A 144,179-nucleotide genomic window follows, 5' to 3' on the forward strand; every position below is an offset into this window, starting at 1 on the left:
CCCCACATGAGGCTCTGTGCTGTCAGCGGGGAGCCTGCTGCTTAGGATCCTCTGTCTTCCTCTCTTTCTGCCCCTCCCCCACTCATGTTTTCTCTCTCTTTCTCTCTCTCTCTCTCAAAAATAACCAGATGTTGTTAAAAAAAGTTTCTAAAAATATATAAAAGCTGAAAGGAACAAAGAACACCTTTGAAAAGGTATCACTGGAGACAGATATTGCATCTAAAGAGAAAATAAAACTCTTAGAAGAAAATATGCATCTAAATCTTTGTTACCTTAGGATTAGGTATGTTTTTCTCAGACATGACATGAAACACAAGCAAGTGAAGAAAATATAGGTAAGTTGGACTTCATTAAATTTTAAATTTTTTATATATCAAAGGACACTATTAAGAAAGTGAAAAGATAACCCACAGAATTGGTGGAAATATTTTCAAATGATAAATCTGTTAAGGAGCTAGTATCCAAATATATAAAGAGCTCTTTCAACTAGAAACCTAAATAATCCAATTAAAAAATGGAAAAATGATTTGAATCAACATTTCTCCAATAGTGATATAAAAATGGACAACAAACACATGAAAAGAACCACATCATTAGTGATGTGCAAATCAAGACCACAATAAAATATCATGTCACATTCACTGAGATGTCTATGATCAAAAAATTGGAGCATAACAAGTGTGGAGAGATTGTGGAGAAATTTGAACTCCTGAACATTGATTTGGGGAGGGTAAAATGTATACTTCCTGTGAAAAACGTTTTGACAGTTCCTCAAAAAGTTAAGCATAGAGTTACCTTATGATCCAGCAATTCCATCCTAGGTATATATACAGTAGAGTTAAAAATATATTGTCAGACAAAAACTTACACATGAATCTTCATAGCAGCATTATTCATAATAGACAAAATGTAGAAAAAAATGTTCATCAACTGATGAATTCATAAGAAGTGGTAGGTCCATTCAATGGAATATTATTTATCCATAAAAAGGAATGGACTATTGGTACATATGACAACATAATAAACATTACAGTAGTCCCTCCCCCTTATCTACAGTTTTGTTTTCCTTGGTTTCAGTTACCTGTGGTCAACAGGGGCCTGGAAGCATATGATTTTCCTTCTAAAGGTCAGTAGTAGCCTAACACTATGTCACAATGCCTATGTCATTCACCTCATTTCATCTTATCGCAGAGGCATTTCATCACATCACATCATCAAAAGTAGGCTGAGTATAGTACAATAAGATATTTTGAGAGAAGCCACTTTCATTTAACCTTTATTACAGTATATTGTTATAATTATTCTATTTTGTTAAGAATAGGCAGAATACGTAAATAGGTGCCAGAATAGGGAAACCCATAGGGACAGAAAGTAGATTGGTGGCTTCCAGAGCTAGAGAAGGAAATAGTAGAGAGTGACTGCTAATGAATATAAGGCTTTGATTTGGTGTAATGGAAATATTCTGAAATTAGACAGTGGTGATAGTTGCACAAATTTATGAATATACTGGAAACTCCTGAGTTTCATACTTTTAAGTAGTAAATTTTATGCTATGTCAGATGCATTGCAAAAAAAAAAAAAATCTAGGTGTCTTAAGAGCAAGGCAATTTTTATTTTGCTAAAATAATCTTTTTTTAATGAAAATGAACCAAATCTAATTCTCTACATGCTTCTTTAATGAGTTTCTTCCCCTTCTCTGACAGAAAGAAGTTAAGTATTTCAAATTTTTCAGTTCCCAGAATCAATATCTTGGAATACGTGAGTTCTCAAAAAAATTTCAGAGGTAGGATGAGAAAGGAAGGAAACTACTATACGTGGAATGAATACATGTTTTCATATGCATCACAGTGTTAGTGCATTTACATAGATGTTTTCTTAATCCTCACAACAGCATGATATATTGTTTTATTACTTATATTTATTTATGTATTATATTATTATAATTATATATTATAATTATTTATATATATACCTATTCATTACATTTTACTAGAATTACAGAAAATGCAAGAAAGGCTACATACTAAGATGTGAGCAGGAAAGAAGTGATCCAAGAAATCCCAATTGGATAAGTGTCCATTTTAATTTGAAGATCAAACAATCGTGTATAAAACATAAGGGGAAAATACTTCAGAAAAATCTTGAATAGAATTAAAAAATATAATTGAAATTTCTAAAAGATAAAAAACAACAATAATAACACACACACACACACACACACAACACATCTAGAAAAATGTTCAGGGCATAAAACTCAATATCCCATAAATCAGCTTCTGACTAAAATCATTAAATACTTTCAGAAAAGATGTTGGGTGATTTAAGGCCTTTTTCTCCTTTCAATTTATGGTCAGTTCTATCATGGCTTATTCCTGATTCCTATTCACTACCATCTGTAGCATATCCCCCCTCCTCTGATTCCAAAACAGCTGATTTCTCAGTAGTGTTTTGTTTTTTTCAACTTGTCCATTTTACTTGAATTTTTTTCTCCCTTTCCGACACTAATACAGACTGTAAGCCCCCAGAGTGAACATTTATTCTGTGTTGCATGCCCAGTGTATTAGCCACTATAGGTATTTAATAATACATAATAAATTAATGAGTATATATAAAAGACAACTGCACAGTTTTGGTAGAGGGATAAAAATTCCAAGATGGAGTACAATTGTAATTTAAATATACTTGCATTCTAATGCCAAATATAAATGGCTTTATCCATTTGCTATCTGTACCATTGTATTTTTTCCAGACGTAAGACAATGTAGATTTATATCATGAGACAAGTAATACTTCAATTTTAGTGAGCAAAATAAGAATAATTACTTTCCTTTTAGGTCTTGAGTTTTATACTCTCAATGATCTGTAAAAGTAAGGTAATCACCAGATAAATAAACCAAAACAGCTATTGGAGATAAAAATTGGCTTGGATTATTCCAACTTAAATTAGCCACTTACTAAATTCCTTTATTTTTACTATGAAGTCCAATTCTCTTTTCTTTCTACCAAAAGAAAGTTTGTAGTATGCCTCTTTTATTTTCATTTAATTATGTGTCTAGTTTTTTAAATTTGTTTTAGAAATCATGTTCTTAGAAAAACTTAGTTCTACTTGTGTAGGCATTTAAATTAAACCTACACAGTAAGGTACACATTTCTGTAACAGCAAAATATAAATAAATGTAATATTTGCAGAAGGAGGTTAGAACCAGTGACTCAATCCTTCAACCAGATTTCCAACCAACACAGTAAAATATAGACTATGGTTAGAATAATGTTATTAATTTTTAATAAAGTAATAAGGTATTCTTTACATTTCTGAATTTTAGGTTTAAAGTTTCAACGACCACAATCTCATTGAATCTTTATACCCTTACCTTGTCCTATAAATAAGAAAGGTGAGATTCAGAAAGATTAGGACTTACCTGAACCAATTCAGCTCCTGGGAGCTGGCAAGATAAAACATAAATGTAATTCATACAATATTGAGCATGAAATAATTAAATATGAATTTAAGTAAATGGTATGACCATCTAACCTTACATTACATGGGAACCTGAGATCTCTCCCTCTACCCACTCCCCAAAGCCCATGCACTAGCAATCCTGTCTATTTCACCTATGAAGTATCTCTTCAATCTCTTTAATTCTTCCCATCCTGATTTTGATGTGTGTCTCTTAATAATATCCAGCTTTCCCAGTAGATATCATTACCCTCCACTGGTCAGAAACCATATCTCATTTAGCTTACCACTTTATTCTCAGAATCTAACAAAATTTCTGATACAGAAATGATACAGAATATGTCTCAATAAATGTGTCGAATAAATGAATGAATAAACAGAGAAAATATCAGGGTATTAGCAAATCAGGATGCATTTTCATTTTGAACTCCAAGCAGTGAGTAACATATTCATTCAGTTGTTTTTGAACACTTATGTCCGCACAAAAACCTGCACACAGATGTTTAAAGAGGCTTTATTCATTCAATGCCTTATATCTTTTCAGATATAAGAAGATATAAGAAATTCCAAGAGGCTTCATCAAAATTGAATTTATGAACACAAATTTCAGCATCCCAGGAGCTGATTTCCCTTAGTGAAGCTTGATCCAAGGCCTGGTTTCTACTTTCCATTTTGTGCCTCACCTCTTCAGTGGAAGCCTTGTTATTAAGTCACTATTTGGCATTATTCAAAAGATGAGTGCAGCAGCACTTGTCTTGAATCCAACAAGAAAGTAAAAGTGTTTCTATTTCAAAATTGGCAAAAATGTCTTAGGCCTGATTCTTGTTGACTAAAATTGGGCCATGTGCTCATCCTTAAACCAATCACCGTGGCCTATACTAATCATGGAATATTCTGGAGTTGCAAGTAGAGATAATTCCAGTCCAACACTGTAGTCCAATATGACAAAGGGGTGATTCCCCAAAGGAATTTTTTACCATAAAAAGGATGAATATTTTCAGTCCAGCAAAAACAACAAACCAACAGATTCCCACTACAAGGCCTTTATACTTTTTGATTATTGTTGCTACCAGGGCAAAAAAATACTGGTATCTACAGAAAGCTTGTAGAGCGAGAGAGAAAGAACTATAGCATACACCACATTTTTTCAATGGTGAAGGTGGCAGGTTTATTAAAATACAGAACTCTATATTTAGAACAAGTAAGATAAAACAAAGCCTCAAACCTATAAGTTTGGGCCCCCAACAAGATGAGGAAGCCTCAGTGGATGAGACTAGGAGGCCAGAGCAACATAGTACAACACAGAATGTGTTTCTTTATCCACCCTGGACAGAGTTACTGTTGTCTTACTGAAAATTTGATGATTTGCTGAAAAATACTGCCAACATATATTCAGATTCTGGTCCCCAGAATGGGCAAAAACAGTGAACAGTTCACTCATCCCTCACTTTTATAGAAATCTGTCTGTATATATTTGTGTTACATGAGGACCCCAAAACAAGATCAAAACAAGATCTAAGACAACAAAAGGCAGTACAGGACTGACTGTCAGAGACATGTGTCACAGGCAAGAAGTGCCTTAAGAGTTGGGAAACAAATTGATTAGGCCAAACTCTTCAGGGAGACCTGCAGAAAAAAACATTTTGTCCTCCCCATAGGAAGATGACACAGGAAACAAAAATATGTGCTTTTAGTTGCTTCTCTCCCCCCAGTAGGTAGTAACTTCTTGGATGTATTTTAACTATATGTTTTTATCTTATCCGTCTTATGACATAGGCATGTTTTAATGAAAGCCCAGCTAAGGATAAGGATGTCATCTAAAACCACGGAAACACAAAGCTTCAATCAGTTCTTGGGCAATATTAAGAGCTTCCATTTCTCCTACAGAATGTTGAAAGCCTCAGTGAGATTCCATTCTCAGAGGACCTTATTACTAGCGAGGTCAGAGCCTCAAAAGAGAAAAACACCTTCCTCTTTTCCCACCCGGGGAGGTGATGAGGGAGAGGTGGTGTACAGATGTTCACTCACATCAAATTTTCAATTTTTTTTAAAACTTTTTTATTTATTTTTGAGACAGAGAGAGACAGAGCATGAACGGGGGAGGGGCAGAGAGAGAGGGAGACACAGAATCGGAAGCAGGCTCCAGGCTCTGAGCCATCAGCCCAGAGCCCGACACAGGGCTCGAACTCATGGACCGTGAGATCGTGACCTGAGCTGAAGTCGGATGCCTAACTGACTGAGCCACCCAGGTGCCCCTCACATCAAATTTTCAACCAGAGTGATGATATCAGACAGTCTGAAATCTCATCTACTCACAGAAGTCCACCTACCAATGTTTTCTGTGCCACACTGCACATTTCCCACCTTCCTTTGGTATCTACTCCTATTATCTGTGTCTGATGACAGAGAGAAGACTTTTCATATCTACTCATTCCTGTCAAAATCAGTTCTCTTCCTCCTTACTGTTTTCTTTTGCTTTCTTAATCATTTTTTTTCTGTTATTAAAAATAGAACAGCTGTTATATTTTCAAGAAAATACCCTTTATTTTAGTGTTCTTTTTGTGATCACCGTATTTGCTGATCTGAATTTCCCAGACAACCCCATTTACTCTTTGGCATTATTAGAAAATTTTATAAGACCATGCTGCTTTGATTGACCAATAACTTGTGAAACCTAACTTTTATCTGGCCCACCTGCTAACTCAGAAACCCTTTCAATCATCCCTTACTGACGCATTTCCCATAGTTGACTATTTTGGACCATTTCCATACAATCTAACACTCCAACCACTATTCCCTACTCATAGGAGATGTCTTTGCTTTAAAACAAATCTTATTACATTTTCAACAGAATTCTCCCTCAGCACCTCTATGAATCTTTATTTGCGCTACTTCTCTTATCTAGAACATCCTTTCTTCCCCAGACTATTTTAACCTCACAACTTGTCCAAACACTTCAAATTGCAGCTATTGCTGCCTCACTGTCTCCTTGACTATTCCAGAACCTTCTCTAAATTTCCACAGTAATATTTGAATCCCATTTGACACAGTTTTGCTGTCTACTGCTGTCTATTCATATGCATATTCTGCCTTCTTGAGTAACGATAAACATCGACACAAATCATAAGATAACCCCTATTATAGTGTCTCAGAATTTGCACTTTAATAAGGCTGCATTTGAAAGTATAAATAATTCTTTTACAGGTATAAATATTTTAGTTGTTGCACATTAAAAAAAATTTTGCTTTACCACATACTTAAAGGTTTGGAAAATGGTTATTAGTAAAGTTATATGTATATACCTGTTTTCAAGGTGATCAGTTAGTTTTCTTCAAAGATACAGCCTATTCAATGGACTAATAACTAATAACTAGAGCTAACTATCTTGCAAATGCAAGGTTGGCATATAGAAGTCACTCAACAAATATATATCAGATGGATAGATAAATGGCTAGAATAAAAATGTGATGACTTCATCTTCATTGGAAAAAGGAATTCAGTTGACATCATAATAAAACAACCAGGATTACCTGAGGGAGATAGGAGTAAACAATGATAGTAGTCTAAATTGGGGTGCTGGCAACTCTGCATCCTGAGGGACATCCTCTCTTTCTGTAAACTCACTAAAAAGGCAGCATCTGGATGTAGCCTCTCTTTCTTTAAGTCCCCTTTATATAGTAAGCCAAGATTCTATTTTTTAAGAGAAATATGAACTCACAAAGTAAATTAAGGAGACATCTGAAAAGCATAACTGATATTAAAGGACAGTGATAGAATAAATAATCTATGTAGCCATGCAAAATAAGTGGAATGAGGAGATCAAGAACTTAAAATAAGCACAATAAATATCTTTCAAGAAATGTTAAGAGGTGTCTGGGTGGTTCAGTCAGTTAAGCATCCAACTCCTGATTTTGAGTCAGGTCATGATCTCACAATTTGTGAGACTGAGCTCATGTGAGGCTCTGTGCTAACAGCAGAAAGCCTGCTTGGGATTCTCTCTCTCCCTCTCTCTCTGACTCTTCCCTGATTGCATTCCCTCTCCTTAAATAAATAAACAAACTTAAAAAGATAGAAATGTTAAGGAGCTCAACTATACTTCAATTAATTTTTTAAATGTTATTTATTTATTTGGGAGGGGAGGATAAGTAGGGAGGCAGAGAGGGAGAGAGAGAGAGAGAGAGAGAGAGAGAGAGAGAGAGAGAATCCCAAGCAGGCTTTATGCTCAGTGGGGAGCTCAATGTGGAGTTCAGTCTTACAACCATGAGATCATGAACTGAGCTAAGACCAAGAGTCAGCTGCTTAACTGACTGAGCCACCCAGGCACACTCAATTTTTTTTTTTTTAATATTAAGGAGGATTCCAGTGATATGAGGAAAAAACTAACAGTTACAATGAAAAATCAAATGGATATATTCAGTATGAAAATATAAAATTTGAAATAAAAATATTGTAAGTCAGGATCAAAAGGCAGAGTAGAGAAAACAAATTGTTGAGCAAGAATATCAAATTAAGAAACTCTCCCAGAAGACATCAAGGAAGTTTAAAGGGATAAAAAAAATCATTAATGAAAAATTGAGTGAAATGGGGAGTGGATGTAGATATATAAAATCTACAGAAAAGAAATTCCAGAAGAAAAAATAAAGAGAGGGAAGGAAATATTTGAAGAAATAATAACCAGAGATTTTCAAAAATAAAGATTAGAAACCTCAGACTAAAAGGACTCAAAGAGTATCAAAGAAAAAAAAATACACATCTAAACACAAGGTGGTAAAATCTTACAGGCTCTAATTCAAAGAACAAGTTTTAAAAGGTATCAAAGAGAAAGAGGATATCTCAGACTGACATCAGAATTCTAAAGAGCTATGTTGAGCACTAGGTGTTGTATGGAAACCAATTTGTCAATAAATTATATTAAAAACAAACAGACAAAAAAGAGCCACATTGATATCAAACAAAACTTCACAGATTTAGATGTAATGAATGAAATGAATTTAGAACTTAGACTTTAATATCTAGCTAATCCATCATTAAGTATGAATGCAGCACTAAAGGTGTTCACGCATACATGTACTGGATATTTTCTGTTTGTCCACCCAGAACCATGCACCCTGCATCACTGTGCTCTGTGCCTGGATCAAAGGGCTCCCTTGCTGCTAGGCTGTGTCTGGGGAATGGAGACCATTTGCAGATTAGAGGGAGCTAGGAGTCAGGTCAGTGCATTAGTGCCCATGGCACCCACCACGAGGAGTAGCATGGGCTGGCTCATCATGCCTCCATCCACAGTCACAGCTCCAATAGGCAGCCCCTTACACACAGATCTTTCACTGTCTCTCTCCCTCAGTTTCTTCCTTTTCTCCTCCTGCTCTTCTTCGTCTTCCTCCTGTTCATCTTCCTCCATCTTCTTGGCTCCCCTTCAGGCCTAGGGATGGGAACTGTGCCTTGCTATAATGAACAGCTGATACTGCACTAACCCTTCTGCTTTTCTGTACCCTGCTCACTCCTTTGTAAATCGTCCCTTTATTAATTACACCTCAAATTACTCCGTTTGAATGTGCCATCTGTCTCCAGACAACACTCCAGATAATAAACATAGCCTCAAGAGGTTTGCTATACAAACATACTTTGGGAAATGCTTTTGAAGGAAAATGTTGGGGCTTTTCTAAATATATGGGGGATAAAGATGAGTACATAGTCTATTTTTAATTTCAGCAACGTATTTTTAATTTCTCAGAGTTTCATTAACCCGTTTTTCCCCATTTTGTAGCATGCTTTATTTATGTTTTTATAAAAACAGTTTTCTTAAATCTCCTTGAGAATAGTACTAATTATATTTATTTCTAAGCCTTCTTTTATTATCTTGAATTATTTCATTATTCTAGATTCAGTTTTCTGTCTCTATCATAGTCTTATTCCTTCATTTTGTAGGATGTTCTAAAATGTCTAACAATTCTTTAAGAAGGCAGAAATGATTGTTTCCTTTTCTGTGCAGAAGCTTTTTATCTTAATGAGATCCCAATAGTTCATTTTTGCTTTTATTTCCCTTGCTACCGGAGACGTGTCAGGTAAGAAGTTGCTGCAGCCAAGGTCAAAGAGGTTGCTGCCTATTTTATCCTCTAGGATCTTTATCCTCTTTTCCTGTCTCACATTTAGGTATTTAGGTCTTTCATCCATTTTCAATTTGTTTTTGTCTATGGTGTAGGAATGTTCCAGTTTCATTCTTCTATATGTCGCTCCAGTTTTCCCAGCACCATTTTCTGAAAAGATTCTTTTTTCCATTGGATACTCTTTCCTGCTTTGTTGAAGATGAATTGGCCATACAGCTGTGGGTCCATTTCTGGGATTTCTATTCTATTCCATTGATCTATGTGTCTGTTTTTGTGCCAATACCATACTATCTTGATGATTACAGCTTTGTAATCCAGCTTAAAGTCTGGAATTGTGATGCCTCCGGTTTTGTTTTTCTTTTGTAACCTCTGTCTCCCTCTCTCTCTGCACCTCCCCTACTCAGACAAACACACTCTCTCTCTCTCTCAAAAATAAATAAACATTAAAAAAAAAAAGAAACCTGTGGAGTTGGACCTATATTTCATTTACTCCTGTCTTCTCAGGATTCTAAAGATATAAATTGGAGCATTTTTATGTCATTTTATCTCATTTTTTTCTGATTTCTTATTTCATAGATGGATCATAATCTCAGTTCTAGAAAACAAAACTTTGAGTGAACAAGAAAACATAGGGCCTGAGATATAAGCCAGTAAATTTATGTATGGTTTTAAAATATACAGATTCACCTGATTTTATGACTTTCCCCTATTCTCTCATTTGCCAACCAACCCTCTTTAGCCTTATCTGGTTCAGAGTAAAAAGGATTTTTCTCCTTCTTCTTCTCCTTCTTCTTTCTTTTTTCTTTTTTCTTTTCTTTTTTTTTTTTTTTTTTTTTTTTTAGGATTTTCTTGATCCTGAAATGAAAACAGGGTGTCTAGGTTTTACACATAGTAGGAACTCCAAAAATATTGTTGAATATTGTTGAATAAGAACAACATCTAAAAAGTGCAGCCAATCTACACTTTTTCATATGTTGGGTCTGGTTTTGTTTCAACATTTCAAGAGCTCCTGCATGACCCATAAAACCTACAGCTACTCCATTTGAAATGTAGTTGAACTGCTTTTTGACTCTCTGCTCATAGCAATAACTTCTCAAGATTGTATTTAAGAGCCTGCTAGTCTGACAGATAATGGAATTAAATGGCTCCAGGTTGATTTGGTAGCTATAAAGCAGAAAATCATGTTAAGGCTACTTTGATGAACTGAGAATGTAAAAACAACTCTTTATGGAGTGATAAAGAAAGGAATTGTATTTTTACAGACCATATGTGGAATGGAGACAGTCAGGTTGAGTATTAGAAGAAAATTCTTGAATGTGTGATTTTCACATTTTATTACCATAACTTCACCTGACACACATGGCAATAAACATGGCAATAAATAAAATATACGTATGTAGAAAGTCACGTAACCATGACCAGAATCAAGATATAGAACATTTCTATCATCCAAAGATGTCTCTCATGCCCTCTACATTCAGTTGCCTAAATTTAGCTAGCCTCTAGTACCACTTGCCTGTTTGCTATTCCTAGAGTTTTGTCTTTTCAATAATTCAGGTAAATTAAGTCATAGAGTATATAGTCTTTTCTGTTTTGCTTCTCTTACTTAGCATAATACTTTTGAAATGGATCCTTGTTGCATGTATCAGTAGTTGATTCCTTTTATTGCAGAGTCATATTCAATCAGATAGCCTCAACACAATTTGCTTATTTATTCATTGCTAAATGAATAGGTTGCTAAATGTTTGGGTTATTTGCAATTTTTGGTTATTTTGAATTAAGCTGCTATGAACATTCATGTATAGGTCTTTTCTTTTTTCTTTTCTTTTCTTTTCTTTCTTTCTTCTTCTTCTTCTTTTTTTTTTTTTTTTTTTTTTTTTTTTGGTTGAAGTTTATTTTATCAATTCTTTCTTTTAGGCTTCCTGCTTTGCTTTCAGTGCCCTGTCCACAAAATCTTTGCCTTGCCTAATCCAGGCTACAAAGATTTTATTCTGAGTTTTATTCTAGAAGTTTTATAGAATATTCTTATTCTTATTCTTATATTTAAGAATATGATGCATTTTAAGTTAATTTTTGTATGTAGTATAAGGCCTAAGTTCCCATTTTCGGTATATGGGCATCCAATTGTTTCAGAACCATTTGTTTGAAAGATTTTCCTGTACCCATTGAATTATGTTACCACTTTTGTCAAAATAAGTTGACCATATACTTGTGCATCTACTTCGGGTAACTATTCTTTTGCAGTGCCAGTGCCACACTCTTTTGATTATTATAATTTTGATTTTTGTAATTTTTGATTATTGCAATTTATAATAGGTCTGCAGATAAGGTAGTATAAGCCCTGCAACTTGGTTCTTCTTTTTGAAACGTTTTTGGACTTGGGGCATGTGGGTGGCTCAGTCAGTTGAGCTCCTGACTTTGGCTCAGGTCATGACCTTACAGTCTGTGAGTTCGAGCCCTGCATTGGGCTCTGTGCTGACAGCTCAGAGCCTGGAGCCTGCTTCAGATTCTGTGTCTCCCCCCCCCTCTCTCTCTGCCCCTCTCCCACTAGCTCTGTCTCTCTCTCAAAAATAAATAAAAACATTAAATTTTTTTAAAACATTTTCAGGCTTAGAAATTAGTCAAACGAGTATGCAAAATGCTGATGTCCTGATCCATAAGAAACTAAGAAAAGAGAGATATGTATTTTTTGTTTTGTTTTGGTTTTAGTTTTTCTTGTTGTGTTTTGTTTGTAGAGTAGAAGAAAAGACACAGCTCTTTTTGGCATAATGATCCATAATGAAATAAAAGGCTTAGAGGTCTAAGCAGTGATGCATATCTTTTCACTGATTTCATAGACATTTTACCCAAATGCTAATGAATGGTTTTAATGACTAGCCTTCTGTACCCCTCCACAACCCTCCCTTCTGGATCCAAAGAGACTTTTTCAATTCTCACTGTAAGCACAAATTCAGGGGAAATCAGATGGAATAAAATGAGTGACAGCCTAGGGCAAAGAAAAAAAAAGGGGAGAAAGCAGATGCCTGGGTGGAGGACAAAAGGCCTAAGAGACTCAGGGGGCAGGGAAGTCAGAGGAAACCAGAAGAAAGCTCAGAACCAGGGCTCCTTTTGCAAAGCCAAGGTGAACTCTGTATGGGCTCATAAGCTGTGTTACACTATCATCAGTGCTCAGTGTCCAGACTGGAGCTTCTTTGACTAATTATAATAGTTTCCCAATAATGGATTGAACCAGTTTTCTCTTCCAAACTCTTATAACAGAATAAAAAGATTACATGTTTAAAGGACCAAAAACAAAACTGCTCTATTTTTATTTCTGAAATGGCATGAATGCAATGTGAGGGGTAAAAAATCTTTCACAGGTGTCTGGACATTTTACAGTAATTATTTAAATTGTTTAATATCTATATGTTTTTATTTTTTATTTTTTTAAGGTTTACTTATTTATTTGGAGAGACAGAGAGAGCAGTGGAGGGGCAGAGAGAGACAGAGGGAGAGAGAGAATCCTAAGCAGTCTCCAGGGCAAAGCCTGACCCAGAGCTAGAACTCACAAGCTGCGATATCATGACCTGAGCCGAAACCAGGAGTTGGATGCTTAACAGATTGAGCCACCCAGGTGCAGCCAGATGTTTTTTGATCAATCTCTGCAATGTTTAGGAATTTTAAAAATCTCCAACCTTAATAATTAAATGGTCAGTAATAGTGTTGATTGATCCCATCTTCAGTAAGTTATATTTGGAACATATGTACATCAAATTTAGGAGAGTTATATGGATATCTGCTGATTAAATAAGGATAACCAAAATCAGTGAATATGATTCATTTTTAATGGTTTAATGATTTAATGATAATTACTGTTTTGCTACAAGATAGCTAGTCATAACAGGAGAATGGCACACACACATAATCCATAGTAAGTCCATTTCAACACAAACCAAATCATCAGTTGTCTTCTCTTGACTTTGTTAATTTTCTGTGTCATATTGCCATTTTTTCTTAATACCACACACTGTTTCAGTTGTGTTGCTGTATCCATTTTATCCTGACATACCTAAAAAGTCAAATGTCTACGTTTTGAAAGATCCGAATAGCCTGAGTTTTCTGGTTCCCAAACCTTAAAGCTTTACAAGTGAAATAATACTCTGATAATTCTTGAGCTTCTCTTCCTTTCTCTATTTCCTGGTAGAAAGAATAAGTGCTGCAAAACTGGAGGCAAAAGAAACACTTTAGCCAAGAGGCTGTGAATGGACTTTGGGAATCACAGTTGTTAAAGGGGAAGTGACAGGGCACTGGGATATGGTCACTGGTTCCATGATATTTGAGGGTAAGAGGAGAAGACTGGAAAGAAGGGAGGTTATGATTAAGGGAGATTGAAGTAAGGTAAGGAATATGAGTGGGGAACTCCATTCTTCCTAGCCTTGCTCTCTCGGGGGTCAGTCTTGGGCACAGTAAAATCATGGGCTTGGAGTTAATGCTCTCATCTGCTAACTACATCTAAAAGTCCTTTTATATAAGAACGAGTCATTCATCCCACTACTAAAGTAAGGGATTTAAAAATATAAATATTTGAGATAGACTGGCTTACATATATTACAGCCAGCCTATAAATGAGGATCCCAGAAACATCCTTCTTTTGATTAGAGAAACCAGCTACAAAACAGGCATGGGTGGAAAGCTGGCAGGGTTGAGGGCAACTCTCAGGAAGCAAAAGGGAGCAGAAAGGTGAGGCCTGGAACATGGGGGCTGCGATGATGCTTCAGAACCTGAAGGTGCTGTACAGTACAAAGGGCTTTCCTGCTCACATCTCGTTTTCTTCTGGCAGTGACCCTGTGAAGCAGAAGAGGTACCTCACCAGTATACACAGGAAGAAACAGAGGCTTAAAGAGGTTCAGTGGCTTGCCAGTCATCACAGCAGTGGTAGCTGGTAGGGCTAGAAGAAGCTCACACCCGGGCATCTGCCTCTGAATCACATTCATTGGTCATTTTGCGGCTTTGCCATCTTCTTTGACTTGATGATTATTGGACAGACTTCATTTGTAAGAGACTGTATTACCAAGCTTCAACAGCACTGAAAATTACATTACTGTGTTCAACCATTAACTTACTCAAAAAAGAAGGCATAATTTTTAAGTTATTTCCTCAGCTCATTTAGCAATACATAGAAAGTCACATTACATTGACTGCATTAGGGGAAAAATTACCAGGCAAAAACATTTATTTCTATACAAGTTTTTTTTTTTAATAATCTACAAGGATAGTTTACTAATTTTTCAAAATTGCCTTTTCATGTATAATGTTATATTTTTATGAAGAAAATGATTTGTTTCCTTCTTTTCCTCATTCTGAGAATAAAAAAAAATGTCTTCCACCTTTGCTCAAAATAATTTTCTCTTCCAATTAAGCTACAAACAGTCCTAATTATGCAGACATTGTTATAATTAGCGGCCACCACCTAAAGCAGAATTTTCAGAAAGTTCAGAATTGAACAGGGCAAGATGTCATTTGATGTATTTTTTCTCCTCTGATTGTTCACACAATTTGACTTCAATGTTGCCATCACTGAATGCTTCTCCTTTTGTCTCCTCCACTGGGTTCTCTCTCTGGGAAAACACTGCTTTCTTCTGCATCATTGTAATTCCTGAATTTCCATGCCTTCGTGCTGGAGATAAGGTTTCTTTTACTATGCAATAACAAACTGCAGACAAAAAATTTTTTTTGAAGTTTTCGTTCATAAATGCATAAACAATGGGATTACAGATGGAATTGGAAAATCCAATTATTTGCACGATAGCAAAAATCATCTTGATTGTGACATCATCATATTCCTTTTCAAAATTGCCTGAAATAAAAAGTAATAGTCTACAATGTATTATGTTTTCACGAGCATAAAATAAAATTTCTGTTTATCATATATCTTTACCAAACACTTACACTTGTACAAGTGGTTAAAGGTGTGAAAAATACTCAAGGCAATTTTGGGAAGAGCCAAATTTGTCTGAAGAAAATGTCTTCAGATGTCTGAAGAAAAATGAGCTCTGTGATGAGTTCCCATTCTTAGAGAATCTTGGCTTACAAGCTTAGCCTGGTGCCCAGCTCATATTAAGGAACTTACCGCATTTCGACTTAATTCCAAATGTCATGTAAACTGGGAAGCAGCAGTTACCATTCAAACGTTCACTTGTGTTATAGAAATACAATCTGTATCTGTGAATCATGTTAAGTCTCAGATTATCACAGGTAATACACCGGGGGTCTGGCTGAAATCCTAGGTGTTATCAAATTCATGTGGTTCAAGTCAGGATTCTAGATCTAAACAGACAATGCTCATAGGCCGTCACACCTCCTCCATGTTTGAATGGTTTAGGGAGAACAGGGGACAGAGCATGAAAAAAGACTCTCAAAAATGTTTCTGTCCCTTCTGCGATTATTAAAGTTTTGTTCAAAATTGTACATAATTAACCTACCATGTAATGATCTGGTAATCTTGAAAATACGAGAGAAATCCATTAAATGTTTGATATTTGATTACCCAAGGGAATAGCAACAAATTTTTCAACGATTCATGGTCTAGTCTAGCAAGATATGAACTAGAACTTCTAACAAATGAGAATGAAAAGCACTCACTGTATTCAGTCATCATGTGCACGATGTGGAAAGGTGCCCAGCATAGAGCAAAGAGAGCCACCACTGTCACCATCATAATGACAGCTCGCTTCTTCTTCCTGGACCCACAAGGACACATCGCATCAGTTAACTTCTCCTTGGCAAATTTGTCAAATTGATATCAAAGCTATTAAATAAAGTTTGAGCCTAAATCTCTCAACCATAACTTTTCAAATATTAATAAAGTTCATGATAGGTTAATTGTGGGCTGTTTATCATCTCTTCCCATTGCTATTGCCCTCATTCCCAAATCTCTCATCTTATAAACATCATTATGAAGGATGCTCATTATAGATCTAACACTCTGCTAGATGCTTGGCATGGGTTATGTCATTAATCTTCTCAGTAAGCCATTTGACAGATGCAGAAACTGAGGCACGGAGAAGGTTGAGTAACTTGCAAAGTCAGATGACTAATAAGGGATTTAAACTGTAAGGGCTAGTTTGGACTTAAAGTTAGGCAGCTAAAGTCAAGTGTTTAAGCTCTTATTCATTTTTATGTTGAAGAACACTCTTCTGAGGAAGTGAAGTGGAGAGTGAAATCAGCAATAAGTCCCAAAGAGCTGAAGATCCAGCCCTGGACACTGACAGGGAGGATTTCTTCATACAAACTGGACGCTAGAGGTCGCTGCACACTTGAAGAAATGATAGAATTTCATCTAACCATTAAACTTCTAAGATTTTTGTTTTTGTTTTTAATAGCTGTTCCATGTAGATTATAAAATAAATGATATGGAATACAAGTACTATATCACTAAATTGTGTTTTAAAATTTTTATTAATGAATATAATCAGAAAAGAAAGCCCTTATTATGATAGTATAGACAATAATTATAAGGTAAATAGCATACTCTGGTCACAAAAGAATTTTCATACAGATTTCATGTATTTCAGCATCATCTGAGGATGGATATTTATTATTCTCCCTGTCACACGTGAGGAAAGCGGAAGCCTTAGGTGTAAGGATACTTATCTGCACCACGTAACTGCCGTGTGGTAGAGAGGAGAACACCACAGCTCTTCCTAGCATGTCATCTTGACATATAGATGAAAATTCAACAGTTTTCCAAATTGTCTAAATACCTGCTATTCCTAAAATCTCCAAAGTTGAACGTCAGCCCATTCTCTGAACATGAATTACAAATGGCACTTGGGCTAAAGTTCCCAAGAATTGGGAGAGCTCTAGCAACTTCCCCCTCAAGCACAACTAATTAAAAGTATTTTAAACGGAGGCGACTGCTTCATTAAACAGACCTGGCTATTTTTGACATTTCTTTTCCGTGAATAGTTCGAAACACTGAGCAGTCCCCCACTCTTTTCTTTATCCAAAGTTCATAACCAATTTTAGTGTACAGGATAAGCATCAGCATAAGAGGCAGGAGGAACAGGATGACAAGGATGAACGTCGTATAGATTTTCTGGTGCGCAGGGCTGGCCCACTCTTCCAGACAGCAGACATGCTCCTTTTCATACAAGAAGTCATACTTAATCTTTAACATAAAAGCAAATCAGTTAGAGGAGGCAGAGTCAGCATCAACAGAACAGAAAACAGCCACGTACTGCTATAATGCTGCAGTTTTCAAACCCTCCTGTATTTACTGTGGATCCATATTGCAAATTAGATACGATTTTGATTGTTCATTTGTTGTAAGGTGTCATTTTCTCCACATCATTTCTTACATTCTTAACAGTTCTATACTTCCTTTCTATTTTAAATGGAATTGAGGTCAATAGGCTATTTTTTTAATGTTTCTCAACTTTTTTTTACACTGTAGTCAGAATTTTTTCAATTCGATGAAAGAGCTATACTCTTTGACCAAAGTATGTATGCATACTGTCCAGATGAGGATTATTACTTTTCAGAGGAAGAATACACTACATCAATCAAGGTACATATGAAAAAAAGAAAACATCTTGTAATTGCACACCAGCTAGTTTAATGTTCCATTATTTTGCTTCCTCAATTGTTGAAGAGACAGATTTTGGCAAAGTATCAGCTATCTTTCAGTTCACAGTACTGAAAGATTGCATTTTGTTACTGCTATTTCAGATTGCAATGATCAGGTTGCTTGCAAAGATTTTAGAAAGACAGCTGATAGCTTTAAGATTTGAGATGAATAAGAAATTGGGATTCAAACTATTGTCTATCTACAAATATTCAGACTCAGCTATCAGCCTTTGAGGTAGATATTTTACAGAAATGCAATGTCTCTTTGTTAATACTATTTCTGACAGATGGTTGGGTTCAGAATATTATTAAAAACAATATTAATAACAGTAGCAAATGCTAAGAAGGGACAAACTAAGCAAAGTCATTTATCTGGATAATAAGAATAAAAGTTAGAAAATTTATCAAAACTATTGCCATTTTAGTCACTTCAGAGATTTCCAGATGAAGAATCCCTAGGTCCTAGACATATTTCTGCCTCCATTCCTGCAAATTTTATTGCCAATCTTTAGTCAATTGAATGGGGGAAAAAGCTTTCTGGTATACTTATCAAAGGCAAGAAAATTCAAGTTCTGATCTAGGTGTTATTTACAAATGCAACAAGGGATGAAAACACTTACTGAATAATAATTTCAAGATCCAAACTCCCTGGGAACGGGATATTAAGGTGAAATTCATGCTGACCCCATGTAGGCAGAGCCCACAAATGCCGACGACCATGGGGGCAACATATTGGCACATCTTAAAACACAAAGCTAGACTGATAGTCTCCAAGGGGGTGCATGTTGCCTTGGGAACAAGCAAAGACTTTCTGAGTGCACAGGCACATGGTTTTATGGGAATCAATTTCCGATTGTCTCTTTGCAACCACACAGTTCTCTAAAATTCCACTGCCTAGGGGAAGCCTGAGATTGAGTGTTGTGCTGGCCCTGCACTCCCAGCTCACTTCTATCTCTCTTCTCCCCATCTACATAAGTCAGATGTCTCACTCAGTCCTACTCTTACTATGAGGCACTAAAAAAGGAGGTGGTTTGAACTACTGATGTCAGTGAAGCCACCGTAATCAAGACACCATAAATCCATGATAGGGTTTTGTGTTTTCCCTATATCAAACATATTTTTATTCTGGCATTAGAAGAAAGGTATTTTGACAGGTGTTGGGATGTTGTGGATTTACATTTTTCATACAGTGAAGAGGCAGAAGTGATGATGACAATTTTAATTTAGGCACCTCTTTGCTTCCATCCCATGAAAATTGTCAAATACATCACTCCTGAGAGAGAGCCCATTGACAGCAAAGCAAAGAGAACCTCAGTGGGTCGAAATGGTAAATTTGGTGGTGTTTTATTTCATCCAGGTGAGAAATTCAGGCTTTATGCATGTTCACACACTCTCTCTAATAGAATTTAGAAGTGAGAAGGTGGCCATGGGATGCATATTAATAGATTTATTTGATAGGAAAAATGAAATCACACTTTTTCCTGACAGAAAGCAAATCTGATTTAGCTGATTTGTCTGATAATGAGGACCGACTCTGCCAATTACATATGCATTTCCTAAAAACTAAATGAGTTACATATTCAAAACATATTTAGAGCATATGATAAAATAATTTTATTTTAAAAAATAGACAAAACTCTTTGTGTTCTGTGGGCCAGAAATGGGCCCCACAAATGACTACTGGGTTGGGTCACTTGTGAAGCCTCCATCAGTATGGGATACCTGCCGGAATAAGGACAGCCTTAGAGAAAAGACCCAGCCACTTACAGTTGTGTGTGGAAGATACATGAGCAGCCTGCTGGAGCAGCAGTCAGAAGCCTCAGTGGTGTTATCTTTGAAAACCCCATGAATAAGGAATCAATCATGGGCAGCAAAGTCACACACATGTGGGCGATGATACCAGTACACCTGTCCCTTCCTCTCTCCATCCTTAACACCAGCTCCCAAGTTGCCAAGGGCAGCCATTTTCTTGGATGGGAAGAGAGAAAGAGAAACACCCAGTAAGGAAGCAGAGAAGAAGGGAATCACCTCCCCTTTGCATATTGTAGGATTCTAGACCTAAAAACAGTTCAAGCTGAGCTGGGAGACATTTTGTGTTGATTGAGAAAATGGATTTATGTGATTGTGACACCGGGCTGGAATTTTAATGACAGAATTAACAATTTGCTGTGAGTGAAAGTGACCATAGGAATGTTGCTATCTGAATGGCTGAAAGAATTACAGGGCCTGCTCAGAGCTTCATCCACAACATTTTGTCAAAGTATTGGAAAGTTCTCAGGTCACGTTTTTATAGGTAGTAAGGGATAGAATAAAATTACTTCCAGCTCTCACCTGTGGAGTCCAGCTTATTCAATATACCAATTACATAAAAAAAAAAGAAGAAGAAAGAAAGAAAGAAAGAAAGAAAGAAAGAAAGAAAGAAAGAAAAAAAAAATCAAGTCACGTTTTAAATGTACCCTTTCCTGAGGGCTCATTTGCTATCCTTGCCAATCGACATTTACCATCTAGTAAAGTTTCACTTTTGTCTATATCAATTTAAAAAGGTATAAAAGGATACAGTTAAAAAAAATTATCTAGTGATCAACCCACTACTGCCTTTGAAGACTACTGTCTGGGCTAGATCACCGATGCAGGATGTGTATGTATGCCCAATGGGATAGGCTGGGTCATCAAAAACAGCACAGTGTCCCCTTGCTGTGAATAGCCAGACAATGCTAGACCATCAGTTTAAGGTGTGGGGGAAGGGGAGAGATCAGATAAGATGATCCTGTCACACATTCCAATTCAAATTTCAATTTGTCAATGTATGGGAGGCAGAGAAGAAAGGACTTATGAGGGAGAATCAACAAATAAGCAGATGATTGATTACAATTTTTTGATGTGTTTTAAAAATAAAATAAAAATCTAAAGCAACCGTTGAACTCTTAAAATGTAATGAGACACGGGAGGCCACTAGGAAAATATGTTCGGCTGACAGGAAAATGTAGAAAATGACTCTGATAAGTTTTCTTTTAAGCATTAAAGTCTTAACCAAGGAAGAACTAGATAAAACAGAGGGAAAAATCTTAAAACAAATTATTTTATGTCATTTGAAAAATTTTCAGTGAAATAATTGGGGTCACCAGAATTTGCTATAAAGCTCTTGCAGGAAGAAAAATGATTGTAATTGAGAAGGCTGGGGAACATTCAATAATATGATGATCAAGCCAGCCCCGAACCTACCTCAAGGCGTTGTACATGCCACATGGGTGATCCTACGATGACTGCCAGCAGCCAGACCACACCTGCTAAGACATTAAAATCATCAGAATCTGATTCAGTGAGTGAAGCAGAACACATGCATACTTAAGCATAAAGCATATGCTGTAAGCATGAAGACTCCTTATGTGCAATCATCTCTGCCCTAGAGCAGTGCAGTGGGCTACATGTTCCCACTGCTGCTATTTCTCTGTCCTCAAAACTGTTGCTGGAATAGTCTTCCTGAAACATTTTTAAGTGTTTAATCAAAATCTTTAATAGTGTTGTACTACCTAAAAGATAAAACTTAAACCCTTAACATGATCACTGAGGTTCTCTCACTTGCCTCTCTCCCCTGTTATATTTCTGTCCACGTTCTTCATTTCCCAGGACTTAACTCAAAAGTCACTGTCTCTAGGAAATCTTTGAAGGCCACCATCATTTCCTGATAGAACTAATTCCCTGTTGGTTCCATTTGCCTTCTAGAGTGGCACCTTTGTTGCCCTTAGTTGTTTCTTTTCAACTTCTTCTAAGCTCATTAAGGGCAAACACAATGCAATTTATTTTTGTACTTGTTTGTTTCCCTAAACAAGGGAAGTTTTCCCAAAAGAAAATTCCTGGCCCTCAGAAGCACCTGCTGTTTGGTTGTCAAAAGGATGAATAACTTAAACATGATATTGATCACTCTCTACAATTTCTTCTTAAAATTGAGTACATTTATCTTATGCATCATAATATGAGTATTATTTTCTTATTTATAAAGCAAACATTTGATAAGAAACCAGAATGCTTTTTCCAAATTTCCTGCATTCATGATTTTGTTGACAGAATTGCTTTAATGATGTGTCTTTAGCAAGGAACAAAAGAGAATCAGAACAGACTAGGATGAGGCCATAACCAAGAGACCCACCATCAATTCTGAGAGAAATATCCCAGCTCAAATTCTTCTTATTCTATCTGTATTAGGTACTATTAAGAAAACAGTATATTGCCTTGGATTTCAAGGAACTGGGACTCACTTAAGCCATAACTGGGGTTTATTATAAAGAAATACATGAACTGGCACTGCCTATAGATAGTCATTATTATTCGATGATTCAAGACAGTTCTCAGACTCACAAATCAATCTCTCTCTATCCATATCATAAACATCTGCTCTAATCTAGTCCAATCATTATCTCACTATGTAATCTTATGTCCAATCACTTTTCCAATTTTAGTAGAAATTCTGGATTCTAACTGAGTCTAATTGACTTAGCTCCTTGCCAATCCTTCTGGGTCTACTGCCTGTTCAGGGATAGAAAGGCTGGGATTAGATGAATATTACTGGTGTAAATGAACATTTGTGGGCAAATAAGTCTAGCAGATCTCTGATAGTGGGGGCCTGGAGGCAAAGCAGTCTCAGCTAAGAGGTACTTGACCAGAGAGAGACATCAGGCAACACTGTGAAAGCCCCATGGGATGCTGAGCCTTCTTGATTTAAAATCCTTTCTGTCTCCCATGAATTTTTTGAGTAGAAACTGCCTTGACTGCCTGTTACCGACTTTGCCCTCAGATGCTGAGACTCTCTACTTCTCTTTCCTTTTTTAATGACTTCCCTCCTCCATGTATTCCTTTCCTCATCCTCTTTCTACACCCACACAGGCTTTTCAGATGTTTTGAAGGTGGGAAGATGTCAATTATTAAAAGCCAAGAGGTCTTTGAATTCTTTGTAGGGAGGATGTGACATAAATTTGAAAATAACTAACTAAAACTAACGAATATTTTCCCCGTTGGTTTATCTATTTATTTCATACTATGTAAAATGAGTTTGGCATGGCAAAGCCCTTAGGAGTTCTTTCTGTAATTCTATTCTCCCATGCTGGCTAAACTCCTAAAGCAGAAATAAATGTTTACCTATTCCTCTCAAGTGAGATACTAGTAAAAATTGCTCTTTTTGGTTATTGCATTAGTTTTTTCCTCAAGCTTTCATTATTTAGCTGTAATACATATGCTACGGCTCTACTTTAAATGGCTCGATTGTAATTATCGAATAGAGAAATGCTTCCATCTTACTGTGGTAGGCTTTAGGACACCACTTACAGTTTGCCACTTTATCAAGAGGTACATGCTCCTCATGTCTTGCTGACTCAGAAATGGTTACATCAAGCTGAGGATGCAGGAATGTCTGAAGCAAAATTATGAAGTGGATGGAATCTGTCTTCATCAGGCGCCTCCAGCACTCAGCAAGCACCTAGCGTCCCCATGAGCCTCGCGGCTATTGTGTCCTCAGCACTGGGGCCTCCTCTGAGCAGCACCCTCTTCTCTACCCATCTAAAAACACCTTTCCTTCCCCCTGTCAAAATCTACTGGCCCTAAGAAGGGCATTTTAGGTTACACGCCTCTTACCTCAGGATGACAGTTTACTAATCTAATAAATGTTAATGTGGTAATGCCATTGAAGGTTATCTTAAATCAACTAAAAGTAGTGCTTAAAAGTTTAAGACTTAAACTGAAGAAGTAAATCTGAGATAAGGAGATTTGAAGTGTGAAGTTAGGACTGAAAGGAGAAAAGGAGTGGAGGTCAAGGTAAAATGGGGAGAGGACTAAAACCCCAAAATTACACCTTGATGCCTACAAGGCTAGACAAGAAGCTACTCGTCCGCTTCATCAATATAGTTCACATTGAAGAAATTATTTTGTTCTGTACTGAAGAAGAGCATGAGTACTGCCACTGGCACACTCTCACCTAGCATGGTGAAAGCCCTTCTGTTGGTGTATTGCCACTTCATTTTAAAAGGATGCACAAGTCCCTGGTGCCTTTCCACAGCAATGCAGGTCATAGTAAGAATTTCTGTCACAATAGCAGTTGACTGGACAAATGGCAGCATCTTGCAAATGAAGGCACCTGCAGCAAGGAAACAGGACCAGTTAAACATCAAGATAAAAGTTTTATCTGTGTTTTTGTAATTGTTACAGTTGATTAATTCTGAGCGTCTGTTCAAAAGTTTTATGATTATAGTGACATTATAGACTCGAAATAATTGAAAAAGATTGAACTGGCTGATATTATCTTTAGGTTCCTTAATTATAGGTAATTATATATAAGAGGACAATGAGAGGACCAGTTAGTATCTGGTTATTGATAACAGGCAGAAAAAAAAAAATCAATGTGAGCTTTGCTTGAGAAACAACAAAGTCAGTGTGAAGTGGTCTCCTGGTGTCTCAACTACAGGTAGTCATCTTTATGTCTTTCTTTTTGGTTCTTTGTCAAATCACAGAAAAGGAAGAATTCTCACCAAAGACTCAGATTTCTTCTTTTATTTTTTATTCTCCTTTGCCTTTCTGTCCAAGACCTTATGTGTGGATTACATCATTACACTCATAACTGATTTCACTTTCTCTAGTGCAAAGATCTCAAATTGGTGGCCCCTGGGCAAGATTTGGTGTGCAAATAGACTTTGCATGATTTACATAATATTTTTTACAATACTTGAATGCATTGCCAGTATTTTGAAATGTTTACACTATCTGCCTTGCCCCTTCACCATTCATTTGTAACCCTGGTCTAACATTTCTGCTCTTGACTCCATCTTGCTCATTGCTACCAAATTAGTTACTCTGAATTATCAGAGAATCAGAAACTCAGGGAATATGAAGAGTTGGAAGAGACCTCAGAAGTCATGGAGTCCAAGCTCTCACCAAAAACAAAAATCATCTTTTCAGCTTCTCTCATAGATTCTCTGCCAAGCTCTGCTTAAATATGTGCAGAAGAGGCTTCCTTCCGGCATACTCCCATCTCAGGCTGATGTGTGGCTTTCCTTTTCTGCTTGGAATGCTTTTCCCCCAGAGAACTCCTCCTCTCTCTTACTCTACCTTTTTTTCCTTAACTTTTTCACCTTCCTAAAGACTACATAATTTACTGATTGGTTTCATTTTCATTAAAAGTTTCCCTATGTCTACCAGAATGTAAACAATCCAAGAGCAAGAATTATCTGTTTTCTTCCCTGATATATTTCAAGCATTTAGAATGGCACAAGGAGGCTCTCAACCAGAATTCACTGAATTGAAGATAATGAGTAACCAGAGGGCTTTTAACCTCTCAAAATGCCTCCATTCAGCTTGGGAGAAAGGCTCTCACTGGAGAAAGTGCTTTTCAGTAGTTCCACCCACTTCTTCCAGTTTCACTTTCTGCTTTCTGAGAGTTTCAGAACTAACCAACTATCTTTTCCAAACATCAGCTCTTCGTATCTTTGAAAGAGCCGTGCCACTCCTAAGTCTTTTCTTTTATAGTTTTTCTAGTTGTTCTTCATTTGACATGTTTTCAAACCTTTCAATTCCTTGGATGCCTTCCATGGACTTTCTTTGGTTTAGTAACTACATGGTCCTGAAGGAAACCCACCATCCCAAGATATGGTCTAGCTAAAGCAGAAACTGAAGGATTATATTGCTTCCTTTACAATACCTCTCACATTGTTCTGTGACTGTGACTAGAATTTACAACAACTTTCAGTGCTAGGATTTTCAAATAGTTGGCTTCTGTTGCACTTGAAATCAACTTGAAACCAACTGGGTCCATTTAACAGAAAATTATTTTTAATAGAATATTTTTGTCCATCCAATATTGCTGTAACTAAGGCAAAAGACGTATTTAGATATCACTCTAGATACTTCCTTTCCAATCCTTTTGGGAAGCTCCAAATTTCAATCCAAGAGCCAATCACACTCATTTATCCTCTGTTCCAGTTTCCCAAATCCAAACCCTGTTCAAAGTTAAGGCCTTTCCTTGTCTATTAGAGTTGTTTAAATGCTAAGTGCACAAATTTGCTTTCCATACTATTTCACTGTTTGAATACTGATCATACTATGAATGAATTAAATTACCTTTAATCCTATCTTGGATGTGATACTTGAATAAAGGTAAATGTAAATAAATTATTCATCTGAATATGTCTCCTTTTTTGTTTTTTAAAAAATCTGATAAGAATTTCTTCTACTCTTTCAACCAAGTTGTTTATTAAAAAATAGTTGGATAGGCTGAGGTTAAGAAACACCAGAAGAAACTTTCCATGAGATAAACATAGATTCATTATCAACACAGTTTATGTGTAACTATTCAAAAGTAAGAATTATTATGGTAATGTTTACTGTAGTCTTATCTCATGGTAGTATTATCCATCCTAAATATATTCATTGTGTCTATAATAATAGCATGGGATATTTGTCAACTGATTCCCTGTTTTTAGGATACGCTCTGATCCTGATTCTTCTGATCTTTTACTTAGCCACTCTGAGTCTCAATTTCATCATTTGTAAAAAGGGATTAATAACACCCATCTGTCACAGGACTTGTGGGTGTACTGATGTGATTATAAAATCATATAAATGCCCATCACAGGATGTGTTCTTTAATAAATGGAAGCCGTTTTATCATCAAAAAGAATTGAGGTAATTTGGTACATTTAGAGCTAATAGATTCTTTGTGGATACATTCTAAACTACCATCAAAGGGCATCTAGTTTTATAACATTTCCCAAATCAAGATATGCAGCTCAAAACACTCAAATGATTTGCTCATGTCTAAACAGCTGTCTGTTGACAGATGAGGGCCTGTGCTCAGGTCGACTGACTCCAATTCTTTCTACTATGTCATCCTCACTTAACACATCCATGTTATGTGGCAGTTTTCTTGTCTCATAAATCATCTGTTTAATAATCCACTTGAGAATCTCGCACCGGGTTGTCGTAGTTCTATAATCTGTCATCTTACCCTTTTAATGCATCCAGACAGCATTTGCCCAACTCATTGCTTCTGACATTTCTTCAAACAATGTTTTAAGAAATTACTGGCTGTGTGTTCTTGATCACATTGCCAAGTTTCTTCAGTGTTATGGTATGGTATTTATCCAGGCTGAAGATTTGAGTTCTTTTAAAAATAGGTAGATGTTCAGGTGTCCTGTGTGGCTCAGTCAGCTGAGCATCTCACTTGGGCACAGGTCATGATCTCACGGTCTGTGAATTCGAGCCCCGTGTCAGGCTGTGTGCTGACAGCTCAGAGCCTGGATCCTGCTTAAGATTCTGTCTCTCTCTCTCTCTCTCTCTCTGCCCCTCTCCCACTCATGCTCTGTCTCTGTCTCTTTCAAAAATAAACATTAAAAAAATTTTTTTTAAATAGATAGATGCTCTTTTGCTATCCATTCACTTATCTTGGACCTTTATTTTTCATTCTAAACATCGTTGGTATGCTCTTTTTAAATTTGGAGATCATTTTTCAAGGTCTAGAAGACTAGAGCAAAAAAGGCACTGAAGATTTTTTTTTTTTTTTCTGTCGTCCATTAAATTTCCTACCCTTGTTCTGGTACTCTCTCTGATGACTCTTCAGTCAGCTTGTTCTACACTTTAGATTTCCTAGTGTAAAATTTATAGGTCTGAGCTACTTTGGAAGAATGTGTCCTTTGCAACATGTCTTCCTAACAGTGGCAATTTGAAACTGAAATAATCCTAGAATTCCCTATATAGGGCACTGCTTTCTTGGAATGTCCTTCCTTTTTTCTTTATGGGATTACCTGATTTTAATATCAGATTGTGTTTGTTTAAGCCTGCCTGGAATTCCTATTTCTCATATTTTTTTATCCACCATCCGCCTGCATTTCCTAACAGCAACACAATATCCTCTAGTGTATAAACTCTACCGTATGTGGGCAGGTGAGGTAAGAAGTCCTGCTATAGAAGACAAAGAATTCTCACAATCTATCAGCTTCCAGTGTTCCAAATTTACTTCAATTCTTTTAATATGTTGAAAGAACACATTGAAGGTGGAAGGGGGGTCGAGGTGGTGCAATCCTGTGCTCACCAGATCTTGAGTGTTAACAGACCACAGCTTAGTTACCGCTTTTGACCTCTGAGTACCCTCAGTTCCTCTGTTACAGACCCATTCCTCAAGCTTCACACTGATCCTTGAGCCTCCCACATCCTTCCAGTACCTTCCCTTCTCTTAAGCCACTTAGCTATCAACAGTTGCTTGTAACTGAGTAAACTTATTTGATATACTCCATTTTTATTATCATTTCTTTAGAAGATGGATTTCCCAAAATGTAGACTACTCTGATCAATGTTCTTTCTGTGTGTATTGCTAACTCTAAAATAACACAGTCGGATCCTACTATTACGGTTTTTCCATTGCTGCTTCTATTTCTACTAGTGTGACTCCTGCATAAGAAACTACAAGTCTCCTTTGACTACTAGATTAAGAAGAAATGTTTTTGTTTACTATTTATTGCCTTCTATTTCCAACCTTGACTTATTTATACAACTTTATTTTCCAGAACAAGAACTCTTGTGTTCTGACAGAATGGTACCCACTCTATCTATTCAATCCTGCCCTCACTTCCCACCATGCATAATATTGGTCTTAGTGGTTCAAATGGAAACAAGACCTCATTATTTCTCAAACTGGTGCTTGGAAATTGAAAACATTTGGCCAGTATTTATTTTCATCCTAGTGTAATGGTGAGTTTAACAATGACCAAAGTGGAAAGGCAGAGTAAAAAGAACAGGGTATTTATATGTAGAAAAGATTAAAACATTCTTTTATTAGTTTAGAAACTGGTACAATGAAGTATAATTGCATGAAAGTATCTAATGATAGCCATTCTCTGAAGAATCTGTTCCAAGGTTAGTAAAACAAAAGCAAAACAAAACAAATAAAAAATGTGAATAGACATATACAGATTATATTACAAAAAAAAAAAAAAGGCTACTTTATATAACCACTATTTGAAACAATGGTTTAACGCATTATAAAACAATCTGGAAAAATCTGGCATTATAATTACCTTAATTTTCTGTACCAAAACAAGCCATATTGAAACAATTGATACATTCTGCCCCAATATAGCTTGTGAGTTTCTGGCTTTGTCCAATATGTTTCTTAAGCAACTGTTAATGAGCAAATTTACCAAATCCTGAAACATATCAGATAGTAGGAAAGTGAGGAACAAATGAAATATAGTCAAAATCAGAATTGTTATGCAAGCTGTGGCTGATAACCACAAAAGACTAGAACCATGGAAGGTCCTCCCAGAGATGAGCCAGGCTCATTCAGTATCCCACAGAGCTCTGTATTTCTGCAGGGGTTCTCAAGCAGCTGCCAATAAGGAAGAGAGGCAGGTCCAAAGCAGGAAGGGAGAAGAGGTTCTAAGCTCTGACCCTACCTTATCTGGAGCAGCTCCAACTGCATCTAGTTTAATTTGATGAGGTTCCAGCACACAAGTCATCTGCAATTTTAAAGAAGTTATAAAACCCTTAAGTGGCCTTATACAGTACCCTAGAATATTCTGCCTACTTAAAGCATACAAACTGAAGAGGAGAATAGTTGCTAAATATCTGAAAAGAGATGTGTTGAGTATCCCTCCTAGGATCTTGGCCCTTCTGATATTTATTCCTATTTAGCATGAGACTATGACAAAGCACTCTAGTTATTATTTTAAGACCTATGAAGTGTCCACTAACACTGCGTTTGTGTAGCAGGATAGAACTTAGCCCAAGAGAAAGAAAGCTTGGTTTGGGGCAAAGGAGAAACCTAGGAGGAAGCAGAAGGAGCCTTAGCTCTTGCAGAGTGGAGGGAAAGACAGAAGAGCCCTACAGCTACTGGGTGCCAAGAGAAAAATTGGTAGAGAGGTTGCCATAGGAAACAGATAGAAGTTGAGCCATTTTTCTCCAGAATTGTTGCTCGACTTAGGGAAGGAGACAGAAACTGCCCAGCTGGCTCTGAGAGGAGGCACGTTTCAGTCCACTTGAGCTGCTATGACAACATACCACAGACTAGTTGGCTTATAAACAAGAGAAATTTATTTCTCACAGTCTGGAGGCTGGAGATATGAGATTAGGGTGCCAGTATGGGTGGGTGAGGACCTCTTCCAGGTCATAGACTTCTTGTATCCTTACTTGGTGAAATGGGTTAGGGAGCTCTGTGGGAGCTCTTTCATAAGAACACCAATTGCATTCATGAGGGCTCTACCCTCTCCACCAAAGCACCTCTCAAAGGCTCCACATTTTTTTTTATTTTTATTTTTTTTTAATTTTTTTTAACGTTTATTTATTTTTGAGACAGAGAGAGACAGAGCATGAATGGGGGAGGGTCAGAGAAAGGGAGACAGAATCCGAAACAGGCTCCAGGCTCTGAGCTGTCAGCACAGAGCCCAACGTGGGGCTCAAACTCACGGACTGCAAGATCATGACCTGAGCCGAAGTCGGCCGCCCAACCAACTGAGTCACCCAGGCGCCCCTCAAAGGCTCCACATTTTAAAACCATCACAATGGACAATAGGATTTCAACATATAAACTTGGGGTGGGCACAAACACACAGACCATAGCAAGGCACTTCCCCTAAGTGGAACTGAAGAGAAACCAGATGAAATGAAACACTGCTGGACCCTGTCTAGATTACAAGAGAGTGAGAGTTGTATCCAGCAAGGAGAGGTGTTGTGATGATTACATTTATGTCAACTTATATATACTGATTCATAAGTTTTGGCCAATTGTTCCAACTGTTGGAATTCATCAATAGTTTATTCCTTTGTATTGCTTAGCAATATTCCCCAGTTTGTTTCATCATTCATCCATTGAAAAATATCTGGGTTATTTCAGTTTTTTACTACTACAAATACAGCAGTTATGAATATTTGTGTACAGGCTTTGGTGTGAACATAAGTCTTCATTTTTCTGGGATAAATGCCCAAGAATGTCATTACCTGGTTGTGTGGTAATTGCATGTTTATATTTATAAGAAACTGTCAAACTATTTTCCAGAGTGGCTGTATAATTTTACATTTCTGTTGGCAATGTATGAATGACTCAGTTTCTTCATATTCTTGTTAATATTTAGTGTCATTTCTCTAAATTTTAATCATTCTGATAGCTGTAGAGTGTTATCTTGTGGGGTTTTTTTTTTATTTCTCCAATTTCTAATAATGCCGAACATCTTCTCATATGTTTCTTTGCCATCTGTATATTCCCTGAGATAAAATGTCTCCTCATATCTTTTACTATCCATTTTCTATTAGAATTATCTTTTTATTGCTGAGTTTTAAGAGTGTTTATATGATCTAGATGCTAGTCCTTTGTCAGACGTATGATACATGCTTTATAAGAATTTTCTCCCAGTCTGTAACTTATCTCCTCATCTCTTCACATAGGCTTTCACAGAGTAAGCGTTTAATTTTGATGAGGCGAGTTTCCCAAATTTTCCTATTATGCATTGTGCTTTTGGTGTCTGTTAAGAAGTCCTGGAGATTTTCTCATGAGTTTTTTTCTATAAGTTTTAAAGGTTTGCATTTACCTTTAAATCTGTGATCCATTTTGAGTACATTTTTGTATAAAGTGGGGTTTTTAAGCTAAGGAGTTTTTGTTTGCTTTATTTCTTTTGGACTATGAAAATCAATTGCCCCAGCAATAATCGTTGAACAGGCAGTTCTTCCTCCTTTGAAATGTACCTTTGTCAAAAACAGTTGAGATATTTGTGTACATATATTTTTGAATTCTCTGTTCTATTCTATTCATCTAGATCTATCTCTCTGCCAATACTGTGTCTTGATTACTTCACCTACATAGGAAGCTTTAATATTCTGTAAAGGGAATCCTCCCACTGCATTCTTTTTTTTTTTTTTTTTTTTTTTTTTTGTCAAGATTACCTTAGCTCTTCTAGGTCCTGTGTCTATTGATATATATTTTAGAATAAGTTTTCCAAAGCATATTGTTTTCAAAACTCCTTGAAGGGATTTTGATAGAAATTACATTAGACCTATTGATCAATTTGGGGAGAATTGGCATCTTTGATATGTTAAAGTTTTCCAATCCATGAACACAGTATATCTCTCCATATACTTACGTATTCTCTGACTTCATCAGCATTTTGTAATTTTCAGCACATAGGACCTGTATGTTTTTGGCTCACAGCATATCTAAGTACGTATTTCATTTTCTTTAGAGTAATTATAAAGAGCATGATATTTTTCATTTCAGCTTCTGAATGTTACTTGTTAATATGTAGAAATACTGTTGTATTTTGTGCAGTGATCTGGTATACTGTGACCTTGCTGAACTCAATTATAGGAGATTTTTGTAGATTCCTAGAGATTTTCTATGTAGAAAATAATGTCATTTGCAGATAAAGGTAGTATTATTTCTTCCTTTCCAAACTGCATGTCTTTTATTTTCTTTCTTTGTCTCCCTGCAGTGGCTGGAATTTTGAGTGCTATGTTACATAAGAATGATGAGAGCAAACATCCTTGCCCTGTTCCTGATTTTAGAACAAAAGTATTCCGTCTTTTACCATTAAGTATGTTATTAGCTGTAGGCTTTTTACATTGTCTTTATTAAGTTGAGGAAGTTTATTACTAACTTGCTGAGAATTTTATCATGAATAGTGCTAGATTTTGTCAAATTTTTTTTTTCTGTGCCAATTGCTATGATTATGTGGTTTTTCTTCTTTAGCTAATTATATTGATTAGCTATGGTGGATTACATGGATTACTTTAATCAACTTTAATATTGAGTCAGTCTTACATACCTAGATAAATTGCACTTGATCATTCTTTTTATATGTTGTTGGATTCTGTCTGTAATGTATTAAGGATTTTTGTATCTAAATTTCTAAAAGATAGTAGACTGCAGTTTTCTTTTTATTGTACTGTCTTTGTTTGGTTTATTAGAGTAATAAGGACCTCATGAAATAAATTAGTAATTTTTCCTTCTGTTTAAATTTTCTGGAAGAATTTGTGTAAAATTAGTGTTAATTTAAATGTTTCATAGAATTCTCCAGTGTAAATATCTGGGCCTGGATATTTCTTTTGGAGAGATTTTTCAGTTGCAAAGTAAATTTCTTCTTCTCTTTCTTTTAAAAAATGTCTTTTAAATCACAGAATTATGAGCAAATTGTTTAAAGTCAGAAGGGCTATAATGAAAACGAATAGGTCTCTGCCCACCCTTGCTCATCTGCTGTTCTAGTTCCCAACACCTACTTGTTTTTAATTCTTCTACCAAGTACCTTTACATCTCTAAACTAATTGCTTTATATAGCCTTTTCTTCATTTACTGATTTTACTGATATCTATTGACTTTCTTCGAGGATAGATGGGCTTTTGGTTCATTTTTACCACCTCTCACTCCTGCTTCTCTCCACAGCTTTTAATTTTCTTAGAATTATAACACTCTCTTCAATAACTTCTTTGGAAAGGTTTTGGGAGATTATTTCCTAAATTCTTGAGTGGAGTCTTCTCTATCTTAGGCCCATAAAGTAATATACTTAAACCCCTATTCATTGGCCTATCAACTTCCAACAGCTTATCTTGTCCCCCACTTTGTAAGATAATGATACCCCACCTCCTTCCTCCTTTGCTTCCTTTCTTCTTCCTTCAAACTTCTATCAGCTCACGTTTGCATTTACTTTATCAACACGGATAGCTTTCCATTCTGTTTCATAGCCATATTAAATCTTCTTCACTTGACCTATATTATAATTATAAAAGATTAAAACTATAAATAGCATTTTCATTATTTTATAATGGCAAAGCCAACATGTATGTTCTAAATACATTTCTCTTCCTCTGATTTTATAATCATGATCCTTGTTAACTTATTTAATGCTCTAAAGTATGCCATATTTAAAATTTTTTTTTCAATGTTTTTTATTTATTTTTGGGACAGAGAGAGACAGAGCAAGAACGGGGGAGGGGCAGAGAGAGAGGGAGACACAGAATCAGAAACAGGCTCCAGGCTCCGAGCCGTCAGCCCAGAGCCCGACGCGGGGCTCGAACTCACGGACCGCGAGATCGTGACCTGGCTGAAGTCGGACGCTTAACCGACTGCGCCACCCAGGCGCCCCTAAAGTATGCCATATTTTAATGTGCTTCATATTTGGGCCATAATTTTCTTCTAGAGTATTTTTGCTTATTATTTTTTCCAGGTATTTTTTTATTGTATTTTTTCTAGTTGGAAGAAGAAACACGTACCTTCTTCAACATAGTCTAGTGGTTTAGAGTATGAGGTCTGGAATTACTGCCTGGATTTGGATCCTGGATCTACTACTACTTAACTGTGTGACCTAAAGCAAATTATCTTACTTCTCTGTGTCTTGGGTTTTCTTATTTTTAAATGTAGATGATGATAATAGTACTTGTCTCACATAGCTATAAGAGGATTCAGTGAATGGGATGTCTGGGTGGCTCAGTCGGTTAAGCGTCTGACTTCAGCTCAGGTTATAATCTCACACTCCATGAGTTCGAGCCCGGGTCATAATCTCACCCTAGTGAGTTCGAGCCCCCCGTAGGGCTGTGTGCTGTCAGGTCAGAGCCGGGAGGTTGCTTTGGATTCTGTGTCTCCTTCTCTCTGCCCCTCCCCCACCCATGCTCTGTCTCTATCAAAAAATGAATAAATGTTAAAAAAATTTAAAAAAAAGAAGAGGATTCAATGAAATAATAATAATAATAATAATAATAATGTGTTTAGGACATGCCTGGCACTGTGTGAAAGTGCATTCATAAATGTTAGCTATATTTTTGCTGTCATCATCACCATTATCACCATTCTTACCACTTTTATACTGTATCTCAACTTTTCACATAACATTTGCTGCTTAGAATAAATTACACACATGTTGAGAAAACTAGACAGCAATATGTAAAAGAATGAAACTGAACCACTTTCTTAAACCATACACAAAAAATAAATTCAAAATGGATGAAAGACCTAAATATGAGACAGGAAATCATCAAAATCCTAGAGGAGAACACAGGCAGTAGACAGAGGCCATAGCAAATTTTTACTAGATATGTCTCCTGATGCAAGGGAAGCAAAAGCAAAAATAAACTATTGGGACTTCATCAATATTTGTTATTTTAAGATTCTTCTAGAAGACTACTGACTTCTAATTTTGATGGCTGCAGTTTTTATTTGTTTTTTTTTTAATATACTGCTGTATAACTGTTATCATAATATTCATTTTCAATGGATTCCTTCCCCACTTTTTCTTTAATTTCACAACTTCTTGGTTCTTGTGTTTCATGTGAATATTTTATAAGTAATTTCTCCAAAAATAATGATTTTAAAGTAAGCTCTTTAAGTTCTTGTGTATCTGAAAATGGCTATAATTTGACTTTAAATTCAGTATCATCTTTCTTTGGAATATTGAAGACCTTTCTTTATTGATTTTTAGCATCTTTATTGTCCATGTGATTTTTCCTCACTTACAAGTATCCTGGTTTACTATTTGGAAGATTTTATTGATCTCTTGGCAATTGAAATTCTGAAATATTGCAGGGATATGTTGGAGCATGTACCATTTTTTACTCTTTTTCTTTGGCCTTGTATGCACCTTTTGAAATTAGAGATTTCTAACTCATTTATCTCTGTGCTTTTCTTTGTGCATTTTTTTTTTTTTTTTTTTTGTGGAACTCCTATTAATCAGGTGTTGGAATTCCTGGATTGATCTTACTATGTTTACCACTTTTGTTTATATATATATATATATATATATATATATATACACACACATATATATATGTATGTATATACATATATGTATGTATATATATATACATATGTATATATTTGCTTTATAGATTCTCTTTGTCTTTTGCTCCACATTATGGAGATTTTCTTGTCTTTGTCTTCCATTTCTTATAATATTTATATAAATTCATCAATCACATTTTCACTTTTTTTTTTAATTTTTTTTTTAACGTTTATTTATTTTTGAGACAGAGACAGAGCATGAACAGGGGAGGGGCAGAGAGAGAGGGAGACACAGAATCTGAAACAGGCTCCAGGCTCTGAGCTGTCAGCACAGAGCCTGACGCGGGGCTCGAACTCACGGACCGTGAGATCATGACCTGAGCCGAAGTCGGACGCTCAACCGACGAAGCCACCCAGGCGCCCCCTTTTTTTTTTTTTTTTTTTTTTAATTTTTTTACATTTTCACTTTTAAGAGCTTTTTCTTATTCTTGATTTTTTTTTTTTCAGAGAAGCTTACTCATGATTTATGAAGTCAGTGTCTCCTTAAATCCAGAGGTCTCTCACTCAACATCAGTAAGTCATTCATGAAAATGAGACATTGTGTGAAATATGGACTGGTAGTCCATTTTCCATTTTTTAAAAAGCCCAATTAAACTCCCAACAGATTTCCTTAAGTGTAACTTGTAACCAAAACACAGTAAAACCATCATGTACTATATAAGATGTCTAAAATAATGCTCTTGGTTGAAAAACAGAGTGGTTGTTATCAAATGGTTTGTACCTATGCTGCTCTGCATGCAGCATTTTCATGCGCATCATTAATATCTCTTTTCAAACAAGGCATAGCAAATAGCACACATAAATTAAAAAATATATTAGAAAAATGAAGGTAAAATTTGCAACAAAACAGGGCAAATACCTGGGGTGTCCTGTTACTTATGAAGAAGGGAACAGATTGGAAATTTGAAAGAGGAGGAGGGTTGAAGTATAATCACTGTCACTGGTTGTGGTAAGTAAAGTCATGGGTAAGCTGGGTTGCAAAGGTGCAATTTCAGGCAAACTATCAAACTCAGAAGCTGACAGATTCTTTATCCTTCTTGTGTTGGTAGGGGCTACTAAATGGATCTTCAGGGTGGCAGATGACACTTCAGGATGAAAAACGACAGAACGGTGCTTTATTTACTCTCTTCTAGCTCACGTTTATAGAATTCTTTGCATGGCACTATAAGAAATATTAAGCAATAATATCTCCACCAACTTCAAGGGTAATGATTAGCGTTGTATCTGTATAGCCCACAAGTTATTTTCAGCAAGCAATGTCTAGTGGTTAAATTGAATGTTTTCGAGCTTATCACTGTGATTAATTTTTCCAACAGATATTCCAAACAAGTTCAGTACTTGTTAATTTATCAGCATGACATTTAAAAAATTCTTCAGCATCTTCCTCATTGATCTCTTCTCAAAGCCAGTCTTCTTTGCAAGTGTTAACAAAGAGCTGCAAAAAATGGCTCAATTGCAAAGAATGAATAAAATGACATGATGTTTCTCTTGGTGTCAGCAACATTTGGCACACGCATCTCTTTGTGGACACTCGGCATGCTTTTCAAAACATCTATTTGTAATGTTGTTCTACCAACTATATTTGGAACATAGCTAAAGAATGTTTCTATGTATCGTTTTGCTTAAAATGTTTTATTAATTTGAGGGACATAAATTTTTTCTTATGAAAACATCAGCTTGCAAATTGTGGTGCCGAATGATACATTTACTGTAGAAGTTTGAGACTTAAAAACAAATAGTAATTCCACTTGGAAAATATCAGGTGAGAAGACATTTTTCAGGGTTATGTCTGTAAATATAAAAATACTACTTAGAGTTTATTTCTAAATTCATCTATAAATAATCCATTCCTTCCAGTTTCATTTATCTGTCTTGTTCCCTTTTATTTTGCACATCTTCTTCAAACTGTCTGACAATCCTTAGTTGCCTTTACATATTTAAGAATGTGGCAGTGTACAGACAACTGGTGTTCTGTGCATTCATGGGTTGGAGTGGCTCCAAGAAAGACTCTGATTTAGGATGAGTAGGCCTACACCAGGGGCCTCATGGATTATAAGACCTTAAGGTTTTTCTTGTGGAGCCAAAGCTCATACTAATATTGTAATTCTGCTCAGAGCACTTCCTTCAATTACCTTATAAGAAGAATCTTCTGGGTGTATATTTGTGCCAGAAAACAAGTCCACTACAGTAAAATTATGCATGTTCTGGTATTTTTCTTCTAATTTTTGTTATTCTAATAGCTATAAATACCATTTTAGCAAAATAACTGAATTGGCTTTTTCCTCTCCACTAATGGCAATAATTAAACTTTCAAATAATAGAATTAAATGAGCCCAGGTTAAACATTAGGGAAATAAAGCAAAAAGAATTAATGTGATTTCTTTATGCTAAAATGTTAAAATAACTCACTGTCAAGTAATAAAGGAGGATTTTTTTTGTGTTCATAAATGATAAAAGATATGGAGAAGGTCAGGTTAGGCATCAGAAAAGAATTCTTGAAAATGAAGGTTATCAGCCAACAAAACACATTATGAAGTGTCCTTCCCAAGAATTGCTAAATGAAATTTTCAAAATATTCATGTAACTCATGTACTCGTTTTCTCACCAAACATACAATAACCTCAAATTAGTATAAACTAATGTCAAAACAGGGAAATTGAGAAATAAATTATATGTTAATATGTTGTAAATTACTAAATTATTAAATCATTTTTTCAAAGCATATTTTAAAATGAAACAGAAAACTGAAACAAGCAGTAAACAAACAATATACACATATGCACACACATATACCCAAACACTAAAATGTTTCTATTTTTCTAAAAATATACATAGGAAATAACTAAAATGTAACACACTAAAATGATCACTGTAATCATTTCTGGATGTTGGAATAAATAATTTTTATTTCTACTTATTTGTTTTACATATTGATTAATTAGGATATTTCAGACTGCAAATAAAAGAAAATTCTTCTGTGTCTTCCTCTCTCTTCCCCTTCCCTGCTCACACACTCTCTCTCTCTCTCTCAAAAATAAATAAACATTTTTTAAAAAGAAAATTCAATTCAACTGAACGAAAACATAAGGAAAATGTATCATTTCATATAAAAGGCATTCCATAGGTAGGGAAATAACTGTGGTAAATTCCACAGCTGAATGATTTCACCACAGATTGGGTTTTCTTCATTGGGTTACTTTGTCTTCCTCAGCATATTTTTGCTTTTGTTCTTAGGATTGTCCCTTTGTCCAAATAAATGACTGCAGTATCTCAGACCATTTCAAAAAGCAAAAGGGTAAAGAAAAGTATATATATTTTTATAAGCCCTTTATAAAAATGAGGAAAACCTCAGACCCCATGGCCAAAATGGGCCACATGCCCATTTTTAAACTCATTATTGACAAGGAGAATGAAATTTAAAATATTGGTCTAAATTAATCAAATGCAACTCCTAGAGCTGGGAAGGGGTCCTAACCTTCTCTTAAAGAACATGCCCACCACCACCACCCCCCCCAAAAAAAGAAAGGAAATGCCCACCCAATACCTGAATATATCAAGTTTTGGTTACCAAGGAATAACATCAAACAAGACCCAACAAATGGAGAGTTATTATATATGCCTAGGGTGGTTGTGTTATTTTCCTATTGCTGCTATAATAAATAACCACAATCTCAGTGTCTTAAAGGAACACAAATATATATCTTACAATTCTGTAAGTCAGATATTTAAAATGGGTCTTTAGGGCTACATTCCTTCTGAAGGCTTTAGAAGGGAATCTGTTTCTTTGCCCTTTCCAATGTCTAGAGACTGCCCACATTCCCTGACCCATGGCCCTGCATCAGTCTGATCCCTGACACTTGTCACATTTCTTCTCTACCTTTGACACTCCTGACTTCCTTTTATAAGTACCCTGTGATTAATTGGGCCCACCCAGATAACCCAGGATAACTTCCCCATCTCCAGATCCTTTCCCATGTAAAAGCCCTCTTGTCATACAAGGTAATATAGAAGTAGAAGATTGTGGAGATTATAATATGGAAATCTTTGAGGGACTAATGTTCTGTTTTACCACATAAAATTAATATAACAATATCATACAGTGACTTAACATGGCAAAGATGTCAATTATCTCCAAAATAATATGCAAATTGAATGCAATACCTATCAAAATTCCAGGGGGAGTTTTTAGGAAATTGACAAACTTATTTTTAAATGTGTATGGAATAATAAAAGTCCATACATAGCTACATCAACTCTGAAAAAGGAGGTGAGGGGCATCTGGGTGGCTCAGTCCGTTGAGCGTCTGACTTCAGCTCCTGTCATGGTCTTGCAATTCGTGGGTTCCAGCCCCACACTGGGCTCACTGCTGTCAGCCTGTCAGCACAGACCCTGCTTCAGATCCTCTGTCCCCCTCTCTGTGCCTGTCCCCTGCTTGAGCTCTCCCAAAAGTAAATATTTAAAAAAGAAAGAAAAAGGAGGTTAAAGGAGTAGGAGACTTTCCTTATGCAATATGTAGATATGTTAATAACCTTTGCAACAAACACTATAGCACTGGTGTGGGCATAGGCAACTAGACATTTCAAAATAGAAATTTAAGAAGAAGATAGGAAATTGATTTATAATTAAAAGGCCACCACAGATCGGTGGGTAATTATAAAACTGTTTGTTTATAGGTGGTGTAAAGAAGACTAGCTCTACATGGAGAAAAATAAACCAAGTTGCCTATCCTACATCATATACAAAAGTGAACTCTAAACAGATAAATTATCTGCTGTAAATAAAAGTATTAGATAAATATATGAACACAGACTGCAAATGAGTGCATATCTGAAGACAGAAACAGTACCACCAGTTGGTTACACTGTCAGCAGGCACTTCTAGATAGATATTCAGACTCCCTTCCCCAAAACAGGGAATATGTGTGTGCTTGGAATTCTAAGATGTAGCCCCAGATTTCAGGCCCTAGGAAGCACTGGTTCTGAAACTTGGCTACATGTTGGGATTACCTGGAAATCTTTAAAAGAAATCAATGACTAAATCTCATACTGAGGGAATCTAATTTATGGGATATGAGTGAGGCCTTAGGGTTTTAAAAAGCTCCCAGGTGGTTTTAATATGTAGTGAAATTTGAGAACCACTGAGGTAGAAATGTATTTGAGAATGAGCCTTCACTTCAAGGTCTACGTTTCCAACATAGCTTCTAACTGTGGGGCGTGGGGGTGGGGTGGGAAGGGCTTGGAGGGATATTCTCAATCTATCACACTGATTTTACATTCTATATTCTATCTTCTCACTCATTTACACATTTGTTCATTCATTCACCTATGGGTCATATACTGTTTAAGGCTTTTTTTTAAGTCTTTTTTTGAAGCTTATTTATTTATTTTGAGAGAGAGAGAGAGAGAGAAAGAGAGAACTCATGCACATGAATGGGGAGAGGCAGAGAGAGAGAGGGAGAGAGAGAATACTAAGTAGGCCCCATGCTGTTAGCACAGAGCTGGATGCAGATGCAGGGCTCGAATTCATTAACCCTGAGATCATGACCTGAACCAAAACTAAGAGACGCTTAACCGACTGAGCCACCCAGGTGCCCCAAGGCTTTTTGGATTCAGACTAAAACAAAACATAAACACTCTTAGCTGTTCTTCATGGAAAGAGAACAGACATTAAACAATATCCCACAAATAAACATTTAATTACAAAGTAGTATTCCAAATAATTTTGCTTGGATACAGATAAGGATAAAGGAATCAAAATATTTAAAAACCAAAAACAAAATGTTGGGGTGCCTGAGTGGCTAAGCCAGTTAAGCATCTGACTCTTGATTTGGGCTCAGGTCATGATTTTGCAGTTGGTGGATGGAGCCCTGCATGGGGCTCTATGCTGACGGCTTGGAGCCTGCTTGGGATTCTCTCTCTTCCTCTCTTTCTGTTCCTTTCCCGTTAATGCTCTTTCTCTCTCTCAAAATAAATAAGCATTTTAAAAAAAGCATTTAAAAATGAACTAAATCTAATTGAGAAATGACAAAAGAAAAATATACATTACACCAATAGTGGCAAGTAATACCTAGAATGCTGTCTATTGTTTATCATCTACATTACAAGGGATACAAGTGAAGATATGCTGGTAATTATTAAAAACCAGCTTTCCAAGTTAAAAAGAAAAAAGATTATGATTTGTAGTGTTTGTGAATATCTCTCCTGTAAATACTCTCACCGTGGCCAATTCCAAACTACCAACATGGTATTAGTGGATGTGGAGTTGGAAAGAAATGCACACAGGTGGTTCTCATGAGCTGGTGCAAGCTAGCTCTAGCATACCATCAGATACATAATCATATTCAAATAAATTATAACTAAAAATAATGCCAATGAATATGTTTAGTGACTTATGGTTTTGTTTTCTTCTTTTCTATTCTTTCTCTGTTTTATCTGAATCACTATTCTTGAAAGGACTAGTTGTAAAAGGAGGTTTATGTTTTATAGATGAATTCTTGTTAATTTGATGTCAATTTGACTGGATCATAGGATGCCCACATATCTGGCTAAGCAGTATATCTAGGTGTGTCTGTGAGGTTGTTTCCAAAAGAGATCAGCATTTGAACTGGTGAACTGAGTAAAGCAGATGGCCCTTCCCAACAGGAGTGGACATCATTTAATCTGTTGAGAGCCTAAATAGAACAAAAAGGCAGAGGAAGGTTGAGTTTGCTCTCTGCCTGCCTGCTTGAGCTGAGAAACCAATTTTCTTCTTCTTCCCTGGACATCTCTGGTTCTCAGGCCTTCAGACATGGACTGGAATCTACACATTGATTCTCTGTCTCTCAGGCCTTTGAACTGCCACCAGCAGTGGGTTTCCTGTGTCTCCAGCTTGCAAACAACATGTTGTGGGACTCTTCAACATCCATAACTATGTGAGCCAATCATTATAATAAATTATAATAGTGTATATATATATATATATATAGCATATATTATATATGTACATATATAGTATATACTATATAATATTATATAGTATATACTATATATATTATATACTATATACATATATATAGTATATACTATACTATATACTATATGCTAAATATATATACTATATATTATATATTATATACTATATATATACTATATACTAGTATATACTATATGCTATATACTGTATACTATATACTATATATATTATATACTATTATATATTATATACTATATTATATATATACTATATACTTTATATATACTATATACTATACTATATACTATAGTATATATACTATACTATATACTATATACTATATACTATAGTATATATACTATATATTATACATTATATATTATATATTATATACTATATTACATACTATATACTATATTATATACTATATATTATATACTGTATATATACACATATATATGTATATGTATGTGTATATATATATATGTATATGTATGTGTATATATATATACACACACATATATATATGTGTATATATATACAGTATATAATATATATGTGTATATATGCAATATATACATATTCAGTTTCCCTGGAGAGCCCTGACTAATATGTTACCTTTCATCTCTTTCTCTGCACTGCTCTCATTAACTTCTAGAGTTTTGCAACAGCATGAAATTCCACCTCTGATCTCCCCTGCTCTCTCTTCTTATGTCACTGTTTAGTGTCCTATATCTTCCAGCAATGTCTTTGGCTGAGAAACTAGTGATGATGTTCAAAGTTAAAACACTAACTTCCATTCCAGTAATATTTACTGAGCATTTGCCATATGCCAGGTATTGTTCTAGCAAGCATTAACTCAAGCCATAAACTCCATAAAATCCTCATAGCAACACTATAAGGTAGGAATTGCTAACATCTCCAGCTGTAGAAAGAAATGAGGACTAAACCAAATTCCCTAAGGTCATTCCTATATTCCACATGATGGAGCAAGCAGTCTGGCTCCAGAGTCTATGCTCTTAGCCACCATGAAAAATAGCCCCTAGATAACAGATTTTAAGTAATTAGTGAAGGCTTTACAAAAGAAGTGTGTATTCAGTGTGCCACACTGGTTTAGAAGCAGCAATGTTATTTCTTTTAAATTCCTTTAAATTATTTCACTACTTGCCCAATTAATACAACTCTATTAGCTACCCGTGTGTGTATTTAGACTCGGAAGATGTTGATTATCTCCATTCCTTCTTTTCCACATCTCATCTCTACACCTTTCACATTTCTTATTGCTTTCCCACCCTGTTTTTCTAAACACTAGTTTTTTGAATCTTATTGGGGTAATATTTTCCTAAATTTTATTTGAGTGATGGGTCTCCTATGCTATAATTTACTAATATCTAACTTAACACAGTCCGAAAATTAAAATACATTATCCACAGAGAGTACACCATACTTTTTTTTCAATAAAAGCTGCTTTTATTAATAATAGTAATGAAATTACTAATAAATAGTAATAAGTAACAGTAATACAAACAGAGAGCTAGGAGGCCCTAGGCAAAAATCATATGTAAAACAGCCATTCTTCTACTCAGCCAGTGCTTACATCTTTTGGCATAATCTAAACAATTTGCCTTTGTCAGTCTCATTTACACCCACACATTCCAAAATGGATACAAAAGACTTACTACTTTATTAACAACCATAGGTAAATCGATTTTTTGATTATCTGTGTTCCTTATAAATTGCATCATCAATTCCTCCACACTTGATCTCAGCCAAAAGGCCGAGAAGCGGTAATTCCTCCAGTTTAGTAACCCAATCCTGACAGTTGGCCAAAACAAAGTATAGCCACTGTGTAGCCACACACCCAAATCAAAGCGCTGCTGAGTTCTGCTGGTCTAACCTGTTTATGGTCAACTGGACTTGCTCTAGCCCGACTCCCTTTCCAGCAGTGGTTCTCACCTCAATAAGAAATACCTTTATATTACACACACACACACACACACATAAATAAAAGTATTTCTTACTGTGTGTATGTGTGTGTATATATGTGTGTGTGTGTGTGTGTGTGTGTGTGTGTACACATGTAACCAAAAGTTTTATTATGTAAATGATCTTTGATATTCTCTATTCTAATATATTTAATATATTTGTATTTTTCTTCAGTTGCTAATCCTGACTCACCAAATGACTTCATGACTCATTAATAAGTTACAACTCATACTCTGAAATTCACTGCCTTAGAGCAGTGATGCCTCTGCTCCAAAATGAAGTTCAAACTCCTTAACATAGCAGTAGAAGGCTCTTCATGATCTGTCTTCCTTTTCTCTCTAGCTTTATCTCTCACCACTTCCCCTTTGAATGCTAAACTCCAGGGCTATGGAGCTACTTGTATTTTCCAGGAAGCCTGATGTCTCTCAAAATCTTTACACAGTCTACACGGCATACTGTTCACCCTTGTATCTCAAGTTTGACATTGTGGCTGGCATCTACTAGGCAGTCAATAAACACTAGTTGGATGAGTAAATGAATAAATGAATAAATGGTAAAAATTCTATAAAAATCTATTTAAATAATATCTTTTGACAACAAAATCCCATCGATTTCACTCTGAAAATCCACACCTAGGCTACAGAAAGCAGAAAAAGCACTCAATATCCTAGAAGTTTATTAAGGAAAAATGTAATTTCTGAAAAATCACAGCAAACAGTTTCGTAAAAGCTTACTTACTCAGGAAATTTTCACCCATTAAATTTGGATCAGCTTGGTTTTTGTCACAACAAATCAAGCAGATAAATAAAGTTGATTGTATATAAAATTCTGTACCCTTCTGGGTATAATGATGACTTGGAAGAAAATAATGGCATAAGTCCTGGTTACTGTAGTAACTGCCTCTATGGTACAATAGGTAATCAAAGAGGTATATTTAGCCATTCTATTTGCTAATGAAAAGTGCTCAATGGTCTTTCACCTTTGGTCAAAAGAATCTATCCCATGTTCATCAGAAGCAAAAGTGTAACACAGCAATGGTATATTATAAACAAGCCTCAAACTCCCTTGTGCATATGGACCACATAGGTCGTAAGCCCAGGATGGGGTCTGAAACAGTTTCTAACAAGGTTCCAGGTGCTGCTGCTGCTGGTGGTCCATGGAGCAGATTCTAAACAGCAAGGAAAGTACACAGTATATTGAAGACTTTCTATTTTGCTGTTAGGGAATGCTCTTTCCTGGCCCATTTTTGTTACCAAGGTAACTGGGCCACGAGAGGTGGGTCCTACCACCTCTTGACCTAATGACCTCTTACGCCTGGCAGAAGAACTGTTTTAGCAAAAGGGCAGCGTCTCCTTTCCTTAGGCTCTTTCCAGACACTTAGCTCCTTTTCCCTTTTCAAATTAAAGGAATCAGTACAGTTCACCCCCAGGTAAAGTTCCTTCTAGTTACCAGTGAAGCAGCCACTTTTTATTTACCCCTTTATTTCAGGAACTTAAAAAAAAAACAAGCAAACAAACAAAAAACCCTTCGATTGTCTGTAATACTCCACCATTGCTACTACCTAGAGCTGAAAACATGTTGAAAAGATGTATGAAAACCATGCAGTACCCAAATAGCTCAGTATACAATTTTGACTTGTATGCTTCTCTCTGAATAATTTTTTTTCTGTTAGAGATTTCCTTAAAGTTTTTAATGGAAGATAATAAAATTCCATTCTCATATAGTCAGTTTCCCATCTGTCAGTAACATCTGTAAGTCAAGATTTTCTGACAATATTAGAAAAATGTGGATGTTTTTCCCCAGTTCTCTTCCTTTTTAAAAGTTTTTTTTTTCCTTTTTGCTATATACCTTTCTCCAGGAAGAGAGAAAATGGGTGTAAGTGTACAGAGTTGCTTTAAAAAAACAGAAAAAGTCTTTCTTTGACATATTTACTACAAGAAAGGCCTTTAAAAATGAAGTCTGAAAAGGATAAAAAGCAAAGGCAATTGAAATAACTAACCAAGATTCATGCTTAGCTGACTTGAAATGTTCATCATTGTTATTGAAATAACTTCACAAATATATTACAGAGAACTGTTCTTCCAAAAATTTGAGAATTTCACAGATAGTTTAAGAGACATAAATTAGTCAGTTAACCTCTCTGGATTCCATGCAAACCTAGTGCATTTTGCGGCCTCTAGGAATTTCCTAAAGAAGGAGCCAAAACTATATTTTATCTCAGGCCAATCCTGCCAGGCAAATGCACTGCCTTTTCTCTCCAACCCTGTCGAAGGAGTGGCCCCATATGAACCCATGGGTCACATGAACCCACCTATTCCTCCTAGCCTTTTGCTGACATTTGGGCCCAAAGTCTAAGCCAGTCAAATTCCTTCTCTTTGGATTAAGACATAGGAAACAGAATAAGGACTGTGAGATGAAGCCGATAGATATATAGAAAAGTCATGAGTAAGAGTGGGAGCCACAAGGGTTATGAGAAAGTAGAAAATCTAAAGACAAACAAATACGACAGGGATAAAATGAGCATAAGAGTTCTCCTGGCTTCTTTCTCTCCTCTACCCTTTTCTCTTTAACTCAAAGACATGCCTGCTGGATGGTTCTCTCTATGGGCTGTTTCATTAACCAGATTGTATGTAATAATTGGGGTCACATATCAGGATGGGATATTTGCATAAATAAGACTGAGATTTAAAGACAGAGAGGGAGAGGGTAGGAGACGGAGGGAGATGGGTAGAGAAGGAATAGAAATAGGGAGACCTGAGAAAAGACTGATGAGGATGAATAGAAAGAAGTAGGTAGTAAGAATGCCCACAGGTAACTGAAGCATATGTTCTTAACCAAGGGAGGCTTCCTTGGGATGGGATAGGGAAGTTGAGAGACCTTGACATCCTGCATTACAAGATGAGGGCACAAGTCAGTGATAGCTTTTGAATTAATATCACTGAGGCAGCAGTACAGTCTGGGGTGTTCTGAAAAGACACATGATCTTTGCATGGTGAAAAAAGTTTTGTGGGGCACTACTACATGTAATATTAAAGACCTGAATGAAATGGAAGAGAGGGATTTCAAGAAATAATTTTGTGAGTAATGAACTAAAATTTTGAAAATTTCTTTGATCAAAATTATTTTACATTAGTGTTGGTCACTGGACTAAGTCTCTTTGAATGTGACACTGTACCAAGCCTGAGCCACCTGGAACCCTAGGATTTATTCAGCTTTCCAAGAATAGAAAGCAGAAAGGGAAAGCTATGTAATGGTAAAAAGATCGACCAAACCAAATGATTGTACACCATGGTAGTACAAAGCAATCAGACTTAATAAGCAAGTTTTTGTCCACTGGTGGACTGGAGCAAAGTCACATTCATGGCTGAGCCCTGGAGATTCATGAATTCTTCATGCTGAACTCCACATAGCTGCTGCTTTGGATCCCACTTCAGTTTTCATGAGACCTACCTGCTACTGTCCCTAAATTCAAAGGAGATCCCTCTATTCTTTACTACAAAATAGGCTTGCCATACTCCAATTATTTGAGGTAAATTGAATCTTCATTCCTTGCAACCAAAAAAAAGCAAAAATATATACAAAAGATAAATATAATCTCATTCTTCTGCATGTTGCGAAAATAAATACAACTGATTCCTTAAAAGTCTCAAATATTAGTACAATGACGAATAAGGTGATATACTTTAATGCATCCAAAAATATTTATTGAGAAGCTACTAGGTGATACTGAGAACTATTACCGTGCAATTAACTAAATGATGGATAAACAAGAGAGATGAAGTCTTTGACTTTATGGAGCTTACCTTCTAATGCAGAAGACCAAAAACAGGCAAATAGATTGTGTCTTCAAAGTCATAAAATTCACATGTATTATTTCCTCAACACTGAAAATCTAATTTGAATAATGTGTTTATTGAATAGACCAGCTATTTTTGCATCTTGCAAACACAGTGTGAAGATCTATATTTTACACCTAATGATTCTATTTATAGGTAATACAAAATTTTAACCGGATCTTGCCCAGAGTGATGTTTTATGTCATTAAGTCTTCATTTAATTCATTTTAAGCAATAGACCAGTGCTAATTTTCAAAGCTCCATCACTCTGATTTTTTTTTTTAAAGTAAAACTGTTCTTCCTCAGAATCCACTGAAGAAATCACTGCTTGGATTAGGTCTATATTGATACTTGGATTCAATTTTGACTCAATAAAATTCCTCCTTATAAAAAATAAATCCCTTATTGTTTGTAGATATTGCAGTAGAGGAAAAGTTTTAAAAAGCCACACATGTTGCCCTATCTGTAGAATAACCTGACAGTACTTCTAAAGCTGAGTCAATATGGACTTCTGGGAATATGTGTTGTGTGTTAGGGCTCCAAACTTTAGTACACAGGTGGGCAGAACCACTGAGAGTAAATATGCAGGAGTCTGTTCTCGTGAAAGTTTCTGAGGAAAAGACCAGGACAACTTTTTATTTCAGAAATTTGTCCTCCAGATCCCAGAAACTAGCATATGAGGTCTAACTATGTAGGCAAAACTGTGCACAAATGGGGCAGAAACAGGTGATGAAACGCAACCCGTTGCAGAAAGAGAAACCGTGCCCTGTGCCAGCATAGCAGGACGTGTCTGTATTAATACTAGCGTGGCAACACGGTGCCTATGGTCTGCAGTGTCCTGGAAAGACACATGGGCCTTGCAAGGAACTACAAAATCTATATCGGCCCCAACAAGTCTTTTACCACTTAAGCCTCTTTTCAGGATATGTTATTGCTTCCGAAATGAACAAAAGTAAGTACTCTTTTCTGTGTTTAGACTACAAATGATTAGTTTGACTTTTCATTGAATATAGAAGTAAATATTTTCATGGTAATTATTCAAGGCTTTGTTAACAAAACTAAGTTATATGTGGATGGGACTATTTATAGTTGTTTTATATAAGTGCATATCATATGTCATTGAGAAATTAATTCTGTAATTACAGTTTTTTTTAAACTCTATCATCCTTATTGTCTATAAACCAAATTAAAATAAAATTTACATTTTATTTTATTTTATTTTATTTTATTTATTTTATTTTATCTTAATGTTTATTTATTTTTTTGAGAGTGAGAGAGAACACAAGCAGGGGGTAGGCAGAGAGAGAGGAAGAGAGAAATCCCAAGCGGGCTCCGCACCATCGGCACAAAGCCCGATGCAGGGCTCCACCTCAACAACTATGAGATCACGACCTGAGCCGAAATCAAGGGTCAGATGCTTACCCAATTGAGTCACCCAGGTGCCACCCTAACATTTAAATAGTAATAATTTGCAGCCGTAAGTCACAATTAGCTTCCTTTCTTTGGGTGCCCACTAAGTGCTGGGTCCTTCACATACAGGGTCATTCACTCTCACAGCAGCCCTATAAAGTATGCATACGTTTCCCAAATTTACAGATGAAGAAGCTACAGCAAGGAGAAATAAAATAATTGTCCCAGTATGAAACACTGTGTTTGTCAACCTGCAAATAACACTGCAGATATTAAATGCATCTCAATTCTACAAAGAAGAGATTTTTTTAAATATTTTTTTTTACATGTATTGAAAGAGACTTTCAACCTCGTTTCAAGTTTTATAGGTGAAAAGTTTTATAGGTGGAAATGTGTAAATATTGTATACTTCATACTGAAATACAATGGGAAATCATAAGAACTGAATATGCATTAATATTTTTGATAAAATGTAGTATGATGTAAATCTTGCATTTTGATGTAATGTATGCTGCTACATTGTCCACTGGGGGGCAACATCAGACATTATTTTATAACTTCTCAGCTTATAACATCGTATAACATCTCCTAATAGGAGCAGATGGAATGCAAGGAAATGTAGTTAATAGTACAGTAACTTGTGAGTCATAAATGGTGCGACAGGATTAAAACCCAGTACTGTCCACACTAAGGACCTACTCATTTTGATTTATATTAATTTTTTTTATAATTTTTTAATGTTTATTTATTTTGACACACAGAGAGAGGCAGCATGAGCAGGGCAGGGGCAGAGAGAGAGGGAGACACAGGATCCGAAGCAGGCTCCAGGCTCTGAGCTGTCAGCACAGAGTGGGACACGGGGCTCGAACATATGAACCGCAAGATCGTGACCTGAGCCTAAGTCGGTCACCTGAGCGACCTAGGCGCCCCTGAACCAAACTGTCTTTTTACCTCTTTTATTTCTCCTGTGTTATAAGAACACATTACATTTTAAGGAGAATTCCACTAGTCCTTAATAATCTACAATCTTTCTGGTACTATACGCGATGTATTTCTCAGAAACAGCCACAAGAAGAACAAATTTTGTCTTGCCTAGATAGATAAGAACAATAAACACTTGAGTACTTAAAAATTAATAATTAGAAATCAATCTTCAGGGGCGCCTAGGCGGCTCAGTTGGTTAAGCGTCTAAGTTTCCGACTCCTGATTTCAGCTCAGGTCATGATCTCACCTTTCAGGAGACCGACCCCTCTGGCTCCTTGTTAACAGCTCACAGAGCCTGTTTCAGATTCTCTGTCTCCCTTACTCTCTGCCCCTCCCTCGCTCACACTTTCTCAAAATAAATAAACTTTAAAAAAATGAAATCAATACTTAATTTTAAAGCAGGAATCAAGACAACAAAATTATCTGTGGATACACATTTGAGTTGAGATAGGGAGTTTTAAAGAAAATGTGACCCTATAGCTCCAGGACCATCTTTCATACTACCTGAAAAAGATATTCCAAGAATGAAGCTGCAAAACAGAAGGAAGTGAGGCTGGGCACAGAGAGGAAGGATGGTGGGCCTCCGGAGTCACTGTCAGAGGACCTAGATCCAGCTGTGCCAGAAGCTAACCCTAATCCTGAGTTTTTCAGTTCCATGAGTCAGAATACCTCCCCCCCGCCCGCCCCCCCGCCGCCCGCTCCTTTTCTTAAGTTAGTTTAAAATGGGCTTCTCTAGTTGCAAACAAGAATTATAATAAACCAACCACTGGCCAAAGAACATGCTAAGCTCTATTTTAGAAAAGCAAATGAAAAAGAGATTTTTTTTATGCCTCTTAAGTGCCCAATGAATTTTTCCAAGTTTTGTCATTGCCAAATCCTTTTGTGTCCCTTTTTAAAAAAAGTTTATTTGGGGTGCCTGGGTGGCTCAGTCGGTTAAGCGGCCGACTTCGGCTCAGGTCATGATCTCGCGGTCCGTGAGTTCGAGCCCCGCGTCGGGCTCTGTGCTGACCGCTCAGAGCCTGGAGCCTGTTTCAGATTCTGTGTCTCCCTCTCTCTGACCCTCCCCCGTTCATGCTCTGTCTCTCTCTGTCTCAAAAATAAATAAACGTTAAAAAAAATTAAAAAAAAAAAGTTTATTTATTGATTTTGAGCACGTGTATGGGGGGAGGGGCAGAGAGAGAGGGAGAAAGAGAATCCCAAGCAGGATCTGCATTGTCAGCGCAGAGCCCCACGACAGGGCTCAATTTCACAAATTGCAAGATCATGACCTGAGCTGAAGTCAAGAGTCAGATGATTAACCGACTGAGCCACCCAGGCATCCCTTCTGTGTCCTTATTTTAACCATGAAATGCTGTTGTCTCTACGTAGAGACGCATACAAATCCCACTGCTTTTACTACCATCCTGCAGCCTTCCAAGAAAACTTAGTGAATTTCTTGACCATGGTATCTTTTCTTCTTAAAGTGTGCCCATAATTGATTTTAGAGAAGATCACCCAGAGGTTAGCCTTGGCACATTTTTTCATTTGAGTTCCAAACTACCATTGGGTCTCTCTTTGATTTCTTTCTTTTATTTTTTTTAGTGAGTCTACTCTTTGTCAAGAGCTTTCATCATTCCCATTAAAAGGTTTTTAAAAAGCCCCATAATACTGTTGATTTTACATCAGTTTCACCATATTTAAATTTCCCCCAGAAACTCTGAAGTTTCTGAAATGCTATAGGAAAAGAGAAAATTATTATAACATGTGTAAGTGATGTTTTCTAATCACCAATCAAATAATGAAATAGTTCCAGTCTAATCCCTCTGCTCTGAGCTGGCCCCCCTAATTAAGATCTTTTCACCACATAATGTTCAACAATTTCCTTTAATAACCTATTTCACAATTTATCAAGCTGAAATCTCTAAAAACTCACCTGAATTTCTGTGTTGTGTACAGTGAGTGTTCGTTTTTTTCTCACCCTCCCTCCTTCCAGTTCTTTCTTCCAGTAAAATCCTTTTTCACAAATATGAAATGTTATGCAAAACCCCATTTATTAACAAGGGAGAAGGGGGCTATTTTGATAAAGCCGGGGAACCCACCTGTTCCATACACACTGACACCAGCCACCATGGCTCTGGGTAACATGCACTGAAAACCTTGCTGTGGGGTGTGCTAAGTTTCAGGGGCACCCCGGGGCTCAGTCAGTTAAGCGTCCGAGTTTTGCCCCCATCATGATCTCATAGTTTGTGAGTTCAAGCCCTGCCTTGGGCTCTGTGCTGACAGCGCGGAGCCAGGAGCCTACTTCAGATTCCATGTCTCTCTCTCTCTCTCTTTCTCTCTCTCTCTCCCTCTCTCTCTCTGCCCCTCCCCTGCTCACAGTTGGCCAGTCTCTCTAAAATAAATAGACATTGAAAAAAAATTTTTTTTATTTAAAAATGTTAAATTAGAGTTTCATTCTCCAAGTGAGAGAATAATTCTTTTTGTCTTTCATCTTACATCAGCCCAACATTTTAATCATTTTTGACTTCTTTCTAAATCCACCATGAAAGACTCCAAAAAAGTGTATGGCTTTAGTAAAGACGTGGCTGGGTACAATGGGAGAACTGTCTCAGAGTTCCATGTTGGATTCCATTTTATGCAGCTTACTTTTGCATTTTCCAAGCATTCTAATTCCGATTGCTTTTTTTTATACAACACATAGCAAATGTGTGCTGGCATAGGTAGCAGGCACTGTGCTATTTAAGCACTTTACATCCATTATTTCTTTTCACCTTCACAATAGCCCAAGCCTTGGTGCTGTCAACATTTACCCTACATCAGTGGTTCTCAACCTTGGCTACAAATTATACAATTCAGGAACTTCTGAAAATCCAGTACCTAGGTATCACATTCAGCCCAATTAAATCAGAATCTCTAAGGGGTAGGAACAGTCATCATTTTTTTTTAAATTTTTTTTAACGTTTATTTATTTTTGAGACAGAGAGAGACAGAGCATGAACGGGGGAGGGTCAGAGAGAGAAGGAGACACAGAATCTGAAACAGGCTCCAGGCTCTGAGCTGTCAGCACAGAGTCCGACACGGGGCTCGAACTCACGGACCGCGAGATCATGACCTGAGCAGAAGTCGGACGCTTAACCGAATGAGCCACCCAGGGGCCCCAGAACAGTCATCATTTTAAGAATTCCCCCAAGTGATTCCATCTGTTGGCAAGATTGAGAATCACTGCTCTAATAGGAATTTTCCTATCAGCTACTGAAAAAATTAATTTTCACATTTTTTTTTTTTTTTTTACCTAAGCAAGTAGTCTTCAAATGTAGTAAGTGTATGTGAAAGTACACTTCTCCCAGTGAGGCTGCCATTACTTAGGGTATTTTTGGAACTCCTTTTTTGTAATTGTTTTTAGTCAATTTGCCAGTCATCATTAGAAAATTCTTTTCAGTGCCCACAACAGGATTGCAGAGAGATGCATAGAGCTCTGGGTGCACACTTCCCCTGGCTGTGACTACACCCCCAGCAGGATGAAAGCCAGCAGAGAGACCTGTGGGCTCCTGGCAAGGCCATCAAGGCCTCCGCATCTCAATTTATTAATGCTGAGAACCGTAAAGGAGGGTAAGATTAGAACTGATTTCCCAACTCCTTCTGGAAAGACTTTAGAATTAATCCCTTCATGTTTTAAGTTCACTTTTATCTCAGTCACCATGAGTCCTATTCTCCTAGACCATCCCTTGCCCCTGGACCCAATCTAGGCTCTTGATATCCCCACTATGACCCAAGGTCCCATTCCCTAACACGCCCCCCCCCCCCTTGCTTTCTCCATAGTGCACTCTGGATCTCTGACATCAACGAAACCCCCTGCCTCACCCATGTTTTCTTTGAATGGCACCTCCCCCTTCTTGCTCTAACTGAAACCTGGCAGTTCCACAAGGACACAGCTTTCTCTACACTTACAATATTCCAGTGCACACAGCAGATATTCAGAGGATGCTGAATACAAGAATGACTCATAGTACTATTAATAATAATTTCGACCCTGGGCAGAGAGACAAAGTAAGGTGAGAGAATGGTGGATGCTAATTAGATATCCATGTGTAAATGCCTACTTTACAGATAAGAGAGATTATGGCTTACAATAATTAGATAATTAGATACTGGTTTCAGAATTATCACCAACAAAAGGAGAGTCCTGATTGTAGCCTCTATGCAGAAATGAACAATGGAAGAAAAGAGATTGAGTACCAGGCTTCAGGTGACACACACTCAAAAATGAGAGAAAGTATGAGAATCACTGAAGGAAAGAATATAGAGAAAAAGACTGATATATAGAAAGCAAAGTAAGAAGGAAAAAGAGAAGCTTATGGACACCTAGAGAAGAGAGAAAAGTGTTCTGGAGCATTGTTCAGAAGCAAAATCTATTGTACTGAATTTAGTTGAAAAAAATTTCACCATACTGTCAGTAAATTTGGAGGAACATTTAGATATTTCGAAGAAATATATTAAAGAACGAAAAAAAGAGACAAAATTAGGAAGAACAGCCAGCAGATAAGGATAGGTAAATTCTGTGGTGCCAAGAACACAAAGGGCAAGTTCACTGCTGAAGTTGAACCAAACAGATTGGTGACTAGAATGCACACAGAACTTCCAAGGCCTGACTCCTAATTGCTAAGACAATAAAACCCCATCCTCACATTAGTGATTAAAAAAAATCATAAGCAAATGTTATTTACTATTCTTGGGGGCAGTGAATCTCTACTCCTACCAGCTCCATGTCGGAAGTTCTGGGGAGTAGTGTGGGAGCAAATCAACTGTTGATCACAGAAAGTTGGCATTAGGATGGTAATGCCAGATATACAGAAGGATTGAACATACACTTTCCTCAATGCTGAGCAAACTCAGATGCTGAATTAAGATCTTCTAAATTGAGTGTAACTCATATAAATAAACCAAATATTTATGGATATAATTTGTTGCACCTGTCATTTATGGTGTCACCACTGTACAAATGGAAACTCAAAGTTTTGCTCAGTGGTATGCTGGAAGACAACTGTATGGTTTTGAGTTTTGGGGTTTTTTCTTTAAAAAAGAAACTGATCTGCAGCTGCTGATGTCCACAGTGTAAATACTCCTACCATGACTGACTTCTTTTTTTTTTTTTTAATGTTTATTTATTTTTGAGAGAGAGAGACAGAGCGTGAACAGGGGAGGGGCAGAGAGAAAGACACAGAATCTGAAGCAGGCTCCAGGCTCTGTGCTGTCAGAACAGAGCCCGACATGGGGCTCAAACCCATGAACTGTGGTGAGATCATGACCTGAGCTGAAGTTGGATGCTTAACCGACTGAGCCATCCATGAGCTCCACCATGGCTGATTTCAAGCCAACAATATGATGTCCCTGAATGGGGAACTGAGTAAAGATGAACACAATGGTCTCTGTAAGTCAGTGCAAGCTGGCTCCAGAGAGTCAGATGTAATTAATTTGGACTGGGGCCTGCACAGATCATTTTCAAAGTCTCTCAAGAGGTTCTCTAGGCAGCCAAGTCTGAAAATCATTACTTATAGTGGTGCTTCTCATATTTTCATGTGCTTATGAATCACCTGGAGATCTTGTCCAAATGCAGGCTTTGACTCAGTAGGTAACATTGGTCCCTAGCAAGGGAGATAAGTGGACTAAAGAAGAAAACAACAGTCATTTATAGCTCTACCTTTGTCAGAAATGTTTGAGAGGGAGGCTTTGAGAAGTCACAAACTGGAGGTTCATGAATTATTCGTGGCCAAACCCACAGAGAGGTTCTTTTACACAATTCTACTTTTAAATTTGAATTACATGCCAAGATCATAACATTCCATATTCCCAGCTTCTCTGAAAAAAAAAAAAAAAAAAGGCAGTAACTACAACAACAACCAAAGAAGATCTGACACCCCTGCCTGCAGGGATCCTGCCTGCTTTAGGGGAGGTAGCAGACTTCCTTCTCCACTGTTTCCTCCTAGTGGTCTCTGCTGTTCCATTTATGTTTCCTATTTCACTTCTGAAGGAATTTGAGGGGTATTCATATTTTAGGTGTAGTATAACTGATAATATACTTTTTCTTCCCCATTTGCACTAGCCTACTCTTCTGTCTCATTTCCCACCATTGCTCACATATAAACTATATTCTTGAAATGGCTTACACAGCATTCCCGGAATTCATCACCTTTTCCTTTCCTCCAAACTTTGGATTGACCCCTGTTCCTAGAACACACTCCAACCTTCTTCCTTTGCTAGGAACAATCTGAATCATTCCTCAATATCTAGCTCGAAAGTCCTTGGTAAAGCCTTCCTGACTTCTGTGCTCTTGCAGCAGAATGGATCCTCTTCTATTAAATCCTAGATTTGCTTATTCTGGGATATTTCATATTCTCTGAGGCCCCAAAAGTCATTAGATAAGCTTTGTTCATTTTTTTGTATTACCAAGGTAAAATGCTTTGCCATAAAGAAGATCCTCAATAGCTTTATGGACTAATAGACTGTGAATTAACTTTGAACTATTAGATTACATTCCCTTGAAAGCTCTTTTGTTAATTTATCAAAGGAGTGTTGCAATTATTATCCTATCCTATAAAGGACAGGTTAAATCTGTTTGCATCACTTTCTCCAGAAACTCTGCAAGCTCTCTTCTTTCCCCTGAACTTCAATTTTGGTGTTACTTACTTGATTTATAAGAATATTTATTCTATAAATCTAGTCTCAGATAAACATAAGCCACCTAAAATCAAACAATCCTTAATAGAATTAATACCTTATACTTTCAAGGAATAATAAATTGCTTCAAAGCACTTTTACTAACACATTTATCCTCACACTAACCTGTAAAATACATACCCAATGTATTACTCTTTTTCAGCATTTAGAACCTAAAGTGAAATGTCCTTCATGAACGGGGAAGCAAGGAAAACAGAAAGTTTAAGAAAAATCTTTGCAGCGCCCACCTAAGTCCTCTGAAAGAAAGATCCACCCTGTAATCTTTCCCAGGCTTGATCTCCTAGGATGGCTAGGGGCTAAACATCTGCTTTATTCCACTTCCAGGCTCCCAGAATTCCTAATATTTTATTGAGAAACTGAGGCTCAGATGTGTTGAATCGACATGTATCAGAGCCAAAGTAGTAATCCAGGTCTTTGAATTCCCAGTATAACACCCCACTTTTCTTAACTGTGTTTATCTTTACAAACAGAGCTATAATCATCCAGCAATACATATATGCTTCATAAATCTGTCTTCAGAAACATGCAGAAATGAAAACTCCTGTACCATTGCCTCAAAAAATAAGTTATATATGATGACCAAAAGTTTACCCATTAATTTGGCAGAGTTAGTTGCACCAGGCAACTTTAAAATGCCCAAGGACAATGATTTCATCAGAGTGCATAAGAAAGGCTATAACCCATAAGTCAGTTTGCAAATTCCTGCACTGTGTCACCCTCAAGTGGATGCTATGTTCTCTAATGTTTAATTTAGTTTTGGGAATATTTACATTACAGATGAGGTGGGAATCAAAGATTTTAGCCTCTTGACCCACTAATGATAAAATCCAATGCAAATTAATGGGGGAAAAAAAGCTATGCCAGGGAAAGAAAATCTCAAATTGTTAATGTAGGATGAAATGAACACCCGCAGTGAGATTTAAAGGAAGTAGCAAAGGAGTGGAAATGGCAGGGTTTAAAGGCATAATGACCCATTTCTCTCACATTCCCTCTGTATTTCCAACCACTTTCTAAGAATTTTGATGAGGCCTCAAGGATGCACCCATCCATGACAATGGGGTACAACACAACCTGTGCTTCCTCCCCAAGGCACACCAAGAACACTGGTGACAATAGAAGACAATACTGCTTACGGATTACAAGGATGCTCTAAAGCTGTGTCTCTGGAAAGACTGAATCATTTAGGGAAGTGAAGTGTGTATTTTTTTCTCAACCTCAACATACTGCTCCCAGTTCAATGACTCTGAATGGCTTTTCTGCCATTTCCACTCCCCTTTTAAGGAAGGAGGACAAATCGCTGTCTCCTTCATTATCAGTCAGCAGGGGGTATGTTATGTTTTCTGTGTTCTTTCTCCCTGCTTGACTGTTAATACAATCTTTAAAAAGAAGGACTATTCCAAGATATATATATATATATATATATATATATATATATATATATATAGTTTAAATCCTCATATAAGAGTTAGATCTACAAATACCTGTTTGGAAGCCACAGAGGCAACTGTGGAGTGAGCCTAGAGGTATGCAGGAAGAGCGGATATCGAGACTTTTATTATGTGAAATATTTTTATCTTACTTTTATTGGAAATAGGGAAAATCCTGGTAATTATGGAAAAAGGAGCTGAAATAACAGGAGAGAGGTGCAACTCCCCACCTCACTGCCTTGTACGTTTCCTAGGCATTTTCCTAACTATGTCTTTAAGCGACAAGGAAAAGAAACGTTGGGCTGAATTAAAAGTGGCAAAAAACTTCTCTCCAAGTGAGCACAAGTGAGGAAGTTCTAAGAAGGAGCACTGGATTCATTTGGTAGAGACAGAAATGTAAGGAATAGAGGGGGCGGGAAGAGTCCCTTGGCAGACTGGGGTTTAGAGAAGAAGGTGCGCTCGCGGACTCACCCCCCAGCCAGGTGTCAGAGATGTTCTGTAGCATGGTGACCGGGATGCAGAAGAAGGTGATGAGCAGGTCGCTGAGCGCCAAGGAGCAGATGAAGATGTTCGTGACGGTGCGCATGGCCTTGCTGCGGGTCACCACATAGACCACCAGCGCGTTGCCAAAGAGCGCTAGGGCAAATATGAGCACGCTGGTGAGCACGAAGGCCAGCTTGGCGCGCCCCGGCAGCTCCGGGGTGTAGACAAGCGGCCGCAGCCCATAGCGCGCGATGAACTGCTCGCGCGTCAGGTTATGGTCCCGTAGCAGCCTGGAGAACTGCTCCCGGGTGATGTTGAGAGACTGCATGCCCCGCGCTGCCCGAGCGCCAGGCACAGCCAGCTACCCCGGGCGAGCACCGCTGCGCGGCGGGGCGGGGGCTGCGAGGGGACAGGGCTGGCGGCCGCCTCCCACCCTCGCAGGTCCGGACAGCCGTCTGGCGCGCAGACGGGCTCCCGATTGCACCCCAGCAGGTTCGAGAAGGAAAGCAGCGAGGAATCAGAACCACAATGAAGAGGCGGGAAGCCAAAGCATGGGAGGCTATCCCGTTGACCAAAACTGTTCGCAGTTCAAAGAAAGTTCTCTTGGTCCTCTCAAGGTTTGGAGCCGCGGTGTCGGGAATGCAGGAGCGCCGCTCCAGAGTCCTCGCGCCTCCGGCTCCCCAGCCTTCTGCTGCAGGGATGGCACGGGCTCCAGGAGCCCGCGGAGGGTGGGGCTGGGACTGGGCGGCGCGCCACTCACCTCCCTGCTTCAGGCGCTCAGACGCCGCCTCCCACACCCTCAGGGAGAGGGAAAACCTCTCTCTGGCTCCCCGCCTTCTGCAGCCCTGAGCCTTTCTTCTGCCCCAGGTCATGCTTCTGTGTAAAACCCGGAATTGGGGTTTGTACCGTCTCACGGTTTCTCCTTTGACTAAATAATGTAGGCCACAGCTACCCGAGGCAAAATGGGATTTTTAATTTTTTCCCTATATTTTCAAAAATAATTACAGCACACAGAAAATTGCAAGGATAATACAGAGAGGTCCCAAGCATCCTTTATCTACTTTCTCCCGTGATTACATCGTAGTTAATTAAGGTACAATACCAAACCAGGAATTTGACATAGCTACAGTGTGTGTGTAAAGTCCGTCTTTATCCCGAGTGTAGATTCCCGTAACCATCACCAAAATCAAGATACAAAACTATGACCAAAACGATCTCCCTCCTGCTACATGTTTGTAGTCATACCAAGTCCCTCTCCCCTCCCCCGCAGCCCTGAACCCCTGGCAATTACTAAGCTGTTCTCCATCTCTATGCTTTTGACATAAGATTGTGTAAATTGAATCACAAATTATACCTTTTGATACTGATTTTTTCCACTCAGCATAGTGCCATTCAGATCCACCCAAGTTATTATTATTCCTTTTTTATTGCTGATAATGGCCCAGGGTTTGTTTAACCATTCATGGAGACGAGGACATTTTGGTTGTTTCCAGCTCTATTAAAAATAGAGCTGCTATGAAGAATCATGTACAGGTTTTTATGTGAACGAATATTTTTATTTCTCTGGGAAATGCCAAGAAGTTTGGTGGTTGGGTCTATGGTTTATATAGTTAGGTTTGAAAGAAATTGTCAAATTCCGTTCCAAAGTGTACCATTTTACATTAGCCATAGCGACATATGAGAGATTCAATTTTTCCACATCCTTACCAGCATTTGGCATTGTCATTGTTTTTTATATATGTTCTAATAAGTATGCAGTGATATTTTCTTCATCCCTAATTTGCATTTTCCTGATAGTTAATGATTAGCATCTTCCCGTGGGCTTATTTGCTATCCCAGTATTTTCTTCGGAGAAATAGTTTTTCATGTATTTTGCCCATTGTCTTTCTTTTTTCATATTTCTTTTTTAAAATCGACATTGGGCTCTTTCCATACTTTGACTATTGTTAATAGTGCTGCTATAGACATTGGGGTGCATGTGTCCCTTCTATCAGCATTGCTTTATCCTTTGGACAAATTCCCAGTAGTAAAATTGCTGGGTAGTAGGTTAGTTCTATTTTTAATTTTTTGAGGAACCTCCATACTGTTTTCCAGAGTGGCTACACCAGTGTGCATTCCCACCAGCAGTGCTAAAGGGTTCCTTTCTTTGCATCGTCACCAACATCTGTTGCCTGAGTTGTTAATGTTAGCCATTCTGACAAGTATGAGATGACATCCCATTATGGCTTTGATTTGTATTTCCCTGATGATGAGTGATGTCGAGCCCTTTTTCATGTGTCTGTTAGCCATCTGGATGTCTTCTTGGGAAAAGTGTCTATGCGGGTCCTTTGCCCATTTGTTCACTGGATTATTTGTTTTTTAGGTGTTGAGTCTGGTAAGTTCTTTATAGATTTTAGATACTATCCCTTTATCTGATATGTCATTTGCAAACATCTTCTCCCATTCCATTGGTTACCTTTTAGTTTTCCTGTCCTTCACCATGCAAAAGGTTTTTATCTTCATGAGGTCCCAATAGTTCAGTTTTGCTTTTGTTTCCCTTGCCTCTGGAGATATGACAAATAAGAAGTTGCTGCAGCTGAGGTTAAAGAGGCTGCTGTCTATTTTCTCCTCTAGGATTTTGGTGGCTTCCTGTCTTACATTTAGGTCTTTCATCAATTTTGAGTTTATTTTTTGTGTATAGTGTAAGAAAGTGGTCCAGGTTCTTTCTTCTGCATATTGCTGTCCACTTTTTTCCCAACACCATTTGCTGAAGAGACTGCTTTTTCCACTAGATATCCTTTCCTTCTTTGTAAAAGATTAGTTGGCCATACATTTGTGGGTCCATTTCTGGGCTTTTTATTCTGTTCCATTGATCTATGTGTCTGTTTTTGTGCCAGTACCACACTGTTGTGATGATTACAGCTTTGTAATACAGTTTAAGGTCTGGTTTTGGTTTTCTTTTTCAACATTACTTTGGCTATTCAGGGTCTTTTCTGGTTTTGTACAAATGTTACGATTGTTTATTCTAGCTCTGTCACGAATGCTGGTGTTATTTTGATAGGGAATGCATTGAATATGTAGATTGCTTTGGGTAATACTGACATTTTAATAATATTAGTTCTTCTAATCCATGAGCGTGGAATGTTTTTCCATTTTTTCGTGTGTGTCTTCTTCAATTTCTTTCATAAGCTTTCTATGGTATTCAGTGTATAGATTTTTCACCTCTTTCGTTAGGTTTATTCCTAGGTATTCTATGGGTTTTGATGCAATTGTAAATGGGATCAATTCATTGATTTCTCTTTCTTCTGCTTCATTATTGGTGTATAGAAAGGAAACCTATTGCTGTACTTTGATTTTATATCCTGTGACTTTGCTGAATTCATGTATCAGTTCTGGCAGTTTTTTGGTAGAGTCTTTTGGGTTTTTCACACAGAGTATCATGTCATCTGAAAGGAGTGAATGTTTGACTTCTTCCTTGATGATTTGGATGCCTTTTATTTCTTCTGTTCTCTGATTGCTGAGGCTAGGACTTCCAGTACTATTTTGAAGAGCAGTGGTGAGAGTAGACATCCTTGTAATGTTCCTGACCTTAGGGGGAAAGCTCTCAGTTTTTCCCTATTGAGGATGGTATTAGCGGTGGGTCTTTTATATGTGGCCTTTATGACTTGAGGTATGATCCTTCTATCCCTAGTGTTTTGAGATTTTTATCAAGAAAGGATGCTGTATTTTCTCAAATGCCTTTTCTGCATCTATTGAGAGGATCATGTGGTTCGTATCCTTTTATTAATGTGATGTATCACACTGATTGATTTGCTGATATTGAACGAGCCTTGCATCCCAAGAATAAATCCCACTTGATTGTGGTGAATAATTCTTTTAATATACTGTTGGATCCAGTTTTCTAGTATATTGTTGATAATTTTTACATCCATGTTCATCAGAGAAATTGGTCTGTAGTTCTTTTTAGTGGGGTCTTTGGTTTTGGAATCAAGGTAATGCTGGCCTCATAAATTGAGTTTGGAAGTTTTCCTTCCATTTGTATTTTTTTAGACAGCTTCAAAAAAATAAGTGTCAACTCTTCTTTAAATGTTTGGTAGAGTTTCCGTAGAAAGCCATGCAGCTCTTGATTCTTGTTTGTTGGGAGATTTTTGATTACTGATTCAATTTCTTTACTGGTTATGAGTCTGTTCAAATTTTCTATTTCTTCCTGTTTCAGTTTTTGTAGTTTATATATTTCTAGGAATTTATCCATTTCTTTCAGATTGGCCAATTTGTTGGCATATAATTGATCATAATATTCTTTTTTTATTGTTTTTATTTCTATGGTATTGGTTGGGATCTCTCCTCTTTCATTCGTGATTTTATTTATTTGGATCCTTTCCTTTTTCTTTTTGTTCAAACTTGCTAGAGGTTTATCAATTTTGTTAATTTTTTCAAATAACCAGTTCCCGGTTTCATTTATCTGTTGTACTGTTTTGTTTTGTTTTGTTTTTGGATTCTATATCATTTATTTCTGCTTTGATCTTAATTATTTTCCTTCTTCTGCTGGTTTTGCACTTTTTTGCCATTTTTTTCCAGTTCTTTTAGGTGTAAGGTTAGGTTGTGCATTTGAGTTCTTTCTTCCTTCTTTAGGAGGTCCTAGATTGCTATATAATTCCCTCTTATGACAACCTTTGCTGCATCCAGAGGTTTTGGCTGTTGTGTTTTCATTTTGATTGGCTTCCGTGTACTTTTTAATTTCCTCCTTAATTTCTCGGTTAACCAATTCATTCTTAAGTAGGATGTTCTCTAATCTCCAAGTATTCATGGTCTTTCCAAATTTTTTTTCTGTGATTGATTTCAAGTTTCATAGAGTTGTGGTCTGAAAATATGCAAGGTATGATATCAATCCTTTGGTACTTATTGAGGACTGATTTGTGACCCAGTATGTGATCTATTCTGGAAAATGTTCCATGAGCACTCAAGAAGAATGTGTATTCTGCTGCTTTTTAGGATGCAATGTTCTGAATATATATGTAAAATCCATCCGGTCCAGTGTGTCATTCAAAGCCATCGTTTCCTTGTTGGTTTTCTGCTTAGATGATCTGTCCATTCCTTTAAGTGGGGTATTGATGTCCCTTACTATTATGGTATTATTATCAATGAGTTTCCTTTATATTTGTGATTGATTAATTTATTTATATATTTGGATGCCTCCACATGGGAGACATAAATATTTACAGTTGTTGGAGCTTCTTGGTGGATAATTTTGATATAGTACCTTTCTTCATCTCTTGTTACAGTAATTATTTTAAAATTTGGTTTGTCTGATATAAGTATCCAGCTTTCTTTTGATGAACATTAGCATGATAGATGGTTCTCCATCCCCTTACTTTCAATCTGCATGTGTCTTTATGTCTAAAAATAAGTCTCTTGTAAGCAGCATATAGATGGGTCTTGTTTTTTCATCCATTCTGATACCCTATGTCTTTTTATTGGAGCATTTAGTCCATTAACATTTAGAATGAATACTAAAAGATATGAATTTAATGCCATTGTGTTGCCTGTTGAGTTGGTGTTTCTGATGATATTCTCTGGTCCTTTCTAATCTTTGCTGCTTTTGGTCTTTTTTGTTTTGTCTCTTCTCCACTCAAAGGGTCCCCTTTATAATTTCTTACAGGGCTGGTTTAGTGGTAACAAACTCCTTTAGTTTTTGTTTTCCTGGGAAACTGTCTCTCCTTCTACTTTGAATGACAGCCTTGCTGGATAAAGAATTCTTGGCTGCATATTTTTCCAATTCAGCACATTAAATATATCCTGCCACTCCTTTCTAGCCTGCCAAATTTTTGTGGATAGGTCTACTGCGAACCTGATCTGTCTTCCCTGATATGTTAAGGACTTTTTTCCCCTTTCTGCTTTCATAATTATTTCCTTGTCTGTGCATTTTGTGAATTTGTGTATGATATGCCTTGGTGATGGTCAGGTTTTTTTTTTTTTATCTAATGGATTTTGATGTCTGTGTCCTTCAACAGATTAAGAAATTTTTCCACTATAATTTGCTCACATAAATTTTCTGCCCCCTTTTCTCTCTCTTCATCTTCTGGCACTCCTATGATTTGGATGTTATTCCCTTTTAATAAGTCACTGAGTTCTCTAAGTCTTGTGTTGTGATCTTTTGCCTTTGTTTTCCTCTTTTTTTTCTGCTTCATTATTCTCCATAATTTTATATTCTAAATTGCTGATTTGCTGCTCTGCTTCATTCATCCTTGCCCTCGTGGCACCATTCAAGCTTGCATCTGAGTTATAGCATTTTAAATTTCATCCTGACTAGATTTTATTTCTTTAATCTCTACAGAAGGGGATTCTATGCTTTTTTGGTTCTAAATTCTAATTCAGACATCTTGCTTATATCTGTTTATTAACCCCCTGGCACTCATTTCTTGCTATTCTGTCTTCTGGGGTGAATGCCTTTGTTTTGTCATTGGAAGGAAGAAAAAAACTAATAAAAAAATAAAATTAAAAAATTAAAAACAGCACAAATAATCAAATAAAGGAAGGTAGATCCTAGGTGTGTTCGGTCTGCCTGCTGAAAGAAGTTTGAAAGAATAGAGAAAAAAGGGAAAGAAAAGAAAAAAATGGTAAGAAAAAAATTTAAAATTAAGAAAGATTAAATAATAAAGTAGAAGAAAATGAAGTGAAGAAAATGAAATAGAAAATTTTTTTAGGGGCGCCTGGGTGGCTCGGTCGGTTAAGCGTCTGACTTCGGCTCAGGTCATGATCTCACAGTCCGTGAGTTCGAGCCCCGCATCAGGCTCTGTGCTGACAGCTCAGAGCCTGGAGCCTGTTTCAGATTCTGTGTCTCCCTCTCTCTCTGCTCCTCCCCTGTTCATGCTCTGTCTCTCTCTGTCTCAAAAATAAATAAACGTTAAAAAAAAAAATTAAAAAAAAAAAAAAAAAAAAGAAATTTTTTTTAAATAAAAAATAAAGTAAAAAAATAAAAACAATTTTTTCTTTCTGTATCCAAGAATGAGGAAGGAAAGAAAGGAAAAAAAAAAGAAAAATTAAGCAAAAACATAAATGAAGAAAATGAAGAAATAAAGGAGCCAGCAAATGGAATTAAACCTGAATGAAGTTACATCCAGTTTCCCCTAGATCTGAAACTATGAAGCCTTCTATAGTCAGTACATATATTAAGCAGATGGAGTTCCTTGTGCTGGTCTTCTAGGGGATGTGTTTGGAGGGTGCAGTTGGGCGGAGCTTGTTGTAATGGCTCTGTTCTTCACTAGCTGGTGCTGCTTACCTTACTGGGGTGGATCACTGTGGCTCACATGTGCATGTGTGTGCATGGGAGTGGTTGAAATGGCTTCACCCAGCTCCTTAGTCTCTGGTACAGGATTTCATGTTCTCACCGACCCGCAATCAAGCACCCATCCTTTGTCTCATGCCTCTATCCATACCCTGTCTCTACTATGTTCGTGTCCAAACTGTCCACCTGCCAAGCAGTACCTCCCTCCAGAATTTTATCTCCAATGGGATTGTGTTTCAAAACCTCACTCTTCAGGACCTCTGAGGCTTGGACTCATGCCAACTCTCTGGGTGATAGTCTTGCTGAGCAGTGGCTAGGTGCTCACTTGTCCCAGAAAACATTCATGCTATCACACAGCAGCACAGGTTCAGAGATTATGGCAAATCACAACACACAGCTGGCACCAGGTTTCAATGTACTTTGGCATCTTTGTCCCAATACCAGCAAATGTGGCTGCTCTCCAGGGTTCACTGGGACCTCTGCTTATGGGGAGGCCATATGACTCTACCAAATGCTCTCTAAGCAAGGGAATCATTTCTCCCCATGTGGCATATGGACCCTTCAGACCCCACTGCCAGCTCCTAAGGATTCTCTCGGTTTCCTCATGGGAGCACCACCACGCACTGAGATCCAGAACTTCAGACTCTGCACTCCACTGTTTATAGAATCATGCTGATATTGAAACCCTCTCCTTTCAGGGGCTCCTGGGTGGCTCAGTCAGTTAAACATCTGACTTCAGGTCATGATCTCATGGTTTGTGGGTTCAAGCCCCTCATTGGGCTCTGTGCTGACAGCTCAGAGCCTAGAGTCTACTTCAGATTCTACGTCTCTCTCTCTCTCTCTCTCTCTCTCTCTAGCTCTCTCTCTCTGTCTCTCTGCCTCTCCTTCACTCACGCTCTGTCTCTCTCAAAAATGAATAAACATTAAAAAAAAAATAAAAAGAAGGAAACCCTCTCCTTTTTTCCCATCAATGGTTTTGGGGAACAATTTTGTTATTCAGTCCCTTGCGAGTGTTTTCACTCTTTCTTTCTCTTTCTCTACAGCTACTTTCGGGGCAGTGCTTTTCTTGCACAGTCCCGATTTGCCACACTCTCCCCTTTCTCTCTCTGTCTTCTCTCTGCAAAAACAACTCCCTACCCTCCACAGCTTTTCTCTCCTCTGGTTCACCTCTCTGCACCTTGTACCTGCTGGGTTCTGTGGTTCAAGTTATTCAGGTTGTTGTATTAATACTGATATCAACTTCCTAGGTGTTCAAAATGTTTTGGTGCTGATCTAGCTGTGTTTCAGGGACAAGGTAAGCTCAGGGTCTTCATGCTGCTCTGCCATCTTAACTCCCCCCCAAAAACCTCTATCTTTCCCATTTTCTAATTGAATTGTTTCACTTATTTGCTGTTAGTGTTGAGGGGTCTTTTTATATTCTAGATACCAATTTTCTGTTAAATAAATGGTTTACAAATATTTTCTTCTAGTCTATGTTTTGTTATTTACCCTTTTAACAGGGTCTCTCATGGATCAAAGTTTTTAATCAGTACTATTTATCAATTTTTCTTTTGTTGATTATACTTTTTTTAACGTTTATTTATTTTTGAGACAGAGAGAGACAGAGCATGAACGGGGGAGGAGCAGAGAGAGAGGGAGACACAGAATCGGAAGCAGGCTCCAGGCTCTGAGCCATCAGCCCAGAGCCCGACGCGGGGCTCGAACTCACAGACCATGAGATCGCGACCTGAGCTGAAGTTGGACGCTTAACCGACTGAGCCACCCAGGCGCCCCTTGTTGATTATACTTTTGATGTACAGTCTAACAATTCTTCACCACATCCTATGTCCTCCAAATTTCGATTTAAAATTTTTCATTTTTCATTTTAAGCCTTCCATTCTATTTTAGGTGTTGATCTAAGTGTCTAACTTCTCCAACACCACACAGTCATAAATACTGTAGTTATGTAAGTATTGAAATCAGGTAGAGTGATTTCACCCACTATGTTTTTCTTTTTCAAAGCATTTTAGATATCCTAGAGCCTGTGACTTTTCATATAAATTTTGTAATAAATTTGTATATGTCCTCAATAAAGCTTTGCTGGGATTTTGATAGAAATTGACATCTTTACTATGCTGAGTCTTCCAATCTGTGAATAGGGTATGTCTCACCACTATTTAGGTCTTCTTTGATTTCTCCCATTAGCATTTTTTCAGTTTTTAGCATATAAGTCTTGTATATATTTTGTCATATTTGCACTTAAGCATATCTTTTCTTTAAAGCATTTGTGCATGGTATTTTATTACTAATTTTCAGTTCCATGTATTCATTACAATAGAAGTGTGATTTATTTTGTATGTAGATCTTGAAACCTACCATGTTGCTGAATTCACTTATTAGTTTTAGGAGATTTTGTTGTGTAAATTTCTTGGGATTGTCTACATAGACAATCATATCATTTGAGAAGAGGGGCAGTTTTACTTCTTCCTTTCTGATTTGTGTATCTTGTATTTCTTTTTCTTGCCTTATTGCAATGGCTAGAGCTTAAATGACTATATGAAATCACAGAGATGAGAATGAGCATCCTTGCCTTATCTTCAGTCTTGGGGGAACCACTAAGTCTTTCACCACTAAGGACAATGTCAGCTACAGGTTCTTTATCAGTTTGACGATACTCCTTCTATTCTTAACATGTTGAGAGACTTTATCATAAATGATGTTGAATTTTTTCAAATACTTTTTCTACATCAATTAATACAATCATATGGGTTATTTTTCCTTCAACCTGTTAATGTGGATTGCATTGATTCACTTAAGAATATTGAACCAGTCTTGAATATCTGAAATAAACCCTATTTGGTCATGGTATATAGTTATTTTTACATATTGCTGAATTCTATTTTTAAAGGATATTCATGTTTATATTCAAGAATGATACTGGTTTATGAGTTTCTCTTTTTGTACTATCTTTGTCTAATTTTTGTATTGTAAAATAACAGGAAATATTTATTGGTCTCTGCCTCCAGTTCCTGGCACAGATCTTCTGAAATTCTTAAAATTTTCTAAGTGGTAAGAGCACTGGGAGCATCTTTTGTTCTAATATTTGGTCTTTGATTCCAGTTCCTGAAACAGAGCATTTAGATCCCTTGAAATTTCCTGGTTGATAGGAATATCTTTGTTTCACTTGAGGTGACTCTTGGTGAGCTCCTAGACAGGAACTTGTCACCAGAAAGACCAAGCTATGACCAGAAACTTGGAATTTTCAGTCTCATCACCCATTCTCTGTAAGGTAGAAATGGAGTTAATAATTAATCATGCTTATATGATGAAGCCTCCATAACAATCTCAGAGTACAGGGTTTAAGAACTTCTAGGTTGTTGAACACATAAAGGTACTGGGTGGGTAACACTCCTGGCAAAGGCATGGATGCTCTGCGCCCCTTCCCTCATACTTTCCCTATTCATCTATTCCATCTTGATGTTCATATGCATTCTTTATCATATTTTGTATAATAAACCAGTAAATGAAAGTATTTCCCTGAATTCCATGAGCCATTCAAATTATCAAGCTCAAGGAGGGGGTGATGGGAATCCTGATGTTTAGCTGGTAAGACAGGGGACAACCTGAGACTTGCAATTGGCATCTGAAATGGTACGTGTGTGTGTGTGCGGGGGTGGGTGTCTTGTTTAATGGAATCCTTAAACTGTATGATCTGACATTATCTCTAGGTAGATAGTGTCATAATTGAGTTAAATTGGAAGGCACCCAGCTTGTGTCAGAGAATTGCATAATGTGTGGAAAACCCACACACCTGGTATCAAAAGTGTGCAGGTGGTAATAGTGTGAGTATAAAGGAGAGATATACAGAAGTGTGTTTTTCCTTTACAGGTATCCAGGTATACTGGCTTCATAGAATGGATTGGAAAGTGTTCATTTCTGTTCTATTTTCTGTAAGAGATTGTGTAGGATTGGTATTAATTCTTCTTTAAAAGTTTGATTAAATTCTCAAATGAAAACTTCTGGGTCTAAGAGTTTCTTTTTTTAGGATATTTCAAATATGAATTTAATTCACTTAATAGTATAGGGATGTTCAAATTATTTTATATTGAATTGTAGCAGTTTGTGTTTTTTGAGGAATTGATAAATTTTATCTATCAAATTTATGTGTATAGGGTTGTTAATAGTATTCTTTTGTTATCATTTTGATGTTTGCAGGATGAGTAGTGATAACCTCTGTTTTATTTCTTATATTGGTAATTTTTGTCTTCTTTCTTTTTTCTTTGTGAGTTTTGTTAAAATTTTGTTAATCTTACTGATATTTAAATAAGACCAGCTCTTTGTTTCATTGATTTTCTTTATTATATTTCTGCTTTCAATTTTATTAATATCTGCTCTTACCCTTATTATTTTCTTTCTTCTACTTACTTTCAATTTATTTTGCTCAACTATTCCCAGTTTCTTGAGATGGAAACTTACTTTAGTCCCTTGAAATTTTCTTCTTTTCTAATGTAAGCATTTAGTGCCATAAATTTCCTTCTTGGCACTGCTTTCACTATGTCCCATATGACATTAGTCAGTGATAATTTTAGCTTCAACTATCAAAAATAATTTAGGAAACTCTAAAGAAGAAAAATCTATTGTATTTACTCATATTTTTTACTCCTTCTACTGTTGTCTTTTTCTCCTTGATACTCCAAGACCTCTTTTCTCATCCTTTCCTTTCTGTATAGAGAATATCCTTCACCATTCTTTTTGGGTAGGTCTGCTGACAATAAATTCTCTTAGTGTTTCCTTTGTCTGAGAAAACATTGATTTCTCATTCATTTCTGAAGAATACTTTTACTGGCTATGCAATTTTAAATTGACAATGTTTTGTTGTTGTTGTTTTTGTTGTGTGTGTTACTTTGTTTTGTTTCATTCAGCACTTGACAAAGCCTTTGCCACTTCTTTTTGTCATCTATGATTTCTATGATTTCTATGATTCACCATAATTCAAATAGTTTTTTTTTCCCTATAGGTAAAGTTTCCTTTCTCTCTCAATATTCTCAAGACATTTTATTGTGTTCAGTTTTCAGAAGTTTTGTTATGATGTATTATTGTTGATTTCTTTGAATCTTTTCCATTTGGGATTTGCAGAGTTTCTTGGATCTGTAAGTTTGTCTTTTGCCATAGTGGGGGAATTTTCAGTCATTCCTTCTTCACATTTTTTTTCAACCCTGCCCTCTTTCTCCTCTTCTTCTGGGACTTAGATGACATGAAGGCTAAATTTTTTGTTATAATCCTATAGGTTTCCTGAGGTTCTGTGTTTTTTGTTTTTTATTTTTGTTTTTCCATTTTTTGTCTATTTCTCTGCTATTAAGATTGGATAATTTCTCCATTTCTATCTTAAAATTCATTAATTCTTTCCTCTTCTTCCTCCATTCTGCTGTTGAACCCATTTACTCAGTTTTGCCTTTTGGTTATTGTATTTTTCAGTTCCAAAATTTCCATTTGGTTTTCCTTGTGTCTTCTGTATTTTTACTGAGACTTTTTCTTCTTTCTTTCTTTGTTTCTTTCTTTGTTCCTTGCTTGCTTCTTTATTATTTCTTGTGGAAGGATTTTTATGATGACTGCTTTAAAATTCTTGTCAGACAATTCTAACATCCCTGGAATCTCAGTATTGATGTCAGTTGATTTTCTTTTTGTGTTAAGTTGAAGTTGCTTGTTATTGATTTGAATAATTTTTCCTTAAAACTAGATATTGGAGATATTGTCTTATGAGACTCTGAATCTAATTTAATTCTCTTTTTGCTGACCTATTCTAACACCTCTCCATCAGAGGGATAGAAGTGACTACCCTTGCATTACTGCCAGGCAGGGGTGGAAGTACAACAATACATGAATTATAAGTTTGCTTTGGAACATTCACTTGTCCATTTTGCAACAGAAGGTTTTGCAATTCAGGGTGATTCTTCCAGACACTGAAGAAGATGTAGTGAAATTTTGCAGAAAATTATTCTCAGTATATCCATCCTTCTTCCCCCCTCACTACTGTCTTCCAGTCTTTTACATTCAAATAATAATATAAGTATTATAATGTACACTTACTGCTACAGACTGAATTGTGTCCTTCCCACCCCCACAACCCAAATGTGACTATATTTGGAGATAGGATATTTAGAAGTAATTAGATTAAATGAGGTCATAGGAATGAGACCCTAGCACAATAGAACTAGTGGTCTTTCAGGAAAAGGAAAAGAGAGTGATTTCTCTTTCTCTTTCCAAGTGCACCAAGTGCACCAAGAAAAGACCATGTGAGCACACAATGAGCAGGTGGTTATCTAAAAGCCAAGAAGAGAGTTTTTATTAGAAACTGACTAAGCTAAAACTTTGATCTTAGACTTCTAGCCTCCAGAACTGTAACAAAATAAATTTTTTTAACTCACACTGTCTAGGTATTTTGTTATGACAGCCTGAGCAGACTAGGACACCTCCATTTCTTCTAATTTTGCCTCAATTCTTTCCTTAATTTTATATGAATCTTGTAGCCATTGCTCTTTCATTAACTTTCAAGATAACATAAAAATTGAGAAATATAAAAACTCAGATATGAATTTTCAGAAATCCACATGATGACCCACACCTGACATTATCTAAACCAAATCCTGGCATCTACCACATGTTACTGCAAACCTCTGGGAATGTTGTTATAAAATATTTTCAAAACAAGCAACAGTGTCATGATATTATACACAAAATGTCTAGAATTCCAAAAAAAGACAATGATAGATGAAGGGTGACATTGTAGCTATTGAGAGAAGCCTAAGAAAAGATGTCCTGATGTTGCAATCCACCTAAAATTTCTTATAGGATTGATAGCCCACATCTATGAGCCTCGTTCTTTGGACTATGGGTTGAAGGTTTGGATCACAGAAGTAGCCCTCAAATGGTACAGAAACCACAGAGAGAGAGAGAGAGAGAGATGCCCTCTTTCTCTCCCAGGCCTTTGGTGTTGGGGTCAAGGAAGGCTAGCAACATAGCTACTCACCGATTCTAAACCTAGGTGACTCACAGACAGAAGTCTCAGGATCTCTTATAGGCTGAGGTGAGTCTGATGACACAATATTCAACCCCTTGTAGTATGTGGACATATGTTACTATGGATGTCAGTAGTGCTGACCTGTCAACCTCGGCCCTTGGTCTATGCAGCATTCTTCAAAATGGGTGATGGGGTATTAGAAAATTAGAGAGGTGTGAAAAGGAAAGATTAACCTTCTCAGTGGTTCCCTGGGATGTATTGAAAATCCCCAAAGGAATCTTAATGAAATAATACATAATTGATGTTAAGGGTTGGATTGGAGCTAAATATGGAAAAAGATAAAATTCACCATTAAAATTTCAAATTGTCTGCTTTTTCCCCTCTGTTAATATTGCACAAGGCCTCATTTCCATCATTTATCAACACCTCTTCAGCCCTCACTCCCCATCCTCCCAACACACTCCATCTCAGCCATCTATTTCCAATCTCCATCCGAGTGATATTATCCTTATTAAGGAAACCCAAGTCTGATTTCATAGAGCACTCCCAGTATGCCTGAATTTCTCCTCCATCCCAACCCGCACAAACATGGTCCAGTTTATCAGATCTCTGGCTACTGCTAGAAAACTGAAAAAGTAAATTAATATTTATTCCCTTATTCAATAACTTTTTTAGATGTCTATAGTATACCAGGCACTGCATTCAGCATTGAAAATAGTGTCATAAAGAAAAAGACCCAACCCCTATCCTTTTTTCTTGTTTTAATTCAGGTTAGTTAACATACAGTGTAGTATTGGATTCAGAGTTGAACCCAGTGATTCATCACTTAACACCCACTGCATGTCCCAAGAAGTGCCTGCCTTAATGCCCATCACCCATTTAGCCCATCTCCTCACCCACCTCCCCTCCAGAAACCTCCAGTTTGTTCTCAGTATTTAAGAGTCTCTTATGGTCTGCCTCCCTGTTTTTATCTTATTTTTTGCTTCCTTTCCCCTATGTTCATCTGTTTTGTTTCTTAAATTCCACAAATGAGTGAAATCATATGATATTTGTCTTTCTCTGACTGACTTATTTCGCTTGGCATAATACTCTCTAGTTCCATCCACGTTGTTGCAAATGACAAGATTTCATTGTTTTTGATTGCCAAGTAATAGTTCCTTGTCTATCTCAGTTACATCTTCTTTATCCATAAGTCAATTGATGGACATTTGGGCTCCTACCATAAGTTAGCTATTGTTGATAGTGCTGCTTTAAACATTGGGGTGCACGTGCCCTTTCAAATCAGCATTTTTGTATCATTTGGACAAATACCTAGTAGTGCAATTGCTGGGTTTTAGGGTAACTCTATTTTTAATTTTTTGAGGAACCTCTGTACTGTTTTCAGAGTGGCTGCACCAATTTTCATTCCCACCAGCAGTGCAAAAGGGTTTCACTTTCTCTGCATCGTTGCCAATGTCTATTGTTGCTTGAGTTGTTAATTTTAGCCATTCTGGCAGGTGTGAAGTAATAGCTCATGTGGTTTTGATTTGTATTTCGCTGATGATGCGTGATATTGAGAATCTTTTCATGTGTCTGTTTGCCATCTGGATGTCTTCTTGGAAAAAGTGTCTATTCATGTCTTATGCCCATTTCTTCACTGGATTATTTGTTTTTTTGGGCGTTGAGTTTGATCATTTCTTTACAGATTTTGGATACTAAATCTTTATCCGATATGTCATTTGCAAATATCTTCTCTCATTCTATTGGTTGCCTTTAGTTTTGTTGATTGTTTCCTTCTCAGTGCAGAAGGTTTTCTCTTCATGAGGTCTCAATCATTCACTTTGCTTTTGTTTCCCTTGTCTCTGGAGACATGTCAAGTAAGAAGTTGTTGTGACTGAGGTCAAAGAGGTTGCTGCCTGTTTTCTCCTCTAGGATTTTGGTGGCTTCCTGTCTTACATTTAGGTCTTTCATCCATTTTGAGTTTATGTTTGTGTATGGTGTAAGAAAGTGGTCCGGTTTTATTCTTTTGCATGTCACTGTCTAGTTTTTCCAGCACCATTTGCTAAAAAGACTGTCTTTTTTCCATTGGATACTCTTTCCTGCTTTGTCGAAGATTAGTTGGCCATACATTTGTGGGTCCATTTCTGGGTTCTCTATTCTGTCCTATTGATCTATACATCTGTTTTCATGCCAGTACTATACTGTCTTGATGATTACAATTTTTTAATTAAGCTTGATGTCTGGAATTGTGATGCCTCCAGTTTTTGTTTTCTTTTTCAACATTACTTTGGCTATTTAGGATCTTTTCTTATTCTATACAAATTTTAGGATTGTTTTTTTCTAGCTCTGTGCAGAATGCTGGTGTTATTTTGATAGGGATTGCATTGAATGTGTAGATTGCTTTGAGATTAATCAACATTTTAACAATATTTCTTCTTCCAATCCATCACCATTAGTTTTTCCATTCTTTGTTTCTTCTTCATTTTTTTCATAAGCTTTCTATAATTTTCAGCATACAGATCTTTTACTTCTTTTGCTAGGTTTATTCCTAGGTATTTTATAGTTTTTGATGCAATTGTAAATGGGATTGATTCCTTGATTCCTCTTCCTGCTTCTTCATTATTGGTGTATAGAAATGCAATCAATTTTTGTACATTGATTTTATATCCTGCAACTTTGCTGAATCCATGGATCAGTTTTAGCAGGTTTTGGTGGAGTCTTTCAGGTTTTCCACGTGAAGAGTGAAAGTTTGACTTCTTTTTGAAAGTTTATTTGACGTTGTTGTTGTTGTTGTTGTTGTCTGATTGCTTAGGCTAGGACTTCCAACACTATGTGAAACAGCAGTGGTGAGAATGGACATCCCTGTCATGTTCCCAACCATAGGGGGAAAGCTCTCAGTTTTTTACCATTAAGGATGGTATCAGTTGTGGGCCTTTCATATATGCCTTTATGATGTTGAGGTATGTTCCTTCCACTCCTACTTTCTTGAGGGCTTTTATCAAGAAAGGATGTTGTATTTTGTCAAATGCTTTTTCTGCATCTATTGAAAAGATCATATGGTTTTTATCCTTTCTTTTATTAATATGATGCATCACATTGATTGATTTCAAATATTGAACCAGCCCTACAGCTCAGGAATGAATCCCACTTGATCATGGTGAATAATTCTTTTAATATATTATTGAATTCAATTTGCTAGTATCTTGTTGACAATTTTTTGCATCCAGGTTCATCAGGGATATTGTCCTGTAATTCTCCTTTTTAGTAGGGTCTTTATCTGGTTTTGGAATCAAGGTGATGCTGGCTTCATAGAATGAGTTTGGAAGCTTCCTTACCTTTCTATTTTTCAGAACAGTTTGGCAAGAATACGTATTAACTCTTCTTTAGCTGTCTGGTAGAATTCCCCTGGGAAGCCATCTGGTCCAGGACTCTTATTTGTTGGGGGATTTTTGATTAATGATTCAATTTCTCTGCTGGTTATGGGTCTGTTCAAATTTTCTATTTCTTCCTGTTTCAGTTTTGTTAATGTCTGAGTTTCTATGAATTTTTCCATTTCTTCCAAATTGATCAGTTTTTTGACATATAATTTTTTATAGCATTCTCCTATAATTGTTTGTATTTCTGTGGTGTTGGTTGTGATCTCTCCTTTTTCACTCATGATTTTATCTATATGGGCCCACTTTCCTTTCTTTTTGAGAGGTCTGGCTAGGAGTTTATCAACTTTGTTTATTTTTTCAAAAAACCAACTCTTAGTTTTATTTATCTGTTCTTCTGGTTTTTGTTTGTTTGTTTGTCTCTATAATGTTTGTTTCTGCTCTAAACTTTATTATTTTCCTCCTTCTACTGGCTTTGGGCTTTATTTGCTGCGTTTATAGCTCCTTGAGGTGTAAGGTTAGTTTGTGTATTTGGGATCTTTCTTGCTTCTTGAGATAGGCCTGAATTGCAATGTACTTTCCTCTTATGACTGCCTTTACTCCATCCCAAAGAGTTTAGACTGTGATGTTTTCATTTTCATTTGCTTCAATGCAATTTTTTCTTCTTTAAATTCCTGGTTAACCAACTCATTCTTTACTAGGATGTTCCTTAATTTCCATGTATTTGAGGGCTTTCCAAATTTTTTCTTGTGGTTGATTTCAAGTTTCATAGCTCTGTGATCTGAAAATATGCATGGTATTATCTCAATCTTTTTGTACCTTTTGAGGGATGGTTTGTGCCCCATATGTGATCTGTTCTGGAGAATGCTCTATGTGTACTTGAGAATAATGTGTATTCTGATGCTTTAGGATGAAATTTTCTGAATATATCTGTTAAATCAATCTGGTCCAGTGTGTCACTCAAAGCCATTGTTTCCTTGTTGATTGTCTGCTTAGATGATCTGTCCATTGTGGTAAGTGGGATATTAAAGTCCCCTACTATCCCAACCCCTAAGAGACAACTTCTGATAGGCATAACACTGTAGTTTGTACACAGGGGCACCAAATATAGCTAGCCTTTAGGCACCTCATCATCTAGTTCCAAAGTCAGCCAATTACAGCCTGTGCTGAAGACGGTTTAGTGCTTGCTTTTGTACAGCCCATTAACACAGAATGTTTTTTACATTTTTAGATGGTTGAAAGATAATCATAATAACATATTTCATGACACATGCAAACTGTATGAAATTTAAATTTCAGTGTCTGGAAAAATAAAACTGTTTGACTGGAACAGAATCATGCTCATTGTTGACATATTGTCTATGGTTTCTTTCATGTTATAATGGCAGAATTGCATATTTGTGACAGAGACTGTATGGCCCTCAAAGAAGAAACTATTACCAACTGATCCTTTGCAGAAAAGAGTTTGCCAAACTCTGATCTTGTTAAAGAGACAGAATGGACACAAATATCCATAGCCCAAAGCAAGATGGTAAAACCCACATCCATACACAGAAAAGACATTTTCCAAATATTCAAGCAAGGCAGATCCACAAATGCTGAATAGAGAAAGTAGAGTGTGACTTAGGCCTAGAAGGAAGGTTAGAGATGAAAAAAGACTACTTATTTCACACTGAGGGAATAGCCTCTCCAAAGGCACTGAGGCTGTGGTAGAAATGGTTATCCTAGAGATAGGGACTGCTGAGAAATACAAAGTGGGGAAGGTAGGGTTGGCTCTGATACTTGTTGCCAATACTCATGACTAGAAGACAGCATTGAAAGAGGGTCCCTTTAAAAAACAAACAAAGGGGCGCCTGGGTGGCTCAGTTGATTAAGTGTCTGACTCAGCTCAGGTCGTGATCTCATGGTTCATGAGTTCAGACCCTGTGTTGGGCTCTGTGCTGACAGCTCAGAGCCTGGAGCTTGCTTCCAATCTGTGTCTCCCTCTCTCTGCCCCTCCCCTGCTCATGCTTTGTCTCTCAAAAATAAATAAACATTAAAAAATTAAACAAACAAACAAACAAAAACACACGCTGACTAAGTGAAGCAGAAGCATTGAAGAGCTCTCTACCCTTTAGGGTAGGAACCACAACAGAAAGTAATGGATACATGTAAAAGAAGAGCTAAGCAATGCTTTTATGGGAATGTTCTAGAGTTTATCTTGCCAGAGAGGGTGTAATAACCAAGTGTTTCTTAGAAAATATTGCAAAATTGTCAGAGATGAGGGATTAACTAGACATCAGCTAAAGGTATAAATAGTCTAAAAGCATAATATATAGTACATGTTTTCTTCACCTGGCTGAGAATTCTGTCACTCAGAAGGAAGAGGTATCTGGTAGAACTGGTGTTCTGTTCTTAATTCTGGCCAATATGGAAAGACTTGATGGTGAGGGTGGGAGTGACAGAAAGCTTGAGAATATTACTGTTGTCAACTCTGACTATGAGGTAAGGTGGGACATGGTACACACAGTTAGGTGGGAATCCTAAGCTTCCAGAAACCCGGTTAATGATGTTTAGAAATGTCCATATGATCTGGTCTGAATTTTTAAAATAGAAACTGGCTAAAGTGGGATGAGAAGCTCCAAAATTTAAGTTTCCCACAACATAGCATTAGGTATCACATGAGAAAAAAAACAAAAAGAAGCAGGAACAGAATATTATAAGGTTGCATAATATCAATATTCTGAACTCCACTATAGAGCAGAAATTCATTTGATTATAAGCCGAAATTTCATTTGATTATATCTAACAAGAGTGGTCTTGGGGAAGGCCTATAATAAACTAATTTTTGTGAAAAGTTCTTATAGCAAAAAAGAAAAAAAGAGAGCAACAAAAAGATAGAGACAGAAATATTTTTTTTTTCTATTTTGAGAGCAAGAAGTTGAACAAGTAAAAGCTAGATCCACTAATTTGGAAATGAGATCATGTAACTGTGTATATTTGATATTTTTATATTCTTCTTAATTACCATAAAAGAAAATTAGAGATACCTTATGCCTTTAAAAAATTGTATTTAACGATTCTACACCAAAAAAAAAAAATAAGATTGAACATTTCAGCAAAGTTGCAGTATACAAAATAAACACACAAAAAACAATTGTGTTGTGCTTCTAAGCACTAGTAATGAACAATCTGAAAAGGAAATTAAGAAAACAATAAAAAAAAATTGATTTACAATATCATCAAGAAGAATAAAATACTTAAGGATATACTTAACCATGGAGACAAGGGGCTCAACTGCGTTGTCCTACTGTTCAAGTGAAACCCTCCAATTCTGCATGGAGTCAGCAACAGATTGGTAAGCTTATAGTATGAGGAGGACTAACAACTGGTGTGGTAGAGGAACTGCTGCTGAAAATCTTTAGGAAATAAGAAGACAAACAGTATAGATTAGACATGGGTAAATTCTTAACTTCCCCAAGAAGGAAAATGGGGATTTTAAGCCTTAAATTTGAGGCCAGTTAAATTCTAGAGTGATGTAATAAAGGAAGGGAGATAAGCAACATAGATTTTTAGTAAAAACAAGTTTTGTCCAAACATTACATATTTTTTTGTGTTGCTAGACTAACAGCAGAACACTGGTCAGGGCATAACCTATTTATCCATGAATCTCAGCTCTGTTACTAACTGCAGAAGTCAGATGACTTTCTTAACCTATCTAAGCCTCAGTTTCCTAGACTATAATCTGGGGATTTTAATAACTACTGAACGCTTCTACGGAGAAGCAGTAAACAAAATAACTCATGTAAAATGTTTAGTACAGTTCCTAAAAAAGAGTGGTAGATAAGCTTTAGTTATTGTGATTTTTTTTTCTGTCAAAATTTTTAAAGTAAGAACAGGTTTGAAAGAATGTTATAAATTTAAGACTCAAACCCCTCAGGAAATGTTTTACTTTTCATTAAAATACTTTTTTGTCCCAATCTGTAGTCACTGAGGAGTAACTTTTTATATTTTATACTGTCCTGGGTTCATTTTTACAAACACAAATGTTTATGGATTTGACCGCTAGTGGAACACAAGAGTAATATTGTAGCTGAATGTTAGAAAAGTCTTAGGGTCCTTCTAGGGAACTTTGACATTTATGTTTTAACCTCCCTAATGTTTAGCTGACTTGTTTATAAGTTACACTTTAATAAAACTAAGATTGCACACAGTATATTAGGGATTAAGCAAGGTATGATTTGATCTAATACATGCAGGAATGTGTGTACATATTAAATGGAGACATGATAAAGGATTAACAATGGTTATTTCTGGGTGGTACCAAGTACAGATGTCTTTTTACTTTGTTTTGGTTATAAGTATTTTTTTCCTACAATGAAAAAAAAATATATATATATACATACATATATACATATATATATATATATATATATATACATACATATATACATATATATATATATATATATATATATCTCCATATATGTGGGAAATATTTTAAAATTTAACAAGTGAGACAATCAGGAATGTCAAAATGTCAAAATCTAAATTGTTTATAATTGGATGTAAACACACTTGGAATGTATTTGTTTCAATTTTCTAGCCAGTTAGGTTTAGTGAACAGGAATCATGGCCTTCAGCCTCAGGAAAAAGTCAAACACATTTCAGAATATTTATTTATTCATCAAATATACATTGTTTCAAACATATGCTACATGCTATGTTATATATTAGGGATAAAATGATAAATTGGATACAGTGCAATTCTGGGTGACAGAGCCTTTTGGCCTTCATATAAAAGAACAGAAACCTATTTTCCTAAGTCAGGCTTAGAGGTACATTAGAATCATCTGAAGAGCCCATAATACCACCACTGCCAAGGCCCTGTCTGCAGAGATCCTGATTTAATTAAAAAGCGATTCAGGTGAATCTAATATGCAGCCACAGCCTGAGGAATAGGAATTGAAACTGATAGGTAGTGGATATGAGGAGGGATGTGCAGGGGTGAAGGGAGGATGAGCTTGGGGTGGAGGTCAGATGGACAATGATGTTTAAAATGTTTTACTGAAAAGAACCTGGCCCCTTTAATAAAGGATACATCTTTGCCAGCCATCCTGAGACAGGTGGGAAAAAAATGCTAGAATCCTGTGACATAGTTCAGTAAAAACAAAATTCCATGTGCATATAATTTATCACAAACCCCATTCTCCAGTGGAGAGAAGGCTGCCAAACCCCGGGCTTATATGGCACATGGGATGGGTCAGGCTAAAAAAGACCAAAGAGCAGAAGCACACCAGAATCGAAAAGGCACAGAAGGTCACTGGGACAAAGTCTCAGCAGCTGGCAATAAAGAAAACACCACCACCACCACCACCACCACCACCACCACCAACAACAACAACAAAACATCTGGGGAGATTGGCAAATAGATTCTGGGAGGCTGAGGGCCATGAGAGCCTGACAGCATCAGCAAGATCTGGCTGCTGGTGGCCAGTCCAGGCTGGGGGCTATAGTTAGGGGCTTTGAGTACAGACCCCAGAGGGGTGAAAGGGAATAAGAAAGTGCCATTATCTTAGTTTGGGGACTGCATCAGAGGCTATAATGTGAAGGTAAGTGTATAGAAGAGAAAAATAGAGACACAGTTCTTAAAACTAAGATATAAAGAAAGATGTGATCACAGAAGTAAGTCAACAGTCTGTCTAATGACTATGGATATGCCAACTTTATAATGATCTTTTGATGCTCCTCATGGAGTAAAGATTCAGAGCCTCCAGCTAGGCTCAAGTGGCATTAGCTACAGTTAAGTGGTTCCAGCTGCAGGTCCTCAAATGTGCCCCATATAAGCAAGGCTCTGATGATCATTATAAGGCAGAGTGGAAATAGGTTCTAGGGAGAAGGTAATGGAGGCTCCCCCCACTTCTTGGGGCCTAGGGCTGGGAGAACACCTCTCTTCCTCCTCCAGCTGCACATCAGAGGAAGGTAAGTTCTCCCAGGATCTTGTGGGTTCATGAGCAGTTTGTTTCTGTGCTGAACTTGGGTGTCCAGAAAGCTGAAAGGAGGTAAATCAGGAACGTTGGAGAGACTATTAGCATCGGGTAAGAATGTTCACAACATAGGAGAGGGCTACTGGGGAACACTCCTCATGTTCTGTAACAGCAGCACTCGGGGGACAGCAAGAGACTCCTTTCTTTGTTTAGAAGGGGGAAGAATCACTTGTTTGTTTAAGAGAATGAAAGGCAGTACAACTATATTAATGAGATTTTCATAGCAATGCACATTGCCAATATTAACAAATGATTTTAAGCTAAAGTTCCTGGTACATGATATAAGGTTCAATGTCAGTTCTATAAACATTTGAAAAGAGGTTTATTCTGAGACCAGAACAATAAGCAATAGATCAAGCGTTACCAATGAGACTAGCATTTATTGAGGAAGTTTTCATTACCAGCAATGTATTTCTGTATGTAAAAAGCACCCAGAAGTGTGCCTGCTGCTGCTGCTGCTGCACAACTGGTCTATTTAAAAACATAAAAACTTAATAGGCAGAATAATATAAGGGTTAAGAGCCAAAATGACGGAGCAAAAAGCATTACTCTGCTGCTTTTTCACGTGGGTGATTTTGAACAAGTCACTTAATTTCTGTCCGCTGTTTCCATCGACTGTAACACCGAGGTAACGATAGTACCATAGGGTCATAGTGAGAATTAATTGGGTTTATATTCATAAAATGCTTACAGCAGTACCTAGAATGTAGCAGGTAAAAATATAACAAGTGTTCTCTATTATGGTAAGTTTTATTAAATAATATATTTTAAAATCTTCTAATTCAGTAGTTCCCGAACTCAGCTACTTATTGGAATCTCCTGGGAGGTACTTCAAAATGTAGGACAAATGGATCCCACCCCCTGAGCTACTGATGTAACTGATTTGGATACAGCTTGGGTCTTCGGGTTAAACCTCCCTAGATGATTCTAATGGCTAGTCAAGTTTGAAGAATCGCTAATATAAGTAACTCCCTTGCTTTAAGTAATGGGAGTTTTATTTAATTAAATAGATCATTCTTATAATAAGTGAGTCTAATCTAGTCACAAATGACAGCTAATCAAATGGCAGATATAAAACCAACTGGAAAGTACCAGCTTTGTGGCCCAAATTTTGGAAGTGATAGCATTGAGTTCATAATGCTGATTTTATAGATTCTTATACTAGGATAATGACCATAAAACCCATGCAAACCAATAAATTGTCAAAATGATGGAGCAAGAGATTAATTGAGCCAGATGCTTTCTCAAGGAGCCACAAAGGGGAAATGTCCCCTCTCATATGTATGTACCCCTACAAAGTTTATACACAAAGACTATACTCAGAATCCTTTATTATTCCTGTGGGTTGTTTTATGACGAGGGTAACACCTAATTGCTGATGTTCTCATGATACTGTCATGACAATGTAGCCCACATGCCACTGGTTTAAACAGAAATTCTCCCCCAAACCACTTCTGAGTCACTTCTACAAAAAATAGTTACCAATGCTACATTTTCCAGGAAATGTGAGCATGTCATAGAATGGGAAATCAGTTTTTTATCTCAGAGTCTGAATAAGTAGTTCTTTTGGCCAAAGGGAGATCAAAGTGTTTTCATCGCCCATTAGCACAGCAGAATCTGATGATTGTAGAGCACCCACAGCCAGGAAATAGCAGGTGGACGTGGGATGCTCAGGTTAGAGACTTAGCAAGCCACAGAATGCCTGAGGTTGGTAAAGCAAGGCAGCTAGCCAGAATTTTGTGCAGTGTTTGGAAGGAAGCAAAACTTCCTGAAGAAACTGATTGCCTACTGCTTAAGGACCAAATTCTCTGATTTGTACTGAGAATTCTGAAGTACACAGGACCGGTACTGACAAGAGCCCTTCAGCGCTGCATTGGTCAAAAGCTGTGGTCTTTAGTGAGGGGGTGGAGGCCATCCACACGTACTGTGTAACCTTCTGGTATGTCACCTATATGATTAAATGTGTAATTCCTACCACAGAACATGTCTACATGCAGTCTAGGCAAGTCCATGTGAGGCAGCACAATGAAGTACTACTAATCAGGCTTCCCAGTTTGAACCCTGACTGCCATGTACCCACTGGGGAAACATGGGCAACTCCTTCATCTGTAAAAGAAAGCACAAAAGTACCTTTTGTCAAAAAGCTGTTATGAATATTAAGGAAATTCACTTTTGTTAACCACTTAGAAAAATGCCTTCAAGCTGCTATAGATGCTTGCTTCTGGAATAAGTAAATCTTCATCCAGCCTCAAATTAGAAATTACCTTCTGAGTGTATGTTTAGACACCTGAATCAAGAGCATCCTATCTGATAAAAAGTCCCAACTCTGGCGTTCAGAAGTAGAGAAAATAAGATAAGCAGTGCTTCTTTCAGCTTGTTTTGCCAGGATTATTTCTACCTGAATGAAGACTGTGTTACAACAGCCACTCAGAGGGTATTGGGATGTAAGTGATATAATTTATGAATCTGAGGACATAATTTGTCCTGTCTCCTATCAGGGAATGGGCTGTAAAATAAACTCCCTTGAGTTTCTAGAATACCAAACCACACATATGATTCATGCATTCATTCTTAAAATTCTATTCAGTGATTTGTTGGTTTGCTAGCTTTCTTGCTGTTGTTGTTTGTTTGTTTGTTTGTTTGTTTTTTGTATTTATTGTTTAGCTTTTTTACAGTCTGGACAAGAGACATGAAATTGTAGAAGCCTCTGCTGCTCAGAGTTTTCTGGGGTTGGGAATTGTCTGGGCAGAGATCATTCTTTCAATTACAGATTTTGGCCAGTGTCTGCCACCAAGAAAAATAAATTGTGACTAGGGCCACATAGGCCTAGGGGACCAGTATTTCTGTATCACCAAGATACCAGTCTTTGAATTGTTCTGGGTTCAGGCCAGTGGATCTCCCAAGGTGAATACAAATCATGAGAAAAATTCACATTTCTTGATGTCCAATATGGAAAGTAAAAGCATGGCCAGGTTTGGATTCTTAAGAAAACCTTCATGCAATCATACACCTAAACATACATCCTCACCCACAAAATCACCAGAGTTTTGAGCTCCTTTTTAATAAAAAGTAAGAAAACACAGGGGAAAATTAAGATATCTTAATTTCTATTATAGTAAAACGTATTCTTGCTAATCCTGTTATGTTACTATTTCTATAAGTTTTCTTAGCATCTGGTGTCCAATCCTCAGCACTGGAGACCTCCACTCACTGAGGATGCCCGTGAGTTTGATGCTGACAAGACTAAGAGCTCTGTGAATTCACTCTGCTTCCATTCTCAACCTTCTCTTCTATTTCCAGTTACTCACCTGAGACTGGTCCTTCAAGTCACCCCAACTAGCTGTCTGTTCTCCTGAGATTTAGTGGAATCAACTCAGATGGTTCTAATCAGCATGGGATTCTTGGAGTGAGTGGGAATGGTAGGATCAAGCCCTGTGATTTAAACAACATCTGTTCTCCAGCCTCCTCTCTGCCCCTAAAAGATCTCCTTGTGTGAAAGGAGATAACCGGATGTATTGGATTGAATTTATTTAACTTCTTTTTTTTAAGGTTTATTTATTTTTGAGAGAGAAAGAAACATAGAAAGAGAGAGAGAAAAACAAAGCACAAGTGGGGGAGGGGCAGAGAGAGGGAGACACAGAATCCAAAGCAGGCTCCAGGCTCTGAGCTGTCAGCACAGAGCCCCACACAGGGCTTGAACTCATGAGCCATGAGATCATGACCTGAGCTGAAGTCACTTAATTAACCAACTGAGCCACCCAGGCATCCCTGAACTTACTTGACTTCTATCTATACTGGTTTATGGTTGAAATTGATTCTGAACATAGTACATTTCTAATTTGAGAAGAGAATTTTGAGTAACTTCATGAGCATGAGGAGAATAAAGACTGCATAGAAACTAGAGTTTGCGAACATTTCCAATGTTTTCTGTATTTCTAAGCACTCTCAGAGAGCCCACTTCTATTGGCCTTGCAGAGTGCCTGAAACAATCAAGAAAAAATTAGAGCCCAGCAAAGCAGGAAAACCCAGTTCTACATGTTTCCTGACTTGATCCCTATCACTGCTTTAAAATTCCTTCTGCAGATAGATGTTTCCAACTTAAATAATAGTATACTATTGAAATGGTACAAACATTTTAAATAGTACTGTGGTGATTTCTTAGCCTCAACATATATTGTTTTCATTTATAGTTCATCTGGAGTTTAAGTTTTAGTAGAAAATTCCCATGGTCTTATTTCTAAGATAAGGCAAAATAACCTGTCTGAGCCAGCTAGTCTCACCCAGCAATGAATACTACTAATAAACCATATACACAGCATTTATGTGGTCTGGTTAATAAGACCTGTCTTTAGCAGAACAACCAAACTGCTTTGTAAGGAACAAATCTCAAGGACCTAAAGTTTGCTTCTACTTTGACTAGATGGCCATAGCAGGAATGTTCTTTTGTCTGTAATCATCTTGATGTACATGCTGTCCCCAACTTAGAATCGTTCGACTTAAAAATTTTCAACTTTACGATGGTGCAAAAGCAATACACGTTCAGTAGATACTGTACTTCAAATTTCGAATTTTGATCTCTTCCTGGGCTAGGGATATAAGTACAATACCCTCCCCTGATGGTGAGCAGGGGCAGCAAGCCACAGCTCCCATCAACCACATGACCATAAGGGTAAACAACTGATACAAACACAATTATTCTTTTTCACTTTTAGTAGAATGTTCAAGAAATTACATAAGACATTCAACACTTAATTATAAGCTTTTTTTTTTTTTTTTGTTAGACAATTTTGTTCAACTATAGGCTAATATAAGTCTTCTGAGTATGTTTAAGGGTAAGGGTAAACTATGATGTTTAGTACATTAGGTATATTAGGTATATAGATGTATATTAGGTATATGTATTAAATGTATATATGTATTAAATATATATACCTTTTTATTTATATTAAATATATTTTACCTTTTTAATCCAGTATAGTTAATGTAGAGTGTTATATTAGTTTCAGGTGTACAATGTAGTGATTTAACAATATTCAGTGCTCATCAAGAATAAGTGTACTCTTTAAAAAAAAATTAAGTGTACTGTTAACCCTCTTCATTTATTTCACCCATCCCCCTCACCAACTTCCCATCTGGCAACCATCAGTTTGTTCTCTATAGTTAACAGTCTGATTTTTTTGTCTTTATTCTTTGATCATCTGTTTCTTAAATCCACATATGAGTGAAATCCTATGGTATTTATATTTCTCTGACTGACTTATTTAACTTAGAATTATACTCTCTAGTTCCATCCATGTTGTTGCAAATAGCAAGACTTGATTCAGTAATATATACATGTGTATACACACACACACACACACACACCACTTCTTTATCCATTCATCTGTCAATGGACATTTGAACTGCTTCCATAATTTGGCTTTTGTAAATAATACTGCTTTACTGCATATATTAGATGTACATATCTTTTTGAATTAGTGTTTTTTTTAATATTTTGGGGGTTAATACCTATTACTAGAATTACTGGATCATGTGGCAGTGTTTTTTTCATTTTTTGAGGAAACTCTGTACTTGTTTTCACAATGGATGCACCAATTTGCCTTCCTGCCAACAATGCACAAAGGTTCTTTTTTCTCCACAACCTTGCCAGTACTTCTTCCTTTTCTTTTCTGTTTGTTTGTTTCTTTGTTTGATTGTTTTGGGGTTTTTTTGGTGTTTTTGTTTTTTTTGTTTTTTGTTTTCGTTTTTTTAGTCATTGACAGGTGTAAAGTGATATCTCATTAGGGCTTTGATTTGCATTTCCCTAATGGTAAGTAATGCTGAACATCTTTTCATGCTGTTTGCCATCTGCTGTCTTCTTCAAAGAACGTCAGTTCATGTCTTTTGTCTGTTTTTTAATTGGATTATTCAATTTTGTGGTGTTCAGTTGCATAATTTCTTTATATATTTTGGATGCTAATCCTTTATTGGACAGGTCATTTGCAAATATCTTTTCCCATTCAGTACGTTGTCTTTTAGTTGCTTACTTCCTTTGTGCAGAAACTTTTTATTTTGATGTAGTCCCAATTATTTATTTTTGTTGTTTCTCTTGTCTCAGACAACGTATCTAGAAAGAAGTTGCTATGGCTGATGTCAAAGGAATTTCTGCCTGTGCTCGCTACTAAGATTTTTATGGTTTCAAATATCACACTTATGTCCTTAATCCATTTTGAATTTAGTTTTATGTATGGTGTGACAGAGGGGTCCATTTTCATTCTTTTACATGTGGGTGCACAGTTTTTCCCAGCACTATTTGTTGAAAAGATTTTCCCCATTGTATATTCTTGCCTCCTTTGTTGAAGATTGACCCTATGACCATGGGTTTATCTCTGGGCTCTCTATTCTGTTGCCTTGATCTATGTGTGCACTTTTATGCTTTATACCATTTTATGTTTTATACTGTTTTTATTACTTCAACTTTGTAGTATAACTTCAAATGGCATCATGATACTTACAGCTTTGTACTACTTTTTTAAAGATTTCTTTGGCTATTTGGTGTCTTTTGTATTTTCATATAAATTTTAGGATTATTTGTTCTAGTTCTGTGAAAAATGCTGTTGGTATTTTGATAGGGATTGCACTGAATCTGTAGATTGCTTTGGGTAGTATGGACATGTTAACAATATTCTTCAATTCATGCACATGGAATATCTTTCCATTTCCTTGTGTTGTTTTCAATTTCTTTCATTAACGTTGCATAGTTTTCAGAATACAAGTCTTTCACCTCCTTGGTTAAGTTTATTTCTAGGTTTTTCGTTCTCTTCGGCACAATTATAAGTGGGATTATTTTCTTTTTCTGCTGATTAATTATTAGTGTATAGAAATTCAACAGTTTCTGTATATTGATTTTTGTATTCTCCGACCTTACTAATTCATTTATTATTTTCAGAAGGTTTTTTTTTTTTTTTTTTGATGGAGTCTTTAGGGTTTTCTAAATATAGTATTATGTCACCTGCAAATAGTGGGAGTTTTACTTCTTAACAGTTTGGATGTCTTTTATTTATTTGTTGTTGTTTGATTGCAGTTAGGACTTCCAGTACTACATTGCATAAAAGCGGTGAGAGTGGACATCCCTGTCTTGTTCCTGACCTAAGGAGAAAAGCTTCAGTTTTTCACCAGAGTGTGATGTTCTCTGTGGGTTTTTCATACATGGCCCTTATGATGTTGAGGTCTGGACCTCTAAACCTACTTTGTTGAGGGCTTTTATCATGAATGGGCATTGTACTTTGTCAAATGCTTTTTCTACATTTATTGAAATGATAATATGGTTTTTATCCTTTCTTTTGTTGATGTGATGTATCACATTGATTGATTTGCAAATATTGAACCACACTTGCATCCTGGGAATTAATTCCATTTGATCATGGTGAATTATTTTCTTAATATATTGTTGGATTCAGTTCACTAATTTTTGTTGAGGGTTTTTGTATCTATGTTTATTAGAGATCTTGGCTTGTATTTTTTTTTTTTTTTTTTTTTTGGTGGTATCTTTATCTGGTTTTGGAATCAGAGTAATGATGGCCTCATAAATTTTGATCTCTTTCATCTTCAATTTTGGAAAACTTTGAGAAGAATAGTTACTAACTCTTCTTTTAACGTTTTGTAAAATCACTTGAGAAACCATCTGGTCTAAGACTTCCGTTTTGGTTTTTTTGAGAGTTTTTTGATTATTAATTCAATTTCATTGCAAGAATCACTCTATTTAAATTTTCTTCCTACTTAATTTTTGGTAGGTAATATGTTTGTAGGAATTTATCCATTTCTTCTAGGTTGTCCAATTTTGGGAATGTATTTTTTTCATAACATTCTGTTACAATCTTTTGTATTTCTGTGATGTCACTTGTAATTTCTCCCCCTTCATGTCTGATTTGCTTTGAGTTCTCTCTCTCTCTCTCTCTCTCTTTCGTTGTTTTTGATGAATCAGGCTAGAGGGTTATCAATTTTTTCACCATTTCAAAGAACCAGCTCCTGGTTTCATTGATCTGTCTAACATTTTGTTTCTATTTTATTCATTTCTGTTCTTTACTGTTTCCTTTTTTCAACTGATTTTGTGTTTTCTATGTTCTTTTTCTAGCTCCTATAGGTGTAAGGTTAGGGTATTTGAAACTTTTCTTGCTTCTTAAGGCAGTTCTGTATTGTTACAAACTTTCCTCTTAGAACTGCTTACGTTGCATCTCAAAGATTTTACACCACTGTGTTTTCCTGGTTATTTGTCTCCATGTTATTTTTTCTTTTCTTTTCTTTTTTTTTAAATTTGAATCAAAGTTAATTAAGATACAGTGTAATAATGATTTCAGGAGTAGAATTAGTGGTTTATTACTTACATACAATACCCAGGGTTCATTCCAATAAGCATCCACTTTAATACCCAAAACCCATTTAGCCCATTACCCCACTCACCTCCCCTCTAGCAATCCTCAGTTTGTTCTCTATATTTAAGGGTCTCTTATGGTTTGCCTCCCTTTCCATTTTTATCTCATTTTTGCTTCTTTTACCCTATGTTCAACTGTTTTGTTAAGTTCCACATATGAGTAAAATCATATGATTTCATATTTGTCTTTGACTTATTTTGCTTAGCATAATACACTCTAGTTCCATCCACATTGTTGCAAATGGCAAGATTTCATTCTTTTTGATTGCCAAATAATATTTCATTTCATATATATATATATATATATATATTATCACACCTTGTTTATCCATACATCGGTTGATGGGCATTTGGGCTCGCTCCATAATTTGGATATTGTTGATAGTGCTGCTATATCATTGGGTTGCATGTGCCCCTTCAAATAAGCATTTTTGTGTCCTTTTGGATGAATACCTGGTAATGCAATTGCTGGGTCATAGGGTAGCTCTATTTTATTTATTTATTTATTTTATTTTTTTTTTTTTATTTTTTAATATATGAAATTTACTGTCAAATTGGTTTCCATACAACACCCAGTGCTCATCCCAAAAGGTGCCCTCCTCAATACCCATCACCCACCCTGCCCTCCCTCCCACCCCCCATCAACCCTCAGTTTGTTCTCAGTTTTTAACAGTCTCTTATGCTTTGGCTCTCTCCCACTCTAACCTCTTTTTTTTTTTTTTTTTTTTCCTTCCCCTCCCCCATGGTATTTTTTTTTATTTTTTGAGGCACTTCTATACTGTTTTCCAGAGTGGCTGCACCAGTTTGCATTCCCAACAATAGTACAAAAGGGTTCCTCTTTCTCCAAATCCTTGCCAACATCTGTTGTTGCCTGAGTTGTTAATTTTAACCATTCTGACATGTGTGAGGTGGTATCTCATTGTGGCTTTGATTTGTATTTCCCTGATGATGAGTGATGTTGACTATCTTTTCATGTGTCTGTTAGCCATCTAGATCTCTACTTTGGAAAAGTGTCTATTCATGTCTTCTGCCCATTCCTCCTTTGGATTATTTGTTTTTTGGGTGTTGAGCCTGATAAGTTACTTATAGATTTTGGATATGGACCTTTTATCTAATATGTCATTTTCATCTATCTTCTCCCATTCCATCAGTTGTCATTTAGTTTTGTTGATTGTATCCTTTGCTCTACAGAAGCTTTTTATCTTGATGAGGTCCCAATAGTTTATTTTTCCTTTTTTTTACCTCGTTTCCAGAGATATGCCAAGTATGAAGTTGCTGTGCCTGAGGTCAAAGAGTTGCTGCCTGTTTTCTTCTCTAGGATTTTGATGGTTTTCTGTCTCATATTCAGGTCAGATCTTTCATCCATTTTTTATTTTTGTGTATGGTGTAAGAAAGTGATCCAGTTTTATTCTTCTGCATGTCGCTGTCCAGTTTTCCTAGCACCATTTGCTGAAGAGACTTTTTCCATTGGATATTCTTTCCTGCTTTGTCAAAGATTAGTTGGCCATACGTTTGTAGGTCCATTTCTGGATTCTCTATTCTATTCCACTGATATGTGTCTGGTTTTGTGCCAGTACCATACCGTCTTGATGACTGAAGCTTTGTAATACAGGTTGAAGTCCAGAATTTTGACCCTTACAGCCTTGGGGCATTTTTCAACATTACTTTGGCTATCAGAGTCTTTCTGGTTCTATACATCTTATAGAATTGTTTGTTCTAGCCCTTTGCAAAATGCTAGTGCTCTTTTGACAGGTTTTGAACTGAATGTGTAGATTGCTTTGGGTATTATCAGCATTTCAACAATATTTGTCCTTCCAATACATCACCATGGAATGTTTTTCCATTTCTTTGTGTCTTCTTTGATTTATTTCCTAGCTTTCTATATTTTTCAGTGCATAGATATTTTACCTCTTTGGTTAGGTTTATTCCTCGGTATGTTACGGTTTTTGGTGCAATTATAAATGTGATTAATTCTTTGATTTCTCTTTCTGCTGCTTCATTATTTGTGTATAGAAATGCAACTGATTTCTGTCCATTGATTTTATAACCTGCAACTTTGCTGAGTTCATATATCTGTTCTGTCAGTGTTTCGGAGTCCTTTGGGTTTTCCACATAGAGTATCATGTCATCTGTGAAGAGTGAAAGTTTGACTTCCTCCCTGCTGATTGGGATGGCTCAGACTTCCAGTGCTATCTTGAAAAACAGTGGTGAGAGTGGACATCCCTGTTGTATTTTTGACCTAAGGGGGAAAACTATCAGTTTTCCCCATTGAGGATGATATTAGCTGTGGGCCTTTCATATATGGCCTCTATGATCTTCAGGTATGATCCTTCTATCCCTACTTTCTTGGGTTTGTTTTATCAAGAATGATGCTATATTTTGTCAAATGCTTTTTCTGCATCTATTGAAAGGATCATGACCTTATCCTCTCTTTTATTAATGTGATGTATCACATGGATTTGTGGTTAATGAACCAGCCCTGACCCCATGAATAAATCCCACTTGGTGGTGAATAACACTTTTAATATATTGTTTGATCTGGTTTTCTAGTATCATGTTGAGAGTTTTTGCATCCATGTTCATCAAGGGAATTGGCCTATAATTCTCCTTTTTAGTGGGATTTTTGTCTCATTTTAGAATCGAGGTAATGGCTGGTCTCATAGAATCAGTTTGGAAGTTTTTCTTTCATTTCTATGTTTTGGAACAGCTTCAAAAGAATAGGTGTTAACTCTTCTTTAGATGTTTGATAGAATTCCCCTGGAAAGCCATCTGGCCCTGGGCTCTTGTTTGTTGGGAGATTTTTTATTACTATTTCCATTTATTTACTGGTTATGGGTCTGTTCAAATTTTCTATTTCTTCCTGTTTCAGTTTTGGTAGTTAGTTTCTAGGAACTTGTCTTTCTTCCAGATTGTCCAATTTGTTGGCACAGAATTGCTTATTCCCTTATGGTTGCTTGTATATCTGCAGTTTTGTTTTGATCTTTGCTCTTTGATTCATAATTTTATTTATTGGGTTCTCCCCTTTTTCTTTTTGATCAATCTGGCAAGGGGTTTATAAATTTTGTTAATATTTCAAAGAATTGGCTCCTGGTTTCATTGATCTGTTTGTTTTTCTTTTTAATTTCAATATCATTGATTTCTGATCTAACCTTTATTATTTCCCTTCTTCTGCTGTTTTGGGGCTTTATTTGCTAGTTTTGGGCTTTATTTGATCTTTTTCCAGCTCCTTTAGGTGTAAGTTTTAGGTTGTGTATTTGAGACCTTTCTTCCTTCTTTAGGAAGGCCTGGATTGCTGTATGCATCCCCCTTCTGATTGCCTTTTTGCATCACAGAGGTTTTGGACTGTTGTGTTTTCACTTTCATTGGCTTCAGTGTACTTTTAATTTCCTCTTTAATTTCTTGGTTAACCCATTCATTCTTTGGTAGGATGTTCTTTAATATCCAAGTATTCATGGTATTTCTATTTTTTTTTCTTGTGGCTGATTTCAAGTTTCATAATTTTGTGATCTGAAAATATGCATGGTGTGATCTTGATCTTTTTTGTACTTGTTGAGGGTTGATTTGTGACCAAGTATGTGATCTATTCTGGAGAATGTTCCATATGCACTCAAGAAGAATGTGTCTCTTTATTTAGTACCATATTATTTAATCTCCACATATTTGTGGTCTTTCCAGATTTTTTCTTGTGGTTGACTTCTAGTTGCATAACATTGTGGTCAGGAAAGATTCATGGTATGACTTTAATCTTTTTTATTTGTTGATACTTGTGTTGTGACCTTATATGAATCTATTCTGGAAAATGTCCATGTGCCCTTGAAAAGAATGTGTATTTCACTGTTATAGGATGAAATGTTCTCAACATATGTGTTAGATTATCTGGTCCAATGTCTCATGGAAAGCCATGGCTTCCTTGTTGATTTTCTATATAGATCATTTGTCTATTGATGAAACCAGGGTCTTAAAGTCCCATATTACTGTTGTATTTCTTTTTATTTCTTCCTTTATATTTGTTAGCTGCTTTATGTATTTGGGTGCTCCCATGTTAGATGTATATTTACAGTTGTTACATCTTCTTGTTTGTCCCCTTTGTTATTAATGCATATATATAATATTATTGTCTCTTATTATAGTCTTTGTTTTAAGGTCTATTTTCTCCAATATAATTATTGCTACCCTGGCTTTCTTTTCATATGCATTTGTGTGATAAATGTTTCTCCATCCCCTCACAATCTGCAAGTGTCTTTAGGTCTGAAATGGGTCTCTGATAGGCAGCATATAGATGGGTCTTTTTTTTAATCCACTTACTCTATGCATTTGATTAGAGCATTTAGTCCATTTATATTCAAAGCACTTGTTGATATGCACTTATTGCCATTTTGTTCCTTATTTTGTGATTGTTCTAGTTCCTTTCTGTTCTCTTGCTGTCTGCTCTCATGGTTTACTGGAATTCTTTAAATACTTGGATTCCTTTCTCTTTTGTACATGTATTATGCGTTTTGATTTGTGGTTAATATAGCGGTCCACATTACGTTGATGAGAACTTATATTTGAACACATTCTTTATTCCTCCTCCCTTGTTTTAGGTATATGGTGTCATTCTTTACAACCTTTATTTTGTGAGTGCCTTGACTGACTTTTATAGATATATTTAATTTTACTGCTTTTGTGCTTATTACATTTTTATGCATGCTTATGGTCTTTCCCTTCCACTCAGAGTCCTTTAACATTTTTTGTAAGGCTGCTTTCGTGGTGCTGAATTCCTTCATTTTTCGTTTGTGTTGGAAACTGTTTATCTCTCATTCTATTCTGAATAATAGCATTGCTGGATAGCTGCATTTTTTTTTTTTCCTTTCAGTCCTTTGAATATATCATGCCACTCCCTTCTGGCCCACAAAGTTTCTGAAAAAAAAATTAGCTGATAGCTTTTTGGGGTTTCCCTTGTATATAACTTTTCTTTTCTCTTGCTGCTTTTAACATTATCACTACTCTCTGCCATTTTCATTGCTATATAACTTGGTACAGACCTTCTTGGGTTGTTTTTGTTGAAGGATCTCTGCATCTTGGGTCTGGATATCTGTTTCCTTCCCCAGATAAAGATTGTTTTTAGCTATTATTTCTTCAAATAAATTATGGCCTCTTTCCTCTCTTCACTAATCTGCTTCCTCTGGCCTGCTATTTATTCAATCTAGTGTATTTTTAATATTATTTATTGGCTTCCTCATCTCTGGTTCTTTTTTTTTTTTATCTCTTTGTTAAAGGTCTCATTGATGTCCTGCACCTTTTTCTCAAGTCCAGTGAGGATCTTTACCATCATTACCTTAGATTCTCTATTAGGCATATTACTTATCTCCATTTTGCTTGGGTCTCTTGGTTTGATTTTTGCCTGGTTCTTTCATTTATAACATATTCTTTTCTTTCCTCATTTTGTCTAACTCTGGGTCTGTTTCTGTTTGTTGGGAAACCCAGCTGTATCTCCTGCTCTTGAAAGTAGTAACCTTATGAAGAGGTCCTGTAGTGCCCTGCAGTGTAATGTCCTCTGTTCACTGTAAACTTGTGCTTCAGGGGTGTCCCTTGTGCGTGTTGCACATGCCCCGTTCTTGAGTTTTGGATGCTTTTTCCTTCAGTCCGATTGTCTGTAGTGGCTCTCTTGGACTATTGTGGCCAGTTTTTGGTCCCTGTGTGGTTAGTGTTCCTGTCTGGGACCACCTTAGGCTTGAGTTAAGTCAGAGCAGGCATTTTCCAGCGCTTCCATAGCACCAAATTGCAGGGTGCTTTCCCTGTCTGTCCCTGCCCACTGCTGGGTCTGCAATCTGAGGGGTGTGTGAGGTTATCTTCCATCCATCCCAGGAGAGGAGTCAGTTTGGAGTGGTGCTAGTGCATCAGGGCTGCTTGCATACTGCCAGGCTGGTGGCCTCAGTTTGAATGGATTTTGGCCAAGATTGTACTGGAAGGGGTGAGGTGCATAGTGCCCACATGTTTTATGTGTTCATGAGAGGAAACCTACCACTGCCATGGGGACTGGGCTGGCTAGAGCAGGGCACACACTTTTAACAAGGCTTGTGCTAGTCTTCCACAGTGCCTGCTGCTACCACCACTATTGGGACTGAGGCCCTGTAAAGTGTGTCATTGGGGAGTCACCATGTTGGCAAAGTTTGTGCTGGTCTTCTGGGTGAAGGGATCTCTAGCACATGGACTGAGACATGTGTGACTAGAAAAGGCAGATCTGCCAAAGCCCAGGGGTGGTGGTTGGTGTAACTAAGTTAGTGAATGTGGGGGCAGCACTGGCTCTTGCAAGTGGTTGTGTGTTTATGCTGGGGGATACGGGAGGGAAATTGTGCCTTCCAGCTTCTTTGTTCCTGAGGAGTCTCCGAGAAATCTGTTTTTCTGGACACCTCTGAGATGAGGTAATTACTCTCCTTCCACACATCTCAGACATTTTTCAGACTATTACTTCCATGGTATATGTGCAGGCTATTTGTTGTGTTGTGTGAGGACTCAGCTTTCTATTGCCCTCCAGGCTCTCCCAGAACCAAGCCCATTGTCTTTTGAAATTCTATTCCTTAAGTTCTGCTAGTTGTAAGAATTCACAAAATTCTGACCCTCTTATTTTCAAAGCCAAATGTTTTAGGGATTTTTCTCCTCTGTGTGGCTCTCTAGTGTGAAGGTCTGTTTCATTCCCCTCTCCACACCCTGAGGCTCTTTCCCTTCTGTGGAAAGATGTGCAGGTCCATTTAGCTCCCCATAATGTCTCCACCCTTCCTACCCTCTTCATTGTGGCCTCTTGTACATTTAGTTGTGGAGTTTGTTGTGCCAGTCTTTCAGTCATTTTCTGGGTTATTTACACTGGTGCAAGTACTATCTAGGTGTATCCATGGGATGAGGTGAGCTTAATGTCCCCCTACTGTTCATCTTTCCCAGATCTCTGGGAATGGCTTTTAAAAGTAGACTAACCAAATTTTAGTTTTCCCTGTTAGATGTGGTCTTTGGTTAAGTCACTTAAGCACTCTGGGCCTTATTGTGTATTGGTTGTATTAATTCATGCACACAGAACATTTAGCACAATTCCTGGTATATAATAATTACTTCATAACATTATTTTCTTCTTGTGGATTTTGCATCTTGTCAGAGCAGTGAATATTTCAGATATACTTTAATCTTTATCTGTGCTCTAGAGTTCTAGAAATCCCAAGTGGAAAAGGAAGCTCAGTAGAGAATATATCTTGATCATCCAACAAAAGATATTGTATCAATTTCTCTATCCAAATGCAAAAAGCCTCAGACTTTAGATTATGGAATCCTTTAATGTTAGAGGTTCTAAGTATGCTAAAGTATTAAGCCCCAAAGATTTCATTTTCTCATCAGTAAAATGGGAATATTTTCTTAAAGTTTCTTCTATTTCTTAAAGTTGATGGAAGGATAGGACTACCTATTATATTTTTATATGCTTCCATGTAGGGTCTAGCACATAATAAACATTCAATAAACAATCACTATGATCAAAATATTTTATGATTATGCCAATAAATTTCATAAGTAGCATTTATTCCAGTTCTCCTCAATGATCCCCCTTTTGAATCTGCATAACAAAGCAGAACAGAACCTATAAGACTCGACAATATTTAAACTTTTCTGTGTCTTAGAAGTCTGTGACTTCTTTAGCTGGATGACTTTGGGAAGTGTCTTAAAATTATGTCCTGTCTCACTACTGACCCCATTCTTGATGGATCACAAGCAGTCTTCACCTCAACAAATCCAATGGTTAAGTCTTCCCCCTCATTTCACTCAACCTTTTGGCATCATTTTATAAAGCTGGTTAACTCTTTTTAGCTGCAGTGGCATCACTCTTTCCCTTGGTTCTCCTTCTATCATTCTCTTGTAAGTACTGTTACTTCCTTTTAAATTTTAACCTCTCCATGTTGAACTACTCCCAGGTTAGGCACCCTTTCTTTCTCCTTTATCTACAGTGTTTCCCTGTGGATTATTTTCAGAGCCCTGGCTTTCAATGTAATTATATACAGACAACTACCAAGTGTCCAACTCTACCCCTGCTCTCTCCCCTGAGCTACAGACCCCTCTTATAGAGCATATCCAATTTTTTAGGGCTGCTGTACCACAAACTTGGTGGTTTACGACAAAAATTTTGTCACTGCTCTACAGGCCTCAAGTCTGAACTCAAGGTGTATTGGTAGGGCTGTGTGTTCTCCAAAGGCCATAAGGTAGAGTCCTTCCTCATCTTTTTCAGCTGCTGGTGACTCCAAGCCTTCCTTGGCTTGTGGCCATGTAACTCAAATCTCTGCTTTAATCATCATGTGGCTCACCCCCTCCCCACCTCGTGTATTTTATCTTCTCAGGACACCTACATTAGATTTAGGGCATTCCTGGATAATCCAGAGTGATCTCATCTAGGGATCCTTAATTATGTCTGCAAAGACCCCATCCCCCTCTCCAGCCCAAATAAAGTCCTATTTCCAGGTTCCAGGGGTTAGGATGTACATAAATACATATCTATATATATTCTCTCTTTCTCTCTATATAGATCCAGGTAGATCTATCTATCTATCTATCTAAAATATAGAATATGGAATCCATACATATATCGATATGTACATATACATTTTAGCAGCCACCATTCAGCCCACTAAACAACTCATCTGTGGGCTCTACTTTCAAATATGGGTGGTTTACTCAGTTAAGTATCTGACTCTCAGTTTTTGGCTTAGGTCGTGTTCTCACAGTGGTGAGATCAAGCCCTACATCAGGCTCTGCCCTGAGTATGAAATTTGCCTGAGATTCTCTTTCTCTCTCTGTTCTTTCCCTGCCCACATGCTCCCTCTCCTTCTCCCAAAAAAAAAAAAAAAATATATATATATATATATATATATATATATATATATTTATATAATACTAAAATTTTTATTTTATTTTATATATCTTTTACCTCTTCAAATTTTCAAGTACTTTCCCATCATATTAAGAAATACAAAAATCCAAAGTCCTTATCAAAGGCTCCAAGGCCCAACAGGGTCTGGCTCTGCCCATCCCTCCAAGCTCCTCTCCTACTACAAGTCTCTTTGATCACTCTGCTTCAGTCACAGTGCTTTCTTGCTCTTCCTTCACTACACCAACTATTCCCCTGAAGGAAGGAGCATCTTTCCTCCAGATTTCTACCATGTTCTCTCCCTTACTTCTTTCAGATTGCCGTTCACATAGCATCTCTCTCTCTCTCTCTCTCTCTCTCTCTCTCTCTCTCTCCCTCCCTCTCTCTCTCTCTCTCTCTCTCTCCCCCCCCTCCCCCCTGTCCCTATCCCTCCCTCCCTCCCTCTCTTTCTCTCTCATATATATTTTACATTATATATCCAGGACTTATAACTAGAACTTTGCACATTTTGACCACCTTACCCATTTTGTGCACCCATCCACCCATCCACCCTATCTGGTCCCTGCCTCTAGCAACCACCAGTCTATTCTTGGTATCTAAGAGTTTGGTAAGTTTTTGTTTTTGTCTTTTTTTTTTTTTTTGTCTTTTTAGATTTCACATATAAATGAGATTGTACAGTATTTGTCTTCCTCTAACTTATTTAGCATAATGCTCTTAAGGTTCATCAATAGTCACAAAAAAATCTTATTTTTATTTATTTTTTTTTAATGGCAGAGTGCCTAGGTGGCTCAGTTAGTTAAACGTCTGGCTCTTGATCTTGGCTCAGGTCATGATCTCACAGTTCGTGCGTTTGGGCCCTATGTAGGGCTTAGCACAGAACCTGACAGCACAGAAGACAGCACAGAACCTGATTGGGATTCTCTCTTTCTCCCTCTCTCTGCCCCTCCCCTGCTTACGTGCACTTTCTCTCTCTCAAAACAAATTAACATTAAAAGCCTTTTAAAAAAATTTATGGCCAAATATTCTGTATGTGTGTGTACATTTTCTTTATCCATTTGTCTATCAATGGACACCTAGTTTCCTTCTTGGCTATTGTGAATGATGCTATGATGAATGTGTGGGTGTGCATATATTTTCAAGAATGATTTTGTTTTCTTTGGATAAATATCCAGAAGTAGAATTTCTGGATCATATGGTAGTTCTATTTTTTTTTTTTTAATATTTGGAGAAACCTCCATACTTTTTTTCCACAGTGGCTGTACCAGTTTATATTCCTACCAACAGTGCACAATAGTTCCCTTTTCTCCACATCTTCACCAACACTCTTATTATTTCTTTTGTATGGTAACTATTTTAAATGGTATAGGATGATATCTCATTGTGGTTTTAACTTGTATTTCCTTGATGATTAGTGATATTGAACATCTTTTTATGTACCTGTTGTCCCATCTGTGTGTTGTCTTTGGAAAAATGTCTGTTCAGAACCTTTGCCCATTTTTTAACCAGATTTGATTTTTTGCTATTAAATTATAGAAGTTCTTCATATTTTGGATATTAACCCCTTATCAGAATATTATTTGCAAATATTTTCTCCCATTCTGTACGTTACCTTTTCATTTTGTCAGTGGTTTGCTACATAGAAGCTTTGTGGTTTGATGTAGTCCTACTTATTTATTTTTGCTTTTATTGCCTTTGGTTGTAGTGTCAAATTTATGAAATCATTGCCAAGACCCACATCAAGGACAACCTCTTAAAGAGGCTCTCTCAGAGCACTCTTTCTAATAGCATTGTGTGGGCACTCTTTATTACCTTACCCTGCTTTATTTTTTTGTGGAGCACTGATCATTACCCGGCATTATATGTGCCCTTTCCTGCCTCTTGTATGTCCACTCTTCAAGGACCGGAGCTTTATGTTGTACACCTGTTTCTCAGTACCTGCAGCAGTCTCTGAAAGATTATAGAAACTTTAAAATTGCTTGTTGAATAAATGAATGAAAGAATGGTTCCCATAAAAGCCAAAGAAGCAAGAGATTTTGAGGTGGTGTTGCAAGACCTACTTTCTTTGTGTCTATTTAATCTTGAACTTGCAAAACAGGTAATTTCCTTCCTTGTTCCCTTTCTTTTTGTTTGTGAATAAGACAATGCCTTAGACATTTACTGTTGATCTGAATAAAGAAAGTAAAATGAAAAACTTGAAGTAATTAAGTAATCCAAAGTATAGGTATATATGTCATATAAACTATCTGAATGTTCAGGAGTGTTTTAGAGAAGCTTAAAATACTTCAATAGTGGCTCAGATTGGCTTAAAATGCTACCTTAGAAAAAAGAGAACACACATTAATTAATATGCTCTTTCATCTACTTCTGCCTTTTTACCAGTTTCCTTTCATGCAGGATTCAGGCATCGCAAAAGAGAGGCTCATCTCTGTTTAGAAAAATTGACTTATATTTCCATTCTCACTAAAAGCAATGATCCCAAGGTTACATTATGAGTCACTTAGGAATGGAGTCGACACATAAATGCAGATAGCCTAATGGTAATGTGGACACAAATCCTGACATTTAACAAAGTCTTATTTTTCATTTTCCCTACAATTAGTCTGTAACAGGGCTACCAGTGTCCTTATTGTGGGTGAATTAAAATTCTTTGTCCTCACAGTGGTATTTTGATGATAGGTCTGTGCTAGGTGGATAAAATGGGGCTGTGAACTAAGATGAGGCTTATGCATTTGAGAATGTGCATCCCTACCTCCCACCACTCATAGAGTAACAGGTCTCAGGAGGAAGAGTACAGCCATCTGAACTCCATTCCGTCTTCAGGGTTTTATTTTTTTCTTCTAGTGATAAGTACCTTAAAAATTTTACAAGAAGTTTTAGGAATTCTTAAAGACAGAATCCATATTTCGAAGATATCGTGCACATGTAATGGGCCTCAGAGTAGCCATATGCTGAGATACACTTTTCTCTGTGGGAAGTAGTGTTTCCATGGAGACATTTGAGCAACACTGGAATCACTATGTTCCAGAAGCTTTGGTCCAGAGCAGTCACTATGTTCCAGAAGCTTTGGTCCAGAGCATAATTTGTACCTGAATTTCCACTTTGAACGACTATCTCATTAAAAGATTTAAATTAGTATTTACAGAAAGTTGTACAATACCTACCTGGCATCTGTAAACTGAAAAGCAATCAGAATCAGAACAAGCAACATTTGATCATGAGGCATTTTAGATATTTTAGAGCTTGGAGATACAATCCAGAGGTTCTTAAACTGTGCTTCTTTAGAATCCCAGTCTTCAATATATTAGACAAAAGGGTTTAAGTCTAATGTTGGACACTGGCATTTCCTTCAATGTAAAGAAAATATTTAGTCAGAGGATAAATATTTGGAATTTTAAGCTTTTTGCCAACCATATTTTTCATAAATTTTTGGTTATATTATTTTTTCATCCACTGTTAAGTATTATCCTACAACTAATTGAATGGGCATATTAAATTGCTTTTAGTGGTTGTGATTTATTATATAACCTAATTATAAATTTGGTACCCATTAGTTCAATTGAATTAAATCCTTATTCTACATAATTACACTGATGTCTATAAACTCTGCTGTATGAAATCTTGAGAACAACTTACCAAGTCCAGTCACCTCGTTTTATGATTAACCCAGATGTTACAGAAATAAGGTCAATAATAACAATCTGTGTCTTACACCTAGTAATAATTTTTTATTGCACTTATTTTTCTGGACTACTTTTTATTTCTTATGTTAGATTTCAAACTTACAGTGCATTATAGCCTTTTGTGTATAAAAAGTTGGAGACAAAAACGTAGCTACATTTGCCACAAAAAACAGTTGTGTTTTTTCTGCTGAATTTATAGCTTAAAAAAGTCAGCACAGCTTAGATCTTTTTAGACCTCAAAATATAGCAAGTATAACCATTTGTAGACACAAGAAGAAAAGAACATGGTCACACTTGCAACTACCCACACACGCCATGACATCTGACTAAACGAATAATCAAGACAGCCAATGATAAACAGAATAGAAAGTCCAGAAATGGACACACAACTATGTGGTCAATTAATTTTTGACAAAGCAGCAAAGAATATCCAATGGGAAAAATACCATCTCTTCAATAAATGGTTTTGGGGAAACTGGATGGCAATATGCAAAAGAATGAAACTGGACCATTTTCTTATAGCACACACAAAAATAATTTCAAAATGGGTTAAAGACCCAAATGTGAGACCAGAAACTATCAAAATCCTAGAGAACCCAGGAAGCAACCTCTTGGACATTGGCCATAGTGACTTCTTTCTAGAACTGTCTCCTCAGGCAAGGGAAGCAAAAGCAAAAATAAACAATTAGGACATCATCAAAATAAACTTCTGCCCAGTAAAGGAAACAGCCAACAAAACTAAAAGGCAACCGATGGAATGGGAGAAGATATTTGCAAACGATATATCTGATAAAGGGTTAATATCAAAAATCTATAAAGAACTTATCAAACCCAGCACCCAAAAAACATAATCCAGTTAAAAAATGGACAGAGGACATGAAAAGACATTTTTCTGAAGAAGACATACAGATGGCCAGCAGACACATGAAAAGATGCTCAACATCACTCATCAGGGAAATACAAATCAAAACCACAATGAACTATCACCTCACACCCATCAGAATGTCTAAAATTAATAATACAGGAAACAACAGATATTGGTGAAGATGTGCAGAAATGGGAACCCTTATGCATTGTTGGTGGGAATGCAAACTAGTGCAACCACTCTGGAAAACCGTATGAAGTTTCCTCAAGAAGTTAAAAATAGAACTACCCTATGATCCACCAATTGTACTAGGTATTTATCCAGAGGATACAAAAATACTGATTCACAGGAATGCATGCACCCCAATGTTTATAGCAGCATTATCAACAATAGCTAGATTATGGAAAGAGCCTAAATGTCCATTGACTGATGAATGAATAAAGAAGAGGTGGTATGTGTATGTATATTTATGTGTGTACATGTATATATATGTATATGTGTATATGTACATAAGGGGAATATTACTCAGCCATAAAAAAAAGAATAAAATCTTGCCATTTGCAGCAACGTGGATGGACCTAGAGAGTATTATACTAAGTGAAATAAGTCAGTCAGAGAAAGACAAATGCCATATGATTTTAGTCATATGTGGAACTTAAGAAACAAAATGAACCTGGGGGAGGGGAAGAGAGGCAAACCAAGAAACAGACTCCTAACTGTAGAGAACAAACTGATGGTTTCTAGAGGTGAAGTGGAGAGTATGGGTTAAATAGGAGGGAACTTGCTGTGAGGAGCACTGGGTGATATATGTAAGTGATGAATCACTAAAGTCTACACCTGAAACTAATACTATATGCTAACTGGAATTTATTTAATTTATTTTAAATAACATTTTATTCTTTCTAATTTACATCCAAGTTAGTTAGCATATAGTGCAATAATGATTTCAGAAGTAGAATCCTGTGATCCATCCCCTACATATAACACTCAGTGTTCATCCCCACAAATGTCCTCCTTAATGCCTCTTGCACATTTAGTCCATACTCCCATCCAAACCCCTCCAGCAATCCTCAGTTTGTTCTCTGTATTTGAGAGTCTCTTGTGTTTTGTTTCCCTCCCTGTTTTTATATTATTTTTACTTCCTTTCTCTTATGTTTATCTGCTTTGTATCTTAAATTCCACATGAGTGAAGTCTTATGATATTTGTCTTTCTCTGACTACTTTCACTTAGCATAATACCCTCTAGTTCCATACACATTGTTGCAAATGACAAGATTTCATTCTTTTTCATTGCCAAGTAATATTCTGTTGCATATATATACCACATCTTCTTTATCCATTCATCTGTCGATGGACATTTGGGCTTTTTCCATACTTTGGCTATTGTTGATAAACATTGGGGTGCATGTGCCCCTTTGAAACAGCACACCTGTATCCTTTGGATAAATTCCTAGTAGTGCAATTGCTGGGTTATAGGATAGTTCTATTATTATTTTTTTATGTTGTTTTTTGAGACAGAGACAGAGCATGAGCAGGGGAGGGACAGAGAGAGAGGGAGATGCAGAATCTGAAGCAGGCTCCAGGCTCTGAGCTGTCAGCACAGAGCCCATCACGGGGCTTGAACTCACAAACCGTGAGATCATGACCTGAGCCGAAGTCAGACGCTTAACTGACTGAGCCACTCAGGTGCTCCTCTATTTTTAATATTTTGAGGAACCTCCACACTGTTTTCCAGAGTGGCTGCACCAATTTGCATTCCCACCAACAGTGCAAGAGGTTCCCGTTTCTCCACATCCTCGCCAGCATCTATAGTCTCCTGATTTGTTCATTTTGGCAACTCTGACTGGCATGAGGTGATATCTGAGTGTGGTTTTGATTTGTATTTCCCTGATGAGGAGCGACGTTGAGCATCTTTTCATGTGCCTGTTGGCCATCCGGATGTCTTCTCTAGAGAAGTGTCTATTCATGTTTTCTGCCCATTTCTTCACTGGGTTATTTGTTTTTTGGGTGTGGAGTTTGGTGAGCTCTTTATAGATTTTGGATACTAGCCCTTTGTCCGATATGTCATTTGCAAATATCTTTTCCCATTCTGTTGGTTGCCTTTTAGTTTTGTTGGTGGTTTTCTTTGCTGTGCAGAAGCTTTTTATCTTCATAAGGTCTCCTGGGAACTAATTTCTAACAGTGCAGGAGTTATTCAGTGAATTTCACCTGCCCCTCCAAGTGTCTCCCTACATGCTTATAGATGTCCAATATAGACTGTACAGAATTAAAAATTAAAGATGAAGGGGCTCCTGGGTGGCTCAAGTTGATTAAGCGTCCAAGTCTTGCTTTTGGCTCAGGCCATGACCTTATGGTTTATGAGTTGGAGCCCCACATTGGGCTCTAGGCTGACAACTCAAAGGCTGGAGCCTGCTTCAGATTCTTTGTCTCCCTCTCTTTCTTCCCCTCTCCTGGTGTGTGTGTGTGTGTGTGTGTGTGTGTGTGTGTCTCAAAAATAAACATTAAAAAAGAAAAACTTTGAGACAAAAGTTACAAAATAAAATTTAAAAATTACAGTTGGGGGTGCCTGAATGGCTCAGTAGTTAAGTTCCTGACTTTTGGTTTTGGCTAAAGCCATGATCTCAACAGTTTGAGATGGAGCCCTGCGGTGGGCTCTGTGCTGACAGCACGGAGCCTGCTTGGGATTCTCTCTACCTCTCTCTCTCTCTGCCCCTCCCCTGCTCATGCTCTCCAAATAAATAAATAAATAAATAAATAAAATAAACAAACAAGTTTTAAAAAATTACAATTTTGTCTAGTTCAAACTGGTGAATGTTCAGCTGGGGATGGCTACTGGAACTTACACAGGGGCTTGACCATTCAGGGCTATGGATTATGCAACTTTGCTTCAGTAGTATGTTCCTTTTGAGTTGAGCTGTTTTTAACTTTTTTGATAAATGAATTTAATTCCTAAAAGATCTATTAATCAAGGTTCCATTCTGTTTTTAATGTCCTTGGAACTATGGGGAATATTAAAAGAGCAATCAGATATTAAATACAGTGACTTCTGCTCTGTGGGAATAATTTTAACAGCTGTGATTACATAGCCTCTGATTTTCTCACATAGGAAGCTTACATACAATAAAATTCTGATTAACAATTCCACATATTTGAGAATCCAAAAACAATACCAAGGTCTATTAAAACCCCTTCTCCCTGAATTATTATAGGAACAATTAATATCTTTTGAGCCTAAAAAGCAAAGGAAAATAGCTGACACATTAGTTCAGTTTTGTATACTTTGGTAAAAAAAACTTTAGTATGTGATGATTTGCTGGAATGCACTGTGTAAAGACGTGAAATAAGTCAAAATAATAACATCTTTAAAGCAACCTCTCATCCTTCAGCCTAGCTTGTTTTGTACTAAAAAGAATAATTATATATTCCTATTTCTCCATCTGATCTGAGACGTTTAGAATGTCTTTCATAAAAGTAAAAAGTATTAAGGTCAACAATTTAAACTAAGGATGTTTTCAATATTTTTTGCCTCAAAAAAGAACTTCTGTCTAACTAGTAGCTCATTACTATCTGGGATCTGTACATATTTTAATTTTATTCCTTTGTGTGTGTTTTGTTCATCTCACTATTTTCCAACCTAAGAGGCTGACTGAGAGGAGTTTCTTTGGTTCTCAGCTCTGAAGGGTGGAGCAAGGACCAGATCTTCCTCTTTGACCACTTAAGATCAGAGATATCTGAAAAGAAGCACATGTTAGCAGTATTTTTCATACCTTACTGACAGCTAGTGGCTGACCAATATCTGCTATGCTAAGAGCAAGAAAGAGATCTAGAGACTGAAGCCCAAGTGTATGTGATGGCTATTCAAAGGGGCCATGGTGGAAAATAGCCAAGCTGGAAATTCAGGAAGAATTTGGCCATGTTTTACTCCACTTGTTTTAAAAAATAGTATCTTTGTGGATCTAATAAACAAAGCAAGATTTAGCTAGTGCTTTCAAATACATTATATCCTATACTTTTTATAAGAAATATTTGAACATGTATAAAGGTGATAGCAGTTTAACAGTAAAGTAGAATGTGTAAAACTGCAAGCAAGTTAGGAATTTGATCATTTTCTTCAAGCCCAAAAGGTAAGAATTCCAAGATGTCCAGGAAAGGTCTTGGGGAATACCAGCACATCACAAAATGTAGGCTAACAATCATGTACAGAAAATTGTAAGTGCAGTGGCGCCTGGGTGGCTCGGTTGGTTGAGCATCTGACTTCGGCTCAGGTCATGATCTCACAGTCTGAGTTTGAGCCCCGCATCAGGCTCTGTGCTGACAGCTCAGAGCCTGGAGCCTGCTTCAGATTCTGTGTCTCCCTCTCTCTCTGTCCCTCCCCTACTCATGCTGTGTCTCAAAAATAAATAAAAACATTTTTAAAAAATTAAAAAAAAAAAAGAAAACTGCAAGTGCATAAGTTTGTCATCCTTTTCCCACTATTCAGAGAGACCTATTTGAGCCGGGAGCAGCTGGGCATATCATGGAGCTAGGCCCCAGTGAAGAACCCTAGAGTTTTTCTTTTTCCCATTTTGTAAACAACAACAAAAAGGCCTGCAAACGGTCATGTAGATAAGGAATAAACAACTTAGGTTTGCGTGTGAACAGCCCAACATCTGGGGACCTAAGAGAAATTGAGATGCATGTGCAACCCCTTCCACTGCCATGAAGGGGTGAGGGGTGGGGAGACACTGACCCATCTAGTTCTAACTCCTTGTCTATGGGATAATTAACCAGGCAATCCTGTTTGACTTAATACCTTATAAACCCACTTCCATTCCTTTTGTTCCTTTCTCTAATCCATCAGGTTTTTCAAACTTGAGTATTCACAAGAATTTCCCTATAGGCTTACATACATAAAACAAAAAAAGTTTACTGGATATAACTGAACAACATGGATGATAAGAATGTACACAAACTGAATTAGACATCATTTATGTAGTTCCTAACACCATGTTCATCTCATGGCTGCTGCCTCATCAACTGAACTTTTATTACCAGCCCAGGTCACATCACTAGTGACATGGCAGGAAGCTGAACCAGGTCCACATAACTTGAAAGCCCAATCTCTTTCTGATTTCCACTTTTCCTAGGCAGATAATGGCCTTAAGGAAGTGGCTTCAATAAAAGGAAAAGAGATAATCAAGTGGTGCATAAAAACAACATGTGTGAATTTTAACTTCACCTCATGATTTTGCCTTAAGTGGTCTTCAATCATCTCCGACGACACATTTGGAACAGAGTTTGGTCTAGGTAGGTTTTCTATGTATAAAATATCAACAAAGATAGATGTATAAAATCGTTTTACCCACTACATTTCTCAAATACTAACAAGCTATTATGAATTTTTTCTTTGGTTCTCAGCAGGTCAAATCAGAGTTTTGTATGTGTCTGCTTAATCAGCGTAATAATTATATGGTATTAAGTAGATGTTAGTAGCTGTGTTTTCATATTATTGCAGTTCAAGATAGAAAACACTCATATTGATAGGTTTTTAAAATGTGATCTAAATTTTCCATACTGTGAAATTAAGAGAAAAATTTTTAAAGGCTAATAAAATCACAACTCTCCCAGAGATATAAAATGAACATATCAAAGATTTTAACTCATTAAATAGAGAAAGAAGTCAAAGAAACATTAATTTATATAGAGGAAGAAAATGTAATGAATTTACAAATGGATTCAAAAGTAGCTCTCTCCGCCAGATAGCTGATAGCAATACAATATTTTTTGCAATTCTATCTACAATTTAGATAGCTTTAAAATAGTTCAAAGGCAACAAAAGGTGCAGAATTATTTAAGAATCTGATAATCTGCTGGAGGCTCCAGTGTGCTACTGAAAGGATATCCAGTAGTCTCTTTAGTTTATTACAAAGTTTTCAATCTTTCCCTATAAATGATACCTGGTAAGACCAGTTCTTAAAAGAATATCCTATTTCTGCCTAACTGTTGTTGTGTTGCTTAGTTTCCTCTAGCAGCTAAAAACTATGCTAAATAATTAGAAAGTATCCATGAAGAGTATTTAACGCCTATTTAGACCTCAGTGTATAAGTTTGTTTTCTAAGCTGTTCCTATACTTTCATAGAAATGTACAAGAATATTTGGCCATTGGGGGGTGGAGTAGAGAAAGACAACATTCCAAGTCCCCACCTGCGATGTAAATTCACTGGAAAGACACAATTTAAAAGATGTGTAAATATAGGGGCATTTGGATTTGGTTTGCTGAATTTGGTCAAGGATTTGGTTAAAGCTATTGGTCTATAGTTTTCTGTGATGGCTTTATCTCGTTTTGGTATCAGGGCAATGCTGGCTGGCCTCATAGAATGAATTTGGAAGATTTCCTATACTTTTTGAAATAGTTTGAGAAGAGTAGGCATTAACTCTTCTTTAAATGTTTGATAGAACTTACCTGTGAAACCACCTGGTCATGAGCTTTTGTTGGAAGTTTTTTTCATTACTGATACAATTGCATTGCTAGTAATTAGTCTGTGCAAATTTTTTATATTTTCATGATTCAGTTTGAGGAGGTTATATGTTTCTAGGAATTCATTCATTTCTTCTAGGTTTAATTTTTTGACATATAATTTTTCATAACATTATTTAAAAATCCTGTGTATTTCTGTAGTGTCAGTTCTCTCTCCTCTTTCATTTCTGATTTTATTTATTTGAGTCATTTTTCTTTGTTTTTGCTTTGGCTAAAGATTTATCAATTTTGTTGATCTTTTTAAAGAACCAGCTCCTGGTTTCATTGATCTGTTCTATATTTTCTAGTCTCTATTTCATTTATCTCTACTCTTTATTATTTACTTTCTTCTTCTGGCTTTGGGTTTTGTTCTTTTTTTCACTCCTTCAAGTGTAAGGGTAAGTTGTTTATTTTAAATTTTTGTTCTTGAAGCAGGCATGTATTGTATAATCTTCCCTCTTAAAACAGCTTTTGCTGAATCTCAAAGATTTTGGACTGTAGCATTCTCATTTTCATTTGTCTCCATGTATTTTTAATTTCCTCTTTGATTTCTTGGTTGACCCATTCATTGTTTAGTAGCAGGTTATTTAATATCCATGTATTTGTGTTCTTTCCAGATTTTTTCTTCTGATTTCTAGTTTCATATTTTGTGGTCAGAAAAGATGTATGATATGATAGGTTTCTTTTTTAAATTTTTTTAAATGTTTTTATTTTTATTTTTGAGACAGAGACAGAGCATGAGCAGGGGAGGGGCAGAGAGAGGGGGAGACACAGAATCTGAAGCAGGCTCCAGTCTCTGAGCTGTCAGCACAGAGCCCGATGTGGGGCTTGAACTCACAGAGCGTGAGATCATGACCTGAGCTGAAGTCGGACACTCAACCGACTGAGCCACCCAGGCGCCCCAAATCTTTATTGAATCTGTTAAGACTTGTTTTGCAGCCTGAAATGGGATCAAGTTTGGAGAACATTCCATGTTCATTTGAAAGGAATGTATATTTCATTATTTGGGATGAAATGTACTGAGTATATCTATTAGATCCACCTAGTCCAATGTGTCATTCAAATCCACTGTTTCCTTATTGATTTTTCTGTTCAAATGATCTCTCCATTGATATAATTGGGGTGTTAAATTCCCCTACTACTGTTGTATTACTATTGATTATTTTATGTCTGTTAATAGTTTCTTTATGCATATGGGTGTTTCATGTTGGGTGCATAAATATTTACAACTGTATCTTCTTATTGGATTCACCCCTATATTATTATATAGTGTCTTTTTTGTCTCTTGTTACAGTTTTTGTTTTAAAGTCTATTTTGACTGATCTAAGTATTGTTACCCAGCTTTCTTTTCACTTCCATTTGCATGATAGTTTTTCCAACCCTTCACTTTTAATCTGCATGTATCTTTAGGCTTAGTATTAGTCTCCTGTAGACAGGTTATAGATAGCTCTTGTTTTTTATCCATTCAGTCACTACACCTTTTGAATGTAACATTTAGTCCATTTACAGTCACAGTAATTATTGATAGGTATAATTGCCATTTTGTTACTTATTTTACAGTTGTTTCTGTAATTCCTCCACTCCTTTCTTCTCTTACTCTTTTCCCTAATGGCTTGATGGCTTTCTTTAGTGCTATGCTTAGATTTTTCTCTTTATTTTTTTGCATATCAATTACTGCTTTTTGATTTGCAGTTACCACTAGGTTTATATAGAACATCCTAAGCATATAGAAGTCTATATTAGGTTGATGGTTAAGTTTGAACCCCTTCTAAAAGCACTAAATTTTTACTCACCTCCCACACATATAAACATCTTATATATATGTTTATATATATATATATAATATTTATATATATATTAAATATATATTAAATTATATATTAAATAAATATATAAATAATATATATTATATATATTATTTATATATATATTAAAGATAAATTTTATCTTTCCTATCCTGAATGATACCCTTGTGGAATAGGGTATCCTTGGTTCCAGGGTTTTTTTCAGCATATTGAAGATATCATGCCACTCCTTGTTGACCTACAAAGTTTCTTCTGAAAAACAGCTGATAGCCATATGGGGTTTCCCTTGTGTGTAACTGTTTTCCTTTTTGTAACTGCTTTTAAAATGGTGTTACTTTTTATCACTTAAATTATATGTGTCTTAGATGTAGATCTCCTTGGGTTGATTTTGTTTGGGACTCTCTGTGTATAATGGGTCTGGATTTATGTTTCCTTTCCAAGATTGGGGAAGTTTTCTATCATTATTTCTTCAAATCTCCTGCCCTCTTTTCTCTCTGTTCTCTTCCTGGAATCTCTCTAGTGTGAATGATTTTACACTTGATGATGTCACTGAGTTCCCTTAACTATTCTCATTCTTCATTTTTCTTTTTTTTTTTTTAATTTATTTTAAAGCTGGTTAACATACAGTGTAGTCTTGGCTCCAGGAGTAGAACCCAGTGAATCATCTCTTACATGTGACACCTAGTGCTCATCCCAAAAGGTGCCCTCCTTAATGCCCGCCACCCATTTAACCCAGTCTCCCCCTACACCCCCCCTCCAACAACCCCCAGTTTGTTTTATGTATTTAAGAGTCTCTTATGTTTTGCCTTCTCTCTCTTTTTGTCTTATTTTTCCTTTTGTTTTTTATGTTGTCTCAAATGGCAAGATTTCATTCTTTCTCATCACTGAGTAGTATTCCATTATAGATATAAACCACATCTTCTTAATCCATTAATCAGTTTATGGAGATTTGGACTCTTTCCATAATTTGGCTATTGTTGGTAGTGCTGCTATAAACATTGAGGTACAGGTGACCTTTCAAATCAGCATTTTTGTATCATTTGGATAAATTCCTAGTAGTGCAATTGCCAGGTCATAGGGTAGTTCTATTTCTAAATTTTTGAGGAACCTCCCTACTATTTTCCAGAGTGGCTGCACCAGTTTGCATTCCCATAAATGGTGCAAAAGAGTTCCTCTTTCTCCACATCCTCACCAACATCTGTTGTTTCCTGAGTTAATTTTAGCCATTCTGACAAGTGTGAGGTGATATCTCATTGTGATTTTGATTTGTATTTCCCTGATGATGAGTGATGTTGAACACATTTTCATGTGTCTGTTAGCCATCTGGATAACTCCTTTGGAAAAGTGTCTATTCATGTCTTCTTCCCATTTCTTCACTGGATTATTTGTTTTCTGGGTGTTGAGATTGATAAGTTCTTTAAAGCTTTTGGATACTAAACCTTTATCTGATATGTCATTTGCAAACATCTTCTCCCATTCTCCCTTTTAGTTTTGTTGATTGTTTCCTTTGCTGTGCAGAAGCTTTTTATCTTGATGAGGTCCCAAGACGTTATTTTTGTTTTTTATTTCCCTTGCCTCCAGAGACACGTCAAGTAAGAAGTTGCTGTGGCTGAAGTCAAAGAGGTTGTTGCCTGTGTTCTCCTCTAGGATTTCGATGGTTTCCTGTATCACATTTAGGTCTTACATCCATTTTTAATTTATTTTTGTGTATGGTGTATGAAAGTGGTCCAGTTTTATTCTTCTGCACGTTTCTGTCCAGTTCTCCCAGTACCATTTGCTAAGAAACGGTCTTTTTCAAATTGGATACTCTTTCCTGCTTTGCCAAGGATTAGTCAGCCATATATTTGTGGGTCCATTCCTGGGTTCTCTATTCTATTCCATTCCATTCTATGTGTCTGCTTTTGTGCCAGTATTATATACTGTCTTGATGATTACAGTTTTGTAATACAGGTTGAAGTCTGGAATTGTAATGCCTCCATCTTTGGTTTTCTTTTTCAACATTACTTTGGCTATTCAGGCTATGCTGGTGTTATTTTTATAGGGATTGAATTGAATGCATAGATTACTTTAGGTAGCATTGACATTTCCACAATATTTTTCTTCCAATCCATCACCATGGAGTGTTGTTCCATTTATTTGTGTCTTCCTCAATTTCTCTCATAAGCTTTCTTGTTTTCAGTATACAGACTTTTACCTCTTTAGTTAGGTATATTCCTAGGTATTCTATGGTTTTGGGTGCAATTGTAAATGGAATTGATTCCTTGATTTCTTTTTTTGCTACTTTATTAATGGTGTATAGAAATGCAACCGATTTCTGTATGTTGATTTTATATCCTGCAACTTTGCTGAATTTGTATATCAGTTCTAGCAATTTTTTGGTTGAGTCTTTGAGGTTTCCATGTAGCATATCATGTCATCTCCTAAGAGCGAAAGTTCAACAACTTCTTTGTCAATTTGGATGTCTTTTATTTCATTTTCTTTTCTGATTGCTGAGGCTAGGACTTCCAACACTATGTTGAATAACACTGGTGAGTGCAGACATCCCTGTCATGTTCCTGATCTTAGGGGGCAAGCTCTCAGTTTTTCCCATTGAGAATGATATTATCTGCAGGTCTTTCATATATGGCTTTTATGCTGTTAAGGTATGTTCCTTCTAACCCAACTTTCTTGGGGGTTTTCATCAAGAAAGATTCTGTATTTTGTCAAAATCTTTTTCTGCATCTATTGACAAGATCATATGGGTCTCATCCTTCTATTAATGTGATATATCATGTTGATTGATCTGCAAATATTGAACCAGCCCTGCAGCCCTGGAATTAATCCCACTTGGCCATGGTGAATATTTCTTTTAATGTACCATTGAATTCGATTTCCTAGTATTTTGTTGAGAATTTTTACATCCAGTTTCATCAAGGATATTGGCCTATAATTCTCCTTTTTAGTGGGATCTTTGGTTTTGGAATCAAGGTAACGCTGGCTTCATAGAATGAGTTTGGAAGCTTTCCTTCCATTTCTATTTTTTTGAACACTTTAAGAAGAATAGGTATTAATTCTTATTTAAATGTCTGGTAGAATTCCCCTGGGAAGCCATCTGGCCCCGGACTCTTATTTGTTGGGGGATTTTTGATTAATGATTCAATTTCTCTGCTGGTTATGGGCATGTTCAAATTTTCTATTTATTCCTGTTTGAGTTTTGGTAGTGTGTGGGTGTCTGGGAATTTTTCCATTTCTTCCAGATTATCCAGTTTGTTGGCATATAATTTTTAATAGTATTCCCTAATAATTGTTTGTATATCTGTGGTGTTGGTTGTGATCTCTCCTCTTTCATCTGTGATGTTATCTACTTGATTCCCCTATCTTTTCTTTTTGAGAAGTCTGGCTAAGGGATCAATTTTGTTTATTCTTTCAAAAATGTAGCTCTTAGTTTCATTGATCGTTGTTGTTATTGTTGTTGTTCTTTGTTCTATATTGTTTGTTTCTGCTCTAACCTTTACTATTTCCCCCATCCTGCTGGCTTTGGACTTTATTTGCTGCCGCTTTTCTAGTTCCTTGAGGTGTAAGGTTAGGTTGTGTATTTGGGACTTTTCTTGCTTCTTGAGATAGGCCTGAATTGCAATGTATTTTCCTCTTAGGACTGCCTTTGCTGCATCCTAACATGTTTGGACTATTGTTTTCATTTTCATTTTCTTCCATGTATTTTTTTAAATTCTTTAACTTCCTGGTTAATCCATTCATTCTTTAGTAGGATGTTCTTTAACCTCCAGGTACTTGGGGATTTCCAAAGTGTTTCTCGCAGTTGATTTCAGTTTTCATGGTGTTGTGATATGAAAATATGCATGGTATGATCTCGATCTTTTTCTACCCGATGAGGCTGATTTTGACCCAATATGGGATCTATTCTGGAGAATGTTCCATGTGCACCCAACAAGAATGTGTATTCTGCTGCTTTAGGATGAAATGTCCTGAATATATCTGTTAAGTCCATCTGGTCCAAAGTGTAACTAAAAGCCATTGTTTCCTTGTTGATTTTCTGCTTAGATGATCTGTCCATTGTTGTAAGTGGGGTATTATAGTCTCCTTCTGTTATAATATTATCAATGAGTTTCTTTATGTTTGTGATTAATTGATTTATATATTTGGGTTCCTTCAAGTTGGGGCCATAAATATTTATAATTGTTAGCCCTTCTTGATGAATAGGCCCCTTAATTATGATATAATGCCCTTCTTCATCTTATTACAGTCTTATTTTTAAAATCTAGTTTGTCTGATATAAGTATGACTACTCTTTCTTTTGACCTCCATTAACATGATAGATGGTTATCCATCCCCTCACTTTCAATATGCAGGTGTCTTTAGGTCTAAAATGAGTCTCTTGTAGGTAGCACATACATGGATCTTGGCTTTTTTTCTTTTTTATCCATTCTGATACCCTATGTCTTTTGGTGGGGCATTTAGTCCATTTACATTCGGGGCAATTATTGAAAGGTATGAGTTTAGAGCCATTGTGTTATCTTTAGATTTCATGTTTGTTGTAATATCTCTGCTCCTTTATAGTCTTTACTGCTTTCCTCTCACAGAGTCCCCTCAGGATTTCTTGCAGGGCTGGCTTAGTGATCAGGACCTCCTTCAGTTTTTGTTTGTCTGGGAAAGTCTTTATCTCTCCTATTCTGAAATTACAGCCTTGCTGGATAAAGGATTTTTGGCTACATACTTTTCCTACTCAGCACATTGAATATATTTCCTGCCACTCCCTTCTGGCCTTCCAAGTTTCAGTGGGCAGGTCTGCTACTACCCTTATGTGCCTATCCTTATGGGTTAAGGACCATTTGTCCCTAGCTGCTTTCAGAATTCTTTCTTTATCTTTGTTTTTTGCCAGTTTCACTATGATATGTCATGGTGTTGACCTGTTTTTGTTGATTTTGAAGGGAGTTCTCTGTGCCTCTTGGACTTGGATGCCTATTTCCTTCCCTAGATTAGGGAAGTTCTCAGCTAAAATTAACTCAAATAAACCTGCCCCTTTCACTCTTCCTCTTCTGGAACTTAAAATTCGGATATTGTTTCCTTTCATGGAATCACTTTTTTCTCTAAGTCTGCCCTCCCAATCTAGTAATTTCCTTTCCCTCTTTTTTTCAGCTTCATTATTTTCCATAATTCTATTTTCTATTTCACCTATTCTCTCCTCTGCCTCTTTCACCCTCACTGTATCTAGTTTATTTTGCATCTCAGTTATAGCATTTTTTAATTCATTGTGACTATTTCTTAGGTCTTTGATCCCTGCAGCAAGAGATTCTCTGGTTTCTTCTAGGCTTTTTTAAAGCTCAGCTTTTAAACTTATTACTTTTATTCTAAATTATTGTTCAGATATATTGTTTATATCTTTTTCTGAGGAATCCTCTGGCTGCAATTTCTTCCTGGATTTTCATTTGGGGTGAATTCTTCCATTTTGTCATTTTGGCTAAGTTTCTGCCTTTTACATGTTTTGAAAGCTTGTTATTGTCCTGTACCTGCAAGTACTACTAAATCAAAAAAGGGTCATACACTTTCAAGGGCCTGGCTCTTCAGGAAGTGTTTATGGTGTACGTTGGATCCACTCTGTTTTTGCATTTTGGCTACTCTATCCCACTGGTCAGTCCTCTGAAAAGCTCCTCCTTGTTTGCAGTGGTAAAGTGTTTGGATTTTCAACCAGATGTGCTATGATTTATTTATTGAAATAATCCTGGAAAAAAAAGGAAAAGTGGGGAGACAAGCCTGATCCCATAAAAAGATAAAAATGAGACAAAAGAAGACCAAACAGAAATCAAAACTATAAGGTTAAATCTAAAGAAAGAGAAATGAAATAAAGAAGAAATAGAAAAGGTATAAAAAGAATATAATAAAAATGCCTGATCAAACAAATATATATGAACTTGATTCTAAAAGAAAAAAAAAAAAGAGGATAGAAAGAAAAAAGAAAACAAACAAAATAGTTGTCTGCTCATGGTTGGGACCAGTGACTGTGCTGGTCTGGAGGAGAGTCTGGCTGCATTGGGTCAGTCAGACTTGCTCCAGTGGATAAACAATTGCTAGGCATTGGAGGGGCAGGGTTTGGTGTAAGCGGGTCCTGCCTCAACGGGGGGCCAATGTTCTGCTCTCTGAAGTCCCACCATGTTGATGTTGGGGAGAAAAAATGGCGACACCCCAATCTCTCCTCACTGGACTATGTGTCTCATACCATGCTGTTCAGGCAGCACCCACAGAATAATGAGGGTGGTCAACTTGCCCTGCTTCACTATCCCAGACCTTCTAGGCATTCATCTGGGATTCAAAACCCCATGTCGTAAAGGACCCGGCTCTGTGCGGACCCTGTTCTTATATAGAGCCACTCTGCTCTGATGATAAAAGGCCTTTGGCTGGCACCTGTAGGACCTTTTGTCCTTGGAGAGACAATAAACCCTCTTCCCACAGTACTCAAGGAAGGAGACTGTTCTCTCCCAGTGTGCCCTTGAGATTGCTACATTGCACTATGCATTCCAGGGCCAACTCTCTCCTCCCCAGGAGCACGTAACATGGCTCCTAGCTTCACTCCAGAGAAAGTCACCCACTTTTGAAACCAAAAGTTTCAAAAACCTCCAAGTTTCAGCTTCTAAGGCTGTTTGCAAAATAGAAACTGGCACTCTCCATAGTTCTCATTCCCCAGTCCGTGGTCTGGAGAGGTTTTCCTCTTCTGCTAACTTAATGCCGACTTTACCAGCCCTCTTTCTTTCTTTCCCTTTTGTCTCTGCACAGGAAGGGTTCCCTCCCCTCTGTGCCTATGCCATTTTATCTCCCCCAATTCACATATATGCACCGTGATTCTGGCAAAACTGTCTCCTTCAAACTGTGGAGATCTTTCTTCCATTCCACAGATTGACTTCCTGGGGGTTCCAAGTGATTTGACCTCAATATAGCTGTGTTCAAGGGATGAGGAAAATCCTGGTTCCCCTATTTCTCTGCTATCTTAACTCCCTTCCATTTTTCTTATTTTCTTATTCAGTTTGGTTGCTTTCCATTATTGTCTTCCAGCTTACTGATCCATTTTTCTGCTTCTTCTAATTTACTATTAATTCCCTCTAGTGTGTTTTTAATTTCAGTTACTATTGAGTTCTTCATCTCTGATTCACTCTTTGTTTTCTGTCTTTTTGTTGAAGGTTTCAATGAGACCCTCTGTTTTTTTCTCATCTAGTGAGTATTTTTATGACCATTACTTTGAAATTTCTATCAGGCATATTGCTTATCTCTGTTTCATGTCGCTCTTTTGCTGGGTTATTGTCCTATTCTTTCATTGGGGACATATTACTCTGTATCTTTATTTTGTCTTGCTCTCTGTGTCTGTTTCTATGTATTAGGAAAGTTAGTTACATCTTGAAAATAGCGGTCTTATGAAGGAGAGGCCTATGGGGCAATGTCCCCTGTTCACCAGAACCTGGAGCTTCAGGAATGTCCCCTCTGTGTATGTATACACCCTAGTGTTGTGGTTTAGCCTCATTTGCCTTCAGTCCAATCATTTACAATGGCCATCTTTGCCTGTTGAGGGCAGGGCTTGGTCCCTCTGCTGTTAAGGAAATAAACTAGGCTGTCTTGGGCCTGAGTTGGGTCAGGCAAGATGTCTTCCCTCAGCTCATCTGCCAGAACTGCAGTCTCCTTGAACTGTAGGGTGCTCTCCCTGCATTATTCACTGAGAGGCTTTCATTGGTAGACAAGGCTTGTGGCCAGACCAGATATCTGCCCCGTCTGACTGTTGGGTTTGCTGGCCCCTGTGAAGTTTCTGTTAGTGGGCATGTCCATCAGTCAGATCAGATGTCTGCCTCCAGTCCACTGCTGGGGCTGCAATGGAGCTGGTGTCTGTGGTTATCTTCCCCTCTTCCCAGGGCAAGAGTCACTTTGGAGTGGTTTTAGACACTGCTGGGACTGCTTGCAGAATGAAATTAATCTGGCACAGCTGTGAAGAGACTCCTGCTGAGTGTGGTGGGTTTGATGGGGCAGTTTTCAGGAGAACATGGTGAGGGGGTTGGTGGGAGAGGGCGTGCGGTGTTTGCAAGCCAGATGGCAAGAATTCATACTGGCTCCTGCAGGTGTCTGGGTATCTAGGCTTGGAGACGGGTGAGACATGCTGCCCAACAGCTCTTTCATTCTTGGAGAAGTCTCCCAATGATTCCTGTCCCTCCAGTGTACATTGTGAAATTAGTAAATAAATCTCCTTCCAGTATACCACAGGTGTTTTCAAACTTCTGCTTCTATGCTGTATCTTGGAGTTATTCATTATCATGTCTCTTTAAGAGTAAGAACTGTTTGCTATTACCCTCAGGCTCTCCTAGAGCCAAGCCTACTGATTTTTAAGTTCTCACTGTTAAGTCCTACTGATTATAAAAACTCATGAAATTGAGCCTGTCTGTTTTTTAAAGTCAAATGTTATGAGGACTCCTCTTCCTACTGCAGGTATTCTATGTCAGGGGTGCCTGGTGGGTGTCTTCCTTTCCCTTCTCTATTCTTGAGGCATCTCTATGATCTGTGGTTAGTTTGGTTCTTGACCATGTCTCTATCCTTCCTAATATTTTTGATGTGGCCTCTTCTATATGATTAACTATGGAGAGTCTGTTCTGCCAATCTTCAGGTCATTTTCTGGGTTAGTTACACTGATGTGACTGGTATATAGGTGTCTATTGGAGGATGTGAGTTTAGGGTCCTCCTTTTCAGCCATCTTCCCAGGCTATGGCCTATTTTGAAGCTGCTCCTAATCTCTTTCCTATTGCCTTCTGTGATATTGCACATTTCCCCCCTTTTCAGCACTCTGTTCACTCCATTTCATTTTAGTAGTTTTCTGCTCTGAAGCATCATAAATTGTTTTCCCTCAGGGTTTGCCCTAGGCAACTTTGTCAGTTAGAATTCATTTCAGAAAACAATTTTCTCTAACCAGCATTAACAGGAAAGGATTTATTACAGGGCATTAAATTACCTACAGAATTATTGTGAAAGTTCAAGAGACACTCAAGTTTGAGTTTTTAGGAACCGACTCAAGGACACAAAAGGAAACACTGTCTCTTAAAACTATAAAACCATTTTTCAAATTAAGGTGTCCCTCCATCTGCTGGCTCCAGAATTAAGCCCCATGACCACAGTCAAGAAGTTAATGATACAAATGACACATAAAGGGGCTTGATGGGAAAGATTGCACTGCCAGATAGTGCTTAAAATTGAAACCACACACACAGCAATAGAACTGTCCTCATCTTCTTTCTAAATATCACAGAAGGGCATCCAATTCGTGTAACCTAAATCATATCCAAATTCCTAATTACACAGGGAAAATGGAAATGTACTTTTGGCCTTTGCACTTCAGCCTCTGAAGTAAGGGCAGCATATTGAACTGGGATCTATATTCCATTGGCTACTCCACACCCAGACACATTCTTCTATCCACACTTAACACTAGAACCAGTAAAATAGAAAAGAAAGAGATAACCTGATTTAAAAAATAGGCAGAGGATCTGAATACACATTTCTCAAAAGAAGACTTATAAATGGCCAACATGTACATTAAAAATGTTTCAACATCCCTAACCATCAGGAAAATGTAAATCAAAACCACAATGAGATAGCACCTCACTCTTGTTAGAATGGCTATTATTAAAAAGACAAAAGATAAAAATATTGGCAAGGTGGAGGATGATGGGGAGAAGGGAGCCCTTGTGCACTGTTGGTGGAAATGTAAACTAACATAACAACCATTATGGAAAACAGCATGGAGGTTCCTCAAAAAAATTAAAAAATAGAACTACCAAATGATCCAGCAATATATACCCCTTCTGAGTATATATTCAAAAGAAATCAATATCTTTAAGACAGATATCTGCATTTTCATATTCATTGCAGCATTATCTATAACCACCAAGATATGGAATCAATCTAAGTGCCGATTGACAGATGAATAAAGAAAATAGGGGTATATATACAGAATATAACTTTATCCAGCCTCAAAAAGGAAATCCTGTCAATTCTTGTTATTTGTGACAAGTTGATGAACCTAGAGGACATTATGTTAAGTGAAATAAGCCAGGCACAGGTAGACAAATACTGCACGATCCCACTTACATTATGAAATATAAAAAGGTCAGACTTACAGAAGCAGAGAGTAGACTATGGCAGGGAATAGGGGAAATGAGGAGATGTTGGTTAAAGTGTATAAACTTTTAGTTGTGCATTAGGGCCCCAGAACTTATTCTGCATACCATGTTGACTAGAGTTAATGCTGTATTATATACTTAAAATTTGCTCAGCGAGTAGATCTGAAATGTTCTCACCACACATACACACAAAAGGTCCTGAGGTGACGGATATGTTAATTAACTTGATTGCAGTAATCAGTTCACAATGTACATCAAAATGTCCACACCTGTAACTAAACATGATAGAACTCTGCTTCATACACATGAAAGCAAGTTTATTTTTCCTCACAAAGGGGAGACCCAAAGTCCCATGCGTAACTGTATCAATCCTGGGGTGATTCTTAATCCATTTTTAGTTCAAAGTACTATTTTAATATCCTGTACCAATGGGCAAAATTTTATTTGTATTAAATGAGAGTCGTATTAAAAAAGAACGTAAGAAATAATATATATATAACGTACGTTTTATACTTTATTGTGTTTAATTGTATACTGAGTCACTACCATCGTTCTTAATTCTACAACTGTTTACAAGGTTCTAGTTGATATTTTAACTTTCCACTACCACAGTCAGGAGTTCCTGTGATGGGGAACGACATATTCAAGGCACTAACGTGGAAGCCAGACTCTGCCCACCCTCTGTTAGCATGGTCACCAGAACCAACTGCAGGAGTGTAGTCTCCACTTCACTTTCATCTTCTAAATTTTGCAGAAATGCTTCTACTTTATGAAATTACATCCCAGGGCAGCTCCTAAGGAGAAAATAGGTTTATTCTTCATACAGTGTTATATTATTTTCAGATGTACAATATAACGATTCAACAGTTTTATACATTACTCAATGCTCATCACAATAAGCATGCTCTTAAGTACACTTATGACAGTACACTTAAGAGAAAATAGTTTTTAACTTTCAAGTTTCTGTAGAGTAGGATGGAGTTTGGAATGTATATGGAGTGATATTTCACAATATCCATCACAGAACTTTCAAACTCTCTCAGGGATGATATGTACTCATAAGACTTCAAATATAGTCCACAAACACTTAAGACAGATAAGAATTTAGATTTTCTTTTTGGATCTTAGAAATCTGAAACGTTTTCATATACTATATATTATTAACACCAATAGCAGGATTTGGGCAGCACCTCATAACTGAACACACTAACATTTCTACAGCAAAAGGTATAAATAATACTAATGGGATAAAGATTAAAAAGGTTGTCAATTTAGGGGGTGGCTCAGTTGGTTGAGTGCCTGAGTCTGGATTTCAGCTCAGGTCATGAACCCCAGTTAGTGAGATCAAGCCCTACATCAGGCTCCGTTCTGACAGCATGGAGCCTGTTTGGGATCCTCTCTCTCTCTCTCTCTCTCTCTCTCTCTCTCTCTCTCAAAATAAATAAAACTTTGTTTGTTTACAAATATATTTGCATGAAATTTCAAAATAAAAACACTTTCAGTTTTTCAGAGTTTGAGATTTGAACTTGTGGATCTGTATCAATTATTGATAATTCCCAAATCTGTATTTCCAGTTCTGAGATCCAGATCTTTATATACTTATCTCCACTTCCATCCTTCATACAAATAAACATGAACATTTTTCAAACTGAATTCAAAATCCAGTTTTCCTCAGTTGTTCTGACTCAATAAAAGGCATCAACAACTACTTGTTTGTTGAAACCAGAACGTACATGCAGAATTAGTCACTAGTTCTGTCAGTCTTACCACTAAAATCTCTCCAGTATGCTCACTGCTTCCCAACATCACTACTATCTTTTCAGCTCAGACAACCAGCACTTCTAAACTAGATTATTTAAATCCACTTCTTATTTTGTCTCCCACACCCAATATCCATTCTCAGTTCAATAACCCAGTGATCCTATCACTTCCATACTTATGATACTTCCCCTTTTTATTAGAGACTATTTTCCCTCAGGAAAAAGTCCCACCTTCTGAACAGTTGCTTATGATACCCTTCTTTGCTTTCTACTCCAGCCTCAAAACCTATGCTCCAATCTCACTGCACTTCATTAAGAAGTTTGAGTTCATCATGTCCTGCCTCACATCAAATCTGTCTTTCTTCTGGAACAATCATTTTGACTTCACCAAGCTAACTCCTACTCAGCTGTTGGGTTTTCACTTACATGTCATTCCCACTGAGCAGCCATCTCTCACTCCCAGAGCCTGGTTATATGTCTGTGTTTTTAAAACAACTTACACATCCCTTCCCAGTTACTAAACTGTATTCACATTGATTTTAAAAAATAATGTCTGAGAGACTTGAATTTAATCTCAAAAAAGCAGAAATAGAACATCACAACAAAACCAGAGACAAATCAGTTATCAAAGTAGTCACTTCTCCCTCTGAGACCTATGAAGCGCGTAGATAAAAGTTTTCTTGACAGGAACATAGAAAAAAATCTGAGAAGCAGCCACAGAAAATATGTTCAGAATCTCAAAATAGCATTTACTATAGGAAGACAGTGAAGGAAACTACAGGGGGTCATAACACTTTTTAAATATCACTTATTACACCAAGACCAGCCTTTATAAAACCAAGAGAAGCCAGGGCTCAGAGAGGCTGCTCAGAGACTGAGAAGAGACCTGAAAGCCACAGTCTGGCCCCAGGCAACTCCTTCACAAGTGTGGCTGAATAATTATGGAGAAAAACATTTATTCATGGGTGGTTAAAAAATGTCAAAAGGTATCTTTCATATCTTAGAGACCTAGAATTTGATAAAGTCTCCAAAGAAATTATCCTATGTGAAGATAAATATGCAAATTAATATTCTAATCAAAGCACATCTTGATCCATATCTTCATCTTCCTTTCACACCTCTTTCCATGTTTAATAACCTATTACAGAAGCACTAAAAGCTGCACTGGATGCTAACCTGGGCAAATGAAAAAAAAAAAAAATGCTTTTAACTTAGAATGAGATATCGGGCAATTTTTGTCTAGATTTCCCTTAAGTTTTGTTTTGTTTTGTACAAAAAGGTGGTTTTATTAAAGCACAGGTACAGGACCCATGGGCAGAAAGAGCTGCACTGGGGTCCTGACAAGTGACTGGTTACATACTATGGAGTTGGAGGAGGTAAAGTCAAAAGGGAGGCCTCCAGAAGAACTTTGATATGCTAAAGAGGACTCCTGAGATACCAGAGACCTAGCTATTGTCAAGCTAAGGTTGTTTTCCCTCCAGTGAGGCATTAACTTTAGGTCCATAGGGGGTTCCTAGAGAAATGCTAGACTCTGTTATTTGCCTCAAGTATTTGTCAATGGCCTGCAGGTGATAAAGAAATTTAATCTTACCTGCCATTTCCTTCTTGCCTTTGTTCCCACATCACTATGGAGAGGAGGGTGATGGTGGGGCTCCAGGAAACTGAGTCTATAGGTTTCTGGAGACAAGTCTATTGATAAGATTGCCTTTCTCTTGTAATTTACTTAAGACATTGTAAACTGATGGAGACTCATGTCCTGCAGGACTGTGATTTCTATCAGTTAACCATTCGTTTTCCTCTTTCCTGTGTTCTTGGGCAGCCAAGAGTGCCAGAGGAATGTCACACACATGTCCCACTTGGGGCAGGTGTTGTTAGCTGGTGCTTTGTCCTCCACTTGACTTATGCTCCCTCATCAATATTACTACTAATAATAATAACAATAATAGGATTATTATCACAACTAGGAGCTCACACTAGTTCATATAATCATGTTGATAATGCACACTAACAGGTGCACACATGTGGAGAATTTCATTCCATAATGGCAACCATAGGATGTCAACCCTGAGTTTAGCCTTGGCTGTGGAAACGCAGAAAGTAAGTACATGGTTCTTAGCTTGGATTTGAGATGTAAGACAGATGCCTCTTCCTTGGCCATGGTGGCCAACATTTCCTGTGAGTTACTGGGCATGCATCTCTTTCCCATTGGCCAACCCCAGGAGCCAAGAATTTAAATATAAACTGTCAGGCAGTTAAGAGTTCTTGCCCGGCTTTGTTTTCACTTCTCTCAGTAATGTTGCCATCTGTCATCCCTTTCTGGTTGGAGATATGGCATCTATTTCCTGGTTTCTGGACTGGAGAGAATAACTTTTTTTTTAATATGAAATTTATTGTCAAATTGGTTTCCATACAACACCCAGTGCTCATCCCAACAGGTGCCCTCCTCAATGCCCATCACCCACTTTCCTCTCTCCCCAACCCTCCATCAACCCTCAGTTTATCCTCAGCATTTGAGTCTCTTATGATTTACCTCCTTCCCTCTCTAACTTTTTTTCCCCCTTTCACCTCTCCCCTGGTCTTCTGTTGAGTTTCTCAGGATCCACATAGGAGTGAAAACATATGGTATCTGTCTTTCTCTACCTGACTTATTTCACTAACATAAGACTCTCCAGTTCCATCCATGTTGCTACAAAAGGCCAGATTTCATTCTTTCTCATTAGTATTCCATTGTATATATAAACCAGAACTTGTTTATCCATTTGTCAGTTGGTGGACATTTAGTGTCTTTCCATAATTTAGCTATTGTTGAAAGTGCTGCTATAAACATTGGGGTACATATGCCCTTATGCATCAGCACTCCTGTATCCCTTGGGTAAATTGCTAGCAGTGCTATTGCTGGGTCATAGGGTAGATCTATTTTTAATTTTTTGAGGAACCTCCACACTGTTTTCCAGAGCGGCTGCACCAGTTTGCATTCCCACCAACAGTGCAAGAGGGTTCCCATTTCTCCACATCCTCGCCAGCATTTATAGTCTCTGATTTGTTCATTTTGGCCACTCTGACTGGTGTGAGGTGATATCTCATTGTGGTTTTGATTTGTATTTCCCTAATGAGGAGTGACATTGAGCATCTTTTCATGTGTCTATTGGCCATCTGGATGTCTTCTTTGGAAGAGTGTCTATTCATGTCTTCTGCCCATTTCTTTACTGGATTATTTGTTTTTCAGGTGTTGAGTTTGGTGAGCTCTTTATAGATTTTGGATACTAGCCCTTTGTCCGATATGTCATTTGCAAATATCTTTTCCCATTCCATCAGTTGCTTTTTAGTTTTGTTGACTGTTTCCTTTGCAGTGCAGAAGCTTTTTATCTTCATGAGGTCCCAATAGTTCATTTTTGCTTTTAATTCCCTTGTCTTTGGAGATGTGTCAAGTAAGAAATTGCTATGGCTGAGGTCAGAGAGGTCTTTTCCTGCTTTCTCCTCTAGGGTTTTGATGGTTTCCTGTCTCACATTCAGATTCAGGTCCTTCATTTTGAGTTTATTTTTGTGAATGGTGTGAGAAAGTGGTCTAGTTTCATTCTTATGCATGATTTTGTCCAGTTCTCTCAGCACCATTTGTTAAAGAGACGGTCTTTTTCCATTGGATACTCTTTCCTGCTTTGTCAAAGATTAGTTGGCCATACATTTGTGGGTCCAATTCTGGGGTCTCTATTCTATTCCATTGGTCTATGTGTCTGTTTTTGTGCCAATACCATGTTTTCTTGATGACTACAGCTTTGTAGTAGAGGCTAAAGTCTGGAATTGTGATGTCTCTTGCTTTGGTTTTCTTCTTCAATATTACTTTGGCTATTCGGGGTCTTTTGTGGTTCCAAACAAATTTTAGGGTTGCTTGTTCTAGCTTCCAGAAGAATGCTGGTGCAATTTTGATTGGGATTTCATTGAATGTGTAGATAGCTTTGGGTAGTATTGACATTTTAACAAAATTTATTCTTCCAATCCATGAGCAGGGAATGTTTTTCCATTTCTTTGTATCTTCTTCAATTACCTTCATAAGCTTTCTATAGTTTTCAGCATACAGATCTTTTACATCTTTGGTTAGATTTATTCCTAGGTATTTTATGCTTCTTGGTGCAATTGTGAATGGGATCAGTTTCTTTATTTGTCTTTCTGTTGCTTCATTATTAGTGTACAAGAATGCAACTGATTTCTGTTCAATTCTGTACATTGATTTTGTGTCCTGCTACTTTGCTGAATTTATGTATCAGTTCTAGCAGACTTTTAGTGGAGTCTGTCGGGTTTTCCATGTATAATATCATGTCATCTGCAAAAAACGAAAGCTTGACTTCATCTGTGCCAATTTTGATGCCTTTGATTTCCTTCTGTTGTCTGACTGCTGGTGCTAGAACTTCCAACACTACGTTAAACAACAGTGGTGAGAGTGGACATCCCTGTTGTGTTCCTGATCTCAGAGGGAAAGCTCTCAGTTTTTCCCCATTGAGGATGATATTAGCTGTGGGCTTTTCATAAATGGCTTTTATGATGTGTAATTATGTTCCTTCTATCAAGACTTTCTCGAGGGTTTTTATTAAGAAAGGATGCTGAATTTTGTCAAATACTTTTTCTGCATCAATTGACAAGATCATATGATTATCTTTTCTTTTATTAATGTGATGTATCACATTGATTGATTTGTGAATATTGAACCAGCCCTGTAGCCCAGGAATGAATCCCACTTGATCATGGTGAATAATTCTTTTTATATGCTGTTGAATTCGATTTGCTAGTATCTTGTTGAGAATTTTTGCATCTATATTCATCAGGGATATTGGCCTGTAGTTCCCTTTTTTTTTTTTTTTTTTTTTGGTGGGTCCCTATCTGGTTTGGGATTCAAAGTAATGTTGGCTTCATAGAATGAATCTGGAAGTTTTCCTTCCCTTTCTACTTTTGGAACAGCTTGAGAAGGATAGGTATTATCTCTGCTTTAAATGTCTGGTAGAATTCCCCAGGGAAGCTATCTGGTCTTGGACTCTTATTTCTTGGGAGATTTTTGATAACTGATTCAGTTTCTTCACTGGTTATGGATTTGTTTAAGTTTTCTATTTCTTCCTGTCTGAGTTTTGGGAGTGTGTGGGTGTTTAGGAATTTGTCCATTTCTTCCAGGTTGTCCAGTTTGCTGGCATATAATTTTTCATATTATTCCCTGATAATGGCTTGTATTTCTGAGGGGTTGGTTGTCATAATTCCATTTTCATTCATGATTTTATTTATTTGGGTCCTCTCCCTTTTGTTTTTGAGAAAACTGGCTAGAGGTTTATCAGTTTTGTTTATTTTTTCAAAAAACCAACTCTTGGTTTCATTGATCTGCTCTACTGTTTTTTTTTCTTAGATTCTATATTGTTTATTTCTGCTCTGATCTTTATTATTTCTCTTCCTCTGCTGGGTTTGGGGTGTCTTTGCTGTTCTACTAGTTCCTTTAAGTGTGTTGTTAGATTTTGTATTCGGGATTTTTCTTGTTTCTTGAGACAGGCCTGGATTGCAATGTATTTTCCTCTCAGGACTGCCTTCGCTGCATCCCAAAGCGTTTGGATTGTTGTATTTTCATTTTCATTTGTTTCCATATATTTTTTAATTTTTTCTCTAATTGACTGGTTGACCCATTCATTTTTTGGTAGGGTGTTCTTTAACCTCCATGCTTTTGGAGGTTTTCCAGAATTTTCCTGGGGTTGAATTCAAGTTTCATAGCATTGTGGTCTGAACGTGTGCATGGTATGGTCTCAATTCTTGTATACTTATGAAGGGCTGTTTTGTGACCCAGTATGTGATCTATCTTGGAGAAGGTTCCATGTGCACTCGAGAAGAAAGTATATTCTGTCACTTTGGGATGCAGAGTTCTAAATATATCTGTCAAGTCCATCTGATCCAATGTATCATTCAGGGCCCTTATGTCATTATTTATTCTTTGTCCAGATGTTCTATCCATTGTTGTAAGTGGAGTATCAAAGTCTCCTGCAATTACCACATTCTTATGAATAAGGTTGCTTATGTTTGTGATTGATTATTTTATACATTTAGGGGCTCCTATATTCCGTGCATAGACATTTATAATTGTTAGCTCTTCCTAATGGATAGACCCTGTAATTATCATATAATGCCCTTGTTCATCTCTTGTTACAGCCTTTAATTTAAAGTCTAGTTTGTCTGATATAAGCATGGCTACTCCAGCTTTCTTTTGACTTCCAGTAGCACGATAGATAGTTCCCCATCCCCTCACTTTCAATTGAAGGTGTCCTCAGGTCTAAAATGAGTCTCTTGTAGACAGCAAATAGATGGGTCTTGTTTCTTTATCCATTCTGATACCCTATGTCTTTTGGTTGGAGCATTTAGTCCATTTACATTCAGTGTTATTATTGAAAGACATGGGTTTAGAGTCATTATGATGTCTGTAGGTTTCATGCTTGTAGTGGTGTCTCTGGTACTTTGTGGTCCTTGCAACATTTCACTCCCCGAGTCCCCCTTAGGATTTCTTCTAGGGCTGGTTTAGTGGTGATGAATTCCTTTCAGTTTTTGTTTGGGAAAACCTTTATCTCTCCTTCTATTCTGAATGACAGACTTGCTGAGTAAAGGATTCTTGGCTGCATATTTTTTCTGTTTGTCACATTGAAGATTTCCTGCCATTCCTTTCTGGCCTGCCAAGTTTCAGTATATAGGTCTGCTACTACCCTTATGTGTCTACCTTTGTATGTTAGGGCCCATTTATCCCTAGCAGCTTTCAGAATTCTCTCTTTATCCTTATATTTTGTCAGTTACATTATGATATGTCATGCAGAAGATCGATTCAAGTTACATCTGAAGGCAGTTCTCTGTGCCTCTTGGATTTCATTGCCTGTTTCCTTCCACAGATCAGGGATGCTCTCAGCTATGATTTGTTCAAGTACACCTTCAGCCCCTTTCTCTCTTATTCTTCTGGAATTCCTATGATACAGATATTGTTCTGTTTGATTGCATCACTTAGTTCTCCAATTCTCCCCTCATACTCCTGGATTTTTTTTATCTCTCTTTTCTCACCTTCCTCTTTTTCCATAATTTTATCTTCTAATTCACCTATTCTCTCCTCTGCCTCTTCAATCCATGCTGTGGCCGCCTCCATTTTATTTTGCACCTCATTTATACCATTTTTTTAATTCATCATGACTATTTTTTAGTCCCTTGATCTCTGTAGCAATAGATTCTCTGCTGTCCTCTATGCTTTTTTCAAGCTCAGTGATTAATTTTATGACTATTATTCTAAATTCTTGTTCTGTTATATTGCTTAAATTGGTTTTGATCAATTTGTTAGCTATCAGTACTTCTGGAATTTCTTTTGAGATGAATTTTGTCATTTTGGCTAGTTTTCTGTCCCTTATGTGTTTTATTTTTTTTTTAATTTATTTTTTATTTTTTTAAATTTATTTATTTGAAACAGATATAGCATGAGCAGGGGAGGGGCAGAGAGACGGGGAGACACAGAATCTGAAGCAACCTTCAGGCTCCGAGACGTCAGCACAGAGCCCAACGTGGGGCTTGAACTCACAGAGTGAGATTGTGACCTGAGCCGAAGTCGGACACTCAACCGACTGAGCCACCCAGGTGCCCCATGTCTCTTATGCGCTTTAAAGTTTGTGTGCTCTGCACTTGCGAGCACTGCTATATTAAAGGAGGGTCATACACTAGCCAGGGCCTGGCCCTTCAGGAGGTGTTTTTTTCGGGTATTGTTACTTGCTCTCTGTTGGTATGACTTTGGTTATTTTATTATCCTACTTGTAGTAATATTTTGGACCCTTCACCAGATGGGTTTTGATTTGTTCCTTGGAGTGGCCCTTTAAAGGAAAACAGACAAACAGGAGATAAAACATGCAAACACACAAACAAATAACACAAACAAAAACCTTAAAGACTAAAAACAAAAAAACCCAAAACACTGACTACAAGTAAAGAAGATGGTGGCGTTAGTGCTGATGGAAGAGACCTACAAAGACAGAAATGACAGGAGCGGGGTGGAGGTGGAGAATAAATATTGATTAGGCAGAGAGACTAAAAGGCTTAATCCAAAGAGAGAGAAAGGAAAATAAATAAGGAGGTGGGGAAAATGAAATGAAGATAAAATTACCCAGACAGAGAAACTCTATGGCTTGATTATTCCAGAGAGAGAGCAAGGAGTGTAAAGAAGGAGGTGTAGAACATGTATCAAGACAATGGATTAAAATGTCTGTTTAGACAGACCAATAACCAGAGTAAACAGCCTAGAGGAGGGAAGAGATAAGTAGGAGAAATGGCGGGCGGGGGAGGGGGGGTAGAATATATCTATATATCCAGAATTGACCTAGAGCTAATCCAGGCAATGCTGCATCACTTGTCAGGAGTAGCTGTCAGCAGGGTCTGTGCTACTATGGTGGATATGCAGTTACCCAGTGCAAGGGGGTGTGGTTTGGGGTTTTCTGTACCCACCGCCATTATGGGTCCCAGAGTGATCCCTGAGGCCCCACCTTGGTGGTGGTGGTGGGGGCGGGGGGGGGGGGGGAATGGTGATCTCCCAGTCTCTTCTCCATGGAGCCTGACCAGTGGACTCAATTTGAGTCATCCATACTGTGCTTTGGGCGCAGACAGGATGGTCCTTCTAGCTCTGCCAACTCCCCTAACCCTGCACTTTGCTAGGACTCAAAGTCCTGCTCCATGTGTTCTGGCTCTGGGGAAGCACCTCTCAGTGTGGTGGTATGTGTTACCAGCTGGCTTTGTGCTGCTGTACTTCAGGGAGGACTGCCTTCTCCTACTGCAGACTGGGCCACCACCCTTGCTGCGAGCTCCTGGGGTGGCAGATGCAAGCAGGCTTTGTCTTTTCCCACAGCACTCTAGGGAAATGGCAGCTTTATCCTCCTACAGACTGAGCCCTCTGCCCAGCCACTGTGCCTGGGGGTGGCAGATGCAGGCAGGTTCTGTGCTATCCTGCCACCCTGCAGGGGAGGGAACCACTTTCTCCAGCTGTAGACTGAGCCCCTGACCTATGACCTCACCCAGACCTGGCTCTCCTCCTCCCCAGGTGCACGAACAGGCACCCAGCTCCAGTCTGAAGAAAGCCCCACAGTTAGAGATCATCAGGTCCTTCTCAGTCTCAGTCCAAGCTCTCTCTCCTGTCCAGATATGGTCCTGCACTTCCCTAGCCGCTCTTTCTCTTCCCTTTGTCTCTCTGAAAAGAGGGTCCCTCCCCTCCATGCCCACGTGGCCTTTTTTTTTATCCCCCCCAGTTTGCAGTTACCCACCTATCTTTTTTCCAGCTTTCCCACTTTCTTCCTCGTAGATTCAGTCTCTTTTCCTCCCAGGCTCTGGTGTTCAAAGTCCTTTGGCTTCTACACTTTGTTTGAGAGAGGCGGGTGTATGGATTCCCCCTACTTCTCCACCATGTTGACCACCTCCCTCTAGAACCTCTTAAGTATTTTCAACAGAGTAATATTTTTAACAATAAAGAACATTATGCTTTAATGTTCCCTACTCTTAACAGATTTTAATTCTGACAGGTTAGTTGAATAATCTACAACAATGTTCACAAGAATGGGGACCTGTTGGAAAGGCATGTTATTCCTGCCATATAAATTAACAGGTAGTTATTTATCTCAGTGTAGAAAGGTGGTTCCATCTGAGCCTGACCGACAGCACCTACCCCACCCAATACCTATCCACATTAGTTGTTAATATGCATACAGGCAAGGCCTGTGCTTGTTCCTATGTTGGAGAGACTGAGAAATAGAAAAAGCTGACCATTTCTATTCTTCAACACCACAGGACAAAAGAGAGCTTGCTAGAGAAAGAGCAGAAGCTAACAGTCTTCTAGAGAACTTAAAAATCAAGTGTTGCTTTGGGGATTAAAAAAAAAAAAATACAACAGACTTGATGATGCAAGAGAGGCTCTTTCCCACCCATTCTGCTCTGAGAGGAAGCCACAGTGGATAAATACATCTGAGACTCACCCTGGAGAAAGACCAGGAAGTCATGCAGAGGTGGCCTCAGGGACAGGATGGAGTCCTAGGCAGCAGATGGAGACTAATGAACCAAGGAAATTCAGGTCTATAATGTTAATGTGGCCTTATTTGCAACTTCTGTTTGAGGAAGCCTGGGGACATTCTGGTTATATAAAGATAAAGTACTTAAAATCTCAAATTCTAGGAAGTTGACATTTCTGAGAAGAATATTAAAGAACTGATGATTTCTCTCACTAAACAATAGAATACTGCAAGTTTCCCTTATGAATTAAGGAAAGTTTGGATTTTAACAGAACTACGTGGAACTTTATCAAAATTAAAAAAAAATAAAATTATTTAGGTAAAAGAATCATTACAGAGAATAATTTCTAGTTTACCAAAGGATGGTAGATGTAATAATAATTTCAAGAATAATTGATTCTTCTAAGTCAGACCTGTGGAATAAATTTAACTGTGAAAATATCATGTGCCTTTTAAACAATTATTTCATCAGTCCTAAATAAGAGAGTCCCTGAATTTTAGAAACTAGCACTAATTGCTATCTATTTACTATGAAAGTAAAGTTCTAATATCCAAATTTAATTACCTGCAATTTACATGCAAAAATTATATGTAAAGTCAGTCAGACATAACATGGCTTAGAAGTTAAAGCACTAGAGTAGGGTATCAAGCCAGATTCTGGTTGTAGATCAAATGATGCCTGGGTGACTTTGGGCAGGTTAGTTACTCTGTGTGTTTGTTTACTCATCTATATATTATCATGGTTGGATTAAAAAGAATGTCTAAAATCCTTCCCTCTCTTAAGGTCTAAAGGCACAGACTCTATAGTGAGCAAACATTCAGTGAGTTAACATGTGTAATCTACAGAACAAATCAAACAACAGGGGTACAAACCTTTTCAAACATAAGGAAACGTCTGACCTGTGATGAAACACAGACACGTGGCCCCCATGACATTTAGTCTCTTTGCTTTTTGGATGTAGTTGATGGTTCACCAGATTCCTTTTGACATTTACTCACATGATAATAGATTTGTGTTGTAAGGCACTAGTTTGTGATAAATTATTAGAGCAGCAATAGGAAGCTTGCATACTCCCTATAAACAATACAGAAAGCATCAACTCTTCCCATCTCACAGACAGAAAACAGAATGAGCAGTGATGTGTAGATCACAGTTTAATAGGTTTTCCCAAAGCTCAATTTTAGCTTTGAAGGAAGAGCAAGTCTGTTTATATTAAAGCCTCATAGATCAGACAAACTGTGTGGAGGTGCTGGATGTTTCCATAAAAGGATGATGATCTTCCCATAAATCATGTCCTCTAATGTATGTTCTGTTGAGACCTATCTCTTTCTAAGTTAATATTAAATAAAAGGATCCCCATGAAAACAAACAAGGGCTATTATCAAAACAAGTTGTGAGCCAAATCTTTCCTTATAGAACAGGCATTTCTCTATTGTAGATACATACAGAAAAAGAGCTATGGAGAAAATACAAATACTCAAGATGTACATTATTGTTCTTTAAATAGCTCTTGTGAGGAATCAGCTCTAAAATACCTGTCTTTGGTAAAACAGCAGAATCAGTATTTATAATAATTATTTCATCCTGACATAATGTGAGGACGTTTTTCTGAACAGTTCTTGAGCAGATGACTAGAATCTTCCCTGGGAAAGCCATTATCAGGTAAGTGCTCTGCCAGAAATCTGGGCTGGAGCCACGCAGTCCTTAGGTAATTGGCCTGAAATAGATTTTCTGAAGAGCATTTAAAATCAGAATCAGATTGTTTCATTAGAAATAAAAATCTGAAATTAAAGCATAGATTAACAAAATTTTAATATAGCTTATTAAGAGGGGATATTTAGCATGGCATCTGTGCAAAATATTTCCTACACAACTTATACACCCTATTAACTTTAGTTACATTAAAATTCTCCTTCTAGGTCATCTTTTTTGTTCTTTTATCAGACCAGGAACACGACTGAATCCCAAGCATTACATTTCAAAGGGCATATACACTAATATTGCTCCAGTCTAATTAATGAACTTAACCATACTATATATCTTCTCATCTTCAAGGAGCCCATAATTAAAAGGACTACTGTTTTTCTTTCACAAACTTTTAAAACTTTCTATTTTGCTGTTACTTGCTGTGTGACTCACCTTCCTTTACCAGGTTCTATATGCAAAATCTCACACCATCTGAGTAACTTAGAGCATACCACTTTAACATGCATTTTCTTACCTGTGAAAAGGGGATTATAAGAGTAACAATTCCATAGCGTTATTGTGAGAATTAAATATGATATTTACAACATCATTTAGCATGACTTGATGTCATATTAGGATGCTGCTATCAGAAATTTCCATATATACACCTCAGAAAATATTTAGAAATATTTCATAAATTAGAAGGGACAAAGAAGGACATTAATATTTATGTTTGTCAACTACACTCCAGACAAATTATATACACATCTGATTTTTTGTTCACATCTGATGAGGTAAAATTATTTTTTCCAGCTGTATTGAGATATAAGCGACATATAACATTGTGTAAATTTAAGGTGTGTAACGTAATGATTTCAAATACATGTGTTCCAAAATGATTACCACAATAAGGCTAGTTAACACATCTATCACCTCACTTAAATATAACTCTTTTTTTATGGTGAGATCTTTATTTAAGATCTACTTTCTTCACAACTTTCAAGTATTTAATACATAGTTGTTAACTAGTCACCGTGCTATACATTAGATTCCCAAAACTTATCAGAACTTATTCATCTGCTACCTGGAAATTCCTACATTTTGACCAACATCTCCCCATTTTCCCCACTCTCTCGCTCAGCCCCACACACCTTCATTTTCTTCTGTTTTATGAATTAGGCTTATTTATATTTTATTTTTTTTAGATTTCACATATAGGTGAGATCATACAGCATCTGTCTTTCTCTGACTTACTTCACTTAGCACAATGCCCTCAAAGTTCATCCAGGCTGTTACAAATGGCAGAATTTTCTTCTTTTTTATGAATGGATAATATTCATGTACATACACATATATATGTGTGAGTATGTATACATAAATGGATATGTGCATATATTACATTTTTAATCCATTCATCACTCAGTGAACACTTATATAGTTGGCATTATCTTGGCTATTGTGAATAATGCTGCAGTGAAAATGGGAGTGCAGATATCTCTTTGATCTCTTGTTTTCATTTCCTTTGTATATACCCACAAGTGGAATTGCTTAATCACATGTTCTATTTCTATTTTTATTTTTTTGAAAAAAACTTCATACTGCCTTCCATAGTGACTGTACCAATTTATATTCCCACTAACTGAGCACTAGAATTCCCTTTTCTCCACACCCTCCCCAACCTATGTTTTGTCTTGATAATAAACTGTACCAAATGGCATGAGGTGAAGTCTCATTGTGGTTTTGATTTGCATTTTCCTGATGATTAATGATGTTGAACACCTTTTCTTGTATCTGTTGGCTGCTTGTATGTCTTCCTTGGAAAACTACTCAGTTTCTCTGCCCATTTTTAAAATCATGTTGTTAGTTTTTGTTTTTGTTTATTATTTATGCTATTGTATGAGTCCTTTACATATTTTAGGTGTTAAACCCTTATCAGATACATAATTTGAAGTTATTTCTCTCATTCTGTAGGTTGTATTTTCATTTTGTTAATTGTTGTTTTGTTTTGTTTTTTGTTTTTTTTTTTTTTTTTTTTTTGCTCTGTGGAAGATTTTAGCTTGATGGAGTCCCACTTGTTTAATTTTGCTTTCATTGTTTGTGCTTTGCTGTCATATCCAAGAAATCACTAATGATAATGTTGTCAAGGAGATTTTTCCTGTTTTCTTCTAGGAGTTCTATGGTTTCAGGTCTTAAATGTAAGTCTTCAATCTATTTTGACTTTGTTTATATGAGTGGTAAAAGATTGGAGTCCAATTTTATTCTGCATGTGGTTATCCGGTTCTCCTAACACCATTTAGTGAAGAAACTATTTTTCCCCATTGAGTATTCTTGGCTCCCTTGTCAAATATTAGTTGACTGTATATACAAGTATTTATATCTGATCTCAATTCTGTTCCATTGTTCTAGTTTTATGCAAGTGCCATGCTATTTTCTTTACTATAGCTATATAGTATAGCTTGAAATCAAGAAGTGTGATGTGTTCAACTTTGTTCTTCTTTTCAAGATTATTTTGGCTATTCAGGGTCTTTTGTAGCTCCATACAAATTTTAGGATTGTTTTTTTCTATTTTTGTGGGATTATTCCTAACACTTATTTATTTTTTTATTGGGATCTTTAGGAATTTTTACTTTATTTTTTATTTTTTTAATGTTTATTTTTGAGAGAGAGAGAGAGTATGAGTGAGGGGCAGAGAGAGAAGGGGATACAGAATCTGAAGCAGGCCCAGGCATTGAGCTGTCAGCCCGGAGTCCAACATGGGGCTCAAACTCATGAGCTGTGAGATCGTGACCTGAGCCAAAGTCAGATGCTTAACTGACTGAGCACCTGGCGCCCCAGGAATTTTTATATACAAGATCATATCATCTCCAAACAAAGATAATTTTCCTTCTTCCTTTCCTATTTTACTGGGTTTTCTTTCTTTTTCTTGCCTGGTTGCTCTCACTAGCATTTTCAGTAGTATCATGATATCTCATTCCTGATCTTAGATGAAAATATTTCAACCTTTCATCATTGAGTATGATGTTGGCAATGGGTTTGTCATATATGGCCTTTATCATGTTAAGATATGTTTCTTCTACACCCAATTTACTGGTTTTTTTATCATGAAAGAAAGGAGTATGTTGTCAAATCCTTTTCCGTATTTATTGAGATAATCATTACTTTATTTTGCCAATGTTATGTATCACATTTATTGATTTGTTTATTATGAGCCATCCTTGCAACCCAAGGATAAATCCCACCTGATTGTGGTGAATCATTTATTTAATCTTTTGTTGAATTTAATTTGTTAATATTTTGTTGAATTTTTACATCTATGTATAATAGGAATTTCAGAGTATAATTCCCTTTCTTGTAGTGTCTTCATTTAGCTTTGATGTTAGGATAATACGTCGTAAAATAAGTTTGATACTGTTTCCTTCTCTTCAAATTTTTGAAAAACATTTGTGAAGGACTGACACTAATTCTTCTTTAAATATTTGGTAGAATTCACTAGTGAAACCATCTCAGCCTAGACTTTTTTGTTTTGAAAGGTTTGGGAATACAGATTCAATCTCTTTATTTGATATTGGCCTATTCAGATTTTATATTTCTTCATGATTCAGTTTTGGTAAGTAGTATGTTTTTAGTAATTTATCCATTTCTTTTAGTTATCCAGTTTGTTGACACATAGTTATTTATAGTAGCCTCTTATGATTCTTTGTATTTCTATGATGTCTATTGTGTACCCTCTTGCATTTCTAATTTTATTTCCCTGAACCCTGTCTGTTTTTCTGAGTTAGTCCAGGTAAAGATTTGTAATTTTGTTTTTATTTTTGAAAAAAAATCTCTTAGTTTTATTGAGCTTTTATATTGTTTTGCTGATCTTCATTTTTTTATTTATCTTTATATTTTTCATGTATTTATATTCACTTATGTTCTTTATACTAACTTTTGTCTTCATTTCTTCTTTTCTAGTTTCTTGAGATGTAAAGTAAGGTTGTTGATCTCTCCTCTTTCTTGATGTGGTATTTTTTGCTACAAACTTTCTTCTTAGAACTGCTTTTATAGAATACCTTAGGTTTTGATACATCATAATTCAATTTTATTTTGTTTCAAAATATTTCTTGATTCCCTTTTGGTTTCTTTGACCTTTTGATTTTCAGGAACATGTTGTCCAATATCTATATATTTGTGAATTTTCCAGCTTTCTACCTGCTAAAAATTTCTAATTTATTTAATTGTGGCTAGAAAAGATACTTCAGGGGTGCCTGGATGGCTCAGTCAGTTAAGCATCCAATTCTTGATTACATCTCAGGTCACACTTTCGCAATTCTTGGGATTGAGCCCTGTATCAGGCTCTGTGCTGACAATGTGGTGCCTGCTTGGGATTCTTTCTCTCTCTCTCCTTTTCTCTCTGCCCCTGCCCTGCTCCTGTGGATGCTCGCTCGCTCTCTCTCACTCTCTCTCTCTCTCTCTCTCTCAAAATAAATAAAAACATTTAAAACAAGAGAGATACTTGGTATATCAGTCTTTTAAAATTTGCTAAGATTTCTTTTGTGACCTATCATGTGCTATTTCCTTGAGTATATACCACTTGAACTTAATAATGTGTATTTTAATCTTTTGAGGAACCTCCATACTGTTTTCCAGATGATTGCAAAGTTTGCATTCCCACCAGCAGTACAAAAGAGAACCATTTTCTCCGCATCCTTATCAACATCTATTGTTGCCTGACTTGTTAATTTTAGCCATTCTGACTGGTGTGAGGTGGTATCTCATTGTGGTTTTAATTTTTATTTCCCTAATGATGAGTGATGTTGAGCATTTTTCATGTGTCTCTTAGCCATCTGGAAGTCTTCTTTGGAAAAGCGCCTGTTCATATCTTTTGCCCATTTTTTCACTGGATTATTTGTTTTTTGGGTGTTGAGTTTGATAAGTTCGTTATAGATCTTGGACAGTGACCCTTTTTCTATGTTATGTCATTTGCAAATATCTCTCCCATTCCATTGGTTGCCTTTTAGTTTTGCTAATTGCTTCCTTTGCTGTGCAGAAGCTTTCTATCTTGATGAGGTCCCAGTAGTTCGTTTTTGCTTTTGTTGCCCTTGCCTCCAGAGACATGTTGAGTAAGAAGTTGCTGTGGCCAAGGTCAAAGAGGTTTTTGCCCAGTTTCTCCTCGAGGATTTTGATGGCTTCCTGTCTTACATTTGTCTTTCATCCATTTTGAGTTTATTTTTGTGTATGGTGTAAGAAAGTGGTCCAGTTTCATTCTTCTGCATGTCACTGTCCAGTTTTCCCAGTGCCATTTGCTGAAGAGACTGTCTTTATTCAATTGGATATTCTTTCCTGTTTTGTCAAAGATAAGTTGGCCAAACGGTTGTGGGTCCATTTCTGGGTTCTCTATTCTGTTCCATTGATCTGAGTGTCTGTTTTTGTGCCTGTACCATACTGTCTTGATGATTACAGCTTTGTAATACATCTTGAAGTCCCAGGATTCTGATCCCTCTAGCTTTGGTTTTCTTTTTCAACATTACTTTGGCTATTCGGGGTCTTTTCTGGTTCCATACAAATTTTAGGATTGTTTGTTCTAGTTCTGTGAAGAATGCTGGTGTTATTTTGATAGGGATTGCATTGAATGTGTAGATTGCTTTGGGTACTATTGACATTTCCACAATATTTGTTCTTCCTATCCATTAGCATGGAATGTTTTTCCATTTTTTTGTGTGTGTCTTCTTCAATTTCTTTCATAAGCTTTCTATAGTTTTCAGTATATAGATTTTTCACCTCTTTGGTTCAGTTTATTCCTAGGTATTTTATGGGTTTTGGTGCAATTGTAAATGAGATTGATTCTTTGATTTCTCTTTCTGTTGCTTCATTATTGGTGTATAGCAATGCAACCGATTTCTGTGCATTGATTTTATATCCTGTGACTTTGCTGAATTCATGGATCAGTTCTAGAAGCTTTTTGGTAGAATCCTTTGGGTTTTCCATATAGAGTATCACATCAAATGCAGAGAGTGAAAGTTTGACTCCTCCTTGCCAATTTGGATGTTTTTTATCCCTTTGTGTTGTCTGATTACTGAGGCTAGGACTTCCAGTACTATGTTGAATAACAGTGGTGAGAGTGGAAATCCCTGTCATGTTCCTGATCTTAGGGAGAAAGCTGTCAGTTTTTCCCCATTGAGGATGATATTAGCATTAGGTCTTTTATATATAGCTTTTATGATCATGAGGTATGATCCTTCTATCCCTACCTTCTTGAGGGTTTTTATCAAAAAAAGGATGTTGTGTTTTGTCAAGTGCTTTCTCTGCATCTATTGAGAGGATCACGTAGTTCTTGTCCTTTCTTTTACTCATGTGATGTATCACATTGATTGTTTCACAGATCTTGAACCAGTCTTGCAATCCCAGGTATAAATTATACTTGGTCATGGTGAATAATTCTTTTAATGTATTTTTGGATCCAGTTGGCTGGTATCTTGTTGAGGATTTTTATATCCATGTTCATCAGGGAAATTGGTCTCTAGTTCTCCTTTTAGTGGGGTCTTTGTGTGGTTTTGGAATCAAGGTAATGCTGGCTTCATAGGATGAATCTGGAAGTTTTCCTTCTATTTCTATTTTTTGTAACAGCTTCAAAAGAATAGGTGTTAAGTCTTCTTTAAATGTTCAGTAGAATTCCCCTGGAGAGCCATCCAGCCCTGGACTCTTGTTTTTTGGGAGATTTTTTATTACTGTTTCAATTTTTTTACTCGTTATGGATCTGTTCACATTTTCTATTTCTTCCTGTTTCAGTTTTGATGGTATATATGTTTCTAGGAATTTGTCCATTTCTTCCAGATTGCCCAATTTATTGGCATATAATTGCTCATATTTTCTCATTATTGTTTGTATTTCTGCAGTGTTGGTTATGATCTCTCCTTTTTCATTCTTGATTTTATTTCTGTCCTTTTCTTTTTCTTCTTGATCAATCTGGCTAGGGGTTTATCAATTTTGTTACTACTTTCAAAGAACCAGATCCTGGTTTCATTGATCTGTTCTACTGTTGTTTGTTTGTTTGTCTGTTTTTGT

At 36.9% G+C, this 144,179-nt stretch overlaps 1 protein-coding gene across 1 annotated transcript; it reads right to left on the minus strand.

The window, feature by feature from the left end:
- Nucleotides 1–14,652: 14,652 nt before the first annotated feature.
- On the minus strand, nt 14,653–60,409 carry QRFPR (pyroglutamylated RFamide peptide receptor). Its single transcript, XM_060654265.3, has 6 exons — nt 59,736–60,409; nt 24,134–24,292; nt 21,391–21,452; nt 17,475–17,710; nt 16,183–16,280; nt 14,653–15,397 (listed from the first exon to the last, which is right to left on the minus strand). Exons 1-6 carry the CDS (start codon nt 60,073–60,075, stop codon nt 15,057–15,059), a joined length of 1,236 nt encoding a protein of 411 aa, XP_060510248.1. The 5' UTR covers nt 60,076–60,409; the 3' UTR covers nt 14,653–15,056.
- Nucleotides 60,410–144,179: the final 83,770 nt, after the last annotated feature.

Source organism: Panthera onca, chromosome B1 (genome assembly GCF_046562875.1).
Source record: "Panthera onca isolate mPanOnc1 chromosome B1, mPanOnc1 haplotype 2, whole genome shotgun sequence".
NCBI classification, from domain to species: domain Eukaryota; kingdom Metazoa; phylum Chordata; class Mammalia; order Carnivora; family Felidae; genus Panthera; species Panthera onca.

Bases quoted from the DNA above. Each gene is read 5' to 3' on its own strand.
- QRFPR (XM_060654265.3), bottom strand. From the start codon at position 60,075: ATGCAGTCTCTCAACATCACCCGGGAGCAGTTCTCCAGGCTGCTACGG. The intron at 24,293-59,735 runs GTGAGTCCGCGA...TCCTTGCTGCAG, and splicing joins CTCTGACACCTGGCTGGGGG to GTGCCTTCATTTGCAAGATG. The intron at 21,453-24,133 runs GTGAGAGTGTGC...ATGTCTTAGCAG, and splicing joins AAGGGCTTTCACCATGCTAG to GTGTGGTCTGGCTGCTGGCA.